The following is a 144,179-nucleotide window of genomic DNA, read 5'->3' on the forward strand; positions in this document are numbered from 1 at the left end:
CCTTGTACTTATAACTAAATATGTTTGTCTTATGTCCTACTGTTTGTAGATTAATGTTTTATGGAATATACGCTGTATTCATTTATTTTAACCTAAGATTTTCTTTCCTTATATAGACTATAGATAGATTGCTGTGTATTAGTTTAGACTTTCTACCACTCACCAATACACTTTGTGATCATGCTAAAGCTTTCACTTGTGGTCAAAGAACTCTCATTTAACCCACATGATATCTGAGAGATATTAAATCTCAAATATAATAAACAGATAACACCATGTATTATGAAAACTAGAGACATTTATTGAAGACGATACAGGAAACACTGCACAAATGACAATGATGCCTCAGTCCACTTCAAAGTTGGCACCGTGGGACCTTTCAAAATCCTTTGCTGGAACCACCATCAACTGCCTCGTCATTTTTTTCCTGAATCTTATCAATGTGAAATCTTTTCCCTTTCAATGGAGATTTTAATTTTGGGAAAGGCCAAAATTGCAGGGCATCAAATCTGATCTGTACGGGGGCTGAATTACATGGGTGATTTGATGTTCCACCAAACAATTCTGCATGAGACTTGATGCATGGATGGGCACGGGGGGACTACAGGCCCAAGGCTCAGGCTGGTTCAAGAAGTATACCTTCTGCAGTGCGGTTGGGACCACCCCCTAGGAGAAGTGGAGGCAAGGAAAGGACTGTTTTGGCATTTAAAGGTTACAAGGAATACAATAAAAAATGCAAAAGGCCAATCAGAGTGAAAACATATTGATTCAGAGAAAATAACCTAAAGAAGTTCCATAAATATACCAACAATAAAAAAAGGTAAGGACTAAACAAGTAGACCCCTTGAAGAATAAACATGGGACCTTAACACATTACTCTTATCTGTATCATTTGTGGCCAAATACATTTGTTTGGTTTATACACACAAAACAGAGGAATCTATTAGAAGGAATAGTAATTCTAATCCCAATGTGAGCTTAGCACCATTGCAGTAGTCAGAAAATGGGATCAGAAACAGACTAGAAAAGCTAAATATATAGAGGTCACCAGGGCCCGATAGCTTACACATATACTGTAAGTCTCAAGATAGGGATGAGCTTCGAGTTCGAGTCGAACTCATTTTCGACTCGAACATTGCCTGTTCAGCGAACAGTGAACAATTTGGACTGTTCGCTGCAAATTCGAAAAGCCGGAACACCCTATACAAGTCTATGGGAGAAATCTAAAGTGCTAATTTTAAAGGGTAATATGCAGGTTACTGTCCTAAAAAGTGTTTGGGGACCTGGGTCCTGCCCCAGGGGACATGGATCAATGAAAAAAAAAGTTTTAAAAACGGCCGTTTTTTTCAGGAGCATTGATTTTAATAATGATTAAAGTGAAACAATAAAAGTGTAATATTCCTTTAAATGTGGTACCTGGGGTGTGTGTATAGTATGCCTGTGAAGGGGCGTATGTTTCTGGTGCTTAGAACTGTCCCTGCACAAAGTGTCATTTGTGCAGGAAAAAAAGTCTTTTAAAATCACTTGTCGGCTCCCGTAATACAGAGAACACTCAATAAGTGTTCTCTATATTAGCCGACAATTCATTCATTCATTGATAAAAAAAAAAAAAAAAAAAAAAGCGTGGGGGTTCCCCTAAATTCAATTACCAGGCCCTTCAGGTCTGATATGAATATTAAGGGGAACCCCGTGTCAAATTTTTAAAAAAAATTGACGTGGGGTCCCCCTAAATATCCATACCAGACCCTTTATCCGAGCACGCAACCTGGCAGGCTGCAGGAAAAGAGGGGGGACGAGAGAGCGCCCCCCCTCCCTCCTGAACCGTACCAGGCCACATGCCCTCAACATTGGGAGGATGCTTTGGGGGTCTGTGACCCCTCAAAGCACCATGTCCCCATGTTGATGGGGACAAGGGCCTCATCCCCACAACCCTGAGCGGTGGTCGTGGGGGTCTGCGGGCGGGGGGCTTATCAGAATCTGGAAGCCCCCTTTAACAAGGGGACCCCCAGATCCCGCCCCCCTGTTTGAAATGGTAAGGTGGTACAAAAGTACCCCTACCATTTCACAAAGAAAGTATAAAAATGGTTAAATAAGACAAACACACTTTTGAAAAATTTCTTTATTAAAAATAAAAAAATAAAAAAAAGATTCCAGCGGTGCTAATCCACTCTTGCTATCCAGCGATGGATCTCCGGGGTCCAGCGATGGATGATCATATCCAGAGACGGGGGATCTCTCAGTCCAGCGCTGTCCATACATCCGTCTTCTGTCTCCACTACGGAGACACTGTGGGGGTCCCAGCGCTGACGTTTCTTATATTAGGATGGCGGGGCCACCCGTCACCTGACCCCGCCCCTCTGACGCTGGTGAGGGGAGCCAGGGATTCCCTAATGACGTATGGGTGACCCCGCCCCCTCTGACGTAACGGAAACCTGCATTACATCAGAGGGGGCGGGGTCACCCATATGTCACTGGGGAACCCCTGGCTTCCCTCACCAGCGTCAGAGGGGGCGGGGTCAGGTGACGGTGTCCCCGCCCTCCTAATATAAGAAACGTCAGCGCTGGGATCCCCGCAGTGTCTCCACAGTGGAGACAGAAGACAGATGTATGGACAGCGCTGGACTGAGAGATCCCCCGTCGCTGAATATGATCATCCATCGCTGGATAGCAAGAGTGCATTAGCACCGCTGGAATCTTTTTTTTTATTTTTAATAAAGGAATTTTTCAAAAGTGTGTTTGTCTTATTTAACCATTTTTACACTTTCTTTGTGAAATGGTAGGGGTACTTTTGTACCCCCTTACCATTTAAAACAGGGGGGGGTGGGATCTGGGGGTCCCCTTGTTAAAGGGGGCTTCCAGATTCTGATAATCCCCCCGTCCGCAGACCCCCACAACCACCGCTCAGGGTTGTGGGGATGAGGCCCTTGTCCCCATCAACATGGGGACATGGTGCTTTGAGGGGTCACAGACCCCAAAAGCATCCTCCCAATGTTGAGGGCATGTGGCCTGGTACGGTTCAGGAGGGAGGGGGGGCCGCTCTCTCGTCCCCCCTCTTTTCCTGCAGCCTGCCAGGTTGCGTGCTCGGATAAAGGGTCTGGTATGGATATTTAGGGGGACCCCCACGTCAATTTTTTATTTTTTTTTGACATGGGGTTCCCCTTAATATCCATAGCAGACCTGAAGGGCGTGGTAATTGAATTTAGGGGAACCTCCATGCTTTTTTTTTTTTATCAATGAATGAATGAATTGTCGGCTAATACAGAGAACACTCATTGAGTGTTCTCTGTATTACGGGGAGCCGACAATATAGCCGCAAGTGATTTTAAAAGACTTTTTTTCCTGCACAAATTACACTTTGTGCAGGGACAGTTCTAAGCACGGGAAACATGCGCCCCTTCACAGGCATACTATAGATACCCCTCAGGTACCACATTTAAAGGAATATTACACTTTTATTGTTTCACTTTAATCATTATTAAAATCACTGCTCCTGAAAAAACTGTTGTTTTTAAAACTTTTTTTTTGCATTGATCCATGTCCCCTGGGGTATGACCCAGGTCCCCAAACACTTTTTAGGACAGTAACTTGCATATTAGCCTTTAAAATGAGCACTTTAGATTGTGAACGTTCGAGTCCCATAGACTTTAATAGGGTTCTAAAGTTCACACGAAGTTTAGGTCTGTTCGCAGGTTCTGGTGCGAACCGAACAGGGGGGTGTTCGGCTCATCCCTATCCCAAGAAAACGTTGCTGAAACAGACACTCATCCTAATCTTTAACAATACTATTCTAGTTGAATAAAGAGTCTTTAATTAGCATAGAGCAAATGTGTTTACCATATAAAAAAAATGGTCTACATTTATACCACAGAAAAAAAGACCAGTCAGCCTAACATCAATAGGTCACAAGGTGTTTTTTTTTTTTTTTTTTTTATGGGAAGACTTTACTGAATAATTTGTTAAAGAAAATGGTATTATAATTAACAATAATAATGTGTATTTATGAAATGTCAGTTCATCCTGTTAACATTCCAATGGAAACTGAGCAGTAACCTAGATAAACGAAGGGCAGTGGACATAGGATGAGATTTACTAAAACTGGTGCACACAGAATATGGTGCAGCTATGGATAGTAACCAATCAGCTTCTAACTCTAAAACCTAGAATTTGAATAGCTACTATGGGGGAAAAAAAATCTCCCCCATGATTTATCTTGATTTTGCAAAAGCATTTGATACTGCGCCCCAGAAACACTAGATTTCTATTTACTTAAAGTAGAACTATAGGATAGAGCAAGGAAGGGTTATAACCCCTGATGGGTTTACTTCCTCTTTGTCTCCCTGCAAAGGTAAAGCATAATGAGCTACTATGCATCACTTAGTAGCCCATTATGTGTCACTTACCTGACACAGGAGCCAGTGATGTCACCACTGTCACCTGTAGTCCGGAGTGTCCATCTTCTTCCGGGTATCGCTGCTCCAGCCACTCACAGTGCCAGAGCAGTGATGACGTCACTCCCGCGCATGCACACGTTAGCCGCCACTAACGGCATATCGCCGTTAGCAGCGGCATGCCGCTAACGACATTAGTGCATGCATGCACCATAGATAGCTGTGACTGTCTTTTAGTAAATGTCTCCTAAACCGTGTAGGAAGGCAGATATTCAATACCAGAGTGACACCTTCTGTGAGACTCCAAAGTTTTCAAGTGCTTGGATTAACCACTTAAGCCCTGGACCATTTGGCTGGCCAACGACCAGACCACTTTTTGCAATTCGCACTGTGTCGCTTTAGGCCTCATGCACATGAGACGCTGTTAAACAGGCGTTCAGAGGCAGACACTTTTTTCAACTGCCCCTGAACTCATTCAATGTTATCCTATGTGTCCATGTACACAGTCTCGTTTTTTGCCGTTTTTATGCAGTTGCATTTAACCTTGTTTTTCAGAAGCAAAAAAATGGGTTCAGGCGCAAAAGTTTTCCACATTTCAGACGCAAAACACCGGTACCGCGTTTTCCTGCGTTTTAGTTTATAAGCGTTTTTAAAGGTGACCTACTTTTTTGACATTAAAAATCTCAAAAATTATGGCAAATGATGAAAAACCATTAAAAAATAACTTGTGGCAAGTGACATGGCAGGTGGCAAGTGGACAATCCACAACTTGTGGCAGGTGAAGTGGCAAGTGACGTGGCAAGTGGACAATCCACAACTTGTGGCAGGTGACTTGGCAGGTGACGTGGCAAGTGACGTGGCAAGTGGACAATCCACAACTTGTGGCAGGTAACATAGCAGGTGACGTGGCAAGTGACGTGGCAAGTGGACAAGCCACAACTTGTGGCAGGTGATGTGGCAAGTGACATGGCAAGTGATGTGGCAATTGGCAATCCACAACTTGTGGCAGGTGATGTGGCAAGTGACGTGGCAAGTGACATGGCCAATGGACAATCCACAACTTGTGGCAAGGGATGTGGCAGGTGACGTGGCAAGTGGACAATCCACAACTTGTGGCAGGTGACATGGTAGGTGACGTGGCAAGTGACGTGGTAAGTGACGTGTCAAGTGGACAATCCATAACTTGTGACAAGTGACGTGGCAAGTGGACAATCCACAACTTGTGGCAAGTGATGTGGCAGGTGATGTGGAAAGTGACGTGGCAAGTGGACAATCCACAACTTGTGGCAAGTGACGTGGCAAGTGGACAATCCACAACTTGTGGCAGGTGACGTAGTAAGTGACGTGGCAAGTGGACAATCCACAACTTGTGGCAAGTGACGTGGCAGGTGATATGCCAGGTGACGTGGCAAGGGATGTGGCAGGTGGACAATCCACAACTTGTATTTAGCGTGTCACTTGCCACGCCACCTGCCACAAGTACACTGCTGCTCTCACAGCTGCTGCTACTCACTCTGGTCTCACAAAATGGATGAAATAGTTAATAATATAGTTTTTTTGAGCTTGGGGAGGGTCTATGATGTTAGCTTAACTAAACGCTTCTAGGCGCAAACGTGGTAAAATGCGGTAAAATGCCGCTAAATCGCGGTAAAAATCATGCCAAAACGGGCGTTTCTAAACGCCGGTTTCAGCTTTTAAAAACATGTGTCCAGCAGAGTTTGCATCGGCGTCTCGTGTGCATGATGCCTAAACTGACAATTGCACGGTCGTGCGGCGTGGCTCCCAAACAAAATTGATGTCCTTTTTTCCCCACAAATAGAGTTTTCTTTTTGTGGTATTTGATCATGTCTGCGGTTTTTATTTTTTGCGCTATAAACAAAAAAAGAGCGCCAATCTTGAAAACAAAAGCATTATTTTTACATTTTTGCTATAATAAATATCCCCCAAAAATATATAAAAAATTTTTTTTTTTCCTCAGTTTAGGCTGATACGTATTCTTCTACATATTTTTGGTAAAAAAAAACAAAAAAAAAACGTAATAAGCCTATATTGATTGGTTTGCTCAAAAGTTATAGCATCTACAACATAGGGGATAGATTTATGGCATTTTTATAATTTTTTTTTTTTACTAGTAATGGTGGCAATCAGTGATTTTTATCATGACTGCAACATTATGGCGGACACGTCTGACAATTTTGACACATTTTTGGGGCCATTGGCATTAATACAGCGATCAGTGCGATTAAAATTGCATTGATTACTGTAAAAATTTCACTGGCACTGAAGGGGTTAAAATGCTAAGGGAGTAGCTTCGGCGCTCACCTGCTATTAATTATGCCTAGTCCCTGCAGGGGTCAATTTAAAATTAAAAAGTGTAACTAAAGTGAGTTCTTATTACCAAAAATACTTAATTGTAAAGGCTCCAGACGACGTCCAATGACGAAACGCGTAGGGAGCGTAGGGCGTGGTCTATGGTGTATACTCTCTCACAACGGCGGCGGTGGTGAATTCAAACGCTGTGATCAGCACATATACTGAGGCGCTGTTTTATCCTTCAAGTTTGTGAGTAGCATTTCATGCACATAATAAACTTTGGCTTTTAAACTGGATTACACTATGTATGTTTCATTTCATTTATAATGAGGGAAATTACTGGATGGTAACCAGAGCAGCTCTACATAGCGACACAGGGGCTCACACTGTGGAGGCGCATTAACCCCTTAAGGGGCAGGGGAGCTGGTGAGTGCGGAATATTGTCCTTATGCATGGAAATCGCACCGGTTGCAATCCAGAAACCCACTATGCACTGAAGCACACTGTCACTTCTGTTCTAAAAGAACTTTCTGATATTAATTTCTGCTGTTGGACTTGTTCATTAATTTATATTTGTATTTTTCCATTTAGCGACTTTATAAAGTGTAAGTGTGTTTACATATTGTTTACATATTGTGGTACTTATAGAAGCACGTAGCACTTTTTTATGTGGCACCTTTATAAGCACTCAGCACTTTTTTCATTTGTGATCCGCATAAATGCACATATGCACCTTTTAACACTGTGCGAAGTGTATTGAAGTTTTTGCACTAATACATAGCATTTTGTAATAATGTAAATTGTGATTCCTATAACACATTCATGCACGTTTCATATTGGCATTTGTTAGTCATTATATATATTGCACATGTGAAATTTTTCTATTATTTATGTGTGTAAATTTACAATTAAGTATTTTTGGTAATAAGAACTCACTTTAGTTATACTTTTTGATTTTAAATTGATCCCTGCAGGGACTAGGCATAATTAATAGCAGGTGAGCGCCGTAGCTACTCCCTTAGCATTTTTACGTTTTTTCATCCTTTCAGGTTGAATATGTAAGGTAGCGGCAGCCCTCCTTTCAACCCTCTTACTATACTGTCTCATTTATACGTTTTCACGCTTCGGTTCTCACCTTTTGTATGGTTTTCTGATCTCAAAAAAATGTTAGTAATAATTTAGCGTCCATAGCGCACCTTACCCCCCTTTTCTACTGAAGGGGTTAACACTAGGGGGCAGGGGAGGGGTTAATATGTATCCTATTTTGTGTTGTAACTGAAGGGGGGATGGGACTGTGCAGGGAAACTAACAGATCGCTGTCCATACTCTGTATGGACAGACGATCTGTCAGTTCCCTGCTCAGAGAACCCGAAACTTTGACACACACACCTGCCGGTTCTCCGTGTGCCCCAATCGATCGCAGGAGCCCGGCAGCCATCGAGACCGCCGGGCACTCGCATCAGCTCAGGGAGCAAGCGGGGGGCGGCGCCCATCCGCCCCCTAGTGACCGTTGATGCTGCCGATGTAGCATAAAGGCGATTAGCGCAGCCGAGCCATGCTGCCACAGTACAACTGCGGCGGCTGGTCGGCATGCAGCTAAGGAAGGGGTTTGCAAGATGCTGGTTGTACAGTGATCACTTTGAATATTTGATATTCTATAAATTGTAAGAATAAGCGTATATATGGTTTCTACGGTTGCATAACTTTTTTTGTAAAGAACACCTCCAGGTAGCCATAATGCATTTACAGAAAATTACAGTGGCTGCAGATCGAAAAGGAAAGGTAATTTTTAATAACATTCAATTAAAATATGACTTGTGTTGCAAGTGTTTATGCTATATTGTTTTTTTTTTATGTGCTATTTTTTTTCCCCCATGAAAGTGGACTTACCCTTTATTTCAAATAGTTTTTATTGAGTTTGTCAGGCTTACCCTTTAAAGCCACAGCAGTGCCAAGGATGATAACATTTTCCAAGAGGTTAGTCACATCCGCAGTAGAAAGATGCCTTTGCCCAACATAAATTTTATTTCCCAATGAAACCAGCTGCCAGCTCGGTATCCTACAAAACAGGTCAGGTGATATATAACTGGACAGAGTAATAAAACAAAGGCAACAGAAGCATCAGAGAGCAGTAGTCGTATAAGGAAGAAATTTCCAGTTTCACAGCAATCAGTAGGATCCACAGTTAAACAGTGAGTACAGGGGTGTACTATGGGGTCCCATAGTAAAATGTTGATGGGCTCCTGGCTAACTCTCTTTTTAGCAGGTTGTATTTTCAACTGTGGCAAGCTTGTGTTCAAGTATATCTAAATTAAGAGTAGGCAGCAGAATAGCTGTCAGCATTTTCAGTACACTACAAGCGACCAGTGCTGCATAGACAGCTAAGCAAATACTACTCCTGTGCTACTAGCAAGGATTCTGAAATTTGACTTCAGTCCTGATATATTGGAAACAAAACAGTTTAGCATCCCCTAACAGTCTTTCTAATGGGGCCCCTCTCCTGCCCCAGATTCCATGGGCTGCTGTGGCTATTGTTATGGGCAAGTACCAATACTTATATGCACCATATGAATGGCATTTTCTTTCCATGTTGGATTGAGTAGGGAATGTCCCATTGGAGAGATCTCTATGTTCCACTGGAGGAGGTAAGGGTCAGGGATTAGCGGGCACAAGAGTTGCACAAATTGGCCATTAAAGCAGACCTTTCAGCTAAAAAACAAAAAAAACAAAACAAAAAAACATTTAAAATTTCCCACCCTCCACAATATTTAAAAGAAATGGTTTTATTTCCTTTCTGTTATGTTTCCCCTCTTTCCTTCCATAATTGTCACCTAGTAAATTGTAACGTGTCAGCCACCTCCTGCAGCATCCTGGGATAGTCATGTCATATCTCAGGAAGTAACAGATAGAAAATTTGCTTAATGTCGCTCTCAAATAGGAAAAGCAATGAAAGGAGACCCCACATGTCTGAGATCTCATGGTGCGACAAGAGGGGACTAGCTGAATTTATTTTTCCCAATAATGAAAAAAAACAAAAACAAATTGTGAGTGCAACGAGAAGTAAACTACAAGAGAAAATGCTGGATGGGATGGTCTTTAGTGTATTTATTATTCTTAATATAGGGAGACACCTATCAGTTCAGGGAATTTTTTTGCATGGACAGTACAAGATTTGTTCTAAGACCAAAGATGGGGGGGGGGGGGCATGAGGGGCAAGTTCCCCTGGGCACAATGTTTTCATGTGGGCAAAAGGTTGCCAAGTAGACATGTGCACTGACAAAAATGTTGTTCATTTTCGTTTCAGAAATTTTCACATTTCGATTTTTCGGATTTCCAAATTTCAAATTTTCGGATTTACGAATTTACGAATTTTAAATTTTCTGAATTTCCGAATTTCGTATTTCCAAATTTTAGATTTTCCGAATTTCGGATTTCCGACCTTGTGCATTTCTTAATTTCAGATTTTTGGAATTCAAAATTTTCGGATTTTCAGAACTCCGAATTTCTGAATTTTCCAATTTTCGGAATTCGGGAATTCAAAGATTTGAAAGTCCAAAAATTTGAAGATCTGAAAAAAAGAAAAAAAATAATTTTAATTAATAACTAACTATTAAATTAACGAGTACGAATTTATCCGACGTTACCAGTTATTTGAAAAAACAAATGGATCGGTATAAATTATAAATAATTAATAATAAATAATAATAATAAAAAAAGGTTTTATCATTATTATTAGATTATTATTATTACTATTAGATTGTTACGTTCCATTTGATTAGATGTGGAATTCGTTATTTCGGATAATTCGTAACTTCAGATAAATTCATACTCGTCACTAACAGACAAATTTGAAAGGGAATTCCAATACCTATAATTTAATAGTTGGTTATTATTTAGAATTAAACTGATTTTCTTTCTTTTTTTCTGATTTTCGAATTTCCAAAAATTCAGAATTCCGAAAATCCAAAATTTGGAAATTTGAAAATTCAAAAATGTGAAAATCTCAAATTCGGAAATTAAAAAATTTGAAAATTCAGAAATCCAAAAATCCAAAATTCGGAAATCCAAAAATTTTAAATTTGCAAATTTGTAATTTCCGAAATTTCAGAAATTTACAATTTCCAAAATTTGGAAGTTTCGAAAATTAATAATTTTGCAAATTTGGAATTAATGAATTTGTCAAAATTTGTTAAAAAACTAATTTGGAACTAAACAAATTGCCCATGTCTAGTGCCAATGGGTAAGCTATGCCCTCCTCTTCATATGCATGCCCTGCCTTTCATTTTGGCACTATTCACAATCAGCTCAACACCCAGTAGGAAGGTCCCATGATATCACTAGGACTATGCGGTTCCATGTGAAACCCAGATGCTGAGACAAACATGGTGACAGATAGGAGTGAGAATCCAGCTGCAGAAGAGGATTGTACACACACAAAAAGAGAAAAGGGATGCCACCTGACATCTTAATCTGGGGCACTGGATGACCTTGTCCCAGCACTGGAAATACAAGTATGTTGCAAATGGTTAACAAACAAGCATGTAAGTCTGTTTGATAACTGTTGACATTTTTACTCTGTGCTTTGACTATTTTCTTTTTTTTTTTTTTTTTTTTTTTTTCCACGGTGAATAAAGTTCGCTTTATTGATATTAGAGACACAAGTTACAATTCAGAAAACAGAAAAATACAAATTAAAGCATAAAACAGGTGGTGCAGAACACACAACAAAGAAAAAGGAAAATCAGGATATAGTACAACCCACATGGAATGCAACATATATTATACAACAACCGTCCCCGACATTACCCTGCGAAGGCAGTGGCTAGCCAGAGATCAAACAAGAGATAATGCAGTATGATATCCACCATGCCTTCATCAAATCCCACAGAGGGGGGGGGGGGGGGGGTGCATGTAGAGATAGGGAAGACCAATGGAAAAAGAAAAGGGCGGAGAAGGAAAGGGCAAAAGCACGGGGGGGGAAGGACAAGAGAAGGAAAAAGAAAAAGAAGAAGAGAAGGAGGGGGGAGAAGGAGGAGGGGGGGGGGGCGGGGGAGGGGGGGAGAAGGCCCGACCCACCGACCTGACGATGAGAATTCCTGTATCTATATCCCTGCCCTGTCTCCACCCGTCCAGGGCAGCCATATGCCATCAAACTACCTAGGGCACTTCCTACTAATATATGTCATTTTGTACAACGGGAGGGCCTTATTAATGATGTCCTCCCACAGGGTCAGCGTCGGGGGGGAAGCTGAGGTCCAGCGAAGGAGAATGGCCTTCTTGGCATAATAAAGCAAAAAGGCAATCAGGAGTTTGGAATAGCGTGGCCTCTGTTCCTCGTCCTGAATGCCGAGAAGAGCCAGCTCCGGAGACCGGGGCAGAGAGAAGCCCAAACGGTCATCAATGGTGTCAAACACATCAGCCCAAAAGGCGGCCACCATCGGGCAGCTCCAGAACATGTGGAAGAACGTTCCCTCTGCTGCTCCACATCTGGTACAGACTATTTTCTTGATGTCAAGCTGACCCTTTAAATTGTTCCGTTAAAATACAGAAGTTGAAGTCTGAAAAAACATTGTTCCTATTTTACCAACAACCATGTATACAGAGGTTTATCATATTGATATTTAATTAAATTAATTGCTTATGATGAACCTATGCATTTCACAGCCACTTGTAGAATAAGTTGTGTTTGAATTGATATGCTGACTCCAGTCCTTTATAAATTTCCAGAGTTGTCAAGCAATATCCTCTTCATTATGGCTCCAAAGGTTTCTGACAGTACATTTAGTTATGAGGCTGTGCCAACCAACATCTCTTCTCAAGAACCCATTCTGAGCACTTCAAATCCAGCTTCCATAGAGGTTACCCAACCAGTGTCCAGTGTGTATAACGTCCCTCAAGATCATCCGGTTTTGAACATGTCTACTGCAGTTCCACAGTGGAATGTTTTTGTTCCTTTGCCACAAGTTCCACTTCCAACCACTTTTTATCAGACCTTTCTGAAGGGGAAGCCATTTGTACTAGGTGTAAGTACTAAAGTCTTCTTGGGCTTTCTTGAGCCAACTTCTAATATTCTCTACTCTGATGCTCATTTTTTAGTTAAAGCAGGTGTTATAGTATGAATACATAATTAAAATGTGAGTTTTTTTTTTTTTTTACAATGGCCCCAATTCTATAAAACTACAATATGATTTAAAGTAGAATTATGGGAAATCTATAAAATCACATACCGAATGTAATAAAGGCTGCCTATTGTAGTAAGAATAGACTCTATTTTTCTCAGTACCCCTTAGAACTTTTTGTAAATGCCTATTGATCCTGCCAGTAGAACAATTGGAAAGGCACTGCTTTTGGTAGGGTGTCAACATTCTACCTTCTGCAGTGAAATCATTGTCACAATTGCTGCTTCTGAAGCTGCTAAGATGTTGGCTCCAGTGATAGCACCAGGGGTCAAGTCGTGGGAAAAAAAGTGTGGGAACTCACCTAAGATTCCCCACCCAACCTCAAAATCAAAAAAAGTGTGTGTAATATATGCACTCCTTTTTTAACAAATAAAGTGCAACATTTATTGTAAAGTGACAGTTTACGAGGACACCTCCAAAATTCACATGCATAAAAAAAATATAGAACAGATCTAACAACAAAATAATTTAACCTGCATGCTATAGCAACAAAAAAACACAGTGTGTGATAATAGTTCAATGCAGCCTCACTGTGCCCATCATTGCAGGCTCACTATGCCCATCAATCCAGCCTCACCGTGCCCATCAATTCAGCCTCACCTGTGCACATCATTGCAGCCTCACCTGTGCCCATTAATGCAGCCTCACCGTACCCATCATTGCAGCCTCTCCCAAACCCAAGGTGGGAAGCCCTGCAAGCCAATGGGAATTTGCAAAAATCTAAACACATGCTGTCCTACTCAGTGACGGAGTGTAGCGTGTGTAGTACTGCAGCAATGGTTAATAGATCATTGGGCACTCGCCAAGCTCACGCTGTTCACTGCCAGATTGTCAGGCTCAGACTGACTGACACGGTTCTATACCACCAGGCAGCATTGAACACAGTGGGAGCAGCACCCATAGTCCCGTCCACCGCTAGAGAGCAGTGGGCGGGACTATGGGCGCAGCTCCCAGTGTGCTCAGTGCTGCCAGACAGGGTGGGCGGGACTATGGGCGGCACTCCTGCTGTGTTTAATGCTGCCTGGCTGTGTAGAACCCTGTCAGTCAGCCCGAGCCCAACAATCTAGCGGTGAACAGCATGAGCTTGGCGAGTGCCCAATGATCTGTTAACCCTTGCTGCAGTACTACACACGCTACACTCCGCCACTGACAGGAACATCTTGTTTTACACAAGAGGAGGAGGGAGGGCAGGGTCAGCCCCCTGCAGCAACAGTGCAAAGGGAACGTCGTTCCTGCTGTAGAAAAAGTACAGGAACGACGTTCCCATGCGTTCCTGCAGGACTCGAGCCCTGGATAGCACACCTAGCTGCACTACAGTCCTTTAGATTAAAAGCACATTTCTCTACCTGTAGAAGTTTAGTGAAATGATGTACAGGTCCTACTTAGTCCATCTCAGTGCTTAATTTTCTTTTAGATATTTGACGTGCCATCCTGCCTTGAAAAAAATAGTTTATCACTTGGATAGGAAAAAAATCCAAAAGCTTTAGATGAACTTGTTAAAATATGTGGTAACATTGGTTGAGTACTGTTATGATGTCATCCTCAAATTCTAAACATTTGATTTAAAATAGAGTAGGACCTTAAAAGCGGAGGTCCGCCAAAATTCTTTTTTTAAAAGTCAGCAGCTACAAATACTGCAGCTGCTGACTTTTAAAATATGAACACTTACCTGTCCACGGCGCCCGCGATGTCGGCACCCAAAGACGATCTGTCGCTCGACTCTCGGGTGCTGCCGCCGCTATCTTCGGTAAGGGAATCAGGAAGTAAAGCCTTGGGGCTTCACTTCCCGGTTCCCTACTGCACATGCGCGAGTCACGCTGTGCAATCCAGATGGTCTCTGCTGTCTCTGGGACCCGTGTTTTTCCCAGCAGACAGCAGGGGGACGGGAAGAGGCTGGAGTCTTTGCCTGGAAGTAGGTGAAAATACCGGTATTATAAAGGTATCTGCACCCCCCTCCCCCTGAAAAGTGCCAAATGTGACACCAGAGGGGGGGAGGGTTTCAAAAAGTGAAGGTTCAATTTTTGTGTGAACCTCCGCTTTAACATTAAGTACCCTGGAACTTGTTGACAAAAAACCCCCAAAAAATACAAAATTCAATAATTTAATATTACAAAAGATTAGGGATGAGCTTGATGTTCGAGTCGAACGCACGTTCGACTTGAACACCAGCTGTTCACCCGTTCGAAACAAGAACTCTGTGGGGCGTTCGCACTAAATTCGCGTGGCGCTCAGGGCCCACAATGCACTGCACAATCGCAGTGCATTGCTGGCTCATGATTGGCCAAGCATGCACTGTGACCCCACATGCTTGGTCAATCACAGCGCCGGCAGCGAGGAGAGCCATGATTGGCCATAGGCAGGATGCCTGTGGCCAATTATAGCTCAGGTTGTGTAGTATGCGCCCCACACTATATAAGGCCGCCAGCGCGGCGGCCTTGTGTAGTGCTCCGGCGTCTGCAGGAGTTAGTGGATGTTGTCTGTGTGCCTTCACCACACAATATATCTGTATCTACCCTTCATTGCTGTTCTGAGTGTTCTCTAATTGAGCCATATGCCATCTGAAGGAGTTAGTGGGTGACTGGGTGTTGTCTGTGTGCCTGCACCGCAGAATACACCTGTATCTACCCTTCATCGCTGTTCTCTAATTGAGCCATCTGCCATCTGCAGGAGTTAGTGGCTGACTGGGTGTTGTCTGTGTGCCTGCACCGCAGAATATACCTGTATCTACCCTTCATTGCTATTCTCTAATTAAGCCATCTGCCATCTGCAGAAGTTAGTGGGTGTTGTGTGCCTCTAGCACAGCACAGTATCCACCTATATCTGCTCTTTTTTGCTGGTGTTCTATAATAAAGGCATCTGCAGGAGTTAGTGGCTGTTGTGTGCCTCTAGCACGGCACAATATACACCTGTATCTGCCCTTTATTGCTGGTGATCTAAAATAAAGGCATCTGCAGGAGTTAGTGGGTGTTTTGTGTCTCCAGCACAATATACACTACCCAATTGCTGGTTTTCCTATCTCCCTTCAGGCCATTACCATGTCTGGAAGGCCAACAAGAAGAGGCAGACAGGCACGAGCCGATAAAAGAGGGCAAGCAGGCTCTGTGTCTAGAGACAACAGTGCTGGTCGTGAACACGGTGCATCGTCATCAGCATGTGGCCATGGGACACGCTTGTCCTTATTTTCGGCTGCTGAACGTGTTGAGCCGCATCATGCCGAAGACTTGGTAGAGTGGATGACCAAGCCCTCTTCATCCTCCTCATCCTCTCTCACCCAGGCTCAAGGTCCCCCGAACTGTTTGACCACATTGTTGGGTATATGCTCCAGGAGGATGCCCAGTGTTTTGTAGGCTCTGATGGTGATTCTCAGCTAGAGGAAGGCAGTAGCGTGAGCGCAGAGAGAGGGGATGCTCAAGAAGGACAGCAATCTAGCAGTCATGTTCCACAAGCTGCAGCATACTGGTAGGAGAGAGGAGGAGGCACATCTCCAACGAGGCAGGATGCCCTGCAGGGGCCAGCTTAGGGGCAGCACACTGACTTAATCACACCGCAGAGCTCTGCCTGTGCAGGGCGCTGCCTCTGCGTGTTATTCTAAAATTTCTTTGGTGTGGGCCTTTTTTGAGACGAGTGTATCAGATCGCACCACTGCTATTTGCAACATGTGTCTCAAGCGTATCTCGCATGGCCAAAAAATCAGCTTGGGCACCACATGCTTGACCAGACATATGTTGACCTGCCACGCAGCTCGTTGGCAAGCTTACCTCAAAAACCCACAACAAAGAACAAAGCGGACCTCTCCTTGCTCCTCATCAGCTGGGATCTCCAACCCTACTAGACCTTCAGTCCTCTCTGAAACCTGCGCTGAGAGGAATGAAGGTGTAGAATTAGGTGTGTCACAGCCAAGTGCTTGTGGACACTCTGCTAGCAGTACACCCACGTCCGATTATAGCAGGCAAATTTCCCTGCCCCAGCTGCTGGACCGTCGAAAGAAGTTCACTCCCAGCCATCCACGTGCCCAGCGGTTGAATGCTAGCTTGGCTAAATTTCTAGCACTTCAACTGCTGCCTTTTCAGTTAGTAGACTCGGCCCCCTTCCGTGAGTTTGTGCAATGTGCTGTTCCTCAGTGGCAGGTCCCCAAACGCCACTTTTTCTCACGGAAGGCGATTCCGGCTCTCTACTGGCATGTGGAAGGCAATGTCCTTGCCTCGCTGGACAGGGCAGTCAGCAGTAAGGTGCATATTACCGCTGACTTATGGTCCAGCAGGCATGGACAGGGAAGTTACCCGTCTTTCACGGCCCATTGGGTCCCTCTTCTGGCAGCTGGGAAGGATGCAGGACAAGGTGCAGTAGTGTTGGAGGTTGTTTCTGCCACACGCCTCCAAAATGCTACTACTGGTTGTGACACACCTCTCTCCTCCACCCCCTCCTCTTCTTCTTCCTCCATGGCCTCTTCCTGTGCTCTGTCCTTGGAACCAGCGGTGCTTTGTAGGCGTTCAAGGGGCTACGCAAGTACACAGGCAAAACAATGCCATGCTTGCGCTGGTTTGTTTGGGGGACAGGAGCCACACTGGGGCAGATATTTTGTCAGCTCTGCAGGGGCAGGCTGGAGGTGGTTGACACCATGCCAGCTTAAGCCAGGATTGGTGGTTTGCGACAATGGCACCAACCTCCTCTCCGCCCTCCGACAGGGACAACTGGCCCATGTGTCCTGTGTGGCTCACGTCCTTAACCTGGTGGTGCAGCGGTTCTTGGGCAGGTACCTGGGCTTACAGGATGTCCTGAAGCAGGCCAGGAAAGTCTGTGTGCATTTCCGCCAATCATTTAATGCCAGTGCTCGGCTGGCTGAGCTCCAAAAAGAGTTGAACCTGCCCAAGAACCGCCTTATATGTGACATGCCCACCAGGTGGAACTCAACGTTGACCATGCTGCAGCAGCTGCACACGCAGCAGAGGGCCATCAATGAGTATCTGTGCGACTACGGCACCAGGACAGGGTCAGGGGAGCTCGTTTTTTCACAATGCCAGTGGGGCATGATCAGGGATGCATGCACTGTCCTGTCACCATTTGAGGAGGCCACAAGGATGGTGAGCAGTGACAGTGCATGCATCAGTGACACTGTACCTCTTGTCCACCTCTTGGAGCATACACTGCGTGGAATAATGGACAGGGCACTTGAGGCAGAACAGAGGCAGGAAGAGGAGGACTTCCTTGCCTCTCAAGGCCCCCTTTATCCAGACAGTGTTCCTGCTGTCCCACCCATCACACAGGAGGAGGAGGAGGAGGAGGAGGATGATTGTATCAGGGAAGTAATTTGTATCAAACTCACCATCTCCCTGCGCAAAGACGCACACAAATTTGCCATGGATCGGCGCTCCGACGCACGCACATTCGCAGCCCTACTGAGAGGCGTGCGCGAGTGCGCTCAAGCACACGCATAAGGTGAATTCCCTGACCAGCCTATAAAAGGATCCTTAGCACACAGACAAGTTGCTGGTTTGTCTCAGCTCACCTGTGTTTCCCTGCTTCCTGTTCCTGTTTGCCACTTCCTGTTTTGACCCGGATTGCCTGAAGACTATGCTGATTCTCTCCTGACCTGACCCCTGGCTTGTTTAAACGGACTTCCTGCTCTTAGCCTTGCTGCGCACTGGACTGATACTTGTGTTTGACCCTCGGCCTGCCTCTGGATTATTCTCTGTCTGCTGCACTAAGCCTTGCTGGCTCCAGGAGTGATCACCTGTGTTTGACCCTCGGCCTGCCTCTGGAATATCCTCTGCACTCAGCCTTGCTGGCTCCAGGACTGATTACTGGTGTTTGACCCTCGGCCTGTTTTCTTTACTTGTTTTACAGACCTGCTGGCTGCTTACCTTCTGGTCCGGTCCATCCTGCACAAGCCTTCTTCCAGACCTTCACACAAGTCAGGTATCCCGCTGGAGGCTTGTGCCACTTGGTGCAACCCATTCCCTGTATCACCTCCAGGGGTGGTGTGCGCTGAGTCGCAACAGCCACCGCTCTCTGCATCTTGGCCTCGGTGAGTACCTCTTTGCTGATAGATTGTGTCAGCATGGAGGTGGAGGCTTGCACTCAGCATCAGAAGCAGCAGTCTTGTAGGGATGATTTACAGTCCCAAGAAACCCGTGGACTTGTACGTGGTTGGGAGGAGGTAGCTGCGGATCATGTTGTCCTTAGTGACCCAGAGGATTCCAGACCGAGTGCCTCAGCTAACCTACACTGCATGGCCTCCCTGATACTGCAAAGCCTGCGGAAGGATCCTCGTATTCTTCGGATCAAGGAGAGGGAAAATTATTGGCTGGCAACTCTCCTTAATCCACGGTACAAGGGTAAGGTTGCGGACCTTATCTTGCCATCGCAACGATAGCAGAGGGTGAGACCCCTCCAGGAGGCCTAGCAGAAAGGTCTGTGTTTAACAGGGGCATGTAATTACAATTCTTTATATAATATTTCATAGCAGGGCCCATTCCTGTACCCACCGAGAGTAACTGTGAGGACTTATAGTGTTGTGGCACCAGCACCACAACCACCAAAGGCCCAATTTTTCTACCACTGTTCAACAATGGCATGTAATTACAATTCTTGATATAATCGTTCACAGCAGGGTGCTCCAGCGCCCACCAAGAGTCACTTGTTGTGGCAACACCAACACTTTGTTCCGCCATTTCTGCAGCGCATATAGGGCAGGCCCCTACTTTCAAACATCCACCTTACAAACGTCTCCAACTTGCAAACGGAAGGAGACAACAGGAAGTGAGATGAAAAAAGACGGACGGCAATACAAATTATACAGTGGTGATAACCCTTCCCTATGTTTTCCAAAAAGCTTAAAATAGATTTTTTGACTGGAGATACACTTTAAAAATGTACCAGTTCAAAATTACAAACAGATTCTACTTAACACAACAAACCTACACAGTCCCTATCTTGTTTGCACCGCCTGTATACTGCTGTTCTGAGTATATTTGGTCTGGGGGCACCACGCCTTTACTTTTTTTAATATGGGTACGGGGTTCCCCTTAATATCCGTACAATACCCAAAGGGGCTGGTAATGGGCACGGGGGGCTACCCATGCCATTTTTCACAATGATTTTCATCCATATTGCCGGAACCAGATATTACATTAAAACCGCAAGCAGTTTTAAATGACTTTTTTTTGTTAGATGCCATTTTGTGCAGGGACTGTTCTAAACACGGGAAACACGTGGAACTTCACAGGCATACTATAGACACCCCCCAGGCATGATATTTAAAGGAATATTTCACTTTTTTTCACTTTATTCGTCATTAAAATCAGTGCTCCCGAAAAAACTGACGTTTTTAAAAACATTTTAGGCATTGACCCATGTCTCCTGGGGCAGGTGCCAGGTCCCCAAACCCTTTTTAGGACAACATCTTGCATATTAGCCATTAAAATTAGCACTTTTTATTTCGAATGTTTGAGTCCCATAGACTTCAATGGGGTTCTAAAGTTCACACGAATTTGCGGTCCGTTCGAAAGTTCTGGTCCGAACCGAACCGGGGGGTGTTCGGCTCATCCCTAATGGTGAGCTGATGTTGGCTAGTCAAAAATATTAATGCCTGTCTGTCAGAGTTAGTTAAATTATCCAGGTGGGAGGTATGTTTAAGTCTACAAATTTCACATGTGGTCATGGTCAGGGACGCTTTCAAATTGGAATTGAGATTTGGGGAGGGAAACTTATTAGATTTTTTTCTTTAAAGTAGAATTTTCCTTTCTAGTTGTTAAAATGGTTGAAGTGTCATGTTCATTTGGTAATGTCTCAATGTCAATCTGATCTATTAGCCTTTGTACACACGGTCGGAGATTCCGACAACCAAATCCGTCGGATTTTGTCCGGAACTGTTGCATACACACGGTCGGACAAAGTTATCGGAAAATCCGACGTGATGACGTTATTTCGTTACAACGGAACTACGTTCAGGCTAGTAGCCAATAGCTTTGGTGTAGGAATTTGATCTGAGCATGCGTGGCACTTTGTCCGATCGGAATTCTCTACACATGATCGGAGTATGTCCGATCCGAGCATTTTGTCTGAAAATTTTACCGACAAGTTGGAAAACAGTCCGATGTAGACCACACACAGTCGGAATATCCGACAAAACTGTCCGTCGGAATCTCCTACTGTGTGAACAAGGGCTTAGAGTTCCCATTTCTTGTTCCTCTAAAAGAGAGATTAAATTGTCTAAGGCTTTTATTTTCTTGTGTTGTTTGGGAAGTCAGCTGGATGTGCCTGGCATAAAGGGTCCACTTCCCATTTTTTATATCTTTTACTAGGGATGAGCTTCGTGTTCGAGTCGAACATACGTTCAACTCGAACATCGGCTGTTCGCCCGTTCTGCGAATTCCGAACGTTATGGGCCGTTCGCGCCAAATTCGTGTAGCGCTCACGGCCCACAATGCACTGCGTCATCGCAGTGCATTGCTGGCTCATGATTGGCCAAGCATGCACTGTGACCCCGCATGCTTGGCCAATCACAGCGCCAGCAGCGAGGAGAGCCATGATTGGCCACAGGCAGGATGCCTGTGGCCAATCATAGCTCAGGCTGTGTAGTACACGCCCCACACTATATAAGGCCGCCAGCGCGGCGGCCTAGTGTAGTGTGTTGGCGTCTGAAGCAGTTAGTGGGTGTTCTGTGTACCTTCAACACAGTACACACCGATCGTTTTCGGCCGATTTTCGATCTTGCTGTTGTGTAGTGGTTGTTGTCTGTGTGCCCTGACCGCAGTATACACCGCTATATTCACCTCACCTATATAGCTAGTGATCTATCTTTTATAATAGAGCTTACAGTCAGTAGTGTTAGAAGCTTGTGTGTGCTGTCTGCGTGCTCTGTACCCAGTACACACCGCTATATCCACCTACATAGCTCTTCTCTATTTGAGCCCACTTGCCATCTGCAGGAGTTATTGGAAGTTGTGTGTGCCTCCAGCACAGCACAGTATACATCTATATGTACCCCTTTATCTCCGGTGTTCTATAAAAAAGGCATCTGCAGGAGTTAGTGGGTTTTTTGTGCCTCCAGCACAATATACACCTGTATCTACCCTTTATTGCTGTTCTCTAATAGAGCCATCTGCAGGGCTTAGTGGGTGTTGTGTGACTCAATTACAGTATACCCCTTTATCTCTGGTGTTCTATAATAAAGGCATCTGCAGGAGTTAGTGGGTGTTGTGTGACTCCATTACACTGCTGTTTTACCCAACTTCCTTCAGGCCATTACCATGTCTGGAAGGCCAGCAAGGAGAGGCAGACAGGCACGAGCCGATAAAAGAGGGCAAGCAGGCTCTGTGTCTAGAGACAACAGTGCTGGTCGTGGACGCGGTGCATTGTCATCAGCACGTGGCCATGGGACACGCTTGTCCTTTTCGGCAGCTGGACATGTTGAACCACAACATGCCAACGACTTGGTAGAGTGGATGACCAAGCCCTCTTCATCCTCCTCATCCTCTCTCACCCAGTCTCAGGGTACTAGCAAAGCAGCTGCCAACGCATCGTCTTCCCTCCTCTCAATGTCATCATCAGTGACTCCTTCCCTAGACCCACCACGTCCTCCTGAGGAGTCTCCTGAACTCTTTGAGCACAGTGTTGGGTACATGCTCCAGGAGGATGCCCAGTGTTTTGTGGGCTCTGATGATGACACTCAGCTAGAGGAAGGCAGTAGCGTGAGCGCAGAGAGAGGGGATGCTCAAGAAGGACAGCAATCTGGCAGTCATGTTCCACAAGCTGCAGCATACTGCCAGGTTTGCTACAGCGATGAAGGGGAGGGGATGATGAGGGCACTGACTCCACATGGGTGCCTGGAAGGAGAGAGGAGGAGGAGGAGGAGGCACATGTCCAACGAAGCAGGATGCCCTCCGGGGGCCAGCTTAGGGGCAGCACACCGACTGAATCACACCGCAGAGCTCCACCTGTGCAGGGCGCTGCCTCTGCGCGTTATTCTAAAAGTTCTTTGGTGTGGGCCTTTTTTGAGACGAGTGCATCAGATTGCACCGCTGCTATTTGCAACATATGTCTCAAGCGTATCTCGCATGGCCAAAACATCAGCCGCTTGGGCACCACATGCTTGACCAGACATATGTTGACCTGCCATGCAGCTCGTTGGCAAGCGTACCTCAAAGACCCACACCAAAGAACAAAGCGGATCTCTCCTTGCTCCTCATCAGCTGGTATCTCCAACCCCACTAGACCTTCAGTCCTCTCTGAAACCTGCTCTGAGTGGAATGAAGGTGTAGAATTAGGTGTGTCACAGCCAAGTGCTTCCGGGAACTCTGCTAGCGGTACACCCACGTCCGATTATAGCAGGCAAATGTCCCTGCCCCAGCTGCTGGACCGGCGAAAGAAGTTCACTCCCAGCCATCCACATGCCCAGCGGTTGAATGCTAGCTTGGCTAAATTGCTAGCACTTCAACTGCTGCCTTTTTAGTTGGTAGACTCGGCCCCCTTCCGTGAGTTTGTACAATGTGCGGTTCCTCAGTGGCAGGTCCCCAAACGCCACTTTTTCTCACGGAAGGCGATTCCGGCTCTCTACCGGCATGTGGAAGGCAATGTCCTTGCCTCGCTGGACAGGGCGGTCAGCAGTAAGGTGCATATTACCGCTGACTCATGGTCCAGCAGGCATGGACAGGGACGTTACCTGTCTTTCACGGCCCATTGGGTCACTCTTCTGGCAGCTGGGAAGGATGCAGGACAAGGTGCAGTAGTGTTGGAGGTTGTTCCGCCACCACGCCTCCAAAATGCTACTATTGGTTGTGACACACCTCTCTCCTCCACCCCCTCCTCTTCTTCTTCCTCCATGGCCTCTTTCAGTGCTCTGTCCTCAGAACCAGCGGTGCTTCGTAGGCGTTCCAGGGGCTACGCAAGTACGCAGGCAAAACGATGCCATGCCGTGCTTGCGCTGGTTTGTTTGGGGGACAGGAGCCACACTGGGGCGGATGTTTTGTCAGCTCTGCAGGGGCAGGCCGAGAGGTGGTTGACGCCACGCCAGCTTAAGCCAGGAATGGTGGTTTGTGACAATGGCACCAACCTCCTCTCCGCCCTCCGACAGGGACAACTGACCCATGTGCCCTGTGTAGCTCACGTCCTTAACCTGGTGGTGCAGCGGTTCTTGGGCAGGTACCCCGGCTTACAGGATGTCCTGAAGCAGGCCAGGAAAGTCTGTGTGCATTTCCGCCGATCATTTAATGTCTGTGCTTGGCTGGCTGAGCTCCAAAAGGAGTTGAACCTGCCCAAGAACTGCCTTATATGTGACATGCCCACCAGGTGGAACTCAACGTTGGCCATGCTGCAGCGGCTGCACACGCAGCAGAGGGCCATCAATGAGTACCTGTGCGACTACGGCACCAGGACAGGGTCAGGGGAGCTCGGTTTTTTCTCACCACGCCAGTGGGGCATGATCAGGGATGCATGCACTGTCCTGTCACCGTTTGAGGAGGCCACAAGGATGGTGGGCAGTGACAGTGCATGCATCAGTGACACTGTACCTCTTGTCCACCTCTTAGAGCATACGCTGCGTGGAATAATGGACAGGGCACTTGAGGCAGAACAGAGGCAGGAAGAGGAGGACTTCCTTGCCTCTCAAGGCCCCCTTTATCCAGACAGTGTTCCTGCTGTGCCACCCATCGCACAGTAAGAGGATGAGGAGGAGGAAGAGGAGGAGGAGGATGATTGTGTTCAGCATGGAGGTGGAGGCTGGCACTCAGCATCAGCAGCAGCAGCAGTCTTGTAGGGATGATTTACAGTCCCAAGAAACACGTGGACTTGTACGTGGCTGGGAGGAGGTAGCTGCGGATCATGTTGTCCTTAGTGACCCAGAGGACTCCGGACCGAATGCCTCAGCTAACCTACGCTGCATGGCCTCCCTGATCCTGCAAAGCCTGCGGAAGGATCCTCGTATTCTTCGGATCAAGGAGAGGGACCATTACTGGCTGGCCACTCTCCTTGATCCACGGTACAAGGGTAAGGTTGCCGACCTTATCTTGCCATCGCAGAGGGAGCAGAGGATGAGACATCTCCGGGAGGCCTTGCAGAAAGGTCTGTGCAATGCGTTCCCAGAGACTGGGAGGTTGCAAACTCCTGGTCCTGGACAACGTGTTGCTGAGGCATTGGTCAGAAGGAGCGGTGGAGAAGGTGGCCGTCTGACTGATGCTTTCAGACAATTTTTTAGTCCGCAGCCCCAAGGTATGATCGGTTCCAGCACCCATCGCCAGCGTCTGATTTACATGGTGCAGGAATACCTAGGGGCAAGGTCAGACTTGGACACCTTTCCCACCGAAAATCCTCTGGTTTACTGGGTCTTGAGGATGGATCACTGGCCAGAGCTTGCACAGTATGCAATTGAGCTACTGGCCTGTCCTGCATCCAGCGTTCTTTCGGAACGCACCTTCAGTGCTGCTGGTGGCTTTGTTACCAATCACAGGGTGTGCCTGTCCACCGAATCAGTTGATGATCGACTGACCTTCATCAAGATGAATCAGTCTTGGATCACCCACAGCTACCAAGCACCTGAAGCTGATGTAACAGAATAATTTTTTTTGAAATATCACATCCCTTCAAGACTGCCTATGCTGATGCTGAGTGACTGTCCTGTTATGTTGATTGTCTATCCTCTTCCTCCTCCGCTGATATGTTGGAAAAACATTTCTGGTTCTGGGTGATGCCTAAGGCCCAATTTTTCTGCCCCTGTTTAACAGGGGCGTTTAAGTACAATTTTTGATGCAATGCTTTGCAGCAGGGCTAATTCCTGCAATCAAACAAGAGTATATGGGAGAGGTTGCAGTGTGGTGGCACCAGCACCAGTGCCTAAGGCCCAATTTTTCTGCCCCTGTTTAACAGGGGCGTTTAATTACAATTTTTGATGCAATGCTTTGCAGCAGGGCTAATTCCTGCAATAAAACAAGAGTATATGGCAGAGGTTGCAGTGTGGTGGCACCAGCACCAGTGCCTAATGCCCAATTTTTCTGCCCCTGTTTAACAGGGGCGTTTAATTACAATTTTTGATGCAATGCTTTGCAGCAGGGCTAATTCCTGCAATAAAACAAGAGTATATGGCAGAGGTTGCAGTGTGGTGGCACCAGCACCAGTGCCTAATGCCCAATTTTTCTGCCCCTGTTTAACAGGGGCGTTTAAGTACAATTTTTGATGCAATGCTTTGCAGCAGGGCTAATTCCTGCAATAAAACTAGAGTATATGGAAGAGGTTGCAGTGTGGTGGCACCAGCACCAGTGCCTAAGGCCCAATTTTTATGCCCCTGTTTAACAGGGGCGTTTAATTACAATTTTTGATGCAATGCTTTGCAGCAGGGCTAATTCCTGCAATAAAACTAGAGTATATGGCAGAGGTTGCAGTGTGGTGGCACCAGCACCAGTGCCTAAGGCCCAATTTTTCTGCCCCTGTTTAACAGGGCGTTTAATTACAATTTTTGATGCAATGCTTTGCAGCAGGGCAAATTCCTGCAATAAAACTAGAGTATATGGCAGAGGTTGCAGTGTGGTGGCACCAGCACCAGTGCCTAAGGCCCAATTTTTCTGCCCCTGTTTAACAGGGGCGTTTAAGTACAATTTTTGATGCAATGCTTTGCAGCAGGGCTAATTCCTGCAATAAAACTAGAGTATATGGGAGAGGTTGCAGTGTGGTGGCACCAGCAGCAGTGCCTAAGGCCAAATTTTTCTGCCCCTGTTTAACAGGGACATGTAATTACAATTCTTGATATAATATTTCACAGGAGGGCCCCTTCCTGTGCCCACCCAGAGTAACGGTGAGGACTTATAGTGTTGTGGCACCAGCACCACAACCACCAAAGGTCAATTTTTCTACCACTGTTCAACAATGGCATGTAATTACAATTCTTGATATAATCGTTCACAGCAGGGCGCTCCAGCGCCCACCAAGAGTCACTTTGAGGGCATACAATGTTGTGGCAAAACCAACACCTTGTTCTGCCATTTCTGCAGAGCATATAGGGCAGGCCCCTACTTTCAAACACCCAATTTACAAACATCTACTTGCAAACGGAAGGAGACAACAGCAAGTGAGATGAAAAAAGATAGACGACAAAACAAATTATACAGGGGTGATAACCCTTCCCTATGTTTTCCAAAAAGCTTAAAAATAGTTTTTTTGACTGGAGCTACACTTTAAAAATGTACCAGTTGAAAATTACAAACAGATTCAACTTAACACAACAAACCTACACAGTCCCTGTCTTGTTTGCACCGCCTGTATACTGCTGTTCTGAGTATATAGGGCCTGGGGGCCACACGCATTTCCTTTTTTTAATATGGGTACAGGGTTCCCCTTAATATGCGTACAAGACCCAAATAGGCTGGTAATGGGCAGGGAGGGCTACCCATGCCATTTTTCTCAATGATTTTCAACCATATTGCAGGAACCAGATATAACATTAAAACCGCAAGCAGTTTTAAATGGTGTTATTTCTGTTTAATGTCATTTTGTGCAGGGACTGTTCTAAACACGGGAAACACGTGGCACTTCACAGGCATACTACAGACACCCCCCAGGCACCATATTTAAAGGAATATTTCACTTTTTTTTTTTCACTTTATTCGTCATTAAAATCAGTGCTCCCGCCAAAACGGCCATTTTTAAAAACATTTTATGCATTGACCCATGTCCCCTGGGGCAGGAGCCAGGTCCCCAAACCCTTTTTAGGACAGTATCTTGCATATTAGCTGTTAAAATTAGCACTTTTAATTTTGAACGTTCGAGTCCCATAGACTTCAATGGGGTTCTAAAGTTCGTTCGAATTTGGGGTCCGTTCGAAAGTTCTGGTGCGAACCGAACCGAGGGGTGTTCGGCTCATCCCTATCTTTTACACAGCTGCTTGTATGTACCTTATCAAAAACTTATATCGGAACCAACAACTGATCTGATCGTACCCCACTGGGTTAAAAATACTTCAAGGGTTATACAAAACCTTAATACTTGTCATCTACTGATAATAATATATTTGTGTAGCCTCGCTACAATACCACCATTTCTTGGTTCTTGATCATGATTAGAGATGGACGAACTTCCGACGGGACGTTTTTTGCGAACGCGAACCGTGAACGCGATCGAAAGTTTGCGAACTTTGAAAACCTACAGATCATATTTCCAGCCACAAAATAATTACTAGCTGTGCACACATAGTCCCACCACATGGCCACTGACATAACACATCTATTAAGTGAATCTGGGATCGACAACTACAAGCATTCTTTTTTTATATGTGAAATTTTGACAATTCAGGACTCAGGAGTAGGGATGGCCGAACTGTTCGCCCGGCGATCGGTTCGCGGCGAATTTCGGCTGTTCGCGGTCCGCCCGATCGGCGGACTATTGCCGCTGTTCGCCTGGTGGACTTACGTGTTTACTGTGTAAAAGAACTTTGACCTATGATGACACATCCATCATGTGGTATAGGACAGCCAATTGAGACATTACAGCACATGGACACTTGGACATTTCCCCTAACTTATAAATAGACCCGATCCGGCAGCCATTTTACATTCTTTCGTATGTCACTATAGGGAGAGGTTGCTGTGTGGAGCAGGAAGAGACTGCAGTGACCCAAATCGCTAGCTATTAGGTCCACAAAAGTTCTTTTAAGGACTGGTATGGTATAGGTGTAGTTCAGGATATAGGTTTGAGGCACTGCTATTCAAGTCATTGTTGCAGCAGCCTGTCTTTTGTCAGTGCAGAGAGGGACAGGACGCTGTGTGCAGCAGGAACAGTCAGTTTAATCATTAGCTGTTACTATTAGGTCCACAAAAGTCCTTTTCAGGACTGGTATGGTAAAGTAGTACAGGATATAGTTTTGAGTGCTATTCAAGTTATTGTTGCAGGAGCCTGTGTTTTGTCAGTTTAAATAGGGACAGGCAGGAAGCTGTGTGTGGCAGTGAGGGACAGTCAGTTTAATCAGTAGCTGTTACTATTAGGTCCACAAAGGTTCTTTTCAGGACTGGTATGGTAATAGGCTTGTACACGTATAATATTCTTTCTTCCAAATATAGAAAGAATATTATACTTGACTGCTGCCCTTCTGCTGCAGTAGTCCTTTATGAGTATAGGGACTGAGGTACAGTCTGCTAATCACAACCTACTATTTGCACAAAGGTCCTTCTAAGGACTGGTGAGGTATAGCGTACTACAGTATATAGGGTTGAGTGAGGTACAGTCTGCTAATCCTTAAGGACTGGTATAGGTCCACAATATATAGGGTTGAGGTGCACTACTGCTGACTGCTGCCCTATTCTGCAGCAGTCCTTTATGAGTATAGGGACTGAGGTACAGTCTGCTAATCACAACCTACTAGTTCCACAAAGGTCCTTATAAGGACTGGTAAGGTATAGCGTACTACAAAATATAGGGTTGAGTGAGGTACAGTCTGCAAATCTTTAAGGACTGGTATAGGTCCACAATATATAGGGTTGAGGTGCACTACTGCTGACTGCTGCCCAATTCTGCAGCAGTCCTTTATCAGTATAGGGACTGAGGTACAGTCTGCTAATCACAACCTAAAAAGCACACCGTACTATATGCCCGTACCCTCCTGTTTGAAGAGGTAGAGCGGTGTCATATTTTTGGGACCCAGCAGCAAGTTGCTGGTATCAGTGCTGCTGTTAGTGCTCTCTATCTCGGTGCTGGTGTCAGTGCACTCTATCACGGTGCAGGTGTCAGTGCTGTATATCACGGTGCTGGTGCTGGTGATCATCTTCTGCACCCTCTTCTTTGCCTACCCTGACCTTCCCTCGCCTCCATTGTCTCAAGAGTCCTGAATTGTCAGAATTTCACATATAAAAAAAGAATGCTTGTAGTTGTCGATCCCAGATTCACCTCATACATGTGTTATGTCACGGTGCTGGTGTCAGATCACTCTATCACGGTCCAGGTGTCAGTGCTCTATATCACGGTGCTGGTGCTGGTGATCATCTCCTGCACCCTCTTCTTTGCCTACCCTGACTTTCCCTCGCCTCCATTGTCTCAAGAGTCCTGAATTGTCAGAATTTCACATATAAAAAAACAATGCTTGTAGTTGTCGATCCTAGATTCACCTCATACAGTACATGTGTTATGTGACGGTGCTGGTGTCAGATCACTCTATCACGGTGCAGGTGTCAGTGCTGTATATCACGGTGCTGGTGATCATCTCCTGCACCTTCTTCTTTGCCTACCCTGACCTTCCCTCGCCTCCATTGTCTCAAGAGTCCTGAATTGTCAGAATTTCACATATAAAAAAAGAATGCTTGTAGTTGTCAATCCCAGATTCACCTCATACATGTGTTATGTCACGGTGCTAGTGTCAGATCACTCTATCACGGTGCAGGTGTCAGTGCTCTATATTACGGTGCTGGTGCTGGTGATCATCTCCTGCACCCTCTTCTTTGCCTACCCTGACCTTCCCTCGCCTCCATTGCCTGAACTGTCAGAATTTCACATATAAAAAAAGAATGCTTGTAGTTGTCGATCCCAGATTCACCTCATACATGTGTTATGACATTGGACATGTGGTGGGACTTTGTGTGCACAACTAGTAATTATTTTGTGGCTGCAAATATGACCTGTAGGTTTGTAAAGTTCACCATCCATGTGCTGTGCTGACTTCCTCCTGGGGCTGTACCTCTGCTGTGCATATTATGAAGGGCTCCCACCACCCCTGTGCTATGCTGCTTTCCTCCTGGGGCTGCTTATTATGAGGGGCTCCCACCATCCCTGTGCTGTGCTGACTTCCTCCTGGGGCTGTACCCCTGCTGTGCATATTATGAGGGGCTCCCACCATCCCTGTGCTATGCTGACTTCCTCCTGGGGCTGCTTATTATGAGGGTCTCCCACCATCCCTGTGCTGTGCTGACTTCCTCCTGGGGCTGTACCTCTTCTGTGCATATTATGAGGGGCTCCCACCATTCCTGTGCTATGCTGACTTCCTCCTGGGGCTGCTTATTATGAGGGGCTCCCACCATCCCTGTGCTGTGCTGACTTCCTCCTGGGGCTGTACCTCTGCTGTGCATATTATGAGGGGCTCCCACCATCCCTGTGCTATGCTCATTATGAGGGGCTCCCACCATCCCTGTGCTATGCTCAATATGAGGGGCTCCCACCATCCCTGTGCTATGCTCATTATGAGGGGGTCCCACCATCCCTGTGCTATGCTGACTTCCTCCAGGGGCTGCTTATTATGAGGGGCTGCCACCATCCCTGTGCTATGCTGACTTCCTCCTGGGGCTGCTTATTATGAGGGGCTCCCACCATCCCTGTGCTATGCTCATTATGAGGGGCTCCCACCATCCCTGTGCTATGCACATTATGAGGGGCTACCACCATCCCTGTGCTATGCACATTATGAGGGGCTACCACCATCCCTGTGCTATGCACATTATGAGGGGCTACCACCATCCCTGTGCTATGCTGACTTCCTCCTGGGGCTGCTTATTATGAGGGGCTCCCACCATCCCTGTGCTGTGCTGACTTCCTCCTGGGGCTGTACCCCTGCTGTGCATATTATGAGGGGCTCCCACCATCCCTGTGCTATGCTGACTTCCTCCTGGGGCTGCTTATTATGAGGGGCTCCCACCATCCCTGTGCTGTGCTGACTTCCTCCTGGGGCTGTACCTCTTCTGTGCATATTATGAGGGGCTCCCACCATTCCTGTGCTATGCTGACTTCCTCCTGGGGCTGCTTATTATGAGGGGCTCCCACCATCCCTGTGCTGTGCTGACTTCCTCCTGGGGATGTACCTCTGCTGTGCATATTATGAGGGGCTCCCACCATCCCTGTGCTATGCTCATTATGAGGGGCTCCCACCATCCCTGTGCTATGCTCAATATGAGGGGCTCCCACCATCCCTGTGCTATGCTCAATATGAGGGGCTCCCACCATCCCTGTGCTATGCTCATTATGAGGGGGTCCCACCATCCCTGTGCTATGCTGACTTCCTCCAGGGGCTGCTTATTATGAGGTGCTCCCACCATCCCTGTGCTATGCTCAATATGAGGGGCTCCCACCATCCCTGTGCTATGCTCATTATGAGGGGGTCCCACCATCCCTGTGCTATGCTGACTTCCTCCAGGGGCTGCTTATTATGAGGTGCTCCCACCATCCCTGTGCTATGCTCATTATGAGGGGGTCCCACCATCCCTGTGCTATGCAGACTTCCTCCAGGGGCTGCTTATTATGAGGTGCTCCCACCATCCCTGTGCTATGCTCATTATGAGGGGCTCCCACCATCCCTGTGCAGTGCTTATTATGAGGGGCTCCCACCATCCCTGTGCTGTGCTGACTTCCTCCTGAGGCTGCTTATTATAAGGGGCTCCCACCATCCCTGTGCTATGCTGACTTCCTCCTGGGGCTGTACCTCTGCTGTGCATATTATGAGGGGCTCCCACCATCCCTGTGCTATGCTCATTATGAGGGGCTCCCACCATCCCTGTGCTGTGCTGACTTCCTCCTGGGGCTGCTTATTGTGAGGGGCTCCCACCATCCCTGTGCTATGCTGACTTACTCCTGGGGCTGTACCTCTGCTGTGCATATTATGAGGGGCTCCCACCATCCCTGTGCTATGCTCATTATGAGGGGCTCCCACCATCCCTGTGCTATGCTCATTATGAGGGGCTCCCACCATCTCGGTGCTATGCTGACTTACTCCTGGGGCTGCTTAATGTGCAGGTGTCAGTGCTGTATATCACGGTGCTGGTGTCAGTGCTGTATATAACGGTGCTGGTGTCAGATCACTCTATCACGGTGCCGGTCTCATTGCTGTATGTCACACTGCTGATGTCAGTGCTCTCTATCACAGTGCTCGTGTCAGATCACTCTATCATGGTGCAGGTGTGATTGCTGTATGTCACGCTGCTGATGTCAGTGCTCTCTATCACGGTGCTGGTGTCAGATCACTCTATCACGGTGCAGGTGTCATTGCTGTATGTCGTGCTGCTGATGTCAGTGCTCTCTATCACGGTGCTGGTGTCAGATCACTCTATCACGGTGCAGGTGTCATTGCTGTATGTCACGCTGCTGATGTCAGTGCTCTCTATCACGGTGCTGGTGTCAGATCACTCTATCACGGTACAGGTGTCATTGCTTTATGTAACGCTGCTGATGTCAGTGCTCTCTATCACGGAGCTGGTGTCAGATCACTCTATCATGGTGCAGGTGTCATTGCTGTATGTCATGCTGCTGATGTCAGTGCTCTCTATCACGGTGCTGGTGTCAGATGACTCTATCACGGTGCAGGTGTCATTGCTGTATGTCACGCTGCTGGTGATCATCTCCTGTACCTTCTTCTTTGCCTACCCTGACCTTCGCTCTCCTCCATTGCCTTCATGCGCTCCACAGTCCTGAATTGTCAGAATTTCACATATAAAAAAAGAATGCTTGTAGTTGTCGATCCCAGATTCACCTCATACATGTGTTATGTCATTGGCCATGTGGTGGGTAGGCTATGAAGAGGTTGCAGAAGATGATCACCAGCCCCGTGATATAGAACACTGACAGCAGCACCGTGATAGAGTGCACTGACACCAGCACCAGGATATAGAGAACGGACACCAGCACCAGGATATAGAAAACTGACACCAGCACCGTGATAGAGTGCACTAACACAAGCACCGTGATATAGAGCACTGACACCAGCACCGTGTTAGAGTGCACTGACACCAGCACCGTGATAGAGTGCACTGACACCAGCACAGTGATAGAGTGCACTGACACCAGCACCGTGATAGAGTGCACTGACACCAGCACCGTGATAGAGTGCACTGACACCAGCACCGTGAAATAGTGCACTGACACCAGCGCCGTGAAATAGTGCACTGACACCAGCAACGTGATATAGAGAACTAACACCAGCACCGAGATAGAGAGCACTGACACCAGCACCGTGATATAGAGCACTGACACCAGCACCGTGATAGAGAGCACTGACACCAGCACCGTGATATAGAGCACTGACACCAGCACCAGGATATAGAGAACTGACACCAGCACCGTGATAGAGTGCACTGACACCAGCACCGTGATATAGAGCACTGACACCAGCACCGTGATAGAGTGCACTGACACCAGCACCAGGATATAGAGAACGGACACCAGCACCGTAATATAGAGCACTGACACCAGCACCAGGATATAGAAAACTGACACCAGCACCGTAATAGAGTGCACTAACACCAGCACCGTGATATAGAGCACTGACACCAGCACCGTGATAGAGTGCACTGACACCAGCACCGTGATAGAGTGCACTGACACCAGCACAGTGATAGAGTGCACTGACACCAGCACCGTGATAGAGTGCACTGACACCAGCACCGTGATAGAGTGCACTGACACCAGCACCGTGATATAGTGCACTGACACCAGCAACGTGGTATAGAGCACTAACACCAGCACCGAGATAGAGAGCACTGACACCAGCACCGTGATATAGAGCACTGACACCAGCACCGTGATATAGAGCACTGACACCAGCATCGTGATAGAGTGCACTGACACCAGCAACGTGATATAGAGCACTGACAAAAGCAACGTGATATAGAGCACTGACACCAGCACCAGGATATAGAAAACTGACACCAGCACCGTGATAGAGTGCACTGACACCAGCACCGTGATATAGAGCACTGACACCAGCACCGTGAGATAGAGCACTGACACCAGCACCGTGAGATAGAGCACTGACACCAGCACCGTGATATAGAGCACTGACACCAGCACCGTGATATAGAGCACTGACACCAGCACCGTGATAGAGTGCACTGACACCAGCACCGTGATAGAGTGCACTGACACCAGCACCATGATATAGAGCACTGACACCAGCACCGCGATAGAGTGCACTGACACCAGCAACATAATATAGAGCACTGACACCAGCGCCATGATATAGAGTGCACTGACACCAGCGCCGTGATGTAGAGTGCACTGACACCAGCGCCGTGACATAGAGCACTGACACCAACACCGTGATATAGAGCACTGACACCAGCACAGTGATATAGAAGACTGACACCAGCACCGTGATATAGAGCATTGACACCAGCACCGTGAGATAGAGCACTGACACCAGCACCGTGATATAGAGCACTGACACCAGCACTGTGATATAGAGCACTGACACCAGCACCGTGATAGAGAGCACTGAGGCCAGCACTGTGATATAGAGCACTGGCACCAGCACCATGATAGAGTGCACTGACACCATCACCGTGATAGAGTGCACGGACACCAGCACCGTGATATAGAGCACTGGCACCAGCACCATGATAGTGTGCACTGACACCAGCACCGTGATATAGAGCACTGACACCAGCACCAGGATATAGAAAACTGACACCAGCACCGTGATAGAGTGCACTAACACCAGCACCGTGATATAGAGCACTGACACCAGCGCCGTGATAGAGTGCACTGACACCAGCACCGTGATGGAGTGCACTGACACCAGCACCGTGATGGAGTGCACTGACACCAGCACAGTGATAGAGTGCACTGACACCAGCACCGTGATAGAGTGCACTGACACCAGCACCGTGATAGAGTGCACTGACACCAGCACCGTGATATAGTGCACTGACACCAGCAACGTGATATAGAGCACTAACACCAGCACCGAGATAGAGAGCACTGACACCAGCACCGAGATAGAGAGCACTGACACCAGCACCGTGATAGAGTGCACTGACACCAGCACCGTGATATAGAGCACTGACACCAGCACCATGATAGAGTGCACTGACACCAGCAGCGTGATATAGAGCACTGACACCAGCAACGTGATATAGAGCACTGATACCAGCACTGATACCAGCAACTCGCTGCTGGGCCCCAAAAATATGACACCGCTCAACCTCTTCAAACAGGCAGGTACGAGCATATAGTACGGTGTGCTTTTTTTGTACAAGGAAGTGAGCCAAATGTAGAAAAAAGGTCTGTGTGCTCGATTAAATAAATTGTTTATAGAGATATACATGATCTACTGGTCATATGTGTTGAATTCCTCCGAGATCCATGCCTCATTCATTTTCAGAAATGTGAGGTAATCAACACTGTCGTGAGCTAGGCGAGTGCGCTTATCGGTCATGACCCTCCTGTTGCGCTGAACGTCCTTTCGGACAGAACACTGGACGAGGGGCAAGCCAACAGTTCCATTGCAACTTGGGCAAGCTCTGGCCAGAGGTCAAGCCTGCCCACCCAGTAGTCCAGGGGTTCATCACTCCTCAGAGAGTCCACATCGGCTGTTAACCCGATGTAGTCAGAGACCTGTCGGTCTAGGCGTTCCCTGATGCTGGATCCGGATGACACCTGTTGATGGGTCGGCTGAAAGAATGACCTCATATCAGAAGTCACCAACACATCTTCAAACCGCCCTCTTCTTGCAGGCACTGTTGGATTGGTACCTGCAACTCTTTCTCTGGGAGTGGGAATTGCTCCTCTGCCAGCGCACGCAAAAGCAGAATGCAGCATTTCTTGAAGCAAGGTCTGGAAGTGCTCCATTATGACAGCCCTCTGTGACGGTGATAACATTTCCGCCATTTTGTGTTTGTACCAGGGGTCTAAGTACGTTGCCACCCAGTACTGGTCCTTGACCCTTATGCTTTTTATACGGGGGTCCCCGTTAAAACACTGGAGCATGAAGGCCCCCATTTGCACTAAACTAGAAGCGGTGTGGTGGCCAGGCTCCTGCTCATCATCCAGGATAATGTCATCCTCTTCGTTCTCCTCTCCCCATTCATGCACAACAGCAGGGATCCCAGAAAGGTTTAAAGCATGCTCTTCTTGCTCCTCCTCATCCGCCCCGGCACCATCCTCCTCTGACTCCTCTTCAGACTCCTGTTGTTGACTTGTCTCAGATAGAGTAGCCCCCCCTGGGAATTCATCCAGCATTGCGACTTCCTCATCTTCCCGCTCCTGCTCCTCCATGGCTTGATCAATGACACGACGCAATGCACGCTCCATAAAGAAGGCATAAGGTACCATGTCACTGATGGCGCCATGGCTGCGACTGACCAGTTGGGTGATCTCATCAAATGGCTACAGAAGTCTGCATGAGTCGCGCATGAGCAGCCACTGGCGCGGTGAAAAAAAACCCAGATCCCCAGAACCTGTTCTGCCGTAGAGTTCATACAGGTAGACGTTAACTGCACGTTTCTGCTGGAGCAGCCTATCAAGCATATAGAAGGTTGAGTTCCAATGCATCGGGCAATCGCAAATAAGACGTCTCACCGGCAGATTGTGTCGCCGCTGAATATCAGCAAGGCGAGCCATGGCCGTGTAAGATCTTCTGAAATGGGTCGAGATTTTCCTTGCCTGCTGCAAGATGTCCTGGACCCCAGGGTATTTGACAACGAATCGCTGCACGACCAAGTTTAAGACGTGTGCCATGCATGGCACGTGCGTAATTTTGCCCTGTTTCAATGCGCTAAGCAGATTGGCACCATTGTCACACACCACTTTACCAACTGTCAAATTGAGCGGTGTTAGCCACTGATCTGCCTGTGAACGCAAAGCTGAAAGGAGTGCTGGGACAGTGTGGCTCTTGGCTTCCAGGCACAACAGACGCAGCACAGCATGGCAACGTCTCACCTGGCATCTCGAATAGGTTCTGGGGAGCTTGGGCGTCGCAGTGGAAGAGACGCTATCAGCGGAAAAGGAAGAGTCAGCCGAGGAGGAGAGGGATGGGGATGGAGTAGGAGGAGGAGGAGAAGAAGAGCCAGTCCTGCATGCAATCCGTGGCGGTAAAACCAAATCTACATGGGTGCCACGGGTTACATGCTTGACGGCCGTCAGAAGGTTCACCCAGTGGGCAGTAAAAGTGATATACCTTCCCTGCCCGTGTTTGCTAGACCACGTGTCTGTGGTCAGATGTATCTTGGCACTGACACTGTGTGCCAGAGATACATTCACTTGCCGCTGAACATGGCCATATAGCTCTGGAATGCCCTTCTGTGAGAAATACTTCCTTCCTGGGACCTTCCATTGTGGTGTTCCAATGGCCACAAATTTTTGAAAGGCCTCCGAGTCCACCAGTTTATATGGCAGTAGTTTGCGGGCTATGAGTTCTGACAAGCCAGCCGTCAACCGTTGGGCAAGAGGGTTATCCGGAGTCTTCATTTTTTTACGCTCGAACATTTGGCCCATGGAAGCCTGCCTTTTTGCAGAAAAACGTGAGGATGGCGTGATGGAAGGTGGAGTGGAGGAAAATTGTGAGGAGAGAGGAGAAGGAGAAGTATAAGATGAGGCTAGATGGTGAGAGCCTGGAGTGTGGCTTTGTGTGTTCCGTTGCTCCCACTGGGCTCGGTGATGGCAGCTCATGTGCCTTCTTAAGGCGGTCGTCCCTAGGTGAGTGTTGGGCTTACCGTGACTTATGCGTTGACTGCAAAGATTGCAGATGGCAACACTATTGTAATTAGCGGACACGTTAAAAAAAGCCCACACTGCGGAGCAATGTGCCGGCGTCCTGGGAGCGCCAGATGTGACCGTACATGGTTGATGCCTCGCCCCTGATACATTCACTTTCTGCTTTGTCCCTCCTGTGCAAGCTAAATTCTTCCTGCTTCTCCTCCCTATCTGCTGGTCCATATCTCCCTCTGAACTCTCATCCTCTTCCTCTCTTGTGGGCACCCACGTGACATCACTAGACACGTCATCATCGACGTCACCTTCCCCACCACTATAATTAGAGATCTTGCAGTAGGCAGCAACAGCGGGGACAAACCTCCTCCTTAGGCTGATCTGGGTACTGTCGTCAGACTGCTGAGCAGCGGTTGTTGCTACCTTCTCTTCCTGATCCAATGCCAAGAGTAGCTGCGCATCGGAAATGTCTTGATATGGATCAGAAAATAATTCCTGTGACTCAAGCGGAAGGTATATGGTGGTGTTGGTGGTAGTGTCTTTGGGGGTGCACATAGCATTGAGTGAAGAAGAGGGTGCAGATCGAGAGGATGAGGAGGGTGCAGAAGAGTAAGGCTGAGAGAGCCACTCAACCAAGTCTGGTGTGTCCTCTGACGTAATCGCACGTACCTTCTGCAATTTGCTACTTTGGCTCAAGTCTGTTGCTCCTGCCCTACCCCTACCACCCCTGTGGAAGGGCCTGCCTCTTCCTCTGCCTGTCATTTTTTAAATGACCCTGTGACAAAAGTCTCTAGAGAAGTGCAGTATGTATGTGGAAGAAGGTATATAACACCCTGATTCAATCTGTTGTTTTTGGGTGCCACTGGTCTATCACACCAGTTATAATACTTTTTTTTTTATTGCGTTTGTCGCTCTCTGTAGTATCGCTGCAGAACCGCTCGGCAGTCACAATGCTGCACAGTGGAATTGCACTATACTATGCTTTCTATATGTGCAAGTATTTTAAATGTGTATTACACACCTATATACTGCACACCAAATAGTACACCTATACCAGTCCTTACAAGGACCTTTGTGAACCGAGTAGCTAGTGATGTGCAGACTGTACCTCAGTCCCTACACTGATAAAGGACTGCTGCAGAATAGGGCAGCAGTCAAGTATAATATTCTTTCTATATTTGGAAGAAAGTTTATTATACATGTACAACCCTATATACTGTACTATACCTATACCATACCAGTCCTTAACCACTTGCCGACCGCCTCACGCCGATGTACGTCGGCAGAATGGCACGGGCAGGCATAAGCACGTACATGTACGTGCTTTGCCTCCCGCGGGTCGGGGGCCCGATCGGGCCCCCGCCCGGTGCCTGCGGCGGTCGGTTTTCGTTCGGGAGCGATCCCGGACGAGGGGACGGCCATTCATTCATGGCCACCCCCTCGCGATCGCTCCCGACGAATGGAAATCCCCGGTGACATCACTTCCTCTCCTGTAATGTAAACACAGGAGAGGAAGTGATGTATTCTCTCCTCCGTGTCGGTATTTTTCGTTCCGACACGGAGGAGAGCGGATCAGTGAGTTGCACCAACACATCCCACACACAGTAGAACATGCCAGGCACACTCACACCCCCCCTTTACCCCCCGATCACCCCCCCAATTACCCCTGCCCCCCAGTCACAGTGACACCAATGTCATTTTTTTTTTTTTTTTTTTTTTTTTGCATTGGTGTCATTTGTGACTGTAATAACTGTTAGGGCAGTTAGGGTTAGCCCCCTTTAGTTCTAATGTACCCCCCTAACCCCCCCAATAAAGGTTTAACCCCGTGATCACCCCCCGTCGCCAGTGTCACTAAGGCTGGGTTCACATTGCAGCGGTTTATGAGAACGAATGTGATTCGCACCGCACTGCAGTGCAAATCACATCCGATCTCTGTGCGATTCGAGTTCAGCCATTCGCCGCACCCGCCGCACCCGCCACACCCGCCGCACCCGCCGCAAATTCGCACGGGACCCTTTTTTTGGCCCGCAGCAGAATCGGATCGCATGGGTGTTCACACCATGCGATCCGAGTTTGCAGATCGCACTGCGATATGCGAACTGATCTGGGGGTGTCAGTAACATTTCACTGACACTCCCAGCAGTTCGCATAGGGCAGTGTGAACTGCCGCCGGGAGGCATGCGATGCGGGAACCCGCCGCGGATTCGCGGCGTTTCCGCATCGCTCCAGTGTGAACCCAGCCTAATAAGCGATCATTTTTCTGATCGCCGTATTAGTGTCACAGGTGACGCTAGTTAGGCAGGTAGGTATTTAGGTTCGCCGCAGCTTTTTATAGCGCTAGGGACCCCCATATACTACCGCATAAAGCCCCCTGATTGCCCCCTAGTTAACCCTTTCACCAGTGATCACCATATAACTGTTACAGGTGACGCTGGTTGGTTAGTTATTTTTTTATAGTTTCAGGGCACCCGCCATTTATTACCTAATAAAGGTTTAACCCCCTGATCACCCGGCAGGTGTCATTTGTGACTAATAACTGTTAGGGCAGTTAGGGTTAGCCCCCTTTAGTTCTAAGGTACCCCCCTAACCCCCCCAATAAAGGTTTAACCCCGTGATCACCCCCCGTCGCCAGTGTCACTAAGGCTGGGTTCACATTGCAGCGGTTTATGAGAACGGATGTGATTCGCACCGCACTGCAGTGCAAATCACATCCGATCTCTGTGCGATTCGAGTTCAGCTATACAGATAGTATGGCTGAATTCGTGTCGCACCCGCCGCACCCGCCGCAAACTCGCACGGGACCCTTTTTTTGGTCCGCAGCAGAATCGGATCGCATGGGTGTTCACACCATGCGATCCAAGTTTGCAGATCGCACTGCGATATGCGAACTGATCTGGGGGTGTCATTAACATTTCACTGACACTCCCAGCAGTTCGCATAGGGCAGTGTGAACTGCCGCCGGGAGGCATGCGATGCGGGAACCCGCCGCGCATTCGTGGCGTTCCCGCATCGCTCCAGTGTGAACCCAGCCTAATAAGCGATCGTTTTTCTGATCGCTGTATTAGTGTCACAGGTGACGCTAGTTAGGCAGGTAGGTATTTAGGTTCGCCGCAGCTTTTTATAGCGCCAGGGACCCCCATATACTACCGCATAAAGCCCCCTGATTGCCCCCTAGTTAACCCTTTCACCAGTGATCACCATATAACTGTTACAGGTGACGCTGGTTGGTTAGTTATTTTTTTATAGTTTCAGGGCACCCGCCATTTATTACCTAGTCTCACTAGTGTACCCCTAAATTTAGGGGTGTCTACTTTCTAAAATGGGGTCATTTGGGGGGGGGGGTTTGTGCCATCTTGGCATTTTATGGCCTTCAAAACTGTAACGCCCTTAGAAAGCCTGAAGGCGGTGCTTGGTTTTTGGGGCCCCGTACGCGGCTAGGCTCCCAAAAAGTCCCACATATGTGGTATCCCCGTACTCAGGAGAAGCAGCAGAATTTATTTTGGGGTGTCATTTCACATATGCCCATGGCATGCGTGAGCAATATATCATTTAGTGACAACTTTGTGAAAAAAAAAAAAAGTTTGTAATTTTCCCGCAACTTGTGGCAAAATATAAAATATTCCATGGACTCAACATGCCTCTCAGCAAATAGCTTGGGGTGTCTACTTTCTAAAATGGGGTCATTTGTGGGGGTTTTGTGCCATCTTGGCATTTTATGGCCTTCAAAACTGTAATAGGTAGTGAGAAGTGAACTCAAAAAATTACGCCCTTAGAAAGCCTGAAGGCGGTGCTTGGTTTTCGGGGCCCCGTACGCGGCTAGGCTCCCAAAAAGTCCCACATATGTGGTATCCCCGTACTCAGGAGAAGCAGCAGAATTTATTTTGGGGTGTCATTTCACATATGCCCATGGCATGCATGAGCAATATATCATTTAGTGACAACTTTGTGAAAAAAAAAAAAAAAAAAAAAAAGTTTGTAATTTTCCCGCAACTTGTGGCAAAATATAAAATATTCCATGGACTCAACATGCCTCTCAGCAAATAGCTTGGGGTGTCTACTTTCTAAAATGGGGTCATTTGTGGGGGTTTTGTGCCATCTTGGCATTTTATGGCCTTCAAAACTGTAATAGGTAGTGAGGCGTGAAATCAAAAATTTACGCCCTTAGAAAGCCTGAAGGCGGTGCTTGGTTTTCGGGGCCCTGTACGCGGCTAGGCTCCCAAAAAGTCCCACATATGTGGTATCCCCGTACTCAGGAGAAGCAGCAGAATTTATTTTGGGGTGTCATTTCACATACGCCCATAGCATGTGTGAGCAATATATCATTTAGTGACAACTTTGTGTAAAAAAAAAAAAAAAATTTTTTTTTTGTCATTATTCAATCGCTTGAGGCAAAAAAATAAAATATTCAATGGGCTCAACATGCCTCTTATCAATTTCCTTAGGGGGTCTACTTTCCAAAATGGGGTCATTTGGGGGGGTTTTGTACTGCCCTGTCATTTTAGCACCTCAAGAAATGAGATAGACAGTCGTAAACTAAAAGCTGCGTAAATTCCAGAAAACGTACCTTAGTTTGTAGATGTGACAACTTTTGCGCAAACCAATAAATATACAATTATTGACTTTTTTTTTACCAAAGACATGTGGCTGAATACATTTTGGCCTAAATGTATGACTAAAATTGAGTTTATTGGATTTTTCTAATAACAAAAAGTAGAAAATATCATTTTTTTTCAAAATTTGCGGTCTTTTTACGTTTATATCGCAAAAAATAAAAATCGCAGAGGCAATCAAATACCATCAAAAGAAAGCTCTATTTGTGGGAAGAAAAGGACGCAAATTTTGTTTGGGTACAACATTGCATGACCGCGCAATTACCAGTTAAAGCAGCGCAGTGCCAAAGTGTAAAAAGACCTCTGGTCATTTACCAGCAAAATGGTCCGGTCTGAAAGTGGTTAAAAGGACATTTGTGGACCTAATAGTAACAGCTAGTGATTAAACTGACTGTCTCTGCTGCACTGACAAAAGACAGGCTGCTCCAATCACAAGCACAGCAGTGCACTGAACCCTATATACTGTACACCAATACCAGTCCTTAAAAGTCCTTTGTCCTTTGTGGACCTAATAGTAACAGCTAGTGATTTACCTGACTGTCCCTGCTGCACACAGCGTCCTGTCCCTCTCTGCACTGGCAAAAGACAGGCTGCTGAAACAATCACTAGCAGAGCAGTGCACTCAGCCCTATATCCTGTACTACACCTATACCATACCAGTCCTTAAAAAGGACTTTTGTGGACCTAATAGCTAGCGATTTGTGTCACTGCAGTCTCTCCCTGCTCCACACAGCAACCTCTCCCTATAACAGTGATGGCGAACCTTGGCACTCCAGATGTTTTGGAACTACATTTCCCATGATGCTCACCTACACTGCAGAGTGCATGAGCATCATGGGAAATGTAGTTCCATAACATCAGGAGTGCCAAGGTTCGCCATCACTGCCCTATAATGACACAAGAAAGAATGTAAAATGGCCGCCAGATCAGGTCTACTTATAAGTTAGGGGGAATGTCCAATTGTCCATGTGCTGAAATGTCTCCATTGGCTGTCCTGTACCCCATGATGGATGTGTCATCATGGGTCAAAGTTCTTTCACACTGTAAACACATATGTCCGCTGGGCGAACAGCGGCAATCGTCCGCCGATCAGGCGAATCGCGATCACGCAAAATTCGCCGTGAAACGACCGCCCGGCGAACAGTTCGACCATCCCTAATCATGATGCCACCCATCTGATCTGGGTAGGTTAAACTTCTCCTTTTTCATTTATGCAGTTTTTCTCTCCATTTCAGTGCTTCTCTCCACACTCTCGTTTTTCCTACTCCTCTATTGAACTTAATTGCAGCATGATCATAATGCCTGTTTTAACTATGGTTCTGTTTCAAAAAATTATATTGCATTTTTCTATTTATTAGAACATTAATCCTCCTATATAATTACCCCTGATGAAAGTACTTTGAGCCTGAAGCGCATTGGTTACCGATAGAACTTACCCCGGATGTGGGATACCGGAAAGTTACTACTGGACATTGGAGCGATACCACTCTGTTTATGCATTAACATATTTTCAGTACTAGACATTGTTATGTAATTGTCATTTGTCGGTGTTTGTTTTATTGATCATCACCTGTAGATAATGTTTTAAGCATAGTCTTGTCTTTATGCAATAAATTACAACTCATTTTTTAACAAAATCTTTAGTGTCTTTGCCAATTTAAATTCCCATAATTTTTCGGGGGGGGGGGGGGGGGGTACAAACCCCTTTTCTCCTATACACACATGGACGTGGCAAACTCTTATTTCTGACATGGTGAAAGTCTTTATCTATCTATTCTTATTGGTGTCTCTAGAAAATTGAAGATTATTTATCAATTGTTTCAAAATAAAAGTGTAGGAGGACAGGGTTTCTTCCAATATAACGAAAGGGCTTTTCTTGCATAGAATAATGTTGTATTAATAAATATTCGCTCAGTCATTATAGGGGTAATAGCTAGGGATGACCGAACTGTTCGCCAGGCGGTCGTTTTGCGGCAAATTTTGCGTGTTCGCGATTCCCCCGATCGGCGGACTATTGCCGCTGTTCGCCCGGCGGACATATGTGTTTACAGTGTGAAAGAACTTTGACCCATGATGACACATCCATCATGGGGTACAGGACAGCCAATTGAGACATTTCAGCACATGGACAGTTGGACATTCCCCCTACCTTATAAATAGACCTGATCTGGCGGCCATTTTACATTCTGTCTTATTTCAGTGTAGGGACAGGACGCTGTGTGGAGCAGGGAGAGACTGTAATGACACAAATCGCTAGCTATTAGGTCCACAAAAGTCCTTTTAAGGACTGGTATGGTATAGGTGTAGTACAGTATATAGGGTTGAGTGCACTGCTGTGCTGGTGATTGCAGCAGCCTGTCTTTTGTCAGTGCAGGGAGGGACAGGATGCTTTGTGCAGCAGGGACAGTCAGTTTAATCACTAGCTATTGCTATTAGGTCCACAAAGGTCCTTTTAAGGACTGGTATAATTGTACAGTATATAGGGTTGTACACGTATAATATACTTTCTTCCAAATATAGAAAGAATATTATACTTGACTGCTGCCCTATTCTGCAGCAGTCCTTTATCCGTTTAGGGACTGAGGTACAGTCTGCAAATCACTAGCTACTTGGACCACAAAGGTCCTTGTAAGGACTGGTATAGGTGTGCAATATATAGGGTTGTGGTGCACTGCTGCAGATTGCTGCCCTATTCTGCAGCAGTCCTTTATCAGTGTAGGGACTGAGGTACAGTCTGCAAATCACTAGCTACTTGGTCCACAAAGGTCCTTGTAAGGACTGGCATAGGTGTACAATATATAGGGTTGTGGTGCACTGCTGCAGATTGCTGCCCTATTCTGCAGCAGTCCTTTATCAGTGTAGGGACTGAGGTACAGTCTGCAAATCACTAGCTACTTGGTCCACAAAGGTCCTTGTAAGGACTGGTATAGGTGTAAAATATATAGGGTTGTGGTGCACTGCTGTAGATTACTGCCTATTCTGCAACAGTCCTTTATCAGTGTAGGGACTGAGGTACAGTCTGCAAATCACTAGCTACTTGGTTCACAAAGGTCCTTGTAAGGACTGGTATAGGTGTACTATTTGGAGGGTTGTGGTGCACTGCTGCAGATTGCTGCCCTATTCTGCAGCAGTCCTTTTGCAGACTTACCTCAGTCCCTACACTGATAAAGGACTGCTGCGGAATAGGGCAGCAATCTGCAGCAGTGCACCACAACCCTCCAAATAGTACACCTATACCAGTCCTTACAAGGACCTTTGTGGACCAAGTAGCTAGTGATTTTCAGACTTACCTCAGTCCCTACACTGATAATCACTAGCTACTTGGTCCACAAAGGTCCTTGTAAGGACTGGTATAGGTGTACTATTTGGAGGGTTGTGGTGCACTGCTGCAGATTGCTGCCCTATTCTGCAGCAGTCCTTTATCAGTGTAGGGACTGAGGTACAGTCTGCAAATCACTAGCTACTTTGTCCACAAAGGTCCTTGTAAGGACTGGTATAGGTGTACTATTTGGAGGGTTGTGGTGCACTGCTGCAGATTGTTGCCCTATTCTGCAGCAGTCCCTTTGCAGACCTACCTCAGTCCCTACACTGATAAAGGACTGCTGCAGAATAGGGCAGCAATCTGCAGCAGTGCACCACAACCCTCCAAATAGTACACCTATACCAGTCCTTACAAGGACCTTTGTGGACCAAGTAGCTAGTGATTTGCAGACTTACCTCAGTTCCTACACTGATAATCACTAGCTACTTGGTCCACAAAGGTCCTTGTAAGGACTGGTATAGGTGTACTATTTTGAGGGTTGTGGTGCACTGCTGCAGATTGCTGCCCTATTCTGCAGCAGTCCTTTATCAGTGTAGGGACTGAGGTACAGTCTGCAAATCACTAGCTACTTAGTACACCTATACCAGTCCTTACAAGGACCTTTGTGGACCATTTGGTGTGCAGTATATATGTGTGCAATACACGTATAAAATACTTGCACATATAGAAAGCATAGTATAGTGCATTTCCACTGTGCAGCATTGTGACTGCTGAGCAGGTTCTGCAGCGATACTACAAAGAGCGACAAACGCAATAAAAAAAAAGTATTATAACTGGTGTGATAGACCAGTGGCCCCCAAAAACAGCAGATTGAAGCGGGGTGGTATATACCTTCTTCCACATACATACTGCACTTCTCTAGAGACTTTTGTCACAGGGTCATTTAAAAAATGACAGGCAGAGGAAGAAGCAGGCCCTTCCGCAGGGGTGGTAGGGGTAGGGCAGGAGCAACAGACTTGAGCCAAAGTGACAAATTGCAGAAGGTGCGTGCGATTACGTCAGAGGACGCACCAGACTTGGTTGAGTGGCTCACTCAGCCTTATGCCGCGTACAGACGGTCGGAGAATCCGTCGGAATGCGTCTAATCGGACCGTGTCGTCAGATAATCCGACTGTGTGTGGTATGCATCGGACTGATTCCATCCGAATCTCCGTCTGACCCAATTTTCCAACATGTTGGAAATATTTCCCGACCAACTGGGCCGGTCGGACCTAATCCGATCATGTGTAGAGCATTTTGATCGGACCAAGTGGCACGCATGCTCACATTCAAATTCCAACACGGAAGCGCTCGTTCAGGTAAAACTACTGCTCGTAAGCGATATAGCACATTCGTCACGCTGCAATGTTAAAAATTCATTCATCAAGTGCATTCTCTTGTTCTTTACAATGCTGCAAGAACCAACTTCTTTTGATGCTCATAGTCACACACACTTCTCCCGAACGGATTTCATTACTCTTTTTTAACCATTTCAGCAATACAATTTTAGTTTGCGTCACATCTACACAATTTTAGATTAGGTTTTTTCTTTTTGGTATGTTTTTGTGGGGGGATTCCCTAAAAATCTCCTTTAAAGACACTTTGCTCATTTCTCCTTATTTTTTATTTTTTATTTTTGTGTAAACTTACAAACAACAACATTATTCTATTTTTTAGATTTTGTTTTTCTTTTTTCATCTACAGGAGGTTGTTTAGTGTTAACACCCCTTGTTATTTATTTCACTTTGTTTTTTGGAAATGTACCTGCCTGCTCACAAATAAACTGGCCTTTTGGAAGGAAAACATATACCCAAGTATTTCATCCAAACAAAAAATACCTTTATTTTGGTGTCAGTAACAGATAAAGAGGGAGGCAGCAATGTTGAAACTGGGGAGATTTGTTAAGCCTTTGGCCCCCAGGGCACACATCAAATATTTCAACGCAAAAATTGGTGGCCTGAGGAGTACATATCTGAGGGAGAGAAGTCTGGTCCTGAAGTCCATGAAACCCGGAACAGCAGCAGATGACATCTATGTTCCCAGGCTGTGGTACTACAACAGGCTGCATCTTCTGGCAGACCAGACTGAACCCAGGTCATCACACTCTGGTCTTCCTTCCACGCTTCCTTCCAGGCTGTGGCTGTGGTGCTGGAGGTGTGGCAGAAGGAGGAGGAGGAGGAGGAGCAGGGGCATGGGCCAAATGACACAAGTGTGTTTCTGGTGTCATTTGGCCCAACAGACCCGTGTTGAGGGTTTGGAGAATAACCTGCTCACACAAGATCTGTTGCCCCTGCTCCATTTTCTCAAGCTTGCATACAACCAAGGCGGCCAAGGCCTCTTGGTAGGTTGGTTTTGCTTGGAGTGCCGCAGAAGCCTCACCAATCAGCCTCAGGGCCGACTCATTCCCCCCCTTTCTCGCTCTTCTGCATGGAAGGCTTTGGGGAAGGACCTGGCATTCGGTGAGGCTCCTTTGGCTGCCCACCGCCTGGCTGCCGCTTACCCCCGCCTCCTCCTGGCTGCCACTTTCCACAGCCACCTCCTGGCTGCTGCATTCCACACCCTCCTGGTCCTGGCTGAGTTCTTCCTGTGTATGAAAAAGGGACATAGTTCGAGTTTTTGGTTCATCAAACACACACAATTTTCACATCAACACTGTTGCAAATCGTTAACCAATAGAAAAGACTATCATTGTGAGCCCAGCATTTTTCTTTCTTGTCCCAAAGGTTTTGCCCACTACTGTCTATTGATATGTGAAACACTTTCTAAACTCACCAATTAGGGATCAGAAATCAAGTTAACATTATTCATTTTGACTCCACAAATATGTACAACAATACTATACCTGGCTCAAGCTGGGCTCCTCCAGTTCTTCCTGAGTGGAAGGCCCAGGTTGGGCGTCGGAAGACTTATCAGGTGTGGAATGTAGCATAGAAGGACGCGTGGAAGGAAGAGTAGAGAGGGATTCTCTGGCCTCAGCCTGGTCTGCCAGAAAATTCATCCTGTCATAATACCACAGGGTGGGAACATAAACCTCAGCTGCTGAAGCACCAGATTTCATGGACTTCAGCACCTTATTCCTCTCCTTCATATATGTACTCCTGAGGTTCCCAATTTTCTTTTTGATATATTTGTCATCTGCCCTGGGGACCACCGGCTTCACAAACTCAACCAGTTCCAACAGTGCTGCCTTCCTCTTTGGTCTGTTACTATACAAAGGGTGCGTGTTTTGCCACAGGATTGGCATGTCTCGATATTTATCGATGAACAGAGGGAGGAAGCTGTAGTCATTAAACCCGTCCATAATGTCTGCAAGACACAACACAAGACAAACCCTAATGTCAGGCTAAACTCCACTAATGCAGGCCTCAATCTAGAAGCAGTGTAGCCTAGTGATGTGCCAAGTTCAAAATTTTACCTTCGTTTGCGCGTTCGTCGCCTCAACTTCTCCCTCTGTTCACAGATCGTACAGACGACACACGCGTGTTACGTTTTATATACAGTGCGCATGCGTGCAACTCCGCCCGCCTCTGACGTTCTTTCCAGACTATTCCCCGCCCCTTGGCTTCTGGCGCAGTGGGGAGAGCACATGGCGGAGAGAACACAGGTGCGCACTAATAATTACACTAAAGAGGAGGAGGGTGAGGAAAGGCCGGAGCCTTTAACGTCCCGATCCAGGAAGACAAGATTTAAGGCCGCAAATATGTCTTTTGGAGAGATGTTGGAGATGGTCGACATATTGAACAGGACCGACTATGATGGGAAGTATGGACCTTACCCAAACCCAAATATCAGAAAGGCCAAGATCATGACTAAAGTTGTGAAGAGTCTTCTGCCTAATTTTGGGGTACACGATCCATGGATCAACTGAGAAAACGCTGGTCAGACCTGAAACTGAGGGAGCACGAGCAGTACATAAGGATCAAGCGTGTTCTTGCCAAAAGTAAGTAGTTGTCGTGTGTTCATATTATTATTGCTTGCATACTGCTCCATGTGCTTTGAGTTCATGTTGTGCATTTTAAAATTGCCACTTTCAAGTTCATGGTTGCATTCGTTCGTAGGAAACATCGTTCTTCCGGTAAGTATTCTAGCTGAACACAGTGTCTCCAATAATGTTATAACCTTGAAGCTCGGCTAAAATAAACAATTGAACAACACTTCCAAACAATGTTTCATATTGTTAATTCTTCACTCTGTGTGTTCATTCTTTATTTTTTCAAAATCTCATAGGGGAGAGAAGACTCGGCAAGTATGAGGACAGCAGGGACCCCACCCCTCACAAAGAAGGCCAACTTCCAAAAGCACAAACAGAGGAGCAGGAGGAGGAGGAGGAGGAGGAAGGAGAGATCGTGCAGGTTGGGCAAATTGTCACCACAACAGGTGAGTGTCGGAGAACACAGCTTCCGGTAAGCTCATCAATGTATGTCACCATATTTATATGACATGTTTTTTTTTTTGTTTTGTTTTGTTTTGTAGGTGATGTGGAAGAAGATTTCCGTTTTACCAGTGAAAGTGCCCAGATCGGGGAGATAATGGGGTGCAATCGGTATTGGGAACATATCCTGCAAAACATCAATGATGTTAATTGAAATTTGAAAAACATCATTGATGTTTTGGGGAGAGTGTGAAACACCCCAAACTAGATAGGGTCTTATTTTTGGAATTTTACTAACAAAATGTTGTATTTCTCCAAATTCGACATTTGGAAGATGCACAGAGTGTGTAAACATGCATTATCTCCCATCATGGGGGATCAATGTATGTGTTTTGTGTTTAGTGTCTGAGATGAAGGGGTTGCAGCCCCAAAGCATGTACATTGATCCCCCATGATGGGAGATAGCACATGTTGACACACTGTGTGCATCTTCAAAATTTGGATTTTTCAGGGGTGACACCCCATGTGATGAAGGCAAGATCAGACCAGTTTGTACATACTCATGTCTGAGATTGTCTTTACTATTCAAAGTGGAACTTTGTAAGTTCCTGTGTTCTGTATTTTACAGTTAGATACATGCCTGTTTACACAAAAACAACAATTAAACAAAATTTTCAATAAACAAAGTTTTGGAAACACACAATTTCTTGATTGGTTGTAAAAACCTTTTCAAAACGCACATGTGAATGTGGTTGGATTAAACAGTTCAATTAGCAACAATGTGTGGCTTCTTTTTTCATGGCAACAAAAATGTATTTGGAGTACAATTTAAGTTTGTGCTGAGAAGGAGTGTGATTTAAGAAAGGCAACTCCACTTTGAACTCCCAGGGCAGTTTCAGGTGTACTTTTGCAGTGCACTTGTAGTGCATAGTGGATGTGCCTTTACTAAAAAAACACCCACAGTGATGTGTAAATTTTGGCAATCATGCCATTTTCCTGCTGAAAATGAGCACGATTTGGGTCAGTAATGCACTACATACATTAGTTACCAAAAAAGAAGGTGTGTGTGTAGCAGACCCACAACATAATAAGATTATCTGAAGAATAGACTGTCCCCTCATCTCGCTCTGAACTTGGGTTTGCACTGTTGGTGAAAAAGGCACAACTTGATCAAACCTAATTATACCTACGAGACACATAAAACCAAACCAAGCAGTAAATGAAGGAGTTTCAGATAAAAATTTATTTTTAAAATGCTGCTCAGACATTGTCTGGCATATCAATGGCCTCCCTACCCACAAAGTAGTCCATGTATTGTGTTCTAACCTCACCGGCGCTTTGGGGGGGCAAGCCAGGATGAGCATGTTGAAGGCCCGTGAGGTTATCTGCATTGTCCATCAAGTCTGCTTCTTGTTGGCCAACTGAGACCGCATAGTTCGCAGAAACTTTTTTCAAAAAATTGTGAAGAACACAGCACGCCAGCACTATGTGATTCAGTTTGTATTCTGCCATGTGAATAGGCGTAAGGAAAAGGCAGAACCGGCTGGCCAGTATACCAAAAGTGTTCTCCACCACTCTTCGGGCTCTGGACAGGCGGAAATTAAAAATCCTCTGCTCTGGGGTGAGGGTCCTCATGGGGAAAGGACGCATCAGATGGTTCCCCAGGGAAAACGCCTCATCAGCGACGAAGACGAACGGGAGTCCTTCCTGATTCTCCTCTGGGGGTGGCAAGCCCAGACTGCCACTCTGGAGTTGCCAGTAGAACTCCGTCCGTGAGAACACTCCACCATCCGACATCCGTCCATTTTGCCCCAAGTCCACATACAAAAACTCATATGTCGCAGACACCACCGCCAACATCACGATACTATGAAACCCCTTATAGTTAAAATAGTATGACCCCGAGTTGGGTGGTGGGACGATGCGGACGTGCTTCCCATCTATTGCTCCTCCACAATTGGGAAAGTCCCAATGACTGGCAAAGTGGGAGGCCACAGTCTGCCATTCCTGTGGCGTTGAAGGACACTGTGGATTGAAGAACAAAAATTATTAATTTGACCAATCAACATTCCAAGCAGATTACACACAAACATTTTGGGACCTCAGTATTTAAAGCCTAAAGTCTAATGTCCCCTTATGGAGAGTCATCACCCCCCCATCCCCCCCATCTAATGGGCCCTTGCTAAAAAATGAGGGGGGGGGGGTGTTTAGGACAGGTAACTCTCTCCGCTTGATTGAGAGCTGAATGGCTAAATAATGTGTGATATTTTGGGAAGCCCCTCCTTAGTTACACTATTGGCAGCCCACCGAACAGGTAAGAAGTGTCAGAATAACAAAAATTAAACAAAATGTAAGCACTTTTTGACATTCTCAAATTCCTTACACTACATGCTTAGGTGAATTCATCCATAAATGTGAGCATCAAAAAGGTAGGTATAGTGTGTATTGAGTTTGGTAAAGTCAACAGATAGAGGATTGCGATCAGCTGAGCTAGCACTTGGGGGGAGGGGGGTTCCTAATGAGTTTGGCACAACCCCCCCCCCCCCCCAAAAAAAACGAAGAAAAAAAAACACTCTGCATGAATTGAAGCACACACATCACATTTGTAGACATTTTAGGGGGTGTTTAGGGTAAAGCAATACTATGGAGCTGACAAAAGACATTGTTAAGTGACTAGACTATAGTTTTATGGGCCAAGAAGAGCATGGTGGGGAAGTTAGTGAGGCAAATATGCCTGAGGACAAAGGGGCAGAGTATATGAATTAGAGCATATTGCAATGATGGTAATTAAGGAAAGGGGAAAGAGATTCAAGACATTAGCAATCATGAAATACATGGGCCAAGAAGAGCATGGTGGGGAAGTTAGTGAGGCAAATATGCCTGAGGACAAAGGGGCAGAGTATATGAATTAGAGCATATTGCAATGATGGTAATTAAGGAAAGGGGAAAGAGATTCAAGACATTAGCAATCATGAAATACATAGAATGTGATGTTAAAGAATAACACTTACCTTCATATAGTCCTTATGCAGGACCTGAATGATGGCAGAACAGGTCTCTGGAATAATGATCCCCAGAGCCTGGGGGGGAGATGCCTATAGAAAACTTGAGGTCCTGAAGGCTTGTCCCTGTCGATGAGCCTCTGCTCCGGAGTGATGGCTTGCCGCATGCAGGTATCCTGCCTGGTGATATAAGGGGTCAGCAAAGCCAGCAGACGTCATCCGGAGATAATTCCTGAAATCATCAGGATTATTCTCCTGGATCTCACGGAGCAAAGGCATGTGCGAGAACTGGTCACGCTGGCGCAACCAATTCTTGGTCCACAAACGCCTCCCCTCCCTGTTCATGGACCGGGCTTGTGTCAAAGTAACAACCCCAACACGAAGCCCCTGCACAGCAGAAACTCTACGACGAGTACGTAGAGGAAACATGGTTTGAAAACGGTCGGCTGGTCAGAACGGACACCAGAAAGCACAGATAAACAGCAAAGCCTGAAAGAACGACCTGAATAGCAGAAGCAAGCAGACAATAAGAACTGCCTTTCAAAGAGTACTATACCAAGATATAGTCCACAATGATCAACAAATACTTACTGACTGCACGCACTGATTATCAGATACGCAAAGACAAGCACAAACTGAAGAGCTGTAGCGATCTGAATCACAAATCTGAAAAGCGCGAATCGTCTCTCACCGAACTTCTACTAACACGCGAGAGACACAAGATCAGCAGAAGGAGCCCAAAGGGTGCCGGATGTGGAGCTGAACTTCCTTTTTCTAGTCCCGCCGTACACAGCTTACGTCGCCGCGTTCTTGGCAACCGCTAAATCAGACAACGTGGCCCGACCGTGTGTATGCAACAGTTTCGGGCACAATCCGTCGGACTAAATCCGACGGACAAAATCCGACGGATTTGGTTGGCAAAATCTCTGACCGTGTGTACGTGGGCTTACTCTTCTGCACCCTCCTCATCTTCTCGATCTGCACCCTCTTCTTCACTCAATGCTATGTGCACCCCCAAAGACACTACCACCAACACCACCATATACCTTCCCCTTGAGTCACAGGAATTATTTTCTGATCCATATCAAGACATTTCCGATGCGCAGCCACTCTTGGCATTGGATCAGGAAGAGGAGGTAGAAACAACCGCTGCTCAGCAGTCTGACGACAGTACCCAGATCAGCCCAAGGAGGAGGTTTGTCCCCGCTGTTGCTGCCTACTCCAAGATCTCTAATTATAGCAGTGGGGAAGGTGACGTCGATGATGACGTGTCTAGTGATGTCACGTGGGTGCCCACAAGAGAGGAAGAGAAGGGGAGTTCAGAAGGAGATATGGACCAGCAGATAAGGAGGAGAAGCAGGAAGAACTTAGATTGCACAGGAGGGACAAAGCAGAATGCCAATGTATCAGGAGCAAGGCATTACCATGTACGGTCACATCTAGCGCTCCCAGGACGCCGGCACATGGCTCCGCAGTGTGGGCTTTTTTTTAACGTGTCCGCTAATGACAATAGTGTTGCCATCTGCAATCTTTGCAGTCAACGCATAAGTTGCGGTAAGCCCAACACTCACCTAGGGACGACCGCCTTACCCACTTGCAGACCGGATCATTTTGCTGGTCAAAGACCAGACCACTTTTTGCGATTCGGCACTGCGTCACTTTAACTGACAATTGCGCGGTCGTGCGACATGGCTCCCAAACAAAATTGACGTCCTTTTTTTCCCACAAATAGAGCTTTCTTTTGGTGGTATTTGATCACCTCTGTGGTTTTTATTTTTTGCGCTATAAACAAAAAAAGAGCGACAATTTTTGAAAAAAACGCATTATTTTTTACTTTTTGTTATAATAAATATCCCCCAAAAATATATAAAAAAACATTTTTTTCCCTCAGTTTAGGCCGATACGTATTCTTCTACATATTTTTGGTAAAAAAAAATCGCAATAAGCGATTATTGATTGGTTTGCGCAAAAGTTATAGCGTTTACAAAATAGGAATAGTTTTATAGCATTTTTATTAATAATTTTTTATTATTATTTTTTTACTAGTAATGGCGGCGATCAGCCATTTTTATTGTGACTGCGACATTGTGGGGGACCCATCGGACATTTTTGACACATTTTTGGGACCATTGTCATTTATACAGTAATCACTGCTATATAAATGCAGTGATTCCTGTGTAAATGACACTGTCAGTGAAAGGGTTAACCAGTGGGTGGCAGTGTAGGGGTTAAGTGTTCCTAGGGGTGTGTTACTAACTGTGGGGGGGTTGGGCTTTCATTTAGTGAACACTGATCTCTGCTCCAATCACATGGAGCAGAGATCAGCGTCACTAGTTGCTAGGCAGAATGGAGAAATGTTGTTTACACAGCATTTCCTCCATTCGGCCGCTCCGTGAGATGATCGCGGGAATGCCCGCCGCGATCGAGTCCGCGGGTCCCGCAACTGGACTCACGGGGGTCCCGACCAGCGCGGGAGCGTGCCGCCGGCGGCGCGCTCCCGATGGCAGGGCGGCATTGAATATTGGACGTACCTGTACGCCAATATGCCTGCCCGTGCCATTCTGTCAACGTACATCGTCGTGCGCTGGTCGGGAAGTGGTTAAGAAGGCACATGAGCTGCTATCACCAAGCCCAGTGGGAGCAATGGAACACACAAAGCCACACTCCAGGCTCTCACCATCCAGCCTCATCTTCTAATTCTCCTTCTCCTTCTCCTCTCTCCTCACAATTGTCCTCCACTCCACCTTCCATCACGTCAAGCTCACGTTTTTCTGCAAAAAGGCAGGCTTCCGTGGGCCAAATGTTCAAGCATAAAAAGTTGATGAGGCCGGATAACCCTCTTGCCCAACGGTTGACGGCTGGCTTGTCAGAACTGATAGCCCGCCAACTACTGCCATATAAACTGGTGGACTCGGAGGCCTTTCGAAAGTTTATGGCCATTAGAACACCACAATGGAAGGTCCCAGGAAGGAAGTATTTCTCACAGAAGGGCATCCCAGAGCTATATGGCCATGTTCAGCGACAAGTGAATGTGTCGGTGCCAAGATACATCTGACCACAGACACGTGGTCTAGCAAACACGGGCAGGGAAGGTATATCACTTTTACTGCCCACTGGGTGAACCTTCTGACGGCCGTCAAGCATGTAACCCGTGGCACCCGTGTAGATTTGGTTTTACCGCCATGGATTGCATGCAGGCCTGGCTCTTCTTCTCCTCCTCCTCCTCCTACTCCATCCTCCTCCCTCTCCTCCTCGGCTGACTCCTCCTTCTCCGCTGCCCAGAACCTATTCAACATGCCAGGTGAGATGTTGCCATGCAGTGCTGCGTCTGTTGTGCCTGGAAGCCAAGAGCCACACTGTCCCGGCACTCCTTTCAGCTTTGCGTTCACAGGCAGATCAGTGGCTAAAACCGCTCAACTTGACAGTTGGTAAAGTGGTGTGTGACAACGGTGCCAATCTGCTTAGCGCATTGAAACAGGGCAAAATTATGCATGTGCCATGCATGGCACACGTCTTAAACATGGTCGTGCAGCAATTCATTGTCAAATACCCTGGGGTCCAGGACATCTTGCGGCAGGCAAGGAAAATCTCCGCCCATTTCAGAAGATCTTACACGGCCATGGCTCGCCTTGCTTACATTCAGTGGTGACACAATCTGCTGGTCAGACGTCTTATTTGCAATTGCCCGACGCGATGGAACTCAACCTTCTATATGCTTGATAGGCTGCTCCAGCAGAAACGTGCAGTTAATGCCTACCTGTACGAACTCTGCGGAAGAACAGGTTCTGGGGAGCTGGAAGTTTTTTCACCGCGCCAGTGGCTGCTCATGCGCGATGCATGCAGACTTCTGCGGCCATTTGATGAGATCACCAAACTAGTCAATCGCAGCCGTGGCGCCATCAGTGACATGGTACCTTATGCTTTCTTTATGGAGCATGCTTTGCGTTGTGTCATTGATCAAGCCATGGAGGAGCAGGAGCGGGAAGAATAGGAAGTTGAAATGCTGGATGAATTCCCAGGGGGGCTACTCTATCTGAGACAAGTCAACAACAGGAGTCTGAAGAGGAGTCAGAGGAGGATGGTGCCGGGGCGCATGAGGAGGAGCAAGAAGAGCATGCTTTAAACCTTTCTGGGACCCCTGTTGTTGTGCGTGGATGGGGAGAGGAGAACGAGGAGGATGACATTATCCTGGATGATGAGCAGGAGCCTGGCCACCACACCGCTTCCAGTTTAGTGCAAATGGGGGCCTTCATGCTCCAGTGTTTTAACAGGGACCCCATATAAAAAGAATAAGGGTCAAGGACCAGTACTGGGTGGCAATGACCCACGGTACAAACACAAAATGGCTTAAATGTTACCATCGTCACAGAGGGCTGTCAGAATGGAGCACTTCCAGGCCTTGCTTCGAGAAATGCTGCATTCTGCTTTTGCGTGCGCTGGCAGAGGAGCAATTCCCACTCCCAGAGAAAGAGTTGCGGGTACCAATCCAACAGTGCCTGCAAGAAGAGGGTGGTTTGAAGATGTTTTGGTGACTTCTGATATGAGGTCATTCTTTCAGCCGACCCATCGACAGGTGTCATCCGGATCCAGCATCAGGGAACGCCTAGACAGGTGTCTGACTACATCGGGTTAACGGCCGTTGTGGACACTCTGAGGAGTGATGAACCCCTGGACTACTGGGTGGACAGGCTTGACCTCTGGCCAGAGCTTGCCCAATTTGCAATGGAATTGTTGGCTTGCCCCTCATCCAGTGTCCTGTCCGAAAGGACGATCAGCGCAGCAGGGGGGATCGTGACCGATAAGCGCACTCGCCTAGCTCACGACAATGTTGACTACCTCACATTTCTAAAAATGAATGAGACATGGATCTCGGAGTAATTCAACACATGTGACCAGTAGACCGTGTATATCTCTATAAACAATTTATTTAATCGAGCACACAGACCTTTTTTCTACATTTGGCTCACTTTCATGTACAAAAAAAGCACACCGTACTATATGCCCGTACCCTCCTGTTTGAAGTGGTTGAGCGTTGTCATATTTTTGGGGCCCAGCAGCGAGTTGCTGGTATCAGTGCTGCTGTCAGTGCTCTCTATTCTCAGTACTGGTGTCAGTGCTCAATATCACGTTGCTGGTGTGGTCTCAGTGCTCTCTATCACGATGCTGGTGTGGTGTCAGTGCTCTCTATCACGGTGCTGGTGTGGTCTCAGTGCTCTCTATCACGGTGCTGGTGTGGTCTCAGTGCACTCAATCCTGGTGCTGGTGTCAGTGCTCTCTATCACGGTGCTGGTGTGGTGTCAGTGCTCTATATCTCGGTGCTGGTGTCAGTGCACTCTATCACGGTGCTGGTATCAGTGCTCTATATCACGGTGCTGGTGTCAGTGCTCTATATCACAGTGCTGGTGTCAGTGCTCTATATCATGGTGCTGGTGTCAGTGCACTATATCACGGTGCTGGTGTCAGTGCACTCTATCACGGTGCTGGTGTCAGTTCTCTTTATCCTGGTGCTGTTGTCAGTGCTCTATATCACGGTGCTGGTGTCAGTGCACTCTATCATGGTGCTGGTGTCAGTTCTCTATATCACGGTGCTGGTGTCAGTGCACTCTATCACGGTGCTGGTGTCAGTGCACTCTATCACGGTGCTGGTGTCAGTGCTCTCTATCACGGCGCTGGTGTCAGTGCACTCTATCACGGTGCTGGTGTCAGTGCACTCTATCACAGTGCTGGTGTCAGTGCTCTATATCACGGTGCCGGTGTCAGTTCTCTATATCCTGGTGCTGGTGTCAGTGTTCTATATCACGGTGCTGTTGTCAGTGCTCTATATCACGGTGCTGGTGTCAGTGCACTCTATCATGGTGCTGGTGTCAGTGCTCTATATCACGGTGCTGGTGTCAGTGCACTCTATCACGGTGCTGGTGTGGTCTCAGTGCTCTCAATCCTGGTGCTGGTGTCAGTGCTCTCTATCACAGTGCTGGTGTGGTGTCAGTGCTATATATCTCGGTGTTGGTGACAGTGCACTCTATCACGGTGCTGGTATCAGTGCTCTATATCACGGTGCTGGTTTCAGTGCTCTATATCACAGTGCTGGTGTCAGTGCTCTATATCATGGTGCTGGTGTCAGTGCACTATATCACGGTGCTGGTGTCAGTGCTCTATATCACGGTGCTGGTGTCAGTGCACTCTATCATGGTGCTGGTGTCAGTTCTCTATATCACGGTGCTGGTGTCAGTGCACTCTATCACGGTGCTGGTGTCAGTGCACTCTAGCACGGTGCTGGTGTCAGTGCACTCTAGCACGTTGCTGGGGTCAGTGCTCTCTATCACGGTGCTGGTGTCAGTGCACTCTATCACGGTGCTGGTGTCAGTGCACTCTATCACAGTGCTGGTGTCAGTGCTCTATATCACGGTGCTGGTGTCAGTTCTCTATATCCTGGTGCTGGTGTCAGTGTTCTATATCACGGTGCTGTTGTCAGTGCTCTATGTCACGGTGCTGGTGTCAGTGCACTCTATCATGGTGCTGGTGTCAGTGCTCTATATCACGGTGCTGGTGTCAGTGCACTCTATCACGGTGCTGGTGTCAGTGCTCTATATCACGGTGCTGGTGATCATCTCCCGCACCCTCTTCATAGCCTACCCTGACCTTTCCTCTCCTCCATTGCCTTCATGCGCTCCTGAGTCCTGAATTGTCAAAATGTCACATATAAAAAAAGAATGCTTGTAGTTGTCGATCCCAGATTCACTTCATACATTTGTTATGTCAGTGGCCATGTGGTGGGACTATGTGTGCACAGCTAGTAATTATTTTGTGGCTGGAAATATGACCTGTAGGTTTTTAAAGTTCGCCTGCCATTGAAGTCAATGGGGCCCGCTGCAAACTTTGCGGTTTGTGAACTTTTGGCCACATTCGCGGTTCGCTTTTGCAAAATGTCCCGTCCGAAGTTCGTCCATCTCTAGTAATAGCCTCTACCAAACCCAGCAAACAAACAGACATTGGAACAGGTAAAGGAGCAGAGATGATAGAGTTTAATAAATCCACCACCTCCACCCATTAATTCGCTATACATGGGCAAGTCTAAAAGATTTGTGTGAAATCCCCCTGAGATGCATCGCACTTCCAGCACTTAGAAGAGCTGGTATCAGTGCTGCTGTCAGTGCTCTCTATCTCAGTGCTGGTGTCAGTGCTCAATATCACGGTGCTGGTGTGGTCTCAGTGCTCTCTATCACGATGCTGGTGTGGTGTCAGTGCTCTCTATCACGGTGCTGGTGTGGTCTCAGTGCTCTCAATCCTGGTGCTGGTGTCAGTGCTCTCTATCACGGTGCTGGTGTGGTGTCAGTGCTCTATATCTCGGTGCTGGTGTCAGTGCACTCTATCACGGTGCTGGTATCAGTGCTCTATATCACGGTGCTGGTGTCAGTGCTCTATATCACAGTGCTGGTGTCAGTGCACTATATCACGGTGCTGGTGTCAGTGCTCTATATCACGGTGCTGGTGTCAGTGCACTCTATCACGGTGCTGGTGTCAGTTCTCTTTATCCTGGTGCTGTCAGTGCTCTATATCACGGTGCTGGTGTCAGTGCACTCTATCATGGTGCTGGTGTCAGTTCTCTATATCACGGTGCTGGTGTCAGTACACTCTATCACGGTGCTGGTGTCAGTGCTCTCTATCACGGCGCTGGTGTCAGTGCACTCTATCACGGTGCTGGTGTCAGTGCACTCTATCACAGTGCTGGTGTCAGTGCTCTATATCACGGTGCTGGTGTCAGTTCTCTATATCCTGGTGCTGGTGTCAGTGTTCTATATCACGGTGCTGTTGTCAGTGCTCTATATCACGGTGCTGGTGTCAGTGCACTCTATCATGGTGCTGGTGTCAGTGCTCTATATCACGGTGCTGGGGTCAGTGCACTCTATCACGGTGCTGGTGTCAGTGCTCTATATCACGGTGCTGGTGATCATCTCCCGCACCCTCTTCATAGCCTACCCTGACCTTTCCTCTCCTCCATTGCCTTCATGCGCTCCTGAGCCCTGAATTGTCAAAATGTCACATATAAAAAAAGAATGCTTGTAGTTGTCGACCCCAGATTCACTTCATACATTTGTTATGTCAGTGGCCATGTGGTGGGACTATGTGTGCACAGCTAGTAATTATTTTGTGGCTGGAAATATGACCTGTAGGTTTTTAAAGTTCGCCTGCCATTGAAGTCAATGGGGCCCGCTGCAAACTTTGCGGTTGGTGAACTTTTGGCCGCATTCGCGGTTCGCTTTTGCGAAATGTCCCGTCGGAAGTTCGTCCATCTCTAGTAATAGCCTCTACCAAACCCAGCAAACAAACAGACATTGGAACAGGTAAAGGAGCAGAGATGATAGAGTTTAATAAATCCACCACCTCCACCCATTAATTCGCTATACATGGGCAAGTCTAAAAGATTTGTGTGAAATCCCCCTGAGATGCATCGCACCTCCAGCACTTAGAAGAGCAACCAGGATTTATCTTTTGAAGTCTATAGGGCATGATATATGCTCCCTATACCAGTTTACGTTGGATCATAGGGTCCCTCAAGGAAATCAGAGATCTCAGGGGGAAATCCCACACACAACTCCAATCCTCCATACCCAGATCTGGTATATCTCGCATCCACCTAGCTCGCAGACCCTCTAGTGGCAAAATAAAATTGAAAGTAAGATGAGAGTACAGTTTCGAGGTAAGCTTATCAAGACACTCAAGCCTAAGTACTAATTCCAGAGTGGATTGCATCATTAAACTATCCTGTGGAAACTGTGCATGAAAAGTGTGTAGAAGCTGGTAGTATTTAAATAGATAGGAACTAGGTAGATTAAAAGTTAAGTGTGGAGAAAGTCGATTTTTTTGTTTCTGATCAGTAACCACTTGAACAAGTAATTTAATATTATATTTAGTCCATGAAATAGGCTCTGTTTAAAAAAAAAAGGGAGAGTAGGGTTAAATCATAAAGGGGCATTTGAAGAAATCGCACCCTTTAGATAACACTCGCATTTAAGACCAGCCTCCCAGGCTTGAATAGTATTAAGCATAGGAATAGTCACCTGATAAGGTGCCCTATGACCCCTAAAGTACCTTAAGAGCTTCTGTGGAACTTACCACTGCTGCTTCCAGCCGAGTGGAGGAGTTATATAAATCTGGGCTTAGCCACCATGTGGCCGTAACCAGCTGAGTGGCCAAAAAATATTTGTATAAATCCAGAAAAGCTAATCCTCCCTGTTTAGAAGGGCGCATCAGGGTACTTAATTTATACCTGGGGTTTTTCGACCCACGTAAAAAAGATGAAAACAGCTGATTTAATCTTTTGAAAAAAGATGCATAAAGCCATTGTGGAGAATGTCTAAATAAATACATAAATTTAAGTAAAATTTTCATTTTTAAAGATTACCGTTGTCCCTTTTGGGACGCATTAGAGACTTCCATTCTTTAAATTTTGTCCCAATATCTCCCAGACTTAGAGTCAGATTCAGGGACATCAATTCAGAAGCTTGACGGGAAATTACAACTAAATTCTTGAAATTATCTACCCACTGCAGTGGAATATCCTTCAAAGCCATACCATGGGCTTCTATATCTATTGGAAACAACAATGACTTAGTCCAATTTACCTTCAGCCCTGTAACCAGGGGCGTTGCTAGGTAGTAAAAAGACCAGGGGCTTCAGCCTGAAGTCCAAGGCCGGCACAGGGGCAGTGGTGGCACAGTTTTTTTTTGGCTGGGCGGTGGGGTTGTGTGGCGGGGGGTAAGCTTACTTGCTGGTTGCTGCCTGGCTTACCAGTGCCCATCAATGCTGACCACTAAACTCACTTGCCTGACACACTGACCAACCTACAAGACATACACTGACCTACCTACCTGACATATATATACTGACATACATACCTAACCTACACTGACCTGACACATGGTGACCTATCTACCTGACACACACTGACCTACCTGACATACACTGACATACCTACCTGGCTACTAATACAATTGTGCATGACTGAGACCTGGGCTTTTCAGGGGCCCCATTCAGCCCCCCCAACACCAGTGCCTGTAACCATTGAAAATGAATCCAGTATATCTAGGGCCCCTTGTAACGAGTGGCCAGCATCATTTAAAAATAATAGGAGATCATCTGCATACAAAGCTACCCTCTACTCCAACCAACCGATCCACAATCCCTTAATATTGGGGGAAGTGCATAGAGCCTCCACCACCAGCTCCATAGCAATCGTAAAAAGGGTTGGAGAGAGGGCAGCCCTGTGAGTTTCCCTAAATAATGAAAAGGAAGATGACAACCCTCCTCCCATTTTTACTGCAGCTGTAGGATTCCTATATAAAACCCTTAACCATTTTATAAATACCATTGGAAATCCATTCTGCGGAGTACTTCCCACAAAATGGGTCACTCCAGGGTATCAAAGGCCTTCTCGATATCCAATGAAGCAATGACCCTAGATCTTATATTAAGATGTGAAGCATAAATATATTCAGGGCTGTTTTTAAGGCAGGGCAAAAGGGGCAGCTGCCCTGGGCCCTGTCATTGTTGTGGGGCCCAAAGCATCTGTCTCATACTTGGCAACTATCCCAGTTTAAATTCCCTTGTTCCTTGAGGTTTTAATCCCATGCTGTGTCCTGATATCTCAGTGTGAAGTTCTGTTACTAATGCTGCCCAGCTCTGCCCTATTGTTGTGTACAGATGACTCACCTGCAGACCCTGTGTTTATATGTAAATACCGACATTGACATGTAAATAGTGATCTCAGTCATATGTAAATAGAGGCAGATCGGCAGGATTCATATGTAAATAGAGGATGTATTCATATGTATATCATTCCAACCTGATGTCATATCCACCATTACCTATACTGAATGCTGCCCACTGGAGAGGTGAAGGGGCATGCTTGCAATTCTGCACTGCACTGCCACTGATCCCAGGAGTCCTAGGATCCCTTGGAGTTTAATGTCTATTAATAGGCCCCCTCATCTCCCCAGTCCATGGTGTGCAGGAAGTGAGGAGATGATGTGCTGTAACCTCTAGCAACCAATCAGTAAGCAGCAATGATGTGCAGTAACCTATAGCAATCAATCAATGAGCAGTATTGATGTACAGTAATCTCTGGCAACCAATCAACAAGCCGAAATTATGTGCTGTAACCTCTAGCAACCAATCAGTGAGTGGTAATGATATACTGTATCCTCTGGCAACCAAACATAATCGCTGTCTGATCTTGTCCAGGGTCCAATCAATATTAAGGACGGCCCTGAATATATTAGTATATAATCTCCTCAAATTCACATCAGTAGTCCAGCCAGGCATAAAACCTGTCTGATTTTAGTCGATAAAATTCAACATCAAAGGTTGTAGTCGTATGGAGATTAACTTAGTCAAAATCTTGACATCTACATTCAAAAGAGCAATAGGCCTATATGAAGCACAAGAGAATTCTATATTTTGGATGCTTGTAGATTACAACTATATGAGCATGACTCATTGAGTCCAGCAAAGCTCCCTCCTTCAGACAATCAGAGTAAAGAGAGGCCAATACAGGAGCTAAGAGCTCTCCATGAGCCCTTTTTTAATTTGACAGATTCAGCTCCCAATGAGGGTTTGGATTCCGCATCCGAACTTCTTTGAAGTTTAGAAAAAACAGATATAATGTATCCCCACAGGATGGCACTGTGGATACACAGGTAGCTGTGTGCCAACATCCAACTGAATTGGGAATAGATTAGCATATATATAGACACACCCATAACAAATTGTTTAAAATATAATATCTTAAATTAAAAAAAAATTTAAAAACGCATGTACATACATATAGCTAAAAACATTCCAGCATAGAGCTTAGATGGATCTCATACCACAACTAGTACCATTTGTTACCAGATATATACAGATACAAAATTAACGTGATTGTATATTGAATATTTTCAAAAAGTTGATGTGGTTGAGGCGAAAAATGCTCTACATGTTGTGCACGTCAGTGCTTCTTCAGGAACTTTAAAATCTAATATACATAAATAAAACAAAGAGTTTTACATCTATTGAAAAAAGATAACTATCACATATGTAATGAATGCATTGCCACCCAGCTACAGAGAAGCACAACCTGACTGTGGGGGATATATAACATTCTATTCATTAATAATTGTATAGAAAATGCACAACATGCAGTCTTTTATATATGTATAAAATACTTACAATTCCAAAGTAACGATGATATTAACAACAAAAGCAAATATCATAGCACCATGGTCCCATGACTATCCAAAAGTCTCAATGAGTGGAAAAAAAAATATCTATAGGGAAGATAGAGTATAACTAAGTATGTGACATGTGTTCCTCATTCCAGCACCCGGGTGTTGGCTGCTGCTTTTCCCCTGTCTCTGTTCACCTGGAAGGTGATTGATCTGATCAGTCACCTGATATATGCAAACCGAACACTCCATCCTTTGCTTGTGATAGAGAAACTTAACTGCATTTTTCCCGATCAAGCCTCCTGTTTTTCTGTCTTGCTTTGCTGTTGGATGTGCCTGTATATGACCCAGATCAGATATTGGACTATTCCCTGAACTCAGCCTGCCTTATTACCTGGATCGACTTAGAACCATGCTATCTGTCTGCTTAACTGCAAGGAGTCTGTTTGCTCTGTTCTCATGTGGTGACCAGGCACTATAGCATTGTGTATAAGTCCTGGGGGCAACCAAGTACCTGTAGGCTTGCTTGTCTTAAGGGAAAGGGGGCTGCTATAGGTGAAGCACACAGTAGATAGCTATAGTGTCTGACCACCTGCATCCAGCAGCACTGAATGTGCGTTCAGATAGAATGCTGGATGCAGGACAGGCCAGTAGCTCAATTGCATACTGTGCAAGCTCTGGCCAGTGATCCATCCTCAAGACCCAGTTACCCAGTAACCCAGTGGATTTCGGTTAAAAGGTCTCCAAGTCTGATCTTGCCCCAATGTATTCCTGCTCCATGTAAATTAGATGCTGGTGATGGTTGCTGGAACCGATCAGACCTTGGGACTGTGGACTAAAAAATTGTCTCAACGCATCAGTCAGACGGACACCTTCTCCATCCTTCTGTGACTGACCGAAGCCTCAGCAACACGTTGCCCAGGAGGACCAGGAAATTGCAACCTTCAAAGCTCTGGAAATGCATTGCACAAACCATTCTGTAAGGTCTCCCAAAGATGTTTCATCCTCTGCAAAGGCTGGATAAGTTTTGCAACCTTACCCTTGTAACGTTGATCAAGAAGGGTTGCCAGCCAGTACTGATCCCTCTCCTTGATACCACGAATCTGAGGGTCCTTTCACAGGCTTTGCAGGATCAGAGAGGCCATGCAGCATAGGTTTGCTGAGGCATTTTTTCCAGAGTACTCTAGGTCACTAAGGAAGACATGATCTGCAGCCAACACCTCCCGGCCACGTACAAGTCCACGCGTCTCTGGGGACTGAAAACGTTCCATTGAAGACTGCTGCTGATGCTGAGTGCCAGGTTCCACCTCCATGCTGACACAATCCTCCTCCTCCTCTTCCTGTGTGATAGGTGGGCCTGCCGGAATACTGTCTGGATAAAGGGGGCTTTGAGAGGTAAGGAAGTCAAGTGCCTCAAGTGCCCTGTCTATTATTCCACACAGCGCGTGCTCCAAAAGGAAGACAAGAGGGACAGTATCACTGATGCATGCACTGTTACCATCCTCGTGGCCTCCTCAAATGGTGACAGGACAGTGCATGCATCCTTGATTATTAGCCACTGGTGTGGCAAAAAAAAGCCAAGCTCCCTTGACCCTGTCCTGGTGTCATACTCACACAGGTACTCATAGATGGCTCTCTGCTGCATGTGTAGCCGCTGCAGCATTGCCAACATTGAGTTCCATCTTGTGGGCATGTCACAGATGAGGCGGTTCTTGGACAGGTTGCATTCCTTTTGAAGGTCAGCCAGCTGAGCACTGGCATTATATGACCGGCGGAAATGCCCACATACTTTCCTGGCCTGCCTCAGGAATCCTGTAAGCCCAGGTACCTGCACAAGAACGACTGCACCACCAAATTAAGGATGTGAGCCAAACAGGGAACATGGGTCAAGTGTTCCTGTTGGAGGGCAGAGAGTAGGTTGGTGCCATTGTCGCAAATCACCATTCCTGCCTGAAGCTGGCGTGGCTTTAACCACTTATGAACCTGCCCCTGCAGAGTTGCCAGAATCTCTGCCCCTGTGTGGCTCCTTTCCCCAAGCAGACCAACTCAAGCACCGCATGGCATCTTTTTTCCTGAGTGCTTGCGTAGCCCCTAGAACGCCTACAGAGCACCGCTGGTTCCCAGGTCAAATCTGCACAGGAAGAGGCCATAGAGGAAGAAGAAGAAGAGGGAGTGGAGGAGAGAGGTGTGGCAGAATCCCCACTACCAGCATTTTGGAGGTGTGGTGGCAGAACAAGCTCCCACATTATTCAACCCTGTCTTGCAACCTTCCCATCTGCCAGCAGGGTTACCCAGTGCCCGGTGAAAGAAAGGTAATGTCCCTGTCCATGCCTGATGGACCATGAGTCAGTGGTAATATACACCTTACCGCTGACCACCCTTGTCCAGCAAGGCCAAGACATTGCCTTCCACATGCCAGAATGGCCTTCTGAAAAAAAATGGCAATTGGGAACCTGCCACTGAGGTACCGCACAGTCCACAAATTATCGAAAGGGACCAGAGTCTACCAGCTGAAAAGGCAGCAGTTGGAGTGCCAGCAATTTAGCCAAACTAGCATTCAGCTGCTGAGCATGTGGATGGCTGGTATGAAATTTCTTTTGATGGTTTAGCAACTGCGGTAGGGAAATTTTCCTGCTACAATCAGATTTATGTGTACTGCTAGCAGATTGCCCGTAAGTGCTTGGGACACCTAATTCTACACCTTCATTCCTCTCAGTGCAGGTCTCAGAGGACTGAAGGTATAGTGGGGTTGGAGATCCCCGCTGATGAGGAGCAAGGAGAGGTCCGCCTTGTTCTTTGGTGTGGGTCTTTTAAGTACTGTTGCCAACAGACTGCATGGGGGCCTCCAGGCTTATTTACTACAAATTCTGGAGGGCATATGTTTCCTGGTGTGAACTCAGGGGATGGTACCTAGAAAGTATGTCATTAGCAGGATCTTGGCCTTTCTCCAGTCAGGCCTAGAAATGAATTTGGCCGTAAGCACTATCAAGGTGCAGATTTCGGCTTTGTCAGTATTTTTTTCAGAAGCCACTTGCATCGCATTCCCTGGTGCGGGCTTTCATCCAGGGGGCTATGTGGATAAGGCCACCAGTCAAACCCCCGGTATGCCCATGGGATCCGAATTTGGTTCTCTCGGCTTTGCAGGGGCAACCTTTTGAACCTTTGCATCTGGCTTCATTGGTTCTTTTGACCAAAAAATTGGTTTTCTTGGAAGCCATTTCCACGGCTAGAAGAGTGTCAGAACTAGCAGCTCTCTCCAGCAAAGAGCCGTATCTAATTGTTCATAAGGACCGGGTGGTCATGCGCCCCAATAGGTCCTTTCTACCTAAGGTGGTTTCGAGATTCCATTTTAATCAAGATGTAATCCTACCATCCTTTTTTCCGGACCCACAGTCCGCAGAAGAAGAATCTTTGCACACTTTGGATGTGGTTAGGGCAATCAGTATCTATCTTCAAGCAACGGCTCAGATAAGGAAAACTGATTTCTTATTTATTTTGCCGGAAGGCCCTAGGAAGGGCCAGGCGGCATCAAAATCCACTCTCTCAAGGTGGATTAGACAGATTATTTCTCAGGCCTATAGTGTTAAAAGGAAAATCCCTCCTTTTCAAGTGAAAGCACACTCTACTAGAGCTGTAAGTGCTTCTTGAGCAGTGCATCACCAGGCCTCCCTGGCTCAGATCTGTAAGGCTGCAACTTGGTCATCAGTCCACACATTCACCAGATTCTATCAGGTAGATGTCAGAGGGCAAGAGGATATTGCCTTTGGGCGCAGTGTACTGCAGGCTGCAGTTTAGGTCCTCCGGCCCATGGCGGTCTATAATTATGATCTGTGTCTCCCTCCCCTCAAACTGAGCATTGCTTTGGGACATCCCACTATGTAATGAAGCTCCTGTGTCCCGTGATGTATGATCAAGAAAATGGGATTTTTATATACAGCTTACCTGTAAAATCCTTTTCTTGAGAGTACATCACGGGACACAGGTCTCCCGCCCCTCTTGGGTTTTTCGTGGTTTCCTATTGCTTTGCTACAAAACTGAGGTGCCTCCCATATGGGAGGGGTTATATAGGGGAGGAATTCTCCTTAATTGGGGTTAAACAGTGTCCAATCACCAGAGGTGCCTATATAACCTACTATGTAATGAAGCTCCTGTGTCCCGTGATGTACTCTCAAGAAAAGGATTTTACAGGTAAGCTGTATATAAAAATCCCATTTTTTTCCCCCCAAAAAAAGCTTTCTTTTGATAGTATGTGATCAGTACTGAGGTTTATTTTTTTATGCTATAAACAAAATGAAAATAACAATTTTGCAAAAAAAAAAAAGCACAGTTTTTACTTTCTGCTATAAAACATAAAAAAAAAAACATAAAAAATTCCCAATAAGCGTATATATTGGTTTACGTGAGCGTTATAGTGTCTACAAATTATGGTAGATATACAATGTTTTTTTTTTTTTAATTAATACTAGTAATGGCGACTATCAATAACTGATAGTGGGCCTGCAATATTGTGGTGAACAATCGGACACAGACACTTTTGACACTTTCTGAGAACCAGTGACACTAATACAGTGATTAGCTCTAAAAATATGCACGATCACTGTACTAATGACACTGACTGGGAAGGGGTTAAACATCTAGGGCGATCAAAGGGTCTATTGTGTGCCTAGCCAGTGTTTATGTTTACTATGTGTGTTGCTTTTACTAGGGGAAGTGATGAATTTGTGTCCATGCTGTGCAGGAACACATAATCCATCTCTTCCCCCCGTCAGAACAGAACTCTGCCTCATTTACATAGTGCCTGAGTCTCTCCCTGATGATCAGCAGGTGCCTGTGGACATTGCGTGCCTGGCACTTGCAGAGCGGGCAGCAAGCGGTTAATGCAGGAACAAGGTAGAATAAAAAAAAAATGATGTTGTGGGGTGAGATAACAGTTTACATTTGGGTGATACTAGAACTTACCCATTAACTTAAATAAAGATGAGCAAAAAAAGAACACTTAAACAAAATCCTTGTAACAGTAAGGAGCAAGCAGCCAATTTGTAGAATTTTATTAATGCTTCATTTTAATTAAGTTTCAATGAGTGTGAAATTAGCTATTTCACTAAGTTTTATCAGGAATATTTTTTGCTAGGCAAAATTAGTTAAAAAATGTTTGCCTTTAAAGCTAAAAGCACACATTAATTATGAAAGGAATCACAATCAGATTTATGTTAGGAAGCGAGCTGAAAGGAAACAGCAAAAGGTCATTTCAACAAAAGGGGGTTAACTGACTAAATACAGTATTTTTAACAAATATAGCTAGGACAAAGGACATCCATAAACTGGAGTCTGATGTTTATTGAGTGACCTAAAAACAAGAATTGTCTTTTTTTTTGTAGGTGGTGCTGTTTTTAGCAGCCGCATTCAATGTGACCATGGGAATTGTCATGATCATTTTCTTTATTTACAAACTTTCTATGGCAAGTGGAAATCCCTTTTGGGGTGCAGTGGCTGTAAGTACCACTTCAGTTTTATTCAAATGCTTTTATGTTTTTCAATGTTATACATTTTTTTTTTTTTTTTTTAAATAAATCTTTAACATTTTTATTACATGCATGTATTTATTTTGTAGTATATCATTACAGGAATTGTAACCCTTTCCGCTCACACTAAAGAATCAATTTGTCAGGTATGTACATTTTCAACAAACTTTTTTTTTTAACAAATTTACTAGGCCTTTTTATAAATAAAAAAACAAAATCAGCAATATTGATTTTTTTCTAGCACTGTCTCCTGCAGAAATTCTGTTCCACTGTTAGTCTTTTTTCCTGGTTGAATGATGGCCAGTCCTATTCAACCCACTTCCTGTGAGTCCAGGCTGGCGCAAACACAACTTTTGCTCACACCTTCGCCTGTTTTGCCCTTTCTTCAGCAAGAGATATTATATATGTATTTTTTTTTTCTCTCTTTTTTCCACTGGTAACTGTCCTGAATAACTCCATCATGAATTTTTGCTAGTTTAAAAAAAAATGCTTCTGTGTGTCCCTGGATAACTTAAAATAAATAAAGTGTTTTAACTGAAGAGTTACCAAAAAAAAAAATCACCAAATGGCCCTAATAAAAGTCTAAAGCCTAAAGTCCTAATTTACTTTTTTCTCTTTGTAGGTGAGATGTTCTCTTGCCATGAATGTTATAAGTGCTCTCATGAGTGGTGTTGGAATTATTCTCACCTGCCTGGATCTCAAAGCATTGACATCTCTGAGGTGCAAAGATTATTGCGCAGATATTGTGAGCATATCTTTGTAATCATTTAAAAAAGTTTTTGTCTTTGAAAAGGAAAAATGAGAAAGGGGGGTATAGCAGTAGCAGATCACGGTTTACGCAGAAAGAGGTATTTGTGCGTTTTAAAGAAAGTTTGGAGTTCAAGTGATACCTTTTTTATTGGCTAACATTCGTTATTAGGTGGATGCTTTTGGGACCTTCCTTGGGTTTCCGATTGTAGGCATTATGAGAGGAGAAGCAGCACAAAAAGTCAGTCAGTTGTGTTGTAGTTCAATGAACGTGCTGATAGGAGAGAGCAGAGTGACAGAGCTGAACTCTGGGTTCTGCTTCTTCTTTTACTATCTAGCTAGTTGTTGGGCATGGGAAAGAGTGCTGTAAGCCCCTGTACACACGGTCGGAGATTCTGCCAACCAAATCCGTCGGATTTAGTCCGACGGATTGTGTCCGAAACTGTTGCATACACACGGTCGGGCCAAGTTGTCGAAAAATCCGATCTTTCAGAACGCGATGACGTAATTTCGTTACGATGGGACTACATTCAGGCTAGTAGCCAATAGCTTTGATGTAGGAATTTGACCTGAGCATGCGTGGCACTTGGTCCGATGAAAATGCTCTACACATGATCGGATTAGGTCCGTCCGGCCCAGTTGGTCGGGAAATATTTCCAACATGTTGGAAAATTGGGTCGGACGGAGATTTGGACGGAATCAGTCCGATGCGTACCACACACAGTCGGATTATCCGACGACGCGGTCCGATAGGACACATTCCGACGGATTCTCCGACCGTGTGTACAAGGCTTAAGTGAAATGAAACTGCAGTGGAGAAAGACCAGATCCTTGACTGTAAGAATTGTGCTGTCTGCATAGCAGCGTAGATCTCAAACCTGGAAGGAATTGGAACCATTTGACAGCTTAACATTTTTAAAAAAAGGGTATCACCTAAACTTCAAACTTTCTGTATTATTGGATGACTAACTTTGTACAAGACTACTGCTTGTGTATTTTGGAATTTTCACATTTAAAGTGAACCCATTCTTTGGCTTGTACAAAGCAAAGGAACAAACTACCTATCTTAAACATTACTTTTCTTTTGTATTGAATTGAATGGTGTCAGGAGTTGTTGCCCTCTGTGTCCTTCTGGGACACAGCGAGGAATGAATGTAAAGGAATATCCCAAATTCTTAAATGTCACCAGAATAGAGGGGACATGCGCCACGCTAAAAGAAATTTCCTTCACTTCCGATGACGCCGCCCTTTGTGATGGCAACGTCAGAAGTGTGCAGCGATGCGCCGTACATACTGCACATGAGAATGGGTGGTGCATGCTGGTCGCTCAGCTGCACCAGAGCCCAGGAAGATAGTGCTTGTGGGCTTCACATGCCCACAAGCAAGATGGAAAGTGCCAAAAACAAGGAATATAACATATCTTGCTCAATTAAATCGGCAATTGGGCAACAATTAAAAAGAGAAACGTGAGTGCTAATAATACGTCTTTTAAAATGAAGATATTCATCCAAAAAAAAAAAACATTTTTCACAGTTGGAACTCCCCTTTAAAGTTTCCAAAAAGCCTAGCTACTGTATATCTATTTGAAAAAAAAAAATTCTACCCATCCTCCTAGCTAGCTGATTATTCATCGTTTTTTGTTTTTTTTTGTAATGTGCAGCGCCCTTCTATATCCACTTCGGACCCAGACCAATTCTGACATTTCTCTCCTACATGTAAAATTCCTATTTTTTTTGCTAGAAAATTACATAGAACCCCCAAACATTATATATGTTTTTTTAGCAAAGACCCTAGAGAATACAATGGCGGTCATTGCAACTTTTTATCTCGCACAGTATTTGCGCAGCAATTTTTCGAACGCGTTTTTTTCTGAAAAAAAACAGTTTCATGCTTAAAAAAAAAAACAGTAAAGTTAGCCCAATTTTTTTGCATAATGTGAAAGAGGAGGATACGCCGAGTAAATAGATACCCAACATGTCACGCTTCAAAATTGCACGCGCTCGTGGAATGGCGCCAAACTTTGGTATTTAAAAATCCCCATAGGCGACGCTTTAAATTTTTTTACTGGTTACATATTTTGGGTTACAGAGGAGATCTAGGGCTAGAATTATTGCTCTCGCTCTAACGTTCGCGGCGATACCTCACATGTGTGGTTTGAACACCGTTTTCATATGTGGGCGGGACTTACGTATGCGTTCGCTTCTGTGTGCGAGCTCACGGGGACAGGGGCGCTTTAAATTTTATTTTATTTTTTTATTGTTAATTTTATGTTTATTTTTTTAGTTTTACACTTAAAAAAAAAAAAAAAAAAAATTGATGACTTTTATTCCTATTACAAGGAATGTAAACATCCCTTGTAATAGGAATATGGCACGATCGGACCTATTTACAGTGAAATATGGGGTCAATAAGACCCCATATCTCACCTCTAGGCTGGGAAGAATAATAATAAAAAAAAAAAACGATCATGGCTTCCTAGCCAGATCGGCGCCGTTAATTTGAATACCGAGGCCGGGCGTGACGTCATAACATCGCACCCGGCCTCCGAACAATCATAGAGACTCCGGGGACAATCTAGTCTGCCGGAGATCTCTATGATCACTTGCTGGGGCCAGCGGATCCTGTGACCGACTCACCCATGGAAACCGCCCCTCCCGCCGCCCGTAAGAACGATCCAGCGGCGGAACAGCCGCTATGATCGTTCTTATGGTGTAGGGAATCTCCGGCTGAAAACGGCAATATCTGAATGATGTCTGTGGCCTCAGGCATCATTTAGATATAACCAGCGAAACCCAATAGACGTAGTACGGGTCTCAAGTGGATATGCACCTTACTTCTAAGGCTACCTACATTATAAATTAGGATGGTAGCCATTTTTGTAGAAGTCTACATTAAGCAGACAACAGAGCATTCTTCGAAATGTGATCTTCTCAGGGACTTCTGTCATCTACCTCAAATGACAGAGAATCAAATCCACAACCTGGACAGCCCTTTGCATGGGAGTACGGATTGGTAACCCTGTGTAAATGAAGCACACACGATCAAATTGTCTGGCGTACTTAGTCTTCCGAAACGCATTTCATCAGACAATTCGATCGTGTGTGGGCTTCAGTGGACTTTCTCAGCGTAAAGCCCGGCGGACTTAGAAAGTATTTTTGCAGTCCAATCTTTCCGGACTTGGGTTTCAGCGGACAATACGTTTGTCAGTATGCTAGTCCGGCGGACTAAGAATGAAGCAGGCTCAGAAGCAAGTACGAAGAGGAAGCTATTGGCTACTGGCTATTGAACTTCCTTTTTCTAGTCCTGTCGTATGTGCTGTACGTCATCGCGCTAGCAAACGCCGGACTTTCTGTGTGTCCATGTGTGGCCAAGTCCATTCAGTAGAAAGCCGTACTATCCGCCGGATTGTTTGCCGGACTAAGGACTAAGTACGGCGGACAATTCGATCGTGTGTACGCGGCATTAGGCTTCTCCATTGGAAGGCTGAAGATGACCCTTTCCACCGGAGGATGGATCGGTGTGAAGGTGGCCTTAAAATTCTGTAGTGTACTTTGTGATGTTATTATATTTAAAATGTTTTCCCTCATGTGCTGTCTCAGAATCAATTCTCTCCAAGACAGTCCACCATCAGAGTGATTCTTCTCACTTCCCGTCCACACAACAGTTGTCATTAGGACAGGCATGAGAATTTTTTCAAGACAGAAACAGCAATTAAAAAACACTAGTCAATGATTGTCTGGAGTTAAACATATAGATATGTTATATAGCATCCAGAAATCATTTAACACATGCATACTTTATATATACTATATTGTCAAAAGTATTGGGACACTTGCCTTTATATGCACATGAACTTTAATGGCTTTCCAGTCTTAGCCCTTGTACACACGGTCGGAGAATCTGTCGGAATGGGTCTTATCGGACTGTGTCGTCAGATAATCCGACTGTGTGTGGTATGCATCGGACTAATTCCGTCCGAATCTCTGTCCGACCCAATTTTCCAACATGTTGGAAATATTTCCCGACCAACTGGGCCGGACGGACCTAATCCGATCATGTGTAGAGCATTTTGATCGGACCAAGTGCCACGCATGCTCAGATTAAATTTCTACATCAAAGCTATTGGCTACTAGCTTGAATGTAGTCCCATCGTAACGAAATTACGTCATCACGTTCTGAAAGATCGGATTTTTCGCCAACTTGGCCCAACCGTGTGTATGCAACAGCTTCGGACACAATCCGTTGGACTAAATCCGACGGATTTGGTTGGCAAAATCTCTGACCGTGTGTACGTGGGCTAAGTCTGTAGGGTTCAATATTGAGTCGGCCCATCCTTTGCCACTCTAATGCCGCATACACACGACCAGACTTTTTGACATCAAAGGTCTGACGGAACGATTTCGGCGGACCATTCGATCATGTGTGCACTGCAGCGGACTTTTGATTCGCAAAAATCAGACTTTAGAAATGGATCATGTTTAAAATTTTTCCGCCAGACCCAGTTCCTATCGAGAAATCCGCTCGGACAAAAACCGACGCGAGGGCAGCTATTGGCTACTGGCTATGAACTTCCTTATTCTAGTCCGGTCGTACGTCATTACGTTCGAATCCGTCGAACTTTGGTGTGATTGTGTGTGGCCAAGTCCGTTCATTTGGAAAGTCCGTCGGACCTAGTCCCTCAAAGTCCGGTCGTGTGTACGCGGCATTACAGCTCATCTCTTTTGGGAAGGCTGTCCACATTTGTGAGGTCAGGCACTGATGTTGGATGAGAGAGCCTGGCTTGCAGTCTCTCTCTAATACATCCCAATCCCCCCAATGTTCTATAAAGTTAAGGTCAGGACAGCGCAGGCCAGTCAAGTTCCTCCAACCCAAACTCATTCATCCATGTCTTTATTGCCCTTTCTTTGTGCACTGGTAGAACAGGAAGGGGCCATCCCCTGAAATTGTCCAAAATGTGTGAGTATGCTGACGCCTTAAGAGTTCCCTTCACTGGTACTAAGGCGCCAAGCCCAACCCCTCAAAAACAACTTCACACCATAACCCCCCTCCACCAAACTCTGCACTTGGCACAATGCAGTTAGGCAAGTACTGTTATCCTGGTAATCACCAAACCCAGACATGTCCATCAGATTGCCAGACAGAGAAGCATGATTTGTCACTCCAGAGAACACATCTCCACTGTTTGGAGTTCCGTAGCTATTGACTCTGCTGACAGTTGGCGACTTTTGCGTACTGTGTGCTTCACCATGCGCTGACCCCGCTCTATAATTTTATGAGTTGCTGTTGTACCCAGCTGCTTCCACTTTGTTATTCCACGGTCAACTGTTAGTAGGATTATATTTATTAGCAAGGAAATTTCAGGGTTGGACAGGTGGCAACCTATCACGGTACCACACTTGAATTCATTGAGCTCCTGAGAGCAACCCATTCTTTCACAAATGTTTGAAGAAGCTGTCTGCATGCCTAGGTGCTTGGTTTTAAACACCTGTGGCCATGCAGGTGATTCCAATGATTTGGAGGGGTGTCCCAATACTTTGGGCTATATATAATTTTATGACAGGAGTTTTGGCTGTCTGCCAGATTTGCCTATTGTTATTTTCACTCAAAGAAATAGCCTGGGAAAGCTAGACCAATGGTGAAGTGTAAGACCTCATTCACATCTGGGTACTAATCTGTAATCACGTGTGAAGAGCTGTCAAACAGGGGTACTGATCAGTAATCCTGCAAAAAGGGCCATCTTCAATTGTCTAATGGTGAAGGTCAAAGACTTCATTCACATGGGGATATGGATCTGTACTTCTGTCTGAAGGGCCATTTTCAGCTGCCCAGTAGAGAAGTAAAAGGCCTCATTCACATGGGGGTACTGAACTGTACTGCTGTGCAAAGGGCTGTCTTCAGCTGCAGAATGAAGGAGTCAAAAGCCTCATTCACATAGGGTACCAATTCATACTACCGTGTGTAGGGCCATCTTCAGCTGCCCGCACAGATGTTCTGTGCAGGGGCATGCAGGCAGCCTCTTGAAATCAATGAGGTGGCCAGCTGCACAGATTTACAAGGTCATTCCAGAATGCACAGCCGCGTGGGTCAAATTAGGGTACAGACAGGCTGTGTGGATCAGGCCCCTTTTTATAATCTAATTGGCTGCTGGTTGGGTTTATTCCCAGGCCTGCAGCACATGTAAACAAAGGGGAGGGATGCATAAGACATCGGTGTACTTATTTAAAAAGGGTGATCTGGAGAAGAATGGCCCATTGTGACGATTCACAAATATCCAACTGCAGTAATGTGCATTTACAATATACATTCTTGCATGTATTTTAACCCCTTTCCTACTGGCGTATTGTAAAATGTTCAGAACATGCAGCACCACAATCGGAGATGAGGCGTGTCCCTCAGAACACATCTCATCCCTGATCAGGGTAAAGAGCCAATTGAAATGGTACTTTACCACGTGACTGACTATGTCCAATCACAGCCGGTCACATGCACTATCTTCATGCATGTTGCTCGTGGGTGCCCCAGGGGCGTGAACATCGGGCATGAAGTGTGTCACCGCTTACAGTGTACAAAACAACACAGATTGCCCCAGTAATAAAGAATACCTGTCTCCAGCCCACCAAAGTACCCGAGTACCTGTCTCCAGCCTATCAGAGTACCCGACCATCTGTCTCCAGCCCATCAGAATACCTGTCTCCAGCATATGCCTCATAGAATATACATTGGGGTGTTGCTTACCAAAATGGGGTCATTTTGTGGGCATTTCCACAGTCCTGGTAGTGATGGACGAACTTCCGATGGGACGTTTCGCGAACGCGGACCGCGAAGGCGGCCGATCGTTCGCGAACCGTAATGTTCGCGGTGGGCCCCATTGACTTCGATGGGAGGCGAACTTTGCAAACGTACAGGTCAAATTTGCAGCCACAAAATAATTAATAGCTGTGCAAACATAGTCCCACCACATGGCCAATGATATAACACATGTATGAGGTGAATCTGGGATCGACAACTACAAGCATTCTTTTTTTATATGTGAAATTGTTGTGACAATTCAGGACTGTGGAGCACATGAAGGCAATGGAGGAGAGGGAAGGTCAGGGTAGGCAAAGAAGAGGGTGCAGGAGATAATCACCAGCAGCGTGACATACAGCAATGACACCTGCACCGTGATAGAGAGCACTGACATCAGCAGCGTGACATAAAGCACTAACACCAGCACCGTGACATACAGCACTGACAGCAGCACTGTGATAGAGAGCACTGACATCAGCAGCGTGACATAAAGCACTGACACCAGCACCGTGATATACAGCATTGACACCTGCACTGTAAGCAGCCCCAGGAGGAAGTCAGCATAGAACAGGGATGGTGGGAGCCCCTCAAAATGAGCATAGCACAGGGATGGTGGGAGCCCCTCATAATATGCACAGCAGAGGTACAGCCCCAGGAGGATGTCAGCATAGCACAGGGATGGTGGGAGCCCCTCATAATAAGCAGCCCCAGGAGGAAGTCAGCACAGCACAGGGATGGTGGGAGCCCCTCATAATAAGCAGCCCCAGTAGAAATATGACACCGCTCAACCTCTTCATAGAGGAGGGTACGGGCATATAGTACGGTGTGCTTTTTTGGACAAGGAAGTGAGCCAAATGAAGAAAGAAGGTCTGTGTGCTCGATTAAAAAAATTGTTTATAGACATATACATGGTCTACTGGTCACATGTGTTGAATTCCTCCGAGATCCATGCCTCATTCATTTTTAGAAATGTGAGGTAGTTAACACTGTCGTGAGCTAGGCGAGTACGCTTATCGGTCACGATCCCCCCTGCTGCGCTGAACGTCCTTTCGGACAGGACACTGGACGAGGGGCAAGCCAACAGTTCGATTGCAAATTGAGCAATCTCTGGCCAGAGGTCAAGCCTGACCACCCAGTAGTCCAGGGGTTCATCACTACTCAGAGCGTCCACATCGGCCGTTAACCCGATGTAGTCAGACACCTGACGGTCTAGGCGTTCCCTGATGCTGGATCCGGATGACACCTGTCGATGGGTCGGCTGAAAGAATGACCTCATATCCGAAGTCACCAACACATCTTCAAACCGGCCTCTTCTTGCAGGCGCTGTTGGATTGGTACCCGCAACTCCTTCTCTGGGAGTGGGAATTGCTCCTCTGCCAGTGCACGCAAAAGCAGAATGCCGCATTTCTCGAAGCAAGGCCTGGAAGTGCTCCATTCTGACAGCCCTCTGTGACGGCGGTAACATTTCCGCCATTTTGTGTTTGTACCGGGGGTCTAAGTACGTTGCCACCCAGTACTGGTCCTTGACCCTTATGCTTTTTATACGGGGGTCCCTATTAAAACACTGGAGCATGAAGGCCCCCATTTGCACTAAACTGGAAGCGGTGTGGTGGCCTGGAGGAGAGGGAGGAGGATGGAGTAGGAGGAGGAGAAGAAGGGCCAGGCCTGCATGTAATCCATGGCGGTAAAACCAAATCTACACGGGTGCCACGGGTTACATGCTTGATGGCCGTCAGAAGGTTCACCCAGTGGGCAGTAAAAGTGATATACCTTCCCTGCCCGTGTTTGCTAGACCACGTGTCTGTGGTCAGATGTATCTTGGCACCGACACTGTGTGCCAGAGATACATTCACTTGCCGCTGAACATGGCCATATAGCTCTGGGATGCCCTTCTGTGAGAAATACTTCCTTCCTGGGACCTTCCATTGTGGTGTTCCAATGGCCACAAATTTGCGAAAGGCCTCCGAGTCCACCAGTTTATATGGCAGTAGTTTGCGGGCTATGAGTTCTGACAAGCCAGCCGTCAACCGTTGGGCAAGAGGGTTATCCGGTGTCATCATTTTTTTACGCTCGAACATTAGGCCCATGGAAGCCTGCCTTTTTGCAGAAAAACGTGAGCTTGGCGTGATGGAAGGTGGAGTGGAGGACAATTGTGAGGAGAGAGGAGAAGGAGAAGTAGAAGAGGAGGCTGGACGGTGAGAGCCTGGAGTGTGGCTTTGTGTGTTCCATTGCTCCCACTGGGCTCGGTGATGGCTGCTCATGTGCCTTCTTAAGGCGGTCGTCCCTAGCTGAGTGTTGGGCTTACCGTGACTAATGTGTTGACTGCAAAGATTGCAGATGGCAACGCTATTGTCAGCAGCGGACACGTTAAAAAAAGGCCCACACTGCGGAGCCATGTGCCGGTGTCCTGGGAGCGCCAGATGTGACCGTACATGGTCGATGACTCGCTCCTGATACATTTGCAGTCTGCTTTGCCCCTCCTGTGCAATGTAAGTTATTCCTGCTTCTCCTCCCTATCTGCTGGTCCATATCTCCCTCTGAACTCCCCTCCTCTTCCTCTCTTGTGGGCACCCACGTGACATCACTAGACACGTCATCGTCGACATCACCTTCCCCACCGCTATAAGTAGAGATCTCAGAGTAGGCAGCAACACCGGGGACCAGCCTCCTCCTTGGGCTGATCTGGGTACTGTCGTCAGACTGCTGAGTAGCGGTTGCTGCTACCTCCTTTTCCTGATCCAATACCAAGAGTGGCTGCGCATCAGAAATGTCTTGATATGGATCGGAAAATAATTCCTGTGACTCAAGCGGAAGGTATGTGGTGGTGGTGGTGTTGTTGGTGGTAGTGTCTTTGGGGGTGCACATAGCAGAGAGTGAAGAAGAGGGTGCAGATCGAGAGGATGAGGAGGGTGCAGAAGAGTAAGGCTGAGTGAGCCACTCAGCCAAGTCTGGTGCATGCTTTAAATGAATTGAACGCACCTTCTGCAACTTCCCACTTTGGCTCAAGCCTGTTGCTCCTGCCCTACCCCTACCACCCCTGCGGAAGGGCTTGCCTCTTCCTCTGCCTGTCATTTTTTAAATGACCCTGTGACAAAACTCTCAGTCCCTATACTGATGAAGGACTGCTGCAGTATAGGGCAGCGGTCAGCGGTAGTGCACCTCAACCCTATGTATTGTGGACCTATACCAGTCCTTACGGAATAGCAGACTGTACCTCACTCAACCCTATGTACTGTAGCACCCTAGACCAAGTTACCAGTCCTTATAAGAACCTTTGTGGAATAAGTAGGTTGTGAATGATTAGCAGACTGCAGCAGAAGGGCAGCAGTCAAGTATAATATTCTTTCTATATTTGGAAGAAAGAATATTATAGGTGTACAAATTTTGCCGCGAAACGACCGCCAGGCAAACCGTTCGGCCATCACTAAGTCCTGGTGCTTCAAATGTGTGATAGGCTATCAGGAAATTATATGTGTAATTTATTGGGCCTCTCTTTGTCAAAAACACACCCCTTTTTTAATAATCCTTTTTAATTATCACAAAGGATTTTCCTACAAAGAGAGCATACCGCTATACATGTTTAGAGTCATGTATGTTTAAACTCGTCTATGAATCATATAGGTTGCAAATGCCATTCAAGACCAGCATTCCTGGTCTGACAGCCGTCCATTGCACCATGTATGTCCAATCTCCATTGCAGGTACAATTAAATATAAACATGTAGACAAACAAAATCTTTATCCTATGGGGCAACATTCATATCTGTGCTACAACATCATTATTCACTGCACATATTTCAATTCCGTGATACCTCATATTAAATTATTAAGATTTTTATATATATATATATATATATATATATATATATATATATATATATATTATATATACACACACACATTATTGTTGATTCCATTCTTAACTTATTGTAAAAACAATCGCTGTTATGCTCAAATGTTATAAATAATTTTTCCAGAATTAACGTATCCCCGTCACTAAAAATTGTACAGCTATTTTAATATAAAACTCTATATAAAATATAATTTTATTTTTTATTTATTTTTAATGACCTGATTTTATTCCTAAGTATCACTGATAAAACAATTAATATCAAATTCTATATTCAAGCCTCGTGGCGCAAGTACGTCTACTAAATAAATCCACTTAGTTTCTTGTTTAGATTTCACAAACTCTATTAATGCCCCTCCAATGGGGCTGGCTGTTGGGTAAGCCTCCCCCACCAGGGGCAACCTCCCCGCATCTTTATTGCCAAGTTCCTAAATTTCAGGGACAGAGACACCATCCTCTGCCTCAGCAGGGAAAAGGGGAACATCCCTTTTGAAAACAAAACCGTAGCAATCTTCCCTGATTTTTCTTCTGAAGTTCAGAAAAAACGCAAAAGTTTTATGGAAGTGAAAAGACGCCTGCGAATCAAAAACATAAAGTATGCCATGCTATTTCCTGCTCGCCTACGTGTGGAAGGTACGGACCGGGCCCACTTTTTTTCACTTCCTGAGACAGCGCTGCCGTAGCAGAAGCGACGAGATGCCAACAGATGAGTATATATGTGCGAATCCGCCTGCCAATGCCGCCTGTTTTCTGGAAATACCCCTTCTTCTCCCACCTGATCAGCTTTGATTATGTATGTCTTTCTGGACTGGGACCCCATCTCCATGCACCCCCTGATTGAGTGTGCAACTGCACGTCTGCTCTCCTTACTATGCCCACTATTTTAAGGCCCAAATACTGAGGCACTGACTGTCACCATTTTGCCCCATCTGGTTTAAACAACCTCCTTTATATACACACAATGCTGGGCCAGCCGTGCAGCGACAGGGCGCCAAACTGCATATGTACATTGCTCACTGGGTATTACAGTCGCCCGTGAGGGTGGTGGCTGAGTCCCCACCCCATGTGTGCTGGAATACTTGACTCTGGACTGGCCTCCCACGCAGGATGGAGACAGGGCTGTTATGGTTACCCTGGCTGACATATCCGTTGGAAGGAGTGTCCTGCTCTATACGGGGGCCCTGTAATGTTTATCTGCATATTGCAGCTGACCATACCAATGTCTGTGTTGAAACGTTAACTTTGTTTTTCCCACTTATTATAGTGTACTTTTCTGCACCCTCCTGGCCGGCGGAGGGAAACAACTAATTAGCAAGCTCACCTTGCTTTGTGAGCACAGTCCTATAGTGTCACATAATACAGCGAAGTTTCGCCCAAAGTTTTACTATGCACCACTCGGGTTGGAACAACTGGCATAATACTTAGTTTTTTTTATCATGATACCTCCGCAGGTATTTTCTTACTGCACTGTTGTTCCTTCCCGAGTTGGAAAATGTTTGTGCCCTGTTGGCAGTTAGGGGTTAATGCCCGCACTAGTTGGGGTCAGTGCAGGGCGGGGAGGGGGGGATGTTCGGTTTTCATGGGTTAAAAAAGTTCTTTTTGAGTTTTTATCTGATTATTTGCTATGGTACAATGTGTGTCTGGCAGGGTGGGTGGGGCCCTCTCCCGTTTGGGGGGGGGGTGGATCCTGGCTGCTCCAACCTGGCGGGTTGGTCTGTCTCCTGGAGTCTCACCACTGATTAATATGCATCCATGGCCACACTGACATTTCTCACATGGAATGTGAGGGGAATGAGGGACCCTATTAAGCGGTCAGCCGTTTTTGGGCAGCTTAAAAAAAATTAAGGCAGATGTAGTGAAACCCATGCTGAAGGCCCCATGCTCAGAGCGCTTCAGCGCCCTTGGATAGGCTGGGGGTATCACTCCGTACATATTACCCATTCTAGGGGTTCTCCCTTCTGATTGCCAAACACACGCACTTTGAGCTCCAGGGTTCGGTCATTGACCCGCTGGGTAGATTTGTATTTATAAAAGCAAAGATACATGGGGATATGTTTCTTATAATGGCTTTTTATGTACCCCCACCATTCCAATTTGGTGTGCTGTCAGAGGGTTTTAATTATATGGCCCTTCATCCCGCTGCTTCAGTGGTGTGGATGGGGGACTTTAATAATATGCTAGACAGATCCCTGGATAGGATGGTGGACCCCTCCCGGGCCACCCCGGGCCCCTCACTGACCAGGTTCGCCAGACCTCTCCACGATTTCCACCTGGTGGACTCGTGGAGAACCAGGCACCCAATGCAGCGTGTTTTCACATGCTTTTCTGCTAATCACCACTCTATGTCCCGAAAAGACCTCATACTCTTCTCCAAATCACTCCTACCCAGACTCACAGACGTGGGCCTACTTCCTAAATCGCTCTCTTACCACTATCCATACTGGACAACGCTCTCCTTACGACACCCTCACCCTTTGACAACTTGGCGCCTCAACCCCTTCTGGTTGACTCTCCTCCCCGAAGACAGTAACCTGGAATCGGGCTGGAGGGCATTTTTTGAGACCAATGAGGGGTCGGCTCGACCACATGTAGTCTGGGAGGCATTTAAACTACATGCAAGAATGACCTTACAGACTCAAATTAACAACGCGGTCCTCTGTGGCAAATATAGCTGAGGCAACACATATTCTCCAGACAGTGGAACAGGACTTTATAAATGACCCCTCGGCAGAAAAGGCAGGTAGCCTTAGACTCAGCTCCAGAACGCTAGACCAATTGCTCTATGAAAAATCCAAACAGAAACTGTTCTTTCTTAGACAGAGGTCATTTGAACATGGTGAACGAGCGGGAAAACTGTTGGCTTATCTTGTTCATGGTGAGGAGAGACCCCCCCGTGGTGATCTCCCTCCGCTCGTCACAGGATGTACTTGAGACTGATCCCGTACAGGTCACGCAGATGTTTTGTGACTTCTTTGCCTCTCTCTACACCTCTAATGCCTCAAATGACCCCTCCCAGATGGAATCTTTCTTGAGGAGACTGCATTTCCCCCAACTGACTGAGGAACAGATCGTAGGACTGTAAGCACCTCTGACACTGGACGAAATAGCATCAGCTATTGCTGCGTTCCCATCGTCCAAAGCCCCAGGCTCAGATGGCCTACCGATAAAATTCTACTCTACCTACATTGAGCTGCTGGCCCCTAGGCTACTGGCAATCTATAACTCTATATTCAAAAACTCCGAACTTCCAGTGACCATGACAGAGTCCACCATAGTGTTAATCCCTAAACCTGGGAAGGACCCGCACCTCCCGGAATCTTATCGCCCTATTTCTTTGCTGCAGGTGGATGTCAAGATACTTGCTAAGGTTCTTGCCGTCCGCCTTAATAAGGTGATCCTCTCGTTGATCCATGCGGATCAAGCAGGATTCATGCCTGGTAGAAACATGTCATTTAACCTCCGGAGGCTATTTATTAACCTCCAGACATCCCACGATGACGCCGGCACTAGGATAATAGTCGCCTTGGACACCACCAAAGCGTTTGATTCTGTTGAGTGGCGGTACCTATGGACCTGCCTGGCCCAGTTTGGTATAGTGCCTAAATTTATTAAGTGGATCCAGTTGCTCTATCAGAATCCGGTGGCCAAGGTCTTGGCAAATGGCAGATCCTCAGAGCAGTTCCCCCTCTCTAGGGGTACTAGACAAGGGTGCCCTTTGTCGCCTTTGCTGTATGCACTGGCGGCGGAGCCGTTATCTATGGCAATACGTGAGCACGTGGGAATAGTGGGTTTGTGCAGGGATGGGATTACGGAGAAGATCAACACCTATGCTGATGATACTCTACTCTACCTAAACGATTCAGATCAATCACTCCCCCTTGCTTTGGCACTGAAAAAAGAGTTTGGCACGTTTTCTGGTCTTAAAATTAACTGGGACAAGTCCCAGATTTTACCTCTGGACAGTTTTCCACCTCCCAGAGACAGGGCCCTGCTTCCTCTACAGAGGGTGGACACCATTAACTATCTTGGAATCAGGACAACCAGAACCCCGGCGGATTATATTAAACTTAACATAACTCCTCTAATTGACATGATTAAACAGAAGACGCAGCTATGGGCATGCCTCCCACTGGGGGTAACGGGTCGTACAAATCTGATTAAGATGGTCCTTCTTCCAAAAATTTTGTACATGCTTTGGAACTCCCCCATCTACCTGGTCCTCAAACATTTTAAGGTAATGAAAGCTCTCTTGAAACCCTTTGTGTGGGGTAATAGCAGGCACAAACTCATATGGCAAAAACTAAAACAGCCCACAGACCTAACGGGACTGGCAATGCCGGACTTTAATTTATATTATTTGGCATCTCAGCTGTCGCAAATGTTTCATATAGACAAAACAGACAAAGACAGGTTTTTACATTTTTTATGCCCGACATGGACCAGGCCAACTTGTGACCCGATGGTGGCGATTGTCGGGGGAGCGGAAAGGGAGGGGAGAAAGGCGCCTATCACATCTCTTCTATACCAGTATAGGAAGGTGTGGCATATTGCCTCTGTGAAATTGTGCCTTCCACCCCTGCATGAATACACCCTCATATGGCATAATTGGAATATCCCAGAATTTAGACGGATCGTGGATAGCGGAGTGTGGTGCGGGAGGGGCAATTTTTATTTGTCCCACATGCTTTCTGGTGGCAAACTAAAATCCTTTCCTGCCCTACAGACGGAATATGAGCTCCCGAATCACTTTTACTATAGATACCTACAGCTTCGTCATGCCTACCGTGCCCAATTTCCCCTAGATGATCTATCTTCACCCCTCAACCCACTGATGGCAGCTATAAAAAACCCAGACCCCAAAAAATTAATTTCACAGTTTTATGCTATGTTATCACTTCCTTCCATGACCGTGGCTGCCTATACACTTAAAAATAGATGGGTGGGGGAGTTGGGGCCTATTACAGATGATGAATGGAGTGATGCATTGGAGACCTGTAAACTAGTTTTTTTTTTTTTTTCCCACAAAATTTTTATTAAGATAATGTAAACATACAAGAGAATACAGGCAAACGAAAAGGTATCACATCAATATAGTCATGACACAGTAAGTATTCAAGGCATAGTTGAACATAGATAGGACATTGTAGCTGGTGACAGGACTTAACCAATTTCCAAATATGTAAAATACAATAACGATAATCTTAAATAATTGTATAGTATGTTCAAAAAGAAAAAGAAAGAAGAAAAAAAAAGAAGGGGGCCTAAAGGATGACACGACAAGGTAGAAGGGTATTCTAAAGCATCTGAACCGTATAGTGGGAGGATAGTCAATGTAATAATATACGTTGTGGGGGATAGGGGGGGTAGCAAAGTTAGGGGAGAAGGGGGATAATGAGAAAGGAATAGTCTAGGGTATGGGAGACATTTAGCCAGATTGTGAGGAGTAAGCGTCTGTAAGTTTGAAACGACGCCAGTCATGCCAGGTTGCTGAAAATTTGGTAACTGTGTCGTTGGAGATACTAATTAACTCTTCAAAGGTTTCGGTATAGTTCAATCTACGGAACCATTCAGCTAAAGTTGGTACTGAAGAGGATCGCCAATGACATGGGATGCAGTGTTGAGCAGTATTGATCATAATCATATTGAGGGATTTAAAGTAGCGTCTTTTGGGGATTTTGGTGTAGTGAAGTAGATAGGAGGCTGGGGAGAACTCATTACTTTGGGAAGTTACTGCAAGTATGGTGTCGTGGACCGACCTCCAAAAATTTTGGAGTGAGGGACACGACCACCAAATGTGGAGCATGGTGCCCTCAGCCATACCACAGCGCCAGCATAAATTTGAGATGGCATCTGAGAATTTGTGAAGCAGAGAAGGGGTTCTGTACCATTTGGAGAGGATTTTGTATCCTCCTTCTTGAACCGCTACATTGAGGGAACCTTTGTGTATATATGTACATATGGTTTCCCAATCCGAGTCAGAAAGTTTGATAGCTAGATCTTGCTCCCATGAGGAATAGGGCTTGCTGGAGAACGCTGATTTGTCCCTGAAGAGAAATGTATAAAGGATGGAGATGAGGTGTCTTTGTGGTTCATGTTGTGTGCATAGTTCTTCTATAGTATTCAAGTCTCTTGTCCAATGGTCTGTAGTGTGTCGGCTTACCAGGAAGTGGTGAAGTTGTCTATACGTCCAGTCGGAGATGTGGGTAGGGGGAGACGTGGTATTCAGGTCAGCCAGAGATCTGAAAGTCCTTCTCCTGTTGAAAAATTGTCTAGCAGTGAGTTCCTTGTGAGGCCAGGTGCTAGCCAGAAAGTTGGGACTCACTCCAGGTGGGAAGTCGGGGTTGTCCCTCAGTGGAGTAAGTGGGCTCAACCACGGGTGTGGATATATTGTCTTTAATGTGTTGTGGATAACAGACAGTGTGGGCCCAATTAACGGGTGTTGCTTGTGTTGTATCGGTATATGGCGTGGATGTATCCAGGGTAATAACCTTAGAGATTGTGTAGAGATGGAGTGCTCTAGTGGTACCCAGTCCTTAACGTTTTGGTGGACATTCCAGTCCACAATCCTAGCTAAGTGTGTGGCCCAGTAATATCGACGTAGGTCAGGAAGAGCAATTCCTCCTTTAGTTTTCGGAAGGGTAAGACGCGTGAATTGTATTCTTGGCTTTCTGTGTTGCCAGATGAAGGAGGAACAGGCTTGTCGGAAAGGGTGGAAAAAAGACGACGGGATGCTGATCGGAATCAATTGTAATAAGTAAAGGAAACGTGGTAAAATTGTCATTTTAAGGAGTGCGGCTCTACCACAGCAGGAAACGTTTAGAGATCTCCAATTTTTAAGGTCTGTTTTGGTCTTTTGCAATGCTGGGAGAAAGTTTTCTTTAAAAAGATTTAAGAGGGACGTCGGTATTTTAATTCCAAGATAAGTGATTGAATGTTTGGCCCAATTGAAGGGAAAATTTGCTTGACATTGCTCTACCATCTCTGCGGGGAGGGTTACATTCAGGGCAATAGATTTGGAATAATTTATTTTAAGATTTGAGATGGATTGGAACAGCTCTAAGTCGGAAAGAAGATTGGGGATAGAGATATGCGGGTTGGTTAAGAAGAGGAGGATGTCATCCGCAAAAGCGGCTATTTTATAGGTGCGTGTTTTGATGGTTATGCCATTGATGTCCGGATTAAGTTTTAGTTTATTGAGAAGGGGCTTGATAGTGAGGACAAAGAGTAGGGGTGAGAGGGGGCAGCCCTGCCTGGTACCATTATGGAGCCTGAAGGCGTTCGACAGGTGGCCATTGACCCGTACCCTAGCGGTCGGCATGGAGTACAGAGCTCGAATGTAAGGCCGCGTACACACGCGGGGACTGTTCGGCCAACTTTGTCCGCTGAACAGTGTTTCGGCGGACAGTCCGCCCGTGTGTGGGCTTTCAGCGGACAGTTTCAGCGAACAGTCCGCTGAACAAGGTTTTTCGGAAATTCCGAAAAACTGTCCGCTGAAACTTTGTTTCAGCGAACAGTCCCCTCGTGTGTAGGCTTGTTCGTCAAACTAAGTTCCGCGCATGCTCAGAAAGGATTTACACGCCGAAAGTTATAATGCAGTGTATAGGACGTCGTATTTTTCATCCCGTCGTACGTGCCGTTCACGTCATCGCGCACGATTTCAGCAAACTGTTCGTTCATCGTGTGTGGCCATGTCCGTCCATGCTAATTTTGAGCGGACTGTTTGCTGAAACTGTTTGACGGACAAAGTTGGGCGAACAGTCCCCGCGTGTGTACGCGGCCTTAGATAAAAACAGATCCGGCAAACCTATTGCTTTGAGGACCGAGTCCATGTAGTCCCAGGCCACTCTGTCAAACGCCTTCTCGGCATCCAGAGAAAGAAAAAACCCTTGTTTGTTGGCGGAGGTCAACCAATGGTGGATGTTTAGTGCTTTAATGGTATTGTCTCTACCTTCTCGTCCCGGAATAAATCCCACCTGATCCAAGGAGATCAAGGACGGGAGAAGCGGCAATAAGCGGTTCGCAAGGATTTTAGCATAGATCTTGACATCCACATTAATGAGCGATATGGGGCGATAATTCGTTACTAGAGAGGGGTCTTTGTCCTCCTTCGGTATTACCGAAATGTGGGCTTCAAGCATTTGAGGGGGGGCTTGAGAAGTAGAAGCAAAGGATCTAAAAGCTAAGAGAAAGCGGGGTTTAAGTATGTCTGGAAACGTTTTGTAATATATCAAAGGGAGGCCGTCGGGGCCTGGTGCCTTCCCGACCTTCATATCTTTTACTGCCTTGTCGAATTCTTCTTCAGATAAGGGGATATTTAGCTTTTGGGCAGTTTCCTGGGAAATAGGGTTCGGGCCAAAGTTGGAGAGGAATTCTCTAATTAAACGCTGTCTCGTATCCAGACTACTAGGCTTGGTGGGTCTAGATGGAATGTTGTATAACGTTTGGTAGTATTCTTCAAATTTTTGGGCTATAGCTTCATTTGAGGTGTGAACCTTACCATGTTTGTCATTGACCTGATGTACAGTTGTGCTATGTTTCTTGCTTTGGACTGCCCTAGCCAGGAGAGAGCCAACTTTATTACCCTTTTCATAAAAGAGTTTATTCCTTAAGACATATTGTCTCTTAGTTTTCAGGTTAAGTTCTTCCAACAGCTGTTTCCTGGCCTGGGTCAAAGCTTGGTAGGTCTGTAGAGCAAGAGTCTGTTTGTGTGTGGCTTCCAGCGCACGTATTTGGGACATAAGTTTTGCTATTTTGTTCTGGTGTTCTTTTTTAAAGAGTGAGGATAATTTGATAAATTCCCCTCTAATGACAGCTTTATGAGCTTCCCATTGTACTAGGGTGGGGGTGTCGGGGGTGTCATTGATTCTGAAATAGTCTGTAAGACAAGTGCCGAGTCTGGCTACATTAGTTGGATCTTTGAGCAGAGAGGGATTAAGTCTCCACGTTTTAGACTTGGTAACCGACTCGGGAAATTCTAGAAGAACGGTGATTGGGTGGTGGTCGGAGAATGTCATAGGTTCTATCGTGGTCTTAGTTAAAAGTGGGATGTCAGGTTGTGAAATAAAGAAATAGTCAATTCGGGAATATTTTTGATGAAGAGGTGAAAAGTATGTGTAGTCTTTTCCTTGTGGGTTCAGCGTTCTCCAGGTATCATGTAGCATGAGGTTTTGAAGTTGCAGTTTGATTTGTTTCAAGGCTTTGTATTGCATGGCCGAGGAACCAGAGGATGAATCTAAGATAGGGTTCAGGGGGACATTGAAGTCCCCCCCGAGAATGAGAATGCCTGATGAGAAGGAAGATAAGAGGTCACAGACGGAACGAAAAAAGTGACTTGTTTTGTGTTGGGAGAGTATATATTAGCCAAGGTGATTGGTTTGGAATAAATGGTCCCTTTAAGGAATAAGTATCTCCCTTCAGTGTCGCATAGTGAGTCCGTTAGTTGAACAGGTGTGTTTTTAGAGATAAGGGTCGACACTCCTTTTGATTTGGAGTGGCAGTTCGTCGAATAGAAAACCGTGGGAAAGTTTTTATCTGACAATTTCGTTTTGTCTGTCAGGAAGTGCGTTTCCTGTGTAAATATTATATTCGCTTTTAGTTTTTGGCACTCCCGCAGGAGCTGGGATGTCTTCTCCGGCAAGTTGAGACCTTTAGCATTGATGGAGACCAACTTCAACGAGAGTGCCATGGATTGTGATTTGCGGGAAGGGGAGGCCATCCTAATTTCGGGGCTGCAAAGGGAGTGTGGAATTTTTTACGTGTGAGTGACGCGGTGGTACACCCTAGGTACTTGATGACTGGGGTCAGTAAAGAGACTAGCGATAGGGATATGTAGTAATATGCGTAAAACTAATACTAGATGAGAAGGAGGGTAGAGAAAACAGGGAAGACACAGAATAGGTGAGGGGGGAAAACGAGTCTCGAAGGATCTTACACTTGAGGTTCGATGAGAAATGTGATCGAGACTAGAATAGAGATCGACTCGTTGAAGGTTTATAGCGAGAACCTGCTCGCTGTGCCCTGCGCAGTAAACTCTGTGCACAGGGTTAAACCTTGACGGATATGAGATAGTCCAGTAACTTATGATAACTAAAGTACTAGGGCAAGGCGGGATACCTCTGTGTGGGACGTAATCCGGGGTAATGAGGAGTAGAAATACAAAATTGAGAGATGCTAACAGCTGAACGGAGGGAAGGAAAGGGATGCTAATGTAGGAGGAAAGAGAAATACAATCTGCCAAGGGACAGTCTAGATCATTGGCATTGAAAAAAAAAAAACAAGAAAGAAGGAATGAGCATTGTCAGTTGTGTCCAACCAGTATGAAAGGCACGTCATCTGAGAGCACAATCATGAGGGACATAAACGGGCAGGGGGCAAAGGGTGCATTCCTGCAGGTATGTGATATTTATCTGAAAAGTCTAGCATGAGCATACATACAGAGAGCATTCAAAAGGAGAAAAAGGAAACAACACCACAGAAAACAGTGAAGTACAGCAGGCTATGAAAGGTGAGTTATACTGTATCAGAACTAAACAGTTGACAGACCTCAATTTAAAACTAAATTACGGTTAACAGGCTAAGCAGGAACGCTATGACAATAAAACAGAACTAACTCTTCCCAGAATTGAACTAGAGTAGCCTCGGGGCGAGGCGAAAGCATATCACTAGAAACACTCCTCTGAACACTGTATTAGCTGAGCTGTTCTGAATTTGCCTAAGAGGGCACATAAGTGTATCTGATATTAGGTGGTGTTGTATTGTGATGGGAGAGGGTATTAAATCCCTCATTTTCAATAAATTACATATGTTGTAAGTGTGTGACCCCCCATTGAAGGGAAGGGGTATACCTGAGATTAACCTCCTCTTAGTGAGGAATAGAGGAAATGTTGTAACGCAGGCTGCTTTAGATAGTGAGTGTTAACCGGGAGAACGGCAAACTAGGATAGAGCCCAGGTGGGTCAGGCTGTGCTCGTTAGTTCTCCCCATTGCCCGCGGGCCCAGTAGGCACCCGGGTGGCTAATAGAAGGGGGTAACACAAAGATCTCACAAGTGGTTGGGAGCCCATTAGGGAATGGAACCCGTGTGAGCACCATAGCAACACCAAACATCAGTACAAGTCCCAATACTTTCTAAAAGCTTGGTTTCATGGAAAGACTGGGGGGGCAATCCACAGGGACCACAGCGCATAGTTGTAAAGGGAAAGAGATGAAGGCGAAAGATCATCCACCTAATAAAACAGCCCGTGAGTACTGGAGTCAGGACTGGGGTGACATACGGTACCTGGGTGGAGAATTACGAGCGGTCTCCAGATGAGGGAGTCACCTGAGGGTCGATGCATTGGGTCCATGTGGATCGCACCTGTGAGAGGAAGAACATAGATAAAGAATAAAGCCTTTACCCTTACAAATAGGAGTGTTGTCTGGTGTAAAATAAGAGTCCAGGTCAAAGCTGTAGGCAACAGTCCCTGGGTATACTGAAAGTTACAAAAAAATTCCATTGACAATCCCCCGAGTAACGAAGTGGCCATAAAAACCCGGCCAAAAGTATGATGGGAGAGAGATAACAAAAAAAAAACTGGAGAGTCCCACTTAACCGTTCAGTTGAAGGGGTGAAGCATCCGTATAGCTGATCAACGATCCCGATGAGCTCTTCTCGTGTGCGGAGCCTTCAGCGGGCTGGTGTTGTGAGTAGAGCCATTTCGTGAGTCGTGAAGTAGATCTTCGGATGGCGAGCGTTGTCTGCGATTACGATGTTCCTGAGTTTCCATCGGTTCGTGCTCTTGCTGATAGCGTCTCATGGTTTGCGGGCGGAATTCCGCGTACCATTCAGGAACTTCCGTGTAGGGGATCTCCAGAGTGGTACAAAAGCGGCGTAGGTCCTCCGGGACCCGAAGCATGGCAGAGCGGCCTTGCGCGGAAGCTGACAGCGCAAATGGGTACTTCCATCTATACTGTATATCCTTGGCGCGCAGAACCTCCAGGAGTGGGCGGAGTTCCTTGCGATGCTGAAGTGTAATGGAGGATAAGTCTTGGAACAAGCGAACCTCTGTGTCTTTGTATATCAGCAGGTGTTTAACCCGCGCTTGTCTGAGAATGTCCTCCTTAAGCTGGTAGTCAATCACACAACAGACCACGTCCCTGGGGGGGTCCGTCTCCTTGCCTCGCGGGCGTAGGGCGCGATGAATGCGCTCCAATCCTATAGGGGTCAGGGGGTCCCAGTCCAGGATAGTGTTGAATAGGCCCGATACCTCAGGTCTCAAGCGATCGGCTTCGATCGATTCGGGGAGTCCGCGGAGACGCAGGTTATGGCGTCTACCGCGGTTGTCGAGATCCTCCATGTGGCGGTTCAGGTCTCTGAGTTGCAGGGTGTGGGCGTCTATGACCTGACAGGACCGGCGGATTACCGTAGAGTGTTGTGCCGTTCTGTGTTCAACATCCTGGACTCTGTTCGCTATCGCTTGGATGTCAATGCGGAGCTCAGAGATCGCCACCGTTAGTGTGTTCTTTATATCGTCTGCCACTGATCTAAGGTCGGTAAGGCTTGGATGTTGTTGCGGTTCGAGCACAATCTCGCCGTTGGCAGAGGATGGCCGTGTAGACTGTGTGATGCTTTGAGGTGATGGCGAGCCTCGTGAGGACGCCATATTGCTGGCCTGGGAGCGGAACATCTCGGGGATGTTTTGACTCGCTCTGTGAGACAAATCTCGAGGAGACCTGGATCGGGACGCAGAGGATCCACGGGAGGATGTTCCCATGTCGGTTCGTAGACTGTGGGGTCAGATTTACCTTCGGTATTTACTGTTTTCCCTCCGTAACAGCAGGAGCGCGCTAGTTAGGCTGCCATTTTCCTCAGCGTCCAGACCACGCCCCCACCTGTAAACTAGTTTCACCCAAACTCTGGCCGGCTGACTCAAATTTTTATAACGCACAGAGCGTATCTCACGCTGCTCATGGTTTCCAGGTACAAACGCACATATTCCAGTACTTACCCCATGTGTGCACAAGCACCAGGTACCTTTTTTCATCTTCTTTGGTAATGCCCTAAAATTCAAGCGTATTGGTCCCAGGTGGTGAGGTTCCTACATGATACAATGGGCTCCCCTGTCACACTTCAGCCAAAAACATGTCTTCTGGCAGGGGCGTAACTAGAAATCACAGGGCCCCATAGCAAAATGTTGTATGGGCCCCCCCCCCCCCCCCCCCCCCTCACCCAGGGGCGGATCCAGAGTCTAGTCTCGGGAGGGGCACTGATAAAAAATACTTTTTTGGGGGGGCAATTTATTGGGGCAATGGCTGATGTTGGCGCTTCAATTATCACGGCACCATTTGTGTTATGGTGTAAGGATGATTGAAACACATTATTTCTATTATTACATTGTTATAGTTCAACTCACCATAATGCAGAATCAGTGGAAGCCCCGAGTGTGTCACCTGCCACCAGGTGCAGATTGTCCACTTGCCACGTCACCTGCCACACATTGCAAATTGTCCACTTGCCACGTCACCTGCCACCCGTTGCGGATTGTCTGTTTGCCACGTCACCTGCCACACGTTGTGGATTGTCCACTTGCCACGTCACCTGCCACCCATTGTGGATTGTCCATTTGCCACGTCACCTGCCACACATTGCGGATTGTCCACTTGCCACGTCACCTGCCACAAGTTGCGGATTGTCCACTTGCCACATCACCTGCCACCCATTGTGGATTGTCCACTTGCCACGTCACCTGCCACCCATTGCGTATTGTCCACTTGCCACGTCACCTGCCACAAGTTGCGGATTGTCCACTTGCCACGTCACCTGCCACCCATTGCGTATTGTTCACTTGCCACGTCACCTGCCACCCATTGCGTATTGTTCACTTGCCACGTCACCTGCCACCTGTTGCGGATTGTCCATTTGCCACGTCACCTGCCTCAAGTTGCAGATTGTCCACTTGCCACGTCACCTGCCACCCATTGCAGATTGTCCACTTGCCACATCACCTACCACAAGTTGTGCATTGTCATTTTCCTTTTAAGGTGGGGAATGGGATTGTCACGTCTGAGTCAGGCAGCAGAGAGATTCAGGCAGCAGAGAGATGATGTAATCTCTCTGCTGCCAGCACAGTGAGTGAGGGTGGAGCTGGCAGAGAGATTCAGGCAGCAGAGAGATGATGTAATCTCTCTGCTGCCAGCACAGTGAGTGAGGGTGGAGCTGGCAGAGAGATTCAGGCAGCAGAGAGATGATGTAATCTCTCTGCTGCCAGCACAGTGAGTGAGGGTGGAGCTGGCAGTTCGCAGGGCGGGCGCTGGGCGGTGAGAGAAGATGTCATCTCTCTGCCCCGCCACTCGCTGATTGGCCACCCACCAAGCCTCCCCGCTGGCAGCTTCCCCGCCACGCCCCCCCGCCGCCGCCGCCGCCTCCGCCGCTGCCGAGTGACCTGGCTGCGTCCGCTCGTACAGTCAGTGTGACTGTACGAGAGCTGAGCGGATAGGCAGCTCGGCGGCTCACCCGCCGCCCGCTCACCAGGCCCTTCTCAGCTGCGGGCCCCATAGTGACCGCACGGGTCGCTATGGTGGTAGTTCCGCCACTGTCTTCTGGGTATCTTCCCAGATCCAGATTTGAATAAATACACCAAAATATTTTTACACGAAACCCCGTTTTCTGCACAGAAAATGATTGCCAGAGTCTGGATGAGACCTGACCCTCCAACGGTCTACCAATGGCTCGGGGAAGTGAATGGAGTCTTGCCCTTTTAAGAAACTTATATACACTCATAGGGGATGCCCCTCCAAATATGAGAAGGTCTGGGACAGGTGGCTTAAAAACTCTGCAACATGCACATAATAGTCTGATTGTAGAAGAGTATTGTTCGGTGCTTTTGATAGGTTAATGGAGACAAGCCGGGAATGGGTGGGATGGGGTGAGGGAGGGTGGGTGGATTTATGGAGGTGCTTGTATGGCTCCGATAATAGTTCTAAAACTATGTACTGACTTAATTATCTATGTGAGGCATGTATAAACATTATGTACGAAGAGTGAAATTGAGATTACCATAAGTTTCTATGTAGACACCCTTTATTTTTTTGTATGTACCATAAATCTTTTATTTCAATAAAAAGAACTGATGTTAAAAAAAATAAAAAAAAAGAAGTGTTCAAAGGCCTGGTGTTGCAGGATCTGGAAACTCTGAAACCAAAAAAAGAAATAAATGTAAGGCACATAAATGATGGCATTAAAATGTTAGAAGAACGTAAGGACATCATTATATGACCTGCGGATAAAGGAGGAGGGGTGGGGATACTGTCGAAGGACTTTTACCACAATCAGATAACAGACATGTTATCCGATACAAAGACTTATAAGAAATTGGATGCAGATCCCAGCCAACAATATAGAGACCGGTTGGAAAAACCAATCGTAATAGGATCTAATACAATGGTTCTAACAACCAAAGAAATACGATATCTCACGCCTGCTAGCAGTCGAGTACCTACACTGTACACTTTACCTAAAATCCATAAAGACCCAACAAATCCCCTGCAAGGCCAATTGTTAATAGTATTGATTCAGTCTCCTCTAGATTGGGTCAGTATTTGGATACCGTATTTATCGGGGTATAACACGCACCGGCGTATAACACGCACCCCAAGTTTAGGAGGGCATTTTAAGGAAAAAAGTTTTAGGAGGGAAGTTTAAGGAAAAAAATAACTTACATTTAAATTCCCGTCAATGCAGCCTTATCAGTGTGCATCTACAGCCTTGTCCATCATTGCAGAATGATCAGTGTTATTTGCAGCTTGCCCAGCATCATTTGCAGCTTGCCCAGTGCTGTTTGCAGCCTTGCAGAGTGTCATTTGCAGCTTGCCAGTGTCATTTCCAGCTTGCCCAGCGCCGTTTGCAGCCTTGCCCATGTTTAAATATCCCGCCGCCAAGACAGACCGAGCGAGCGCCGTCGGAAAAGACCGAGCGCCTCCGAAAAAGACTGAGCTGTCTGGGTGGGACTGCATGCCGAGCCAAGCTGAATACACAGTACAGTGGGCTCGGTCTTTTTCGTCAGCGCTCGCTCCAGAAACAGCAGGGAGGCGCGACTACGAGCGGAGCCGAGCAGTCGGCTCGGTCTTTTTCGGCGGCGCTCAGTCTTTTTTTTTTTAATTCAATTAATTTTTATTAAATTTTAAGAGCACAGAAAAAAAAAAAAAAACAAGAACAGAATAACAATAACCACAGTTACAGTATGCAATGGTAGAATATTACATAAACGGGAGAAGTTCTAGGGTTGAGAGCATACATCCTATTCACCTTGCGGACACTGTAGTCACATCAACAGAGCAGAAAAAGAGTATGATGGAGGGATATCTCCCCTCTAGACACCCCAAACGGGATCTTGCTGTGTGCAGAGGGGTAGACAACCCAGTTGCTATAATATGAAGATCAGCAGGGAGATGACAATAGGAGCAGGTTACGCCTTATAGGTGAGAATACCATCCGTAAAACAGGAGGTCGAAAGAATAACATGTTATGATTTGAACAGTGGTTAAACTACAACTAGTCAATATAAACAAGTGGGTAGAGAAGAAAGCATCTAGAGTGTGTGGACATGTTGGTCGATCCAATATAGATCGCCAGCTGCAATATGATAAAGCAACAAACAAACAAAAGAGGGAAAGGGGGGGGGGGGCAGGATGAGGGGATATGGGGAAGGGGAGCAGGCTCAGTGCGGTATGTTGAAAGAGGGAGTCTATAATGTAAGAGTGGTAATTCAGATGAATAAGGGACGTGATTTGACGAACCATGCATCCCATAATTTCCAACGCGTCGTTATTTAAGTTAAGTAACCTTCTGCCGCAGCATACATGCGTTCATAAGCACAATGCGTATGTACTAAGCGTACAATTTCCGTATGGGAGATTGAAGCGGGGGATTTGCAGTTACGGACTATCACCAGTCTAGTAGCTAATAGGATCTGTGTAATAATATATTGGAGTGCGTGTGGATAAAGCTCTATGCCTATAGACAGAATCGCCAAGGCCGGGGATGGTTCAATGGGGATACTAGTTACTTCAGCAATTAGGCGGAATATATCCATCCACAATGTTTTGATGTGAGGGCAATCCCAAAGAATATGAAAGAGGGTGCCAGGCGCACCACACTGTCTCCAACAATGTGCGTCTAGGGATTCATTAAACAATCGCATACGCGCAGGGGTGATATACCACCTGAGGGTAAGTTTATAGGTTCCCAAAGGTTAGCAGATTTCATTGTTTTGTAGATGGAGCGTAGTGCACATTGCCAATGTTGCGGAGATAGGGAAACACGGCGCTCGGTCTTTTTCAGCGGCGCTCAGTATTTTTGACTCACAGACAGTGGGGATCGGTGTATAACACGCACCCACAACTTTACCCCGATTTTAAGGGGGAAAAAGTGCGTGTTATACGCCGATAAATATGGTAAGTTTTTACAGAAAAGTGTTGGTGAGACCCGATCATATTTAAAGGATACAAAAAGTTTTTTAAATCATTTACAGAATTTGGAGTTAAATGATATTGAACGGGTACTTTTGGTGACAGCAGACGTATCCTCATTATACTCAATAATATAGCATGATGATGCTCTGTTGGCTCTAAACTGGGCATTGAGTAAGCGGGACAATCTGCCACATAATCAGAAAATCTTCCTAAGAAATGCTCTAAATTTTAGTTTGAACAATAATTATTTTTGGTACAACAACACATTCTATTCCCAACAAAGGGGAGTTGCAATGGGAGCAAAATTTGCACCCAGCATAGCTAATCTTTTTTATGGCGGAATGGGAGGACAAGGTGATTTTTAAACAACAACCACCTGAGTTAATTTTTTATAAACGTTTTATAGATGACCTGTTTTTTATCTGGACTGGCACTGAGTCTAATTTGAAAGAATTTGTGCAATATCTTAACACAAATGATCAGAATATCAAATTTACTTCAGAATGGCACCAGCAGGACATTAGCTTTCTGGATGTGGCTATCTACAAAAATAATAATAAATTGGAAACAAAAGTGTATTTTAAGAAAACTGATAGGAATAGTTATCTCCCAATATCAAGTGGCCATCACCCACAGTGGCTAAAAAATATACCAAAGGGCCAGATAATGAGGGTCTGGAGGAATTGTTCGGAACAGGATAATTTTAATATACAGGCCAATATATTGGCGGAAAGATTTGTTTTCCGAAGATTTGACCCCACGGTGCTGAAGAAAGTGATTGAAGAAGCGAGAGACATCCCGAGATCAGCATGTCTGGAAGAACGTAACAAGAGTCCCTGATAATGAAATGGGTAGAAACACACAAGACAAGGAATGGGGCTTCATCTCCGATTTTCATGCCCAGTATAGAGAGGTCGAAGCCATCTTCAAGCGACACTGGAATGTCCTACTACTAAATAAAAAATTGAACACCGAATTACCGCCTAATCTGCAATTTATTTATAGAAAGGCCACAAGTTTCGGTGATAAAATCATCAAAAAAGTAGTTGATCCACCAAGACGCCCACAAACCTTCTGGGATCCGAATGGTTTTTATGCATGTAAGAAATGTAAGGCATGCAGGGAGGTTTCCCGACCAATTCGTGCATTAGACAATTTCACCTCACCAGTAAATGATTGTCAGTTTGAAATTGACCAATTTATCACGTGTAATAGCACACATGTGGTTTATGCGCTGAGATGCTCGTGTGGCCTGATTTATATTGGGTGCACGAAACGGAAATTACGCGTGACGATATCCGAACATATCGCTAATATTAAGATCCCACTGCTATCAATGACGTGAGCCATACTCTATCATGGCTCAGTGGGCCATGATTTTGTATATTTATGCTATGGTTCCCATGTACGCAGATCTGCTTACTTAGGAGTTTAGATGCGGTCACCATGGAGTGGCCAGTCCCTTGGTGAGGCATAAACAAACATCCTTAAAAAAGCAAACAGATCTGCCATGTCCTCGGGAAGATTTCCGCAGTCAATGGTCTTCCACCAACGTCTGTGTGAGCAAATACCCACACATGAGTGTATTGCAGCAAAACTGACACTGGGGGGCATCTGACAACATACATTAATAAAAATTTCCACAACAGCGCACCCTTCAGGGGTTGTGGACAGTGTGCAAAGGAAAGGACGTCTATCGACGGCCTCCCAGCAAAGCAGATCCTCACTGTAGCCGTCAGTCGGCTATAGCGTGGATCTTAACAAGTTATATTGACTCATGCACATATATTTGTTTTATATAAGTGAGATTCCTATGTGATTTATATCCATTGGATATACATGCACTTGATTTTAATGCATTTCACTCTCATGTGTGTAGCGCACCCTCCAAGGAGCCCCAAGTAGAATGGGATCCCACACCCTGCAGAGCCAGGCACACTGCATCTTCATAGGCACTCCGAATCAGAAAACAGTTTAGTGCTTTGTTTTTGTAATTTATTGAGGGATTAGAACTTGGACAGGCATTGGGAACTATGGGATACCCTCTTGACTTCAAACAACTTCAGGGACAACATTTCTTATATACAGTCTATATCCACTTTCAGACCGGACCATTTTGCTGGCTCAAGACCAGACCACTTTTTGCGATTCGGCACTGCGTCGCTTTAACTGACAATTGCGCGGTCCTGCGATGTGGCTGCCAAACAAAATTGACATCCTTTTTTCCCACAAATAGAGCTGTCTTTTGGTCGTATTTGATCACCCCTGCAGTTTTTATTTTTTGCGCTATAAACAAAAATAGAGCGACAATTTTGAAAAAAACGCATTATTTTTTACTTTTTGTTATAATAAATATCCCCCAAAAATATAAAAAAAAAACATTTTTTCCCTCAGTTTAGGCCGATACGTATTCTTCTACATATCGTAAAAAAAAATCGCAATAAGCGATTATTGATTTGTTTGCGCAAAAGTTATAGCATTTACAAAATAGGGGATAGTTTTATGGCATTTTTATAAATAGTTTTTTTTACTAGTAATGGCAGCGATCAGCGATTTTTTTATTGTGACTGCGACATTATGGCGGACACATCGGACATTTTTGACACATTTTTGGGACCATTGTCATTTATACAGCAATCAGTGCTATACAAATGCTGTGTAAATTACACTGGCATTGAAGGGGTTACGTGTTCCTAGGGGCGTGTTACTAACTGTGGCGGACACATCGGACATTTTTGACACATTTTTGGGACCATTGTCATTTATACAGCAATCAGTGCTATACAAATGCTGTGTAAATTACACTGGCATTGAAGGGGTTACGTGTTCCTAGGGGCGTGTTACTAACTGTGGGTGGCTGGGCTTTGTGTTAGTGAACAATGATCTCTGCTCCAATCACATGGAGCAGAGATCAGTGTCACTTGTTGCTAGGCAGAAAGGGGAGACGCTGTTTACAACGGCATCTCCCCATGAGACAATATACCCGGACTCACAGGGGACGAGACTGGCGTGTAAGCGCGCCACTGGCGGCGCACAAGCGATGGCAGGGAGGCATATAAAAATGGACTTACCTGTACGCCAATATGCCTGCCCATGCCATTCTGCCGACGTACATCAGCATGCGTCGGTCGGGAACTGGATATACACCCCTTCTCTTCCTCCAGCATTAACTTGCTTGCAGAACTCCTGCTGGCACACTGTTAGGTAAAGCTGACAAAAAGTATCAGCCAGATTAAAAGCAATAGCCCTTTACAGGCAGGAACCCGAGGCCCCCTTTAAATGTGTAGCAAATTCAGAGTCCAGCTTTACATCTCTGTGGCTACTGATCCGAGCACCAACCTATCAGGCACTGCCAACCTATCTGGCCGCAGCTGCCCCTTTCACAAGCCCTCCTGGCTAACTTCTCAACAATCCTCACCAGACTGGAACACTCACCACTCCACCCTGCTGAGTCCTCTCCTTGCTCCTGTGCCTCCAAGAAGGATTCCTTCACGTGTTGTAGAGGGATCCTCTAGTACCTTACCTTGCTCCTGTGCCTTCAGGAAGGATTCCTCCATGTGTTGTAGAGGAATCCTATGGCACCCAGGCCCAAGGTCACCCCCCCCCCCCCCCCCAGACTAGGAGACACCCTTAAGGGCCACCAACAGCCTCCTCAGCACTCCAGCAACATCTTCCAGGACCCATAAGTATTTATAAGAGGTCCTGCTCCTTGCCAGACCATTTTTCTGGGGATTGGCTAGGACCCTCATCAATACTCCAAAAGCAGCTCCTCCTAACCTCCCATCCATGCTTCTGGAAGCCTCTCCAAGGTCCCAGCAAGTAGAAGGAGGTTCCTTGCTGAGTCATCCAGCCTCCCTAAGTCACTCAGCCCTGACCCAGATTTGACCCAGCCTGACTCTGTGCCAGGCTAAAATTTACCTATACTAATAAATATAAATCTATCACTAGAGGGTGCTACATGTGTTTATATGGCACATATTTCATCATGATTTGTGTTTGCCACCATTAATAGGGGATATTGAATATATGTTGATTTGATTTTGTGAGGGTATTAGCACAGCATTCAATAATTATGAGATTATTTATTTAACATATATTATCTATCAGAATATGCTATTGGCTTTTTTTCTCTTAACCACTTCAATACAGGGCACTTTCGCCCCCTTCCTTCCCAGCCCAATTTTCAGCTTTCATCGCTCTAGCGCTTTCAGTGACAATTGCGCGGTCATGCTACACTGTACCCAAATGAAATTTTTATCATTTTGTTCGCACAAATAGAGATTTATTTTGGTGGTATTTATTCACGACTCCGTTTTTTTTTTTTTTTTGCGATATAAGCGCAAAAAAGCGGAAATTTGGAAAAAAAACTATATTTTCTTTTTTCTATTTTAAAAGAAATCCAATAAAATCAAATTTTGTCATAAATTTAAGCCAAAATGTATTCTGCTACATGTTTTTGGTAAAAAAAAATTCCGTTAAGTGTATAATAATTGGTTTGTGTGATCACGGACATATGTACGCAAATGATCATGTACATATGTGTGCAGGTGATCACGTACATATGTGTGCAGATAATCATTGGGACAAGTGATTTTAGTGGGACATATGTGGGGGACATGTTTTTATTATTAGGGACATGTGTTTTTATTTTTTGGAGACATGTATGTTTTGGGGACATGTGTGTTATGGGGACATATGTGGGGAATGTGTTTACACTGTGTGGTGTGTTGTGTGTTTACACTAGACTGAAGATCAGTGAGTAAAAAGCTGTATAAAACAGCTCATACTCACTTATTGTCAGGTCACCTAGAGCCCAGGTGACAGGTGCACACCGTAGGGTTGGGGATGCACCGCAAGGCTGTGGACCCTACGGCTGACGGCTGCAGACGGGGGACAGATCCCACTGGGGTAAGAGCGTAAGATTCCCCGGGGCGCGGAGTCTAAGAGCCAGCTGGTGTTCACCAGAGCTTCGAGTGGTGAAGATGGTCTTGGCTGCAACTGGCTCCAGGTCGCGACCCCCAGGGTCCCCCAGCTCACACCCACAGTAGGTAACAGGAGGATAGGGATGGTGAGGGACAAAGCCAAGGTCGGGGCCACAAGCAGAACAGAATAGTCGGGTACACGCCAATAGGTCAGGGTCACAGGCAAGCAGGGATGGTCAGAACACGCCAGGTCGGTAACGGAAATCAGAAGCAGAGCACACGACAGGAAACAGGAAGCTAATACACAAAGGTTGATCAGCAGGATAGGCTAGCAGTGCAAAGGTTAATATAGTGTAGTCTGATAGGGGCTAGGGTGGAGCCATTCCAGAGGAAGGAAATAAAAGCAGTCAGGTGAAGCTCGGCTGGTCTCTAGAAATGAACACATGCAGACAGGTAAGGAGAACAACTCTAATGCATAACCATGACACTTATCATCAGCCGGCTGCAGCAATCTGCTCTCCTCTCCTCAGCGATGACTTCTGTGTGAGGAGAGGAGGAGCCGATTGCCTAGCAACAGGCTGTTTGTTTACATCACATGACGGCCGTGATTGGACACGGCCGTCATGTGATCAGGAGGGCCAATCACAGAGCCCTCCTGCCGATCTGAGATGCGCCGTGTCCGGTGACACGGGAGCATCGGGATCGCGCCGCTGCGCGGGCACACGCGCTCGCGATCCCGCTCCTCCTGATGGACGTTCCTGAACGTCCTATCAGGAGTAGACGGCTCCCACCCGGCCGTATATGTGCATTGGCTGGGTGGGAAGTGGTTAATAGATTGCTGCTAGAGTAGTTACATGTGTGCCCATTTGTTATCCTCATATTATCACAATGGCCTATTTTTTTGTTGATATATTGTCAGGATTGCTAGCTTGTCCATCATGTGTTATAATTTTTGCCTGTTTTATTCATTTTTGCCTGCATATTGTTAAGCTGCTTGTTTAGAGGACTATACTATACTAATATATATACTTTTATATATATATATATATATATATATATATATATATATATATATATACTAATATAGGACTATACTAATCCCCTGCAGGCTTGCTCCCATCAACTGTAATGCCCCGTACATATGATCGGACATTCCACCAGCAAAAGTCCGATGTGAGCTTTTGGTTGGAAATTCTGACTGTGTGTATGCTCCATCAGACTTTTGCTGGCAGAATTCCCGCCAGCAAAAAATTGAGAGCAGGTTCTCAATTTTTCAGTCGGAAAAAGTTCCAATCGGAAATTCCAACTGTACCAAGTCCGACGTGCAAAATTCCTATGCATGCTCGCAAACAATTCGATGCATGCTCTGAAGCATTGAACTTAATTTTCTATGCTCATTGTAGTGTTGTTGTACGTCACGGTGTTCTTGGTGGTCAAAAGTTCAGAGAACTTTTGTGTGACCGTGTGTATGCAAGCCAAGCTTGAGCGGAATTCCATCGGAAAAACAATCCAAGCTTTTTCCAACGAAAAATCAGCTCGCGTGTATGGGGCATTAGACCTAGATTTGGCACAATTCATTATGTGCACTGCTATTAAATTCTGAAACTTGCTGCAAAACATTAAAGCACACTGCAACTATACCCTCCATTTTGTCACAGCATTGCTATCAGCCCTATAATCTTAGGTTCTCCAACTTACAAAAGTTTCCAGTTATGCACATGTGTGCCCTGCCTTTCTTGTTGCCTCTGGCTCATCTGGAGCTATTCACAATTAGAGCAAGGAGATCAGCAGAAGCAGAGAACACATAGCAGGAAGGCTCCATAAGGTCAATGCACACTGGTCCACGTGAAGTCCAATTAGAAGATTGAGAGCTGTGAAGTGATGCTGAGAACAAGGGCAGTGGCAGCTGGGAGTGGAATGCCAGCTGCTGATGATTAGCTTGGCATTCCTGCACTGGATTACCTTGTTTCGGCAAAGGAACCCCTTTTTAAAGGGGTTCCTAGAGACCAGGAACTTATTTCAAGAGGTATTCTACATTGATGTATGATAACCCTGCTGTCTGTCTATAGCAGGCTTTCTCAACCATTTTAAACAATGCATTTGGACAAAATAGTAAATATTTTCATCGTCTAAGTCTTGATACTGAATCCATAAAAATGTATGCATGTTTAAGGTCACCTATTGCCTGTTTACTAATTTTCGTTTATCCGTTTATTTGACAGACTGGTAGCATTGTTGTGCATTCTGCGGTTCTGGTCAACAACCTGCTAATCTTCTGTGTGTCCATATCTCTTGGTGTTTTTGGGTGCCTCTCCTTAAGTGAAGTACCAAGTATCCAACAGGTAAGAGAGGGTCAAAAGTCATGCATACATTCTTGCTGTTCTATCAATAACCAGCAGATGGCAGAGAAGGTACACAAACAGCGTCTATATAAGGCCACACACCATGTGACTGGAAGTGAAACTACTTCCAGCCATAAAGTCAGTGGTCATATCTCGTGCTGTTTGTGTGATTCTTTGCAGGTATGTACTCTAAATTGTTCCTAATCTGTATTAACCTGTGATAGAAAGATTCTTAAACTTGAGCAGATGCAGGAAAAGTCTCAGCAGATTTTATCCTATAGTTTTGTAATTAGAAGTTTAGAACAGCATGTGTGAGAAACAAGTGAAAAGGGCATAAAAACATGAAAAGACTGCATTACTCAGAACAAATGTCTATTATAAGCACTAAACCGTTATAAATAGGTATATTTAAACCTGATTTATGAAAAATTGCATAGATTTAGAAAGCACATGTTGAAAACTGACATTAAAATGGGTAAAAAAAAGTATTGTATGTAAATCTTATGCATTGCTTCATACAGACAGGCAATGGGCACCATCTAGTGGTTAAAAAAAGAGTACTACCGAAATAATGTTTGTATTATACTGGCAATGCAGTGCTTTGATTATTGCACAGTTAAGGTGTACCAAAGAGATAAAAATAATTATCTATAACACTGAATAACAGGAATATATATGTTATTAAAATATGGTAATGTTCATTGTTGTAACTACGTTATATAATACAGATTTTAACTACAGTATTTTAAATTGTTAATGGTTATAAACATGTGACTATAAAAATGTAAAAGATGTATTGTTATGTGAAAGTGAAACTACTTCCAGCCATAAAGTCAGTGGTCATATCTCATGCTGTTTGTGTGATTCTTTGCAGTCCATGCCAAGCTGATCACCTTATCTCATTGCGTCTACCATCATCGGCTCTCTTAATTCACATTTTTTTTTTATCACAATAAAGTTTATTAGAAAGAATGAAGTAAATACAAAGGGTAAATGCGTCACAGAAAATGTATAACAGTAAGGAAATTATGGACATTGAGATTGGACAAGTAATCTTAGGAGTGTATCATATGAATACAGTCACATATGAAAATAGGTTATAACAACTATTATATAAATATGAGGGGGGGGTGCATGTGATTATATCATTGTAGTGTGATAACAGAGAAAGGCATGTATAGTTCAATATAACGAAACTTTCCCAATAATATTCTATTACAGAAAAAAGAAACAGTTACGTTTACACATCATGTTATGAGGTTACGGTGGTGTCTTGCAAAAGTTACGCCAGGGTTCCCACATTTGCCTGAATTGAATAATAGAGCCCTGTTTAATAGCGATAATTTCTTCCATATCATAGATATGGTGTACTTTACGGAGCCAGTCTCCAACTGAGGGTAAAGAGCTAGAGTTCCAATGTAGTGGGATCAAATTTTTGGCTGCGTTGAGGAAATGTCTGATCAAGGATTTTTTATATGTTCTATATGAAAGGTTGTTTATGTGCAATAGACACCAAGCTGCGTCAAGGGTTGTGTGTGAGCCTGTAATGTGGTTGGCCCAGTATCGGACTTGATTCCAAAAGGGTCTCAAAAGTGTGCAGTTCCACCAAATGTGTAGGAAGGAACCCGTTTCGGAACCACATCTCCAACAGATTCTGGAATGCTGATGAGACCAGTTGTATTTGGTGAGTGGTGTAATGTACCATTGTGTGCGAATCTTATAAGAGATTTCTTGCATTTTCGTGCTAAGTGCACATTTGTGTGTAAAAAAATTTGCTTTTTCCCATTGTTTCGTGGAGAATTGAGTATTGAGTTATTTTTCCCATTTGAGTTTATATTTATCTCTTTCAGTTTTATTTTGACAAAGAAGCCATTTGTATAGTGTAGAGGTTGTTTTTCTGGTTGGTGTTTTCTTTAGGCATATGCGTTCAAATGTGGACAAGGGTCTAAGGATCTGGTCTTTGTGTTTGTTGTTAGTTATGAAGTCATGTATTTGCATGTATGACCAATCTGATAAGGGGTGTGTTGGGAGTATTTTGTTTAGTTCCTGTCTGGATTTCAGTTTGTTATTGTGGATGCAGTGTGTTATTAGTAGAGGATCAGAAGGAAAGGTAGTGTACATCTTTGGATTGTTAAGACCGAGAATAAAATCTGGGTTATTGGCTAGTGTCAAAAGGGGTCCCATGTCCGTGGATAATCCTAGAGGGACTGCAACTTTCTTAAATATTTTGAGTGTATTGTTAATAGTGGGGTGTTGTTTGATTGATAGGGGGAGGTTTAGGTAGTTAGTCCATGGGAGATGTGGTATGTTTAATTCACATTTTGAGGCCAGTAACACACACACCGTTGGGAAAAGTCCTTTATTCAAAATAAAAAAAAAATGTAAAAAATGTCCAGCAGTGGTAATACACTCTTGCTATCCAGCGATGGATGATCATCTGTCCGGGGTCCAGCGATGGGTGATCTGATCCAGCGATGGGTGATCTCTCCCTCCAACACAGTGCATCCATCCTGTCTGCACTGGAGACACTGAAGGAATCACGGCAGCCTGACCCCGCCCCCCTCTGACGCAAGGGGAAAGCCGGGCTTCCCCAGTGACGTACAGGTGACCCCACCCCCCTCTGATGTAACGCAGGTTTCCGTTACATCAGAGGGGGCGGGGTCACCCGCATGTCACTGGGGAAGCCCAGCTTTCCCCTTGCATCAGAGGGGGGTGGGGTCAGGTAACGGGCTCAGCTAAGAAGTGTTAGGCTTCCCGGGATTCCCGCAGTGTCTCCGGTGGAGACAGGGTGGATAGGCTGCGCTGGAGGGAGAGATCACCCATCACAGGATCGCAGGATCAGATCACCCATTGCTGGACCCCGGAGAGATGATCATCCATCGCTGGATAGCAAGTTTTTTTATCAATGACTTTCAATGACTGTTATCTGTATTACGGGGAGCCAACAATTCATTATAGCTGCGAGTGCTTTTAAATGACTTTTTTTCCTGCAGAAATTACACTTTGTGCAGAGACAGTTCTAAGCACGAGAAACATGCACCCCTTTACAGGCATACTATACACACATATCCCCCAGGTACGAAATTTAAAGGAATATTACACTTTTATTGTTTCACTTTAAGCATTATTAAAATCACTGCTCCCAAAAAAACAGACGTTTTTAAAACTTTTTTTTTGCATTGATACATGTCCCCTGGGGCAGGACCCAGGTTCCCAAACACTTTTTATGAAAATAACTTGCATATAACCCTTTAAAATTAGCACTTTAGATTTCTCCCGTAGACTTGTACAGGGTGTTCCATGGCTTTTCGAATTTGCCGCAAACACCCCAAATTGTTCGCTGTTCGGTGAATAGGCAATGTTCTAGTCGAACATGAGTTTGACTCGAACTCGAAGCTCATCCCTACTGACCACTCCTCCCAATATGCATCTTTTGCACTTTTGTATGGTATAGGTCTTTGGAGGACAATTGTGAATTATTATAGCCTTATAAAAAGAGAATAAAGGGAGGGGGAGGAGTCACTGCTCTTATTTTTTGTTGCTGGAGCTATTGAGTTCTATAAACAGGATGTTTCAGCAACACAGGTAAGACTAATCTAAAAAAATGTGAAAAGAAGCCAGGAGCCCAACCTGCTGAATGAAATGAGAATCCAAAATATTCATATGCATTACTTCATATTTTTTTGTCTAAAGAACAACTTTAGTTGAATTACAAAACCCCTGAAATGTATCCTACATCCTGACAAAAAACACTGTTTAAAAGAAAATAAGCCCTCATATAGTTCTTGACTGCTCTCATAAGCTTTGGCATACATTTTCAAAAAACTGACAAGGCATACTATACACTATATTGTACTGTCAATAGATGATTGTTCATTACTGACCATCACATCAACCTATATTGCCAGAGTTCAGGTATTTCCACTGAAGGGTCCTGCTATTTGCCACAGTATACAAAAACATTTTAGAGAACACTGGGCTTCCAACCTTATGACAGCAGTTTGTGGAAGGTTGTTCTCTGCTCCATTATTACATATCCTGTGCACGAAACCTACCCCACAAAACACAGGGTTTGACTTCTTTAATGTGGAAGAACTCAACTGGCCTGTACAGAGCCCTAAGCTCAACCCTATTAAACATCTTTGAGATGAGTTGAAACACTGATTATGAGCCAGAATGTCTCATTCAATATTAATAACTGAATAGACACAAATGCATATGGACACAACCCAAAATCTTGTGGACAGTCTTTACAAAAGAGTGGAGGCTTTTATAGTCACAGAGGAGAGGGGGGAGGAGGTGGTAATGGCAATATAGCCATGGGCGTCCGCAGAACTTTTTCCAAGGGGGGGCATCATTTCAAGGCCACTCATGCTCCGCCCCTTTTCGACAATCTCATGAAAATCTTTCCACTGGTAATACATATGTGTTATATAAGAGATAATTCATCTTCACTTTGTATTGGAAGTTACTCTGGCGGCTGTGTTCCAGGCCCATATAGCCTAGAGAATGTACATCTTTTTACATTGCAATACATCTGTTGTGGCCATATATTGATCTCATACTGTCACTGTATTGTCTGTTTTCATCAAGATAAAAATATGGCAACGACAGATGTATTGCAATGTAAAAAGATGTACATTCTCTAGGCTATATGGGCATGGTACGCAGCCACCTGAGTAACCTTGCGGACGCCCATGCTTTCAAAAACCAGCCCTGGAAAAAATTTCATACCAGCCTCACAGCATTATTATACCAGCCCAACAGCATAACGTCATTATTTTCTTGTTCATGAAAGGGAAAAACCATACATTTTAAAGCACATTTGATGAAGAGAGTATTAGATATAGATATGAAATCACATAGGACTATATATATATATATATATATTCAAATTCCAGTTAATAGTGGTAAGTGATCAATCATCAAGGGGGACCCCAGAAACTCAGAACGTGGGGGGGGAACCACCTTCTGCAGAAAGAATACTCTAAGGTAAGGGGGGTGGGTTACTAATATAAGGAGGAAACCCTTTATATCAGTGCCCCTTACATTATCGTATTCACTCCCCCCTTACATCAGTGACCCCCGACTGGCCTGGCGGTGCTTTCACTGACCTCCTCTCAGGTGCACTGTGCAGGGCTCAGTCAGTCGGCTCCAGCTTGGAGGTTTTATCCTATAGTCTCCTATCCACAGTCCACACAAGTCTGACTTCTCCCATGACCCCCATCCCGACGGTGCTCCCACTTTTGACTCCTCTCCAGACTCCCTCAGAGACTTCAGACATGCTACAGGAGATGGACAGAGACTGCAGACTTAATGCAAGAGCTCAATGCAGCCTCACCAGTGCCCATCAAATTCAGCCTCACTGTGCCCACCAAATGCAGCCTCACTGTGCCCACCAAAAACAGCCTCACTGTGCCCACCAAAAACAGCCTCACTGTGCCCACCAAATGCAGCCTCACTGTGCCCACCAAATTCAGCCTCACTGTGCCCACCAAATTCAGCCTCACTGTGCCCTTCAAATGCAGCCTCACTGTGCCCTTCAAATGCAGCCTCACTGTGCCCTTCAAATTCAGCCTCACTGTGCCCTTCAAATGCAGCCTCACTGTGTCCATCAAATGCAGCCTCACCGTGTCTATCAAATGCAGCTTTACTGTGTCGTGAATGCAGTCTCACTGTGCACATCATTGCAGCCTCTCCTGTGCCCCATGTCCCAGTCTGCAGTCCCTGTCTGTGGGAAGGTGTGTTGTTTATGCTCGGTACAGTACCTTGCATGCCAGCAGGATATCCATGACGGCCAGCAGCAGGCAGGGTCTGTTCTCGTTTTGGATGGGGACGGTGCTCCTTCCAGAGGATCTGTCTGCTGTGAGATGGAGTGGTCCCTGGCCACCTGCACCTTCAGCCGTCCTCATTTTCTGGCCCCAGTCAGCCTGCCCTCTGGTCCTGGGGAAGTGGAGAGCACTGAGTGGGAGTTGGAGAGAAGGGGAAGCAAAGAGTACTGGCGGGGTTGGAGAACACATGGGTGGGGGCAAAGAGTGAGGGGGAGTGGAGATCACAGGGGTGGGGAGCGGAGAGCGCTTGGGGGAAACTTGAGAGCACTGGGGGGGCCAACAAGAACAGGGGTAGAGAGCACGGTAGGCTGAGAGCACTGGGGGACTAAGAGTGTGGGGTGGTGAAGAGCACTGGGGGGGGGGCACAAAGAGCAGGGGTGAGTGGAGAGCAATGGGGGGGAGCTTGAGAGCACCAGTGGGGGCCAGAAAGAACAGGGGTGGAAAGCACGGGGGACTGGAGAGCACTATGGGGGTGGAGAGCACATGGGTGGGCGCAAAATGCAGGGGCAGAGGAGAGTACAGGGGTGGGGAGTGGAGGGTGCTAAGGGGGAGCCAAAAAGAACAGGGGTGGAGAGCACGGAGGGTAGAGAGCACTGGGGGGGGGGGGGCTGGAGAGCACCAGGGGGGCAGATAGAACAGGGGTGGGGAGTAAGGAGGGCTGGAGAGCACTGAGGTGGGGGCTAGAGAGTGATGGGAAGAGCTGAAGAGCACTGGGGGGGGGAAAGAACAGGGGGGGAGCATTGGGGGGAGGGGAGAGCACTGAGGGGGGAGCACTGGAGGGGAAAGAACAGGGGGAGAGAGGAGAGCACTGGGGCAGAGCACTGGGGGGAGTGGAGGGCACGGGGGGAGCACTGGGGGGAACAGGGGCGGAGAGCACTGGGGGGGGAAAGCACTGGGATGGTGGCTAGAGAAGGATGGGGAGAGCTGGAGAGCAGCAAGAACAGGGGAGGAGAAAACTGGGGGGGGGGGGGGCAGGAGAGTGTGGTGGTGGTGGAGGAGAGCACTGTGGGGGGGGGGGGGCAGGAGAGTGTGGTGGTGGAGGAGAGCACTGGAGGGGGTGGCAGGAGAGTGTGGTGGTGATGGAGACCACTGGGGGGGGCAGGAGAGTGTGGCGGTGGAGAAGAGCACTGGGGGGAGGCAGGAGAGTGTGGTGGTGGAGGAGAGCACTGGAGGGGGTGGCAGGAGAGTGTGGTGGTGGAGGAGAGCACTGGGGGGGCAGGAGAGTGCGGTGGTGGAAGAGAAGAGCACTGGGGGGGCAGGAGAGTGCGGTGGTGGAGGAGAGCATGGGGGGGCAGGAGAGTGCAGTGGTGGAAGAGAAGAGCACTGGGTGGGCAGGAGAGTGTGGTGGTGGAGGAGAGCACTGGGGGGGCAGGAGAGTGCGGTGGTGGAAGAGAAGAGCATTGGGTGGGCAGGAGAGTGCGGTGGTGGAGGAGAGCACTGGGGGGGCAGGAGAGTGCGGTGGTGGAAGAGAGCACTGGGGGGGGCAGGAGAGTGTGGTGGTGGAGGAGAGCACTGGGGGGGCAGGAGAGTGCGGTGGTGGAAGAGAGCACTGGTGGGGGGGCAGGAGAGTGTGGTGGTGGAGGAGAGCACGGGGGGCAGGAGAGTGCGGTGGTGGAGGAGAGCACTGGGGGGGGCCAGGAGAGTGCAGTGGTGGAGGAGAGCACTGGGGGGGTCAGGAGAGTGTGGTGGTGGAGGAGAGCACTGGGGGGGCAGGAGAGTGCGGTGGTGAAAGAGAAGAGCACTGGGGGGGGGCAGGAGAGTGCGGTGGTGGAGGAGAGCACTGGGGGGGGGGCAGGAGAGTGCAGTGGTGGAGAAGAGCACTGGGGGGGCAGGAGAGTGCGGTGGTGGAAGAGAAGAGCACTGGGGGGGCAGGAGAGTGCGGTGGTGGAAGAGAGCACGGGGGGGCAGGAGAGTGTGGTGGTGGAGGAGAGCACGGGGGGCAGGAGAGTGCGGTGGTGGAGGAGAAGAGCACTGGGGGGGCAGGAGAGTGCGGTGGTGGAGGAGAGCACTGGGGGGGCAGGAGAGTGCAGTGGTGGAAGAGAGGACTGGGGGGGCAGGAGAGTGCGGTGGTGGAAGAGAAGAGCACTGGGGGGGGGCAGGAGAGTGCGGTGGTGGAAGAGAGCACGGGGGGCAGGAGAGTGTGGTGGTGGAGGAGAGCACGGGGGGCAGGAGAGTGCGGTGGTGGAGGAGAAGAGCACTGGGGGGGCAGGAGAGTCCGGTGGTGGAGGAGAGCACTGGGGGGGGGGGCAGGAGAGTGCAGTGGTGGAAGAGAGTACTGGGGGGGGGGGGGTCAGGAGAGTGTGGTGGTGGGGGAGAGCACGGGGGTCAGGAGAGTGCGGTGGTGGAAGAGAAGAGAGGGGGGGGCAGGAGAGTGCGGTGGTGGAGGAGAGCACTGCAGCCCCCCCCCCCTCGATCCTCCTATCCAGGCACTGTGGCACGGATGGACATCTACTCCTCTGGATCACAGCGCTGGATGGCTGTGTTCGGCGGCCGCTCTGTAACACAGTTCCGCCCCCCCCCAGACCGGCTCATGTGATAGGCGGAGCGTTTATTCTCTCTACTATCATACGAGATGGTCTGGGGGGGGCGGGACTGTGTTACAGAGCGGCCGCCGAACACAGCCATCCAGCGCTGTGATACACAGAAGAGAGCGGACTCAGAAAAAAATTAATGCAGCATGGCGGCGGCAGTGGCAACACCTTGGGGATTCCAGGGGGGGGCACTTGACCCCCCTTGCCCCCTGCTGCGGACGCCCATGAATATAGCATCATTGAAGGTTGAATTATATGGAAGTTCAGCACTGCCTTTTATTTCATTAGTGCAAAGCTCAGTAACTTGGTGTTATCTTCATTACAGGTGTTCATGTTATACAATGGGCCCATAGTTCCAGTTTCAACCTTAGCCACCACCTCTGACACAATATCCGATTCCTCACATCATCCAAGAAGATGTCAAGAATCAACCAACAAAAATGAAATCATGCAAAGTCCCTAAGAGTCCAGGGTGGAACTGCCTTTGTGCTCACATTAACTTGCATGTATAATAAAGTAAAACAGTTTTTTTTATCACACATTTTGTTTTACTCTACTGTCCCCTGATCTACTATTCAACCTCTAAAATGGTTATTTTATTATGTAAATTTCTGCTTTTAAAAAATGAACACTGGATGTATTAATAAATAAACTTTTTTATCTTTATAATTATGATTGGTGTACATATGTTGTATCTCAACCATGGGGACTGACATTTAAAAGTCCATCTTCTACAATACTTTGTCTTTCTAATAACCTATAGAAGTTCTGTAAGTATACCAACAGTAAAAACTGAACAAATATACCCCTTGAAGGATAAACATGGGACTTTAACACATTAGTCTTATCTGTGTCATTTGTGACCAAATACATGGTTACAGTTTATACACACAAAATATAGGAATCCATTAGAAGCGATACTACAAATAGGAGAGGTCCAAGAACAGAACCTTGGGGGACCCCAACAGACAAAGGAAGAGGAGAGGTGGAAGTAGAATTGTAAGAAACGCTAAAGGTGTCCCTTAGTTTTGGCCATTAGTAGATTGTTAGTTTTAGGAGAGCAGTTTCTGTGGAATATTGAGGACGAAATCCAGACTGAAGGAGATAAAGAAGACTATTATCAGCAATGTAAACGCTCAGTCGGTTGTAGACTAGACGTTCAAGGAGTTTGGATAAAAAGGGGAGCAAGGAGATGGGGCATAGGTTGTTAAGATTGGATGGGTCCAGTGAGTGCATTAAGTGTGGGGCTGACAAGTGCATGTTTTAAAGAATTTGGAAAGATGCCAGAAGAGAGGGAGAGATTGAAGCTGTGAGTTAGAGAGTGTAGAATAGAGCTAGAGGGTGAATGAAGCATTTGCGAGGGAACAGGATCCAGAGGGCAGATGGTAAGATGAATGTTAGCAAGTAATTTAGCAACCTCGTCTATAGTGATGGGGTTGAAAGAGGGAAGTAAATGATTATACCTGTGGGCATGAAGTGTAAAGCATGAACGGTATCTAAACAGTAGAGATAGAGTAGAGACAGTCCTCACAAATTGTATCAATCTTCTGTTTGAAGTGATTGGTGATCTCCTGGGGCAGTGAGTGAGATAGTGGGTGGAGGCAGTGGAGGACAAAAGATCTGACGGGGACGGGATGATACATTTTGAATGAGAGTGATTAAATAGGTCTGCTTGGCAGTGAGAAGGCTGGAATTTTTGGAGGGCAGATTTATACTGCTGAAATATTTCTGAGACATCGTCTTACACCACAGGCGCTCAAGAGCGCGGCTGTGTTTTTTCAGACTTCTAGTATCATCTGTTTGGCAGGGTTGAAGGGGACAGGGCCTGATTCTGTGTATAGTGAGGGGAGACAGTGTGTCCAGTGAGGCTAGAAGTGAAGTGTTTTAGACAGAAGTGGCTAGTCGGTGCAGGACGGGTGCGATTTTTGTCATAGAGGTGGTCAGTCGCAGAGTACAGAAGAGAGGGGTTGAGATGGGGAAGGTTTCTACGGGTAACTGTTAGGTGATTGGAGGGAGAGGAGGCAGGGGGAGGCAAAAAAATTATAAGGTAATGATCAGAGAGAGGGTAAGTTGGAGAGGTTACATGGAGTGCATAGGTGGGAAAAGACGAGGTCAAGGGTATTGCCTTTAAAGTGAGTAGGAGCATGTATCCATTGCTTCAGGTCAAAGGAGAAGATTAGACTGAGAAATTTGGAAGTTGCAGAATGTTAGTATTAGTAGGGATGTTGAAGTCCCCAAGAATGAGTCAATTTTGAAAAAAAACTTTACTTTTTGCTATAATAAATATCCCCAAAAATCAGTTTAGGCCAATACATATTCTTCTACATATTTTTGGTAAAAAAAAAATCGCAATGAGCGATTGATTGGTTTGCCCAAAATGTATAGCGTTTACAAAATAGGAGATAGTTTTATGGCATTTTTATTAATAATTTTTTTTAATAGTAATGGCAGCGATCAGCGATTTTTATTGTGACTGCGACATTATGGCGGATACATCGGACTTTTTTGAGACCATTGTCATTTATACAGCAATCAGTGCTATACAAATGACACTGGCAGTGAAGGGGTTAACCAGGGGGTGGCAGTGTAGGGTTTAAGTGTGTCCTAGGGGCATGTTATTAACTGTGGGGGGCGTGGCTGTGTGTTAGTGAACACTGATCTCTGCTCCAATCACAGGGAGCAGAGATCAATGTCACTTGTTGCTAGGCAGAATGGGGAGATGTTGTTTACTTCTGCATCTCCCCATTCAGCCTACCCATGAGACGATCGCGGGTATCCCTGTGGCGATCGAGTCCGCGGGACCTGTGACCGGACTCACGGGGGACCCGACTGGCGCACATGCGACAAGAGGGGAGACGTGCTGCTTAAGAGGGCTTGGGATGCCTCTTCGATTGGGCTTAAACCAGCCCTAGCAGCCACCTGTGAGGCCAGGAATTTAGAGTGTTGGCTTACACAGTTGCAGTCGCATATTTTAGCGGGCACTTCCAAGCACCAAACGGTTGAAGTCCTTCCCGTTACTGTTCAAAGCAGTGGGGTTTTTGGCCGATGCCTCCACGGAGGAACGAAGCTTGGGGGTTTACTCCCACATCTTCGTGGTAAAGAAGCCTACGGGGAAATTCAGGTTGATCCTGAATCTCCGCACCTTGAACAGGTTCATAAAATACAAGCCGGTTCCGGAGGGAGTCAATCTTTTCGGTAACCAAGTTTCTGTTTCGGGGTTGTTACATGGCCACGGTGGACCTCAGGGATGCATATTTATACATCCCGATTCATCCGGAGTCCCAGAGATTTCTCAGGTTAGCAGTCCAGACGAGCACAGTAGTGGTTCACCTCCAGTTCCGAGCTCTTCCTTTCGGGCTCTCTGCCTCACCAAAGATCTTTACAAAAGGTACTGGCAGAGGTGCTGGCTCCGTTAAGGCTCAGGGCTATAACAGTGATTCCATATCTGGACGATCTACTGTTTATAGCCCAGTTGGCTCAACAGCTGGAGAAAGACGTGCAGGAGGCATTGGTTTTCCTGCATTCACTGGGGTGGCTAATCAACCAGGAAAAATCCCAGTTGACCCCCTCACAGGAGGTCCTGTATTTAGGGTACAGGATCTCTTCGGTGGAGAAGAGGGTGTTTCTTCCAGCGGAGAAGATCAGGAAGTTAGAGCAGGCGGTAGTCCAGCTTCAATTAGGTCGGGAAGCCCAGATCAGGGAGGTTATGAGAGTCCTGGGGCTGATGACATCATGTTTTCCAGTGGTGGCCTGGGCAAGGCATCATCAGCGCCCGTTGTAGAGCCTTATGCTCCGTTATTGGCACGGCAAGGAGCAGAGCCTGGATCAGGTTATGCCCCTATCCTTCGCCGTCAGGAGGTCCCTGTGGTGGTGGCGGGCCCAGGTCAACCTGGACAAGGGTCTTCCCTGATCCTGACAGGCCACGATGGTGGTCACGACCGATGCCAGTGCATTTGGTTGGGGTGCCCACCTAGAGGGCGTCTTAGCCCAGGGGACCTGGTCCAAAGTAGAGGCAGGTCGTTCCTCAAACCAGAAGGAGCTTCTGGGGATTTTGAAAGCGATAGAAGCCTTCCAGTCCCAGATACAAGGCCAGGATCTGCAGGTTCAGTCAGACAATGTGGCAGCAGTAGCTTATCTGAACAAGCGGGGGGAACCAGAAGCCCCGCGCTGCAGGCTATTGCAGACAGAATTTTATGTTGGGCCTAGAGGAACGTGACCTCGATATCAGCGATTCATCTGAAGGGCGCTCAGAATTCGCTGGCCGATTTTCTCAGTCGGCAGAAGGTAGGCCAGGATGAGTGGTCGCTCAACAAGGAGGTGTTCGAGGAGATTGTGTCATGCTGGGGATGCCCATAAATAGACCTATTTGCAGCAGAAGGCAACAGGAAGGTGACACAGTTTTGTTCCATTCACCTGCAGGATCAGGCCAGGGGGATAGACGCCTTTGCCAATCCGTGGCAATTCGGTCTGTGTTATGCCTTCCCTCCTGTAAGGATGGTTTCGGAGTTTCTGCAGAAGTTCCTGACGGAAGCTACGGACCTCATCTTAGTGGTCCCTTTTTGGCCAAGGAGACCCTGGTTTGCCAGTCTGAAGAGGTTGGCCGTTCACCCTCTGCTGTTACTTCCGGTTAGGGAGGATTTGGTTTCCCAGGGGCCCATTCTACATCCTCAGATAGAGAGACTCAAGCTTGCGGCCTGGTATCTGAGGAACAGCTCTTAAGATCGCAGGGTTTTTCAGAGAGAGTGGTCAAAACCTTGTTGGAATACCGTAAGCCGGTAAATAGAGCAATTTACTCCAAGATAGGGAAAAGGTTTAACTCCTGATTGCGAGAACAGGGAGTTATGCCGCGTACACACGATCAAACAAGCGGGTGGAAAAGTCCGGCAAACTCAAGTCCACCAGACAATCCCCCCGTGTGTAGCCTCCAGCATATTTTTTGACCCGAAAGTACGGCGGACTTAGAAAGAAGTTTTGCACTCCAATCTTCCTGCCGGACTCGCATTTCGGCAGACATTCCGGTGTGTATGCCAGTCCGCCGTACTTTTGAAATGAGCGGACTTTTCCCACCCGGAGAAAAGTCCGCTCATTTCAAGCGGGTCTGCAGGTAGGCGGGGCCCGCGAAGGAGACGCCGCTGGCCCCGCCACCTGGTATGGACTTAAAGGGGAACCCCAACGCCGAAAAAAATCGGCGTGGGGGTCCCCCCAAAGTCCACAACAGACCCTTGTCCGAGCACGCTACCCGGCCGGCCAGGAAAGGAGGGGCGAGCGAGCGCCCCCCCCCCTCCTGAGCCGTACCAGGCCGCCTGCCCTCAACATAGGGGTGCCTTGAGGAAGGGGGGGCCGCGCGGCCCCCCCACCCCAAAGCGCCTTGTCCCCATGTTGATGAGGACAAGGGCCTCTTCCCGACAACCCTGGCCGTTGGTTGTCGGGGTCTGCGGGCGGGGGGCTTATCGGAATTCGGGAGCCCCCTTTAATAAGGGGGCCCCCGGATACCGGCCCCCCACCCTATGTGAATGAGTATGGGGTACAATGTACCCCTACCCATTCACCTGTCAAATAAAGTACAAAAAAAAACACAACACACGATATAAAATAATTTATTGCACAGCTCCGGGGGTCTTCCATCTTCGGGGGTCTTCTCGCCGGACTCCTCCGCTATCTTCTTGTAGCTCTTTTACTAGCGGAGGAGCCCGGCATTCTTCTTCGTCGCCGTGGCCTCTTCTTCCGACTTCGGGGCTCTTGTCCCCCTCTTCGGTTCTTCTGCCGGGCCACCGCGCCTTCTTCTAGCTCTTTTACAGGCGGTGGCCCGGTCTTCTATCGCCGCCGCTGTCGCCGCCGCCTTGGTTGGTTGGACAAGAACACCAGACCCACACAAAGCATCCCCAACAAGTTGAGGATATACATTATGTAATGAGTGTTATGCCAATATTGGCTGGCAAAATCTGTAAGATAAATATAAATATAACATGTTGGATGTAGCAGACCAGGTAGCACTGTCACAATACAGTGTAAAAGAAAGACTATCTAATGGAAGTGCAAACAAGCCCAAAAGATGGGATATATGAGCAGTGGCGGCTAGTGAAGTTTTAGGATGGGGGTGCCAGACCCCGCCCATTTTTTTTGACCCATCCAACTTCTCATAAGCTATACCCCTTATAGAATCCACACACTCCATTCCCTTTATTCCACTTGTTTATACCAGGCTCTACATTATGCACCTGGCTCTGTACAGGAGAGGGCCCAAGCAAGCTCCAGAAAAGGAGAGCGAAGGTAAAAACCCTTATACAGAAGGCCGTGGCGACTTATGCACAGCGATCAGAGCGACTGGCCGACCTACGAAATCGCAGGGACCGCTCAGCCAGCAGCAAGCGTGGTGAATATAGGGAGACCATAGACGGCCTGAAGCTTGAATGCAGGGACCTCTGGCGGCTGCTGTGCGGTCTCTGCGAGCGTGGAAAGGGTGAGCGAAGTTTTTTGGCAGAGGTGAAGAAAGAACTTCTAAAGACCAGCCAGGAAGGAACCCAGGCGGTGAGACGAGGAAATGCCCCCCTGAAGTCCCCCCTGAAAATCTCACCTGATGTAGCAGTACAACAGACCCCAGTAGAAGCAACGTTTTTCGGAGACGACCAATCCATGGCCGGTCAGGAATGTATGACCCCCGGAGCTGTCAGTGCGGAGGGTCCCCGGATTCCTGTGTTAACACCTGCCATGCCTATGGCCGCAGTCCAGGAGGATCCGGGTAGGGTACCCGATGAAGCACGTAAAAGCTCCGGTGGAATCGCAAGTCACAAGAAACTGATGGTGGTCCTCACCAGAGAGCCGTCGGAGGGGCCAGTGAAGGCCAATGGTCAGAAGTCCCCAGTGGACAGTGCAGTCCGACCCCCCCCCCCGGACCCCATCGGTGACCCCGACGACTCCCGCCAGACCCATAGTGGTGCGAGGAAAACCGGCCATAATGGCGGCGGCCGCATGGAGAGAGGGGGAGGTGCTGATGGGAACGGACACATGTGCGGTCTCGGATAGACAATGTGGACAAGCAACTTCTGCTGACACTGGGAGGAGTGGTGGGAAGGGGGCGGGTGCATCACTTCCTGTTCCGGGTGACGAGACAGGAAGTGACCTCATCGACTTCCGGGAACCGGAAGTGATGTCAGCGGTGACCCCGGAAGTCCTAAAAGGGCCTAAAACGGAAGTGGGGACACCAGAATTTCAGCTAGGGGGGCCGTTGGTGTCGCTCGTTGGGGGAGAGGAGGCGGTGGTGTCGGAGACCTCCCTGGAGATAACAGCTTTAGCGTCCTCTGGGGATTTTCTTCCAGCAGGACAAGTATGCTGGGGTGAGTCCCCCATGGGGGATTTGAGGAGCGAGTGCTCGGCCCTGGATTTCATACGGGGTTTGGAGGGGTCACAGGAGCGGGGTCCTAAAGAAATGGAGGTGGCTCCCCCCCAGGATCATATAGCTGTAGGGGGTACTGCTCCTTCCCCCGCGGTAAGGAGTGAGATGCCGGTTGGTGGGGATGCGGTGGGTAGAGGTACTGAGCCAGGGAGTCCGGTCCGTCAGGGGTCTGGCCCTTCCCCCACAGACCCAGTTTTCATCTTGGACACACAGGAGGAGGCAAACCTCTTAGGTGCCCTGAAGGCTGGGCGCTCGTTTGCACAGGTGGCAGGTTCCTCTGTCCCCCTGGGTCCCCTGTACGGCCAGTTTGGTGCCCAGAATTTCCGGGCTCCCCCTGGGGATCAGCCCCAGGGTGCGCAGGCCTGGACGAGGGGTATGGGGGGCCCTGAGAGGCGCAGGCGGAATGTGGTGCAGCTCAGGTGGGAAGGGACGTCTGCATGTCCCAGGTCATTGACTATATGCTGGGGCTGCGCTTTAAAGTTTCGGACTTATTTGCAGTCATACATCCCACAAACTCGAAGGAGTTTGATGTAAGTTTCGTCTCCTTGGTCTCCATGGAGCTTTTCCTGACACTGTACGAGCTCGTCAGGAAGTCAGATCCATGGAAAAGTTTCCGGGTGATACCTCTTTCGAGGCAGGAGGAGGTAAAGAATGTGACTGTACTGGTCAGGAATGAGTCCCTCCCACCTGAGGACATCGCGACCTGGCTGGCGCGGTACGGGCAGCTCCAGACAGGGCTGAGGAAAAGTTTGGATGAGCGCGGGGTCTGGACAGGTGCGTGGTTGGTCAGGATCCGGCTCAAGCGCCACAACAATACCGTGGCGCATGTACCTGGCAGCGCCTTCATAGGTAGAGACCGGATCCTGGTCTTCTACCCTGGACAGCCCCGTCGCTGTTTCAAATGCGGCAGTCCCGCGCACCTCAGCGCGGACTGCACAATGCCCCGCTGTGTGAGGTGTAATGGCTTCGGCCACTCACCTGAGGGTTGCAGGCTTATTGTCTGCAACCTCTGTGGGGAAATGGGACACCCCTTTAGTCGGTGCCCCAAGGCGTTCAGGGGGTGCCAGGCTGAGGGGGGTGCCCCAGGCCCGGAGGGTGAGGGGGTCCCTAGACGAAGTGGGGATCCCAACCCCTCAGGGTCACAGAGGGAGGGGTCCCCCCTCCCTCAAAGGGTCAAACCCCCCAGGCGCGGATCAAGGACAGGAACTGGCGTAGTGAGGGAGCCGGCGAGTTCTCCGGCCCCGTCTGACCCTGTATCAGATGGGGCAACGGCAACAAAAACACCTGGGAAGCCGGCCAAGGCGAAAAAGCCCTCGCCCAAAAATCACCCTCCCCCTGTTTCCCCCCCGTCCCCCTCCCTTTCCCCTGCCCCCCCCCCCCCCCCCTGGTCTCCCCCCTCCCAGCTTCCCCTTCTTCTCCTTTACCCCCTTCCCCCCCTCCCTTCAGTAATTAAATCAGCGGGTAAACCGCACCCACCCCTGGATCAGGCGGCTATACTAATGCCCCCTCCGGCCTCTTCGGTGGTCGTGAGTGGTCGGCAGGCTGGTGCAGGAGGGGTAACCCCGATGGACATCTCAGGGGCCGGTAAGGGGGTTAATAAGAGAATTAAGGAGATCTCCAGTGGGAGGTCCGATGAAGAGAGTGGGAGGGAACCTCCCAAAGTGGAATGGGAGAAGAAAACCAAAAAGAAGAGGAAGAGGAAGGTTTCGGGGAAGGAGGGTGGTGAGGACCCCCAGCCCAGTATGAGTTCAGGGGCAGGGGGGGCTCCTCACTGGCCCTATGGAACAGATACGGGATCCTTTCCTCCTCGGACTCCGAGGAGGATTGATTCTTTTAGAAATGTAAAATAGAGAGGAACGTAAAATTCAATCACTAAGGATGGCGGTACCCGCTCCAATACGCCTTGCGACCATTAATGTCGCAAGTCTGCGTTCTGCGGCGGCTAGATTTTCAGCCTTTGATTTTCTCGGCCGGGTTGAAGCCGACATTTTGTTTTTGCAAGAGACCTGGCTGGCATCTGTGGCAGAGATGCACCTAGCAAAGAGGGAGTGGAGACATGGGCCCTCCCTCTGGTCTCTTGCGGCTGAGCCCTGCAGTGGTGTTGCGGTCCTTTTTAAGACTGGTTCGGTGGCTTGTCGACGAGTGATTGAATTAGAAATCGGTAGGTGTTTGATTGTGGACGCTGTCGTGAGGGGGGAATCCCTCCGCCTCATCAATTTTTATGGACCTCAGTCCCAGAGGGGGAGGAAGGACCTTCTCGCGCTGCCGAAACCATACCTATTTACATCCCAGCAGGTGGTCTTTGGTGGTGACTTTAACATGGTCACCAGGTCAAAGGACCGGGCAGGCACCTCAGGCCCTCTGGGATATGATAGTATCTTTTTGAATAGAATAGTGAGGGAAGCTGGGTTGGTGGATGTGCACGTTCGCCACTTCCCCAACCTCACTGGTTTCACATATTCCAGAGGTAGTTGTAGGAGTAGGTTAGATAGGTTTTTTTTGAAGGGGGACTCGTCCTTTGCAGGTCCTGCGCTGCATGCGGTTGAGTTCTCTGATCACCGTATGGTGTCGGTCACTCTGAATGTGGCGGACACCCCTCAGAAAGGAAGGGGCCTGTGGCGACTAAACGGGTCGCTACTTGAGGACCCTGAAATCAGATCGGCCTATGAGGATTTCTTTTTAGAACAAGCCTCGCTCCTTGAGAGCGGCTGCTCCCGCCAGGAATGGTGGGAAGTGGTGAAGAAGAGGTCGGAGGGCTTCTTCCGGGAAGTCTCGGGCCGTCGGGCAGCATCCCGGTATCAGGCCTACCAGAAGTTACGCAGGCAGCTAGATCGCTTGGTTTCTGATGGTGGCCCTCAGGACCAGATCTCGGATCTGAAGCTCCAGGTGAGGGAGTGTCAGTATGACCGTCTTGCCTCCCTGGTGCTGGAGAGGGATTACGGGAAGTTCACCAACCCGGATCCCTACAAAAGCTGTGGGGATGCGGTGAGTGGGAAGGTCATACATGGACTGAGAGATCCCTCGGGTTCCCTGGTAAGGTCCAAGCCAGGCATCCTGGGGATCATCAGAGCCCATTTTTCAGACATCCTTCGGAAGGAGCCGTTGGATCTGAGGAGAGCCAAGGAATTTCTTGACGGGACTCCACTTGAGGTGGGGTCTGACCCCCTAGACTCCTTGGTGGAAGAGATCTCAGTGGCCGAAATTGAGCAGGCTATTGACTCGTTGTCTCTAAAGAAGTCGCCGGGGCCTGATGGGTTCACGGCAGAGTTTTATAAAGCCTTTAAGAGCCTTTTGGCTCCTCGTCTGAGGGAGGTGTTCAGTGAGTGTTTGGCATATGGCCTGCTCCCTCCCTCGATGAGAAGGTCGGCCTTGATCCTTCTGTCCAAGGGGAAGGATCCGTCCGTGGTTGAGAATTGGCGTCCTATCGCCCTTCTCTCCACGGATAGAAAGATTCTGGCAAAGATTTTGTTTACACGTATGTCTGCTGTTGCGGGCAAGCTGCTGTCTGCCTCCCAGCACTGCACAGTTCCCGGCCGTAGCACCTTTAGTGCAGTCCTTAACGTCCGGGAGGCTGTGGAGAGGTGCAGGGCAACGGGTGATGGGCGGTATCTGCTGGCATTAGATCAGGCGAAAGCTTTTGATCGGGTAGACCACGAGTACCTCTGGCTTCTCCTGGGGAGATACGGCCTGCCTGATCGATTTATTGATTGGCTCAGGACTTTATACAGAGGGGCTGAGAGCTTCCCTCTGGTCAATGGTTGGGTGGGTCCTACCTTTCCGGTGGACTCTGGTGTTAGACAGGGCTGTCCGCTGAGTCCCCTGCTCTATGTCTTTGCAGTCGACCCCTTCGTAAGAAGGCTAGACTGTGGGCAGCTGAGGGGGGTCCTGATGGAGCCCGGCAGTGGCCCGGATAAAGCGGTGAAGGTGGTGGCCTACGCGGACGACGTCTCGGTGGTAGTGGCTAGCCGAGAGGAGGCCCAGTTTGTGGAAACACAGATTGGAGGCTACTCCGAGGCGTCTGGTTCGTTGGTCAACTGGGACAAGAGTGAAGCTCTCTGGTTGGGAAGGGAGGGTGAGCAGTTCGACCTCCCTGACGTTTTTCCCCTGCCCCGACCAGAGGTTAAAATCTTAGGCATTTATTTCGGCCAGGGTGATTATCCCAAGCTAAATTGGGAGCGCAGGCTGGTAAGTGCCACCCAGAAAGTTAACGCCTGGAAAGGCTGGAAGCTGTCTTTGAGGGAAAGGGTGAGCCTGGTTAAAACCTATTTGCTTCCCGAGTTCCTCTATGTCAGCTACGCATGTCTGTTGCCAGAATCACTCTATGCGCGGGTCTGCGGTCTGTTTTTTCTGCTTTTGTGGGGAAACAGACTGAACCTGATAAAAAGTGAGGTCACGTATCGGCGGAGAGGGGAGGGTGGTTTGGACATGATCAACCCCACGGTTTTTTTCACTGTGGTGTTCCTGAAGTTCAATCTGCAATCCATTTTTGTGGACGAACCCTCTCTGTGGGAACGTTCGTGCAAGAATTGGTTCCTAGTGTTCCTGAGCAGGTGGGAGGGGGGCGGTCGCCCGGGTGACCTTCGGAGGTCCCACGGGTACCTCCCCGCCTATGTCCCAACCGCCCTGAAGGTACTAAGGCGGTGGAGGATAACGGCCTTAGAGGTAGGCTCCCTGGGCAGGCGTGAGCTGTACCAGAGGGTCATGGCCTCGGACGTTCTGAGACCACTGGCCTTAAGGGACTGTCCAGACAGGGTTCTCAGGGAGGGACTAGCCCTCCTGAATTCCAAGAGAATTCCTGCCAAGTTCTGGGATCTCGCATGGAGGGCGTTCCACGGACGACTCTATGTGAGATCGAACTTGAAGTACCGGAGCCCAGAGGACAGAGGCTGTCCTCGCCCTGAGGGTGGTGGGGTGCTAGAGACCATGGACCACTTTTTGGTCGAGTGCCTATTCAACTTGGAGGTTCTGGGGGAGGTTGGAGATGCCATTGGCTATCCCCGTCTCCGGGCCCTTGCCTATCCTGAGAGGGTGTACGGTGACTTCAGAGCCCGGAGGGGTTTTGTGTTATCATCACTGTATTTAGTTAGTGTCATATGCCTTTACTACACTTGGCACGCTCGGTGTTTAGTGTCCACTAGGGGCAAGTTCCTGCCCATGCATGAGGTGGCGGGTGATATCGTTCGGGAATTGGGTAAGGTGAGGTTTCTTGAGGGGGAAAGAATGGGTAGGGAAAGGTGTGCTAGGTTGTGGAGAGGGTTCTCTTTCCGGCCACCTTGATGATCTCCCCCTTCTTTTCTTTAGGTGGTGGTCTGTCTGTCCTTTCACCCCCTTTTTTTAGCTTTTGGGCAACTTAAATTTTAAAAACATGGTATGCACCGTCAGTTTCTTTACGTTCCTGCCTATAGGGGGTATGTAATATAAATGTACCTAGTTAGGATATTGATTGGAAATTGTTTGGATAGGGTTTTTTTTTTTTTTTTTTTTTTTTTTTTTTTAGTAGTCCAGATGATCATGGGACTAAGGGTCGTCCGATATGGGCGATATGGGCAGTTTGAATAGATCCTGTCTATCTAAAAGCATTTGTACAAGTTGTTCTTTTGTTCTTTTTTTTTGCTCAAGTATGAGTCTTTCTTAAGTTCTTGATTATGTAAATCAGTAGCAGTTTTATTTTAATAAAAATTTCCACCTATATAGCTAACTATCTTGCTCGTTTTAAATAGAGCTTGCAGTCAGTGGTAGAAGCTTGTGTGTGCTGGCTGCGTGCTCTGACCTGTCCTGTGACTGTGAGAGCTTCCAGAGTGGTGGAGGAGGAGAGGGAGCTGATGGCGTCGGCCAGCCCAGGTCCGGGGCCCTCTTCCCGGCCTGGGCCCTCGGTTCATCCCCCTGGAGTGAAAGACCTCTCCAGGGAGGAGAGATTGTTCCTGCAAACGCAGTTTTAGCTGCTGGATTGGACCCGGGCCCAGCCGGGAGAGGACCCAGGGAGGATGCAGAAGCGCCGGAAAAGGGTGAAAGTCCTTATACAGAAAGCCACGTTGGCCTACGTGCTGAAGTCCGAGAGACTGGCGGACCTGCGAAATCGCAGAGACCGCTCAGCCAGTAGCAGAAGAGGGGAATACCGAGAGGCCATTGAGGGCCTGAAACATGAATGCAGGGACCTGTGGTGGTTGCTGGGCGGTCTCTGCGAACGCGGTGTTGGTGAGAGGGGCTTCCTCTCTGAAATAAAAAATGAACTCCTGAGGGCAAGCCAGGAAGGATCCCAGGCAGCCAGGAGGAGAGGCTCTTACCAGAGAGTGTTCCTGGAATCGGAGGATAAGCTGCGAACCCCGGTGGAGGAAGTAATCTCAATGGGTGAAGAAGACCAGCGCCCCAAGGTGGAGACCAGCCGGGTGAGCGTGGCCCCCGGAGCCGTAAGTGCAGAGGGTCCCCGGATCCCTGTTGTTTCACCTGCTCAGCCAGAGGCTGTGAAGCTGATAGATCCGGGTAGGGAACCCCATGATGCACAGGGAAGCTCCGGGGGAGAGGCACTTCGGATAGAACAGCATGGAAGGAAGCTGGTGGTGGTCCTTGCTAGGGGCCATGCTGTGCGGGCCCCCCCAGTGGCCCCGGTCGAGCCCGCAACATCTGAGACAGTGCGAGGGGTGCCGGCCATAATGGCAGCCCCCGCCGCGGCTGCATGTAGTGAGGGGGAGGTGCCGGCAAGTGCGGACTATGTTCAGAAAAAACACCTTGGACAAACATCCTCTGCAGACACCAGGGAGGGTGGGGGCGGGGAGGTGGATGTGTCACTTCCTGTTTCTGGAGGTGTGGCCGGAAGTGACCTCCGTGAACCGGAAGTGCCACTTGCGGTGACCCCGGAGGTTGTGAAACAATGTACTGAGGAGGTGGGGACTCCCCGGGCCTCGGTGACCAAGTCTGCTGCTCCTCTGGGTCAGGTAGGGGCTTTGGGGGTCTCGGGGGCTCCTCTGGTGGCTACTGCCTTGGGTACCCCGGAATCCTCCAGTGGAGCTTTACCGGGTGGACAGACAAGTTGGGGGGAGTCCCCTATGGGGGAACTAAGGGGAGAATGCCCGGCCTTGGACTTCATCAGGGAACTGGAGGGGTCCCAGCGGCAGGAGCAGGATATGGCACGGGGAATGGAAGTGGCTTCCTCTCAGGCCCCCGCCGCTGTGGGGGGTGTGGCTATGTCTCCATCTGCGGAGGTGGTTGGGAGCAAGGCACCTGTTGGGGGAGGGATAGAGGGTGGGAGTGAGGGGATGTGTGCTGCTCTGTCAGAGCCCATGGGCTCATCTCAGCGGGGGTCTGACCCTTCCCCCACAGTCCCGAATCCCATCTTGGGCACGCAGGAAGAGGCAAACCTCTTAGGTGCCCTGAAAGCTGGGCGCTCATTTGCCCAGGTGGCAGTAATTGACTACCTGCTGGGATTACGCTTCAAGGTTTCTGACTTGTTCGCGGTCATACATCCTGCGAACAGCAAGGAGTTCGATGTGAGCTTTGTCTCCGTGGTCTCTATGGAACTTTTCCTGACCCTGTACGAGATCGTCAGGAAGTAAGATCCGTGGAAAAGTTTCTGTGTAGTACCTCTTTCAAGGCAGGAGGAGATAAAGAACGTGACCGTCTTGGTTAGAAACGAGTCCCTTCCTCCTGAGGACATCGCAACCTGGCTGGCGCGGTATGGGCAGCTCCAGACAGGGTTGAGGAAGAATTTGGACGAGCGTGGGGTCTGGACAGGTGCTTGGTTGGTCAGGTGCTTGGTTGGTCAGGATCCGGCTCAAGCGCCACAACAACACCGTGGCGCATGTACCCGGGAGTGCGTTTATAGGGAGAGACCGGATCCTGGTCTTCTACCCTGGCCAGCCCCGTCGCTGTTTCAAATGTGGCAGGCCCACGCACCTTAGCGCGGACTGCACTATGCCTCGCTGCGTGAGGTGTAATGGTTTCGGCCATTCACCTGAGGGTTGCAGACTCATAGTCTGCAACCTCTGTGGGGAAATGGGGCATCCCTTCAGCCGCTGGTGCGGTGCTTAGTGTCCACTAGGGGCAAGTTCCTGCCCGTGCATGAGGTGGCGGGTGATATCTTTCAGGAATTGGTGAAGGTGAGGTATCTTGAGGGAGAAAGAACGGGCAGGGAAAGGTGTGCCAGATTGTGGAGAGGCTTTTCTTTCCGGCCACCTTGATGATCCTTCCCCTTCTTTTTCCCTAGGTGGTGGGTCTGTCTGTCCTGTCCCTCACGTTTAGTTTTTTGGGCAATCTAATTTTAAAAGCATGGTAGGCACTGATGGTTTTGTTACGTTCCTGTCTATAAAGGGTGTGTAGTGTATATAGATAGGTTGTTATTGTAGATAAACTGTTTTAATCCGAGTGACTTTTCTTTTAAGCTGGTGAAGAAAACATGTTTTCTTTTCTATTTTATTAAGTTTGTTTAAGTTGGTTTTCCTTTCTTCTTTTCAAGAATGAGTATTTATGTCTTTGTTTTGTAAATACAACTGGCAACAGTTTTTTTTAATAAAAACCTCCACCTATATAGCTAACTATCTTGCTTGTTTTAAATAGAGCTTGCAGTCAGTGGTAGGAGATTGTGCGTGCTGTCTGCGTGCTCTGAACCCAGTATACACTGCTATATCCACCTATATAGCTAGCTATCTTGCTCGTTTTAAATAGAGCTTGCAGTCAGTGGTAGGAGATTGTGTGTGCTGTCCGCGTGCTCTGAACCCAGCACACAGGAGAGGCTTCCCAGGAGAGCAGACGTGCGTGGAGGAGCTCTGTGGAGAACCACAACTGTTTTGGACATCCGGCCTTATGGCGTCGGCTAGCCCAGGCTCGGGGCCTCTTTCCCGGCCTGGGTCTCAGACAACCCCCCCTGGGGTGAGAGACCTCTCCAGAGAGGAGAGGTTATTCCTGCAGACACAGTTTGAACTACTGGACTGGACCCGGGCCCAGCCGGGAGAGGACCCGGGGAGGATGCAGAAACGCCGGACTAGGATTAAAGTCCTTATATAGAAGGCCACATTGGCATACGTGCTGAAGTCTGAGAGACTTGCGGACCTGCGGAATCGCAGAGACGGCTCAGCCAGTAGCAGAAGGGGGGAATACCGGGAGGCCATTGAAGGCCTGACGCATGAATGCAGAGACCTATGGCGGTTGCTGGGCGGTCTCTGCGAACGCGGTGTCGGTGAGAGGGGTTTACTCTCTGAGGTAAAGAAAGAACTCCTGAGGGCAAGCCAGGAAGTATCCCAGGCGCCCAGGAGAAAGAGCTCTTCCCAGAAAGTGTTGTCGGGATCGGAGGAGAAGCTACAAACCCCAGTGGAGGAAGCAGCCTCAATAGGTGAGGAAGACCAGCGCCCCGAGGTGGAGACCAGCCGGGTGAGCGTGGCCCCCAGAGCCGTAAGTGCGGAGGGTCCCCGGATCCCTGTTGTCTCACCTTCTCAGCCAGAGGCTGTGGAGCAGATAGATCCGGGTAGGGTACCCCATGATGCACAGGGAAGCTCCGGGGGAGAGGCAAGTCGGGTGGAACAGCATGGAAGGAAGCTGGTGGTAGTCCTTGCTAGAGGCCACCCGGAGGGACCTGTGAAGACCGGCGGCCGGAGGTTGGTGGACGGTGATGCTGTGCGGGCCCCCCCAGTGGCCCCGGTTGAGCCCGCAGCATCTGGGACAGTGCGAGGGGTGCCGCCCGTAATGGCGGCCCCCGCCGCGGCCGCATGTGGTGAGGGGGAGGTGCTGGCAAGCACGGACCATGTTCAGGAAAAACATCTTGGACAAACATCCTCTGCAGACACCAGGGAGGGTGGGGGCGGGGAGATGGATGTGTCACTTCCTGTTTCCGGGGGTGCGGCCGGAAGTGACCTCCGTGAACTGGAAGTACCACTTGCGGTGACCCCGGAAGTTGTGAAAAAATGTACTGAGGAGGTGGGGACACCCCGGGCCTCGGTGACCAAGTCTCCTGCTCCTCTGGGTCAGGTAGGGGCTTTGGGGGTCTCGGAGGCTCCTCTGGTGGCTACTGCCATGGGTACCCCAGAATCCTCCAGTGGAGCTTTACCCGGTGGACAGACAAGTTGGGGGGAGTCCCCTATGGGGGAACTAAGGGGGGACTGCCCAGCCCTGGATTTCATCAGGGAGCTGGAGGGGTCCCAACAGCAGGAGCTGGATATGGCACAGGGGATGGAAGTGGGTTCCTCTCGAGCCGCCGCTGCTGTGGGGGGTGTGGCTTCATCCCCATCTACGGTGGGAGTTGAGAACAAGTCACCTGTTGGATGGGGGATAGAGGGTGGGAGTGGGGGGGGTGTGTTCTGCTCCGTCAGAGCCCATGGGCTCGTCTCAGCGGGGGTCTGGCCCTTCCCCCACAGTCCCAAATCCCATTTTGGGCACACAGGAGGAGGCAAACCTCTTAGGTGCCCTGAAGGCTGGGCGCTCGTTTGCACAGGTGGCAGGTTCCTCTGTCCCCCTGGGTTACCTGTACGGCCAGTTTGGCGCCCAGAATTTCCGGGCCCCCCCTGGGGATCAGCCCCAGGGTGCGCAGTCCTGGACGAGGCGTACGGGGGCCCTGAGAGGCGCAGACGGAATGTGGTGCAGCTCAGGTGGGAAGGGACGTCTGCATGTCCCAGCAGGGGTCAGGTCATCGACTATCTGCTGGGGCTGCGCTTTAAAGTTTCAGACTTATTTGCAGTCATACATCCCACAAACTCGAAGGAGTTTGATGTAAGTTTCGTCTCCTTGGTCTCCATGGAGCTTTTCCTGACACTGTACGAGCTCGTCAGGAAGTCAGATCCATGGAAAAGTTTCCGGGTGATACCTCTTTCAAAGCAGGAGGAGGTAAAGAATGTGACTGTACTGGTCAGGAATGAGTCTCTCCCACCTGAGGACATCGCGACCTGGCTGGCGCGGTACGGGCAGCTCCAGACAGGGCTGAGGAAAAATTTGGATGAGCGCGGGGTCTGGACAGGTGCGTGGTTGGTCAGGATCCGGCTCAAGCACCACAACAATACCGTGGCGCATGTACCTGGAAGCGCCTTCATAGGTAGAGACCGGATCCTGGTTTTCTACCCTGGACAGCCCCGTCGCTGTTTCAAATGCGGCAGTCCCGTGCACCTCAGCGCGGACTGCACAATGCCCCGCTGTGTGAGGTGTAATGGCTTCGGCCACTCACCTGAGGGTTGCAGGCTTATGGTCTGCAACCTCTGTGGGGAAATGGGACACCCCTTTAGTCGGTGCCCCAAGGCGTTCAGGGGGTGCCAGGCTGAGGAGGGTGCCCCAGGCCCGGAGGGTGAGGGGGTCCCTAGACGAGGTGGGGATCCCAATCCCTCAGGGTCACAGAGGGAGGGTTCCCCCCTCCTTTAAAGGGTCAGACCCCCCAGGCGCGGATCAAGGACAGGAACTGGTGTAGTGAGGGAGCCGGCGAGTTCTCCGGCCCCGTCTGACCCTGTGTCAGATGGGGCAACGGCAACAAAAACACCTGGGAAGCCGGCCAAGGCGAAAAAGCCCTCGCCCAAAAATCACCCTCCCCCCCTCCCCCTGTTTTCCCCCCCGGCCTCCTCCCTTTCCCCCGCCCCCCCTTCCCCTCTCCCCCCCTGGTCTCCCCCCTCCCAGTTTCCCCTTCTTCTCCTTTGCCCCCTCCCCCCCTCCCTTCAGTAATTAAATCTGCGGGTAAGCCGCACCCGCCCCTGGATCAGGCGGCTATACTAATGCCCCCTCCGGCCTCTTCGGTGGTCGTGAGTGGTCGGCAAGCTGGTACAGGAGGGGTGGCCCCGATGGACATCTCAGGGGCCGGTAAGGGGGTTAATAAGAGAATTAAGGAGATCTCCAGTGGGAGGTCCGATGAGGAGAGTGGGAGGGAGCCTCCCAAAGTGGAATGGGAGAAGAAAACCAAAAAGAAGAGGAAGGGGAAGAGTTTGGGGAAGGAGGGTGGTGAGGACCCCCAGCCCAGTACTAGTTCAGGGGCAGGGGGGGGCTCCTCACTGGCCCTATGGAACAGATTCGGGATCCTTTCCTCCTCAGACTCCAAGGAGGATTGATTCTTTTTGAAATGTAATATAGAGAGGAACGTAAACTTCAATCACTAAGGATGGCGGTACCGGCTCCAATACGCCTTGCGACCATTAATGTCGCAAGTGTGCGTTCTGCGGCGGCTAGATTTTCAGCCTTTGATTTTCTCGGCCGGGTTGAAGCCGACATTTTGTTTTTGCAAGAGACCTGGCTGGCATCTGTGGCAGAGATGCACCTAGCAAAGAGGGAGTGGAGACATGGGCCCTCCCTCTGGTCTCTTGCGGCTGAGCCCTGCAGTGATGTTGCGGTCCTTTTTAAGACTGGTTCGGTGGCTTGTCGATCAGTGATTGAATTAGAAATCGGTAGGTGTTTGATTGTGGACGCAGTCGTGAGGGGGGAATCCCTCCGCCTCATCAATTTTTATGGACCTCAGTCCCAGAGGGGGAGGAAAGACCTTCTTATGCTGCTGAAACCATACCTGTTTACATCCCAGCAGGTGGGTCTTTGGTGGTGACTTTAACATGGTCACCAGGTCAAAGGACCGGGCAGGCACCTCAGGCCCTCTGGGATATGATAGTATCTTTTTGAATAGAATAGTGAGGGAAGCTGGGTTGGTGGATGTGCACGTTCGCCACTTCCCCAACCTCACTGGTTTCACATATTCCAGAGGTAGTTGTAGGAGTAGGTTAGGTTTTTTTTTAAGAAGGATTCGTCCTTTGCAGCTCCTGCGCTGCATGCGGTTGAATTCTCTGATCACCGTATGGTGTCGGTTACTCTGAATGTGGTGGACACCCCTCAGAAAGGAAGGGGTCTTTGGCGACTAAATGGGTCGCTACTTGAGGACCCTGAAATCAGATCGGCCTATGAGGACTTCTTTTTAGAACAAGCCTCGCTCCTTGAGAGCGGCTGCTCCCGCCAGGAATGGTGGGAAGTGGTGAAGAAGAGATCGGAGGGCTTCTTCCGGGAAGTCTCGGGCCGTCGGGCACCATCCGGGTATCAGGCCTACCAGAAGTTACGCAGGCAGCTAGATCGCTTGGTTTCTGATGGTGGCCCTCAGGACCAGACCTCGGATCTGAAGCTCCAGATGAAGGAATGTCAGTATGACCGTCTCGCCTCCCTGGTGCTGGAGAGGGATTACGGGAAGTTCACCAACCCGGATCCCTACAAAAGCTGTGGGGACGCGGTGAGTAGGAAGGTCATACATGGACTGAGAGATCCCTCGGGTTCCCTGGTAAGGTCCAAGCCAGGCATCTTGGGGATCATCGGAGCCCATTTTTCAGACATCCTTCGGAAGAAGCCGTTGGATCTGAGGAGAGCCAAGGAATTTCTTGACGGGACTCCACTTGAAGTGAGGTCTGACCCCCCGGACTCCTTGGTGGAAGAGATCTCAGTGGCCGAAATTGAGCAGGCTATTGACTCGTTTTCTCTAAAAAAGTCGCCGGGGCCTGATGGGCTCACGGCAGAATTTTATAAAGCCTTTAAGAGCCTTTTGGCTCCTCGTCTGAGGGAGGTGTTCAGTGAGTGTTTGGCGTCTGGCCTGCTCCCTCCCTCGATGAGAAGGTCGGCTTTGATCCTTCTGTCCAAGGGGAAGGATCCATCCGTGGTTGAGAATTGGCGTCCTATCGCCCTTCTCTCCACGGATAGAAAGATTCTGGCAAAGATTTTATTTACGCGTATGTCTGCTGTTGCGGGCAAGCTGCTGTCTGCCTCCCAGCACTGCACAGTTCCCGGCCGTAGCACCTTTAGTGCAGTCCTTAACGTCCGGGAGGCTGTGGAGAGGTGCAGGGCAACGGGTGATGGGCGGTATCTGCTGGCATTAGATCAGGCGAAAGCTTTTGATCGGGTAGATCATGAGTACCTCTGGCTTCTCCTGGGTAGATACGGCCTGCCTGATCAATTTATTGATTGGCTCAGGACTTTGTACAGAGGGGCCGAGAGCTTCCCTCTGGTCAATGGTTGGGTGGGTCCTACCTTTCCGGTGGACTCTGGTGTTAGGCAGGGCTGTCCGCTGAGTCCCCTGCTCTATGTCTTTGCAGTCGACCCCTTCGTAAGAAGGCTAGACTGTGGGCAGCTGAGGGGGGTCCTGATGGAGCCCGGCAGAGGCCTGGATAAAGCGGTGAAGGTGGTGGCCTACGCGGACGACGTCTCATGGTAGTGGCTAGCCGAGAGGAGGCCCAGTTTGTGGAAACACAGATTGGAGGCTACTCCGAGGCGTCTGGTTCGATTGTCAACTGGGACAAGAGTGAAGCTCTCTGGTTGGGAAGGGAGGGTGAGCAGTTCAACCTCCCGGACGTTTTTCCCCTGCCCCGACCAGAGGTTAAAATCTTAGTCATTTATTTCGGCCAGGGTGATTATCCCAAGCTAAATTGGGAGCGCAGGCTGGTAAGTGCCACCCAGAAAGTTAACGCCTGGAAAGGCTGGAAGCTGTCGTTGAGGGAAAGGGTGAGCCTGGTTAAAACCTATTTGCTTCCCGAGTTCCTCTATGTCAGCTACGCATGTCTGTTGCCAGAATCACTCTATGCGCGGGTCTGCGGTCTGTTTTTTCTGCTTTTGTGGGGAAATAGACTGAACCTGATAAAAACGGAGGTCACGTATCGGCGGAGAGGGGAGGGCGGTTTGGACATGATCAACCCCACGGTTTTTTTCACTGTGGTGTTCCTGAAGTCCAATCTGCAATCCATTTTTGTGGTCGAACCCTCTCTGTGGGAACGTTCGTGCAAGAATTGGTTCCTAGTGTTCCTGAGCAGGTGGGAGGGGGGCGGTCGCCCGGGTGACCTTCGGAGGTCCCACGGGTACCTCCCCGCCTATGTCCCAACCGCCCTGAAGGTACTAAGGCGGTGGAGGATAACGGCCTTAGAGGTAGGCTCCCTGGGCCGGCGTGAGCTGTACCAGAGGGTCATGGCTTCGGACGTTTTGAGACCACTGGCCTTAAGGGACTGTCCAGACAGGGTTCTCAGGGAGGGACTAGCCCTCCTGAATTCCAAGAGAATTCCTGCCAAGTTCTGGGATCTCGCATGGAGGGCGTTCCACGGACGACTCTATGTGAGATCGAACTTGAAGTACCGGAGCCCAGAGGACAGAGGCTGTCCTCGCCCTGAGTGTGGTGGGGTGCTAGAGACCATGGACCACTTTTTGGTCGAGTGCCCCTTCAACTTGGGGGTTCTGGGGGAGGTTGGAGATGCCATTGGCTATCCCCGTCTCCAGGCCCTTGCCTATCCTGAGAGGGTGTACGGTGACTTCAGAGCCCGGAGGGGTTTTGTGTTATCATCACTGTATTTAGTTAGTGTCATATGCCTTTACTACACTTGGCACGCTCGGTGTTTAGTGTCCACTAGGGGCAAGTTCCTGCCCATGCATGAGGTGGCGGGTGATATCGTTTGGGAATTGGGTAAGGTGAGGTTTCTTGAGGGGGAAAGAATGGGTAGGGAAAGGTGTGCTAGGTTGTGGAGAGGGTTCTCTTTCCGGCCACCTTGATGATCTCCCCCTTCTTTTCCTTAGGTGGAGGTCTGTCTGTCCTTTCACCCCCTTTTTTTAGCTTTTGGGCAACTTAATTTTAAAAACATGGTATGCACCGTCAGTTTCGTTACGTTCCTGCCTATAGGGGGTATGTAATATAAATGTACATAGTTAGAATAATGATTGGAAATTGTTTTGATACGGTTTTTTTTTTTTTTTTTTTTTTTTAAGTAGTCCAGATGATCTTGGACTAGGGGTCGTCCGATATGGGCGTTATGGGCAGTTTGAATAGATCCTGTCTATCTAAAAGCATTTGTACAAGTTGTTCTTTTGTTCTTTTTTGCTCAAGTATGAGTCTTTCTTAAGTTCTTGATTATGTAAATCAGTAGCAGTTTTATTTTAATAAAAATTTCCACCTACATAGATCTTCTCTAATTGAGCCATCTGCCATCTGCAGGAGTTAGTGGAAGTTGTGTGTGCCTCCAGCACAATATAAACTACCCAATTGCTGGTTTTTCCAACTCCCTTCAGACCATTACCATGTCTGGAAGGCCAGCAAGGAGAGGCAGACAGGCGTGAGCCGATTAAAGAGGGCAATCAGGCTCTGTGTCTAGAGACAAAAGTGCTGATCGTGCATCGTCATCATCAGCACGTGGCCATGGGACACGCTTGTCCTTCCTTTCGGCAGCTGGACATGTTGAGCCGCAACATGCCAACGACTTGGTAGAGTGGATGACCAAGCCCTCTTCATCCTCCTCATCGTCTCTCACCCAGGCTCGGGGTACTAGCAAAGCAGCAGCCAACGCATCGTCTTCCCTCCTCTCAATGTCATCATCAGTGACTCCTTCCCTAGACCCACCACGTCCTCCTGAGGAGTCTCCTGATCTCTTTGAGCACAGTGTTGGGTACATGCTCCAGGAGGATGCCCAGTGTTTTGTAGGCTCTGATGATGATACTCAGCTAGAGGAAGGCAGTAGCGTGAATGCAGAGAGAGGGGATGCTCAAGAAGGACAGCAATCTGGCAGTCATGTTCAACAAGCTGCAGCATACTGCCAGGTTTGCTCCAGCGATGCAGAGGGAGGGGATGATGAGGGCACTGACTCCACGTGGGTGCCTGGTAGGAGAGAGGAGGAGGAGGCACATGTCCAACGAGCCAGGATGCCCTCCGGGGGCCAGATTAGGGGCAGCACACCGACTGAATCACACCACCTTTGCAGGGCACTGCCTCTGCGCGTTATTCTGAAAGTTCTTTGGTGTGGGCCTTTTTTGAGACAAGTGCATCAGATCGCACCACTGCTATTTGCAACATATGTCTCAAGCGTATCTCGCGTGGCCAAAACATCAGCCGCTTGGGCACCACATGCTTGACCAGACATATGTTGACCTGCCATGCAGCTCGTTTGCAAGCGTACCTCAAAGACCCACACCAAAGAACAAAGCGGACCTCTCCTTGCTCCTCATCAGCTGGGATTTCCAACCCCACTAGACCTTCAGTCCTCTCTGAAACCTGCTCTGAGAGGAATGAAGGTGTACAATTAGGTGTGTCACAGCCAAGTGCTTTCGGGCACTCTGCTAGCAGTACACCCATGTCCGATTATAGCAGGCAAATGTCCCTGCCCCAGCTGCTGGACCGGCGAAAGAAGTTCACTCCCAGCCATCCACATGCCCAGCGGTTGAATGCTAGCTTGGCTAAATTGCTAGCACTTCAACTGCTGCCTTTTCAGTTGGTAGACTCGGCCCCCTTCCGTGAGTTTGTACAATGTGCGGTTCCTCAGTGGCAGGTCCCCAAACACCACTTTTTCTCACGGAAGGCGATTCCGGCTCTCTACCGGCATGTGGAAGGCAATGTCCTTGCCTCGCTGGACAGGGCGGTCAGCGGCAAGGTGCATATTACCGCTGACTCATGGTCCAGCAGGCATGGACAGGGACGTTACCTGTCTTTCACTGCCCATTGGGTCACTCTTCTGGCAGCTGGGAAGGATGCAGGACAAGGTGCAGTAGTGTTGGAGGTTGTTCCGCCACCGCCTCCAAAATGCTACTACTGGTTGTAACACACCTCTCTCCTCCACCCCCTCCTCTTCTTCTTCCTCCATGGCCTCTTCCAGTGCTCTGTCCTCAGAACCAGTGGTGCTCCTTAGGCGTCCAAGGGGCTACGCAAGTACGCAGGCAAAACTATGCCATGCCATGCTTGCGCTGGTTTGTTTGGGGGACAGGAGCCACACTGGGGCGGATGTTTTGTCAGCTCTGCAGGGGCAGGCCGAGAGGTCGTTGACGCCATGGCAGCTTAAGCCAGGAATGGTGGTTTGCGACAATGGCACCAACCTCCTCTCCGCCCTCTGACAGGGACAACTGACCCATGTGCCCTGTGGGGCTCACGTCCTTAACCTGGTGGTGCAGCGGTTCTTGGGAAGGTACCCGGGCTTACAGGATGTCCTGAAGCAGGCCAGGAAAGTCTGTGTGCATTTCCGCCAATCATTTAATGCCTGTGCTCAGCTGGCTGAGCTCCAAAAGGAGTTGAACCTGCCCAAGAGCTGCCTTATATGTGACATGCCCACCAGGTGGAACTCAACGTTGGCCATGCTGCAGCGGCTGCACATGCAGCAGAGGGCCATCAATGAGTACCTGTGTGACTACGGCACCAGGACAGGGTCAGGGGAGGTCGGTTTTTTCTCACCACGCCAGTGGGGCATGATCAGGGATGCATGCACTGTCCTGTCACCGTTTGAGGAGGCCACAAGGATGGTGAGCAGTGACAGTGCATGCATCAGTGACACTGTACCTCTTGTCCACCTCTTGGAGCATACGCTGCGTGGAATAATGGACAGGGCACTTGAGGCAGAACAGAGGCAGGAAGAGGAGGACTTCTTTACCTCTCAAGGCCCCCTTTATCCAGACAGTGTTCCTGCTGTACCACCCATCACACAGGAAGAGGAGGAGGAGGAGGACAACGATTGTGTCAGCATGGAGGTGGAGGCTGGCACTCAGCATCAGCAGCAGCAGCAGTCTTGTAGGGATGATTTACAGTCCCAAGAAACCCGTGGACTTGTACGCGGCTGGGAGGAGGTAGCTGTGGATCATGTTGTCCTTAGTGACCCAGAGGACTCCGGACAGAATGCCTCAGCTAACCTACGCTGCGTGGCCTCCCTGATCCTGCAAAACCTGCGGAAGGATCCTCGTATTCTTCGGATCAAGGAGAGGGACCATTACTGGCTGGCCACTCTCCTTGATCCACGGTACAAGGGTAAGGTTGCCGACCTTATATTGCCATCGCAGAGGGAGCAGAGGATGAGACATCTCCGGGAGGCCTTGCAGAAAGGTCTGTGCAACGCGTTCCCAGAGACTGGGAGGTTACAAACTACTGGTCCTGGACAACGTGTTGCTGAGGCATCGGTCAGAAGGAGCGGTGGAGAAGGTGGCCGTCTGACCGATGCTTTCAGACAATTTTTTAGTCCGCAGCCCAAGGTATGATCGGTTTCAGCAACCATCGCCAGCGTCTGATTTACATGGTGCAGGAATACCTAGGGGCAAGGTCAGACTTGGACACCTTTCCCACCGAAAATCCTCTGGCTTACTGGGTCTTGAGGAGGGATCACTGGCCAGAGCTTGCACTGTATGCAATTGAGCTACTGGCCTGTCCTGCATCCAGCGTTCTTTCGGAACGCACCTTCAGTGCTGCTGGTGGCTTTGTTACCGATCATAGGGTGCGCCTGTCCACCGACTCAGTTGATCGACTGACCTTCATCAAGATGAATCAGTCTTGGATCACCCACAGCTACCAAGCACCTGAAGCTGAACCGAATAATTTTTTTTGAAATATCATATCCCTTCAAGACTGCCCTGTTATGTTGATTGTCTATCCTCTTCCTCCTCCGCTGATATGTTGGAAGAATATTTTTGGTTCTGGGTGATGCCATCAGCCCAATTTTTCTGCCCCTGTTTAACAGGGGCGTTTAATTACAATTTTTGATGCAATGCTTTGCAGCAGGGCTAATTCCTGCACTAAAACTAGAGTATATGGGAGAGGTTGCAGTGTCGTGGTACTAGCACCAGTGCCTAAGGCCCAATTTTTCTGCCACTGTTTAACAGGGACATGTAATTACAATTCTTTTTTTTTTTTTTATAAATTCTTTTTATTGATTTGCACATAAAACATAAAACAACTTACAGCCTATTGGGCATACCCAGGCTGATTACTACTACTCGCCCTGAGTCAACAGTCAGGGAACAAACAAACCCCCCCCCTCCCCCCCCAACATAACAACCAAGAATCCACCGTACACTCTAGCACCACTGCTCATTTCTCAGGACAATTAGCAAGCTTGCTCATGCTCCACTGCAGACTACAGACAACCACAGGATGAACTATGCAAGCAATCCCCCCCACCTACCAGCCCCTCACCACCCCCCTAAGGAAAGACCCAGGGCTACATGAATGTCAGTACCTTAGACACTTCCACTTACTCCCAATGGAACCCTGTCAGTCAGCATTCGAGTCAGCGTTGGTGTCGCGCGACTCCGTCCATATGTCCCATATTTTATGGAACTTGGCCCCGCAGCCGCGCGAAAGATAGGTGGCCTTGTATAGTGGAAGAGCCGTGTTCACTAAACTCTTCCAGAAATTAACCGAGGGAGCTATCGGAGCCTTCCATTTAAGAACAATAGACTTACGGGCATAAAATAGCAATAAGCCCAGGAGTGTGCGGAGCTCTCGGCGTGGAGCCAGCGATCCGACCAAACCCAATAGGCATATCTCTACGGACAGCGGTATATTTACGGTGGTCACAGTCAGAATGAAATTAGTCACCTCCGCCCAAAAACTAACTATCTGAGGACAGCTCCAGAACATGTGGATAAAATCCACTGAGAGTGAGTTGCATCTCCAACAGGAGGCAGAGACAGAAGGGTAAATTCTGTGAAGACGTTGTGGAGTGTAATATACCCTATGCACTATTTTAAATTGCACCAATCTATCCCTGGCTGCCACTAATTGTAAGAATGGATATTCCCAGACATCTTCTCAGTCCTCAGTGTCCAATGAGGAAGAGTCCACCTCCCACCTTGCCCTCAGGGCTTCCAGACCCGTATGAACATTTGGGAGTAACACCTTATATATAGCAGACAGAGGTTTAGATAGATCGCCGTCCCTGAGCAGAGTCTCCAGCCTCGAGGTATAGAACGCCACTGGGGCATTTCCAAACTGTGTTCGAAAGGCATGGTTAAGTTGTAGGAATCGGAATAAATGTGAGTTAGGCAAGTCATACTGTTGCTTCAGCCCGTCAAAGGTCCGTATTTTGCCCTCAAAACAGAGATGCTCAATATACTTGATACCTCTGCTGGCCCATACACTAGGATCAGGAATAGAGCCAAATTCCGGAAGATTCGGGTTAAACCAAAGAGGACTATGTGGAGAGATGTGTCCCGAAGGTACGGGGCGCATCGAATTAGCTATGTTCCATGCCCTTACAACCACCCTCATTGCTGCAGTAAGAGGGAAAGGGGCCCGAAGACCACGATACAGTAAGTTCCGTAGTGCCTCATACGACCCCAACCACGCCGTCTCCAGAACCACCGCCGCGTTGGACTCATCGGAAACCAGCCAATTGTGAGCATGGGACAGAAGGGCCGCTACATA

The 144,179-nt window shown here is 47.7% G+C and overlaps 1 pseudogene across 1 annotated transcript; it reads left to right on the forward strand.

Annotated features, from left to right (window-relative positions):
• Positions 1-12,434: 12,434 nt before the first annotated feature.
• On the forward strand, positions 12,435-116,352 carry LOC143929909 (membrane-spanning 4-domains subfamily A member 4D-like; annotated as a pseudogene). Its single transcript, XR_013262641.1, has 6 exons — positions 12,435-12,724; positions 71,121-71,234; positions 71,354-71,410; positions 71,887-72,009; positions 107,241-107,360; positions 116,048-116,352. The product of XR_013262641.1 is annotated as a membrane-spanning 4-domains subfamily A member 4D-like (transcript).
• The last annotated feature ends 27,827 nt before the right edge of the window (positions 116,353-144,179 follow it).

The sequence above is a fragment of the Lithobates pipiens genome, unplaced genomic scaffold, assembly GCF_037356315.1.
Source record: "Lithobates pipiens isolate NorthernLeopardFrog02 unplaced genomic scaffold, aLitPip1_a1.2 Scaffold_25, whole genome shotgun sequence".
Classification (NCBI taxonomy): Eukaryota; Metazoa; Chordata; class Amphibia; order Anura; family Ranidae; genus Lithobates; species Lithobates pipiens.